Source organism: Ranitomeya variabilis, chromosome 2 (assembly GCF_051348905.1).
Source record: "Ranitomeya variabilis isolate aRanVar5 chromosome 2, aRanVar5.hap1, whole genome shotgun sequence".
Classification (NCBI taxonomy): Eukaryota; Metazoa; Chordata; class Amphibia; order Anura; family Dendrobatidae; genus Ranitomeya; species Ranitomeya variabilis.
The window spans coordinates 855,512,628-855,656,806 of NC_135233.1; the positions used below are offsets into that span (position 1 = coordinate 855,512,628).

General features: G+C 42.9%; 2 protein-coding genes across 4 annotated transcripts; one reads left to right on the forward strand and one right to left on the reverse strand.

Moving 5' to 3' along the window:
* Positions 1–6,095: 6,095 nt before the first annotated feature.
* On the forward strand, positions 6,096–86,032 carry SLC51A (solute carrier family 51 member A). The gene is made up of 9 exons (XM_077290243.1): positions 6,096–6,193; positions 12,583–12,677; positions 19,615–19,769; positions 34,218–34,291; positions 37,784–37,942; positions 46,880–46,991; positions 55,606–55,752; positions 67,742–67,847; positions 85,718–86,032. Exons 1-9 carry the CDS (start codon positions 6,159–6,161, stop codon positions 85,831–85,833), a joined length of 999 nt encoding a protein of 332 aa, XP_077146358.1. The 5' UTR covers positions 6,096–6,158; the 3' UTR covers positions 85,834–86,032.
* Positions 86,033–96,332: 10,300 nt separating this feature from the next.
* Positions 96,333–136,312, reverse strand: PCYT1A (phosphate cytidylyltransferase 1A, choline). Of its 3 annotated transcripts, none has more exons than XM_077290247.1 (9): positions 136,083–136,312; positions 116,955–117,135; positions 106,288–106,387; positions 104,656–104,772; positions 102,658–102,809; positions 99,072–99,150; positions 97,922–98,064; positions 97,645–97,833; positions 96,333–96,934 (listed from the first exon to the last, which is right to left on the reverse strand). In XM_077290247.1, exons 2-9 carry the CDS (start codon positions 117,069–117,071, stop codon positions 96,728–96,730), a joined length of 1,104 nt encoding a protein of 367 aa, XP_077146362.1. In that variant the 5' UTR covers positions 117,072–117,135; positions 136,083–136,312; the 3' UTR covers positions 96,333–96,727. The 3 variants fall into 3 exon arrangements, with proteins under 3 accessions (XP_077146362.1, XP_077146365.1, XP_077146364.1); XM_077290250.1 differs by lacking the exon at positions 136,083–136,312 and adding an exon at positions 131,186–131,355 and having other exon boundaries at positions 96,431–96,934; XM_077290249.1 differs by having other exon boundaries at positions 96,585–96,934; positions 136,187–136,310.
* Between the last annotated feature and the right edge of the window lie 7,867 nt (positions 136,313–144,179).

Sequence of the window (144,179 nt, forward strand, 5' to 3'; positions counted from 1 at the left end):
CTGTATTTATGACACCTTATTTATTTGTCATTTTATGGGACGACTGTGTGTTCTGTAGCAGTTCTAAGATATGCTCTTTTGAAGTTATATTGTATAGTTATATTGTATGGCATATTCATTTGTGCTTAGTGTGATTTACCTTTCACCGGGTGGCTATTATGGGTCATTCATGTCTTTTTAATATTTACACTATATTTTATTTTTAACAGTGTGTGCACCTGTGTCTATGGTGCTACCGCTCACCAAGATACACGACAATAAAGGTATTTTACTTCTATGATTGTTCCTATCTTTTTCTGGCAACATGTTTGGCTTTCTGCTTTTGGTCCTCACGATTTTTCCGAATGGTCTGCCATTCAATCCGTTTACAGATGTATGTCACCACTACTGTATCAAGTTCTATATACAACTTCGGCTCAGTGTGTATACATCTATTGCAACGTTTAGCTCGCATTTTAAACCAAATGTCGGTTTGCCTTATCTTGATCATAAGAGGTCAATCACATTTTTTGTATTTTGCCTGATCCTCATTGAATATTTTTATGTCATGAAGCCTTTAGAAAAATAGACATGACATTCATGTGCACCATAGTACATGGTGGGCCATTTATATGGATACACCAAAATAAAATGGGAATGCTTGGTGATATCAACTTCCTGCTTGTGGCACATTAGTATATGGGAGGGGCAAACTTTTCACGATGAGTAGTGACCATGGTGGCCATTTTGAAGTCGGCCATTTTGGATCCAACTTTATTTTTTACAATGGCAAGAGGGTCACGTGACATCAAACTTATTGAGAATTTCACAAGAAAAACAATTATGTGCTTGGTTTTAACGTAACTGTATTGTTTCATGAGTTATTTACAAGTTTCTCTTTGTTTACAGCCATTGACATGTCACAGAGGTTAACACGTTAGGACTGGATAGAAATTGTGTTGGATGTCTGGTGAACGCAGTTCTCGGGACATTGCAGCAGATTTCAATGCAAGACTCCCTACGCAAGAAAACTGTCACCATTCCCATTTTATTTAGGTGTAGCCATATAAATGGCCCACCCAAAAAAGTTTGCCTCATCACTGAACATAATGTACTGTGTTAACTGAGGGTCCTGTTCCAATTTTTGTTTTGCCCATTCTGCAAATTCAGCGCGCCGATCTGGGTCACCAACCATTCCCATTACATTTAGGTGTATCCATATAAATGGCCCACCCTGTACAATAAGGGACCTTTGACCTATTCTGCTGTACTAGCTTTTCACAAAAGCATGCTGCACCAATTTTTTTTAACAAAATAACAGACCCTGCACATTCGCATCTGTTATGTACAGGATCCGTCCTCTGTTATACACTGGATGTGTTTTTTCAATTTCTAGAATAGAACAGAGAAACTGAATCGTATGTGTGAACGGAGCCTTACTGTAAAATACTAAAGATCATTATAGACATATATACAGTATATTTTGAGTATATGATTCCTTACAAGTTGAATAATTCTCCACTTTTATACTTTCTACAGTGCTTTTTCTGATATTCAAATCATTAAGTTTAAAAGAACAGCTACTTCATTCATAAACATGGATCAAGGTTTCAAGTATCCTGAATAAATTAACATTTATTTTTAATAACACAATTTTTTAATTTTTTTTTCTTGCAAATATTATTTCGACACCTCCCATTATAAAATGACTTTCTGTAGAAAATATGAATAATAGTAATATTAATTTCAGAAGTTTTTCACAAGAATTTCTTCCAGGTTTTCTTTATGCCTATAATACTCAGAAAACTGAGACTTTTTAGTTAATCTTCCTACTATTCATCACCCAGCCCAGTGTTAATCTATGAATATAAATGTTAAGACCCAAAAATGACTGTTTCAAATCTGTCTGTATGTTACCTCCTTGCCTCTTCAATTTGGATGAACTTTTGCCTCGGAGAGAACCTTGACATTTTTGTGGTCAGATTACTGTTTAGTAGCAAACAAAACTAATTCTAAGCAGTGCAGTAAAGGTTATAAGGTTAGGCCAATGACCAGCAGGATCAATTTTTGGAGGGGAACATTATAATGTACTTTACACTTTAACTCTGTACTGTAGTAACATATCTGACAGAGTAATAATATAGCCTATCCTAAAGGTGTATCTAGGTTTTCCAGCATCCGGGGCAAGAATTTAGTTTGGCGCCAACCCATCACCCAACCCCCCCAGGCATATATGCAATTTACACACATAGTCATGTGCCGACTAGCTGCTCTCCCTAATTCTCTCATTATTCAGTGAAAAACTGAGAGCAGTAGAAAGAAAATCTAGTTGTCACATTAACGTAAGTGAAGTGGCCACGTGATGACTGAAGAGCTGCAGAGCTGAATCCTGACATTGAGGATATTACACACTGTTATGATTGGCATTGGCATGCTACAGGGTTTCATTTTATAATTAAAGAGTGTCTAAGTTTGAGATGAAAGTCTAAAGTCATTCTATATGACGGCAGGATTTTGAATTCTAACAGCGCATTCACTGTACACTTTTCGGATTCTCCCGTGCCGGTGGCAAGAGTGGACGGTCATGTGAACACAAGTATGCGATTTGTATTCTTTTGGACACATTCCAACTAGAAGTGTCCAGCCTTGCTCAATTCATTTTCACTGTGTGAGGCCATGCATGTCTCGTCAGCACGTAACCACATGCATGCAAATCCCTGGCACCAGAGAATCCTGACAGCATGCAGAGTGCACTGTGAGAATTCAGAAATCTGCAGTCACATAGAATGACTGCAGACTCATCACAAACTGGGACAACCCCTTTAAATATGAAAATTAGTCAGTATCACTAAACATTTTTACATCCAGGTACCTTTTGGATGACATTGTCTCTGATTGGACTCGTTCTCTTTCTTTTCTTCAGCTTGTCCAGACACCGTGATGAATTTTCACAGCCACAGCTCGTCTCTGCAGACTTTCATCTTCTCAAGTCTAGTGCAGCACAAACCCACACGATGACCTTAAAAATAGCTGTGCCATTATAATGCCTCTGTATAAAAATATCTGACCAATGCTGTGCCTCTGAATTAATAATTGCCCCTCACCATATTCTCTGCAGAAAATATGACCCACACACTGTCCCTCTTGTGGTATATGCCCTCCACACTTCCCTCTTCTTTCCATACTGGAGCCCCTCTTCACACTTTCTTTTCACACAGGGTCCCACCTATAGGGCACAGTCTCTATACTGTGCCCCTTATCACACTCCTCCTCCTTGGCTTACTGTCCCCTCCTGGCTGTGCCCTTACACTGTCCCTCCATGCTACCCTCTACACACTACTCAATCTCTATTCTGTGCCCCCTCACAGTTTTCTCATACCGTACTGTCTCCTCACACTATTCCCCTCAAGTCTCCTCACACATTCCCGCTCGCTCCTCATGCAGTCTCCTCTCACAACACCCCTGCTAACCATACTGTGCTAACCATACTGTCTCCTCATTTAGTTACCCCTTCTCTCCATACTGCATCTTCACACTCCCTATACTGTGTTCGATCCCATCCCATCACCCTCGGTCCCCATACAGTGTCTGAAGCCATCACCCTGGGACCTTATATATATGCCCCCATCTCCTCATTTTCTTCTCATATTGTGTCCTCAAATTTCTTTCCCTTATTCCATGACATATTGTGTTCACACCCATCTCTTCCTCGTTCCCCAAACTGTATTCTCAAAACGTATTTCTTCCCCCTCCCCATATTGTGTCCACGGCCATCCCTTCCTCATTTCCCAGACAAATATTATATCTTTCCTCCTCTCAAACGGTGTCTTCAAATCTTATTTCTTCTGTCCCCCCAAAACTGTCCTTAAATCCTATTTCTTCTTCACCCACCCCCATTACAATAAATCTTCAGTGTCTTCAGCTCCACTGGATCACATGCCACCGTTCGTGCCTCGGCAGCACCGGCGAGTGACGTCAGCAGAGTGATCACGTCGCCCTGACCCAGTAGGGCTTCAATTGTACTCGCGTCTGAGAGAAGGAATCCTACGCAAACACAGGGAGAACATACAAATAAATTGTAGCAATCCAAAATAGAGAAAAAAGCAGCAACACTCCATTTACCGTGTCATAAAAACCTAAGTCCTTTATTTAAGAAAGCTTTTCAATCTGGATCCGTGGAAGCGTATTAAACGCGAAACAGCCGTAGTCCTGTTCTTTTGCCTGCATACCTGCATTCGTTCTGCCCTCAAAAACCTTGTCCGTGAAAAGCTTTCTTAAATAAAGGTCTTAGGTTTTTATGACACGGTAAACGGAGTGTTGCTGTGTTTTTCCAAGCAAGCACCTGCATCACCGTGATTTAACTCAGCAAAGTGTCGCTGACTCAGAGCCCACCTATTCCACCAGAAAGTAGACTGTTTCTTAGTGCCATTCTATTTTTTCCCTTTTTGGTCTATCTATACAAATTAATTGCAGATGTTGTCCGTGGTGGGATTTGAACATAGGACCCCAGTGCTGCAAGTCTTCATTGCTAACCAGTGAGTCAGCATACTACTCTGCTATATAGAATCCGACCTTTTCTCACCGTTGAAACTGCTAAGACTCTTACTGTCGCTCTTATTCATTCCCGTCTGGTCTACTGCAACTCTCTTCTGATCGGTCTCCCAATTACCAAACTTTCCCCTCTCCAATCCATCTTGAATGCTGCAGCCAGAGTCATATTTCTGTCCAGCCGCTTCACCGATGCCTCCATCTTGTGCCAGTCATTGCACTGGCTACCCATTCGCTACAGGATGCAGTACAAACTCATCTCTCTCACCCACAAAGCCCTCCACAGTTCTGCACCGCCTTATATCTCCTCTCTCATCTCTGTCTATCGCCCTACACGTGCCCTCCGTTCTACAAATGACCTAACATCCCCCGTAATCCGAACCTCGCACCTCCATCTCCAAGACTTCTCTTGTGCTGTGCCAGCTCTCTGGAATGCACTTCCCCAGACGATCAGACTGATACCTAGCCCCGACCTTTTCAAGCGCGCTTTAAAAACCCATCTCTTCAAACAAGCCCACCACATCAACTACTCAGTAAACTAACTTTGCCCTGTTCCCTCCTTCCAAATATTATTCTGAATCTGCACCCTACTATTCATCTGTCTCCACACCCTCCATACACATGATAACTGTACTTGATACTTGACTATTGCACTTAAACACACAGGCTGATGACCACCGGATCATGCAGCTTTGTATGAAAATCCCTATTTATCATAATTGCCAGACCTGAAACAACAAGCACTATTCACCTATTGTGTCCCCCCATTTCCTTATAGATTGTAAGCTTGCGAGCAGGGACCTCACTCCTAATGTCACTGTTTAAATTGTCTTAACTCGTACCGAATTTATTGTTTGTACATGTCCCTGCTTAATTGTAAAGTGCTGCGGAATATGTTGGCGCTATATAAATAAAAATTATTATTATTATTACTATTGTGGTAAAATAATTCAGAATAACTTGTAGTCCAGTCCAGTGGGTGGCCCTAATCGGTGATTGACAGCTAACTTTATATGTATAGTTATACAGGAGAAGCTGCCAATCACTAAATAGGACTGCCCACTAGACTGCTAATCTATAGAATGCACAAGAACTCCATGTTAGTCGCATTGGTCATGTGCGGCAAAATAAAAGATGGAAGTTCTGAAAAACTACTGCACATTAACGCAGTCTCCTGAAATTTGTATGTCTGTCATTACCATATGCTGCCCTCAAACTGGACAGCTAACAAGACTGACAAGTTCCCTAGTTTAATGCATCTCCTTTAAGTGTTTTTGGAAAGTTTTGGGCGAAGTACTCAGCTAAAAAAATATGGTTGCAGGAAGGAAATGTAGAATAAATTAAGGAAGAAAAAGAAGGCGATCTCTGCACAAGCAAACCAAAATATTAAAGTATCTATGGAGCAATGTTTATAGAGGCAGCTTTATCCCCTACTGAGCTTCAAAGAGGAAACTTCGGACATCTAATACACATTTAAGTATTGAGATCAATGACCTGAAAGTCATGGGTGAACCAATGAAACTGACGTTTTACAGACAATTGAACTTGACAAAGTCCACTATCCACTGTCCAGAGCAGAGTTTGGGGCAGCTGTGAGCGGCAGAGCGAGATCTGAGGGCAGCATCTGAATAATGGCGTCTGTAGAAGAGTTTAAGCCAGACCCCAGGTATAGTTATAGTCAGTAACAGACTGGGGTGCCAAGGGCCCACCAGTAAGATTGACTTTGGGGGGCCACTTTTCACCTGCATGCAAATATTACATTTGCCTCGTTCACAAATTTACCTATCCTTCTATATAATAGTAAACTGGGTAGTTTGGTTAATGAAGGATGATATGCTGCTTTTTTTATACAGAGTAAATTAAGTGAATTAAGCCAAGTATTGCTCATACAGTGGGTTTGGGGGCCCATAGCTACACAAGGGCCCACCGGGGGATTCCCCTGTTCCCCTATGGGCCAGTCCAAGCCTGGTTATAGTAACGTAGAGCTACAGATTACATTGCTGAGTGTTTGGAGAATTGCTGTTAGAAAATTAAAATCTACATTTCTCTTAGTAAATGTATATCGTGGATCATGCAGTATGGTTGGGATGATGTTACACATGACATTTTCTAAATTATATGCTCCCTTTTTTATATTATGCTTTAAATAATGCCTTGCAGATAAAAAAAGTAATTTCTTAATAACTATTGTTATTTCGGTCACCTCATTATGGTATCACATATTGATGCTGCACATGATAATTCAACAATCTAGGAGTCATCTTTGAGAAAGGCGTAAAAGGTTTCACATATAGCCCTAGAATGAAACAAATTGCCCATAGGCACCAATTGTATTGGGTCTGTGATTTCTCAGGTTAGGAAAACTAGAAAATCAGCAGATAGAATCTCAGTGGTTGTTATGGGCATATGCCCTACTGCCTTCACTGGTTTATATGTATCAGCCTGTGTATCTCATTTGACACCTTTTACATTTACTTAGTCTTTGTACCCTCCTAGGGTCTCGGTCAGACAAACATATTTTATACGCCTCTGTACTGTCCATCTTCAAAATGGAAAACTTACCAATGCAAGTCCATGCTGTAGTTCACATGAATAGTTTAAAACACAGACTGATAGTTTTTGTGTAAAAATCAAAGTACAGTACATCCTAGTCTGATCCTTTTATCAGATCAGCCTTGCCCTTTAAATTGAATGGGTGCTTTAATAAAAGGATGCCATACTGACACCATCTATATGACATCCAGTTTTTGTGTATCCTTTGCAATTATGATATAGAAAATTATAATTGGCCTATTTTTATATTTTACATTGTTAGTGATATCTATTATAAATTCTACAATAGCCCAGAAACCGGACAGTATAGTCCTCCATACAGTATTATGGGCATCACATAGCGCTCCATATAGAATAATGAGCCCTATACATTGCTCCATACAGTATTATGGGCACCATATAGTGCTCCATACAGAATAATGAGCCCCATATATTTCTCCATACAGTATTATGGGCACCACATAGTGCTCCAAACAGAATAATGAGCCCCATATAATGCTCCATACAGTATAATAAGCCACATATATTGCTCCATACAGTATAATGAGCCTCATATATTGCTCCATACAGTAATATGGGCACCACATAGTGCTCCAAACAGAATAATGAGCCCCATATAATGATTCATACAGTGTATTGAGCCACATATATTGCTAAATACAGTATAATGAGCCTCATATATTGCTCCATACAGTAATATGGGCACCACATATTGCTCCAAACAGAATAATGAGCCCCATGTTCTAGTATATGCTGGGCCCCATATAGTGCTCCAGTATATGATGGGTCCCATATAATGCACCACTATATTATTATTATTTATTTATATAGCACCATTAATTCCATGGTGCTGTACATGAGAAAGGGGTTACATACTGAGTTATAGATATCATTTACAGTAAACAAACTTACAATGACAGACTGGTACAGAGGGGAGAGGACCCTGTCCATGTGGACTTATATTCTACGGAATAATGGGGAAGAGACAGAAGGTCGAGGGTGCGGCAGCTCTGGTGGTGGTGAGGCGGCAGCTCGGGTGGTGGTGAGGTGGCAGCTCGGGTGGTGGTGAGGTAGTAGCTCGGGTGGTGGTGAGGCGGCAGAATGCTTATTGCAGGCTGTAGGCTTTCCTGAAGAGATGGGTTTTCAGGTTCTGTATGAAGGATCTGAGGGTGGTGGATAGCCGGACGTGTTGAGGCGTGGAATTCCAGAGGATGGGGGATATTCGGGAGAAATCTTGGAGGCGGTTGTGTGAGGAACGAATAAGTGTGGAGGAGAGTAGGAGGTCTTGGGAGGATCGAAGATTATGTGAGGGAAGATTTTGGTAGATTAGTTCAGAGATATAGGGAGGGGACAGGTTGTGGATGGCTTTGTAGATCAGTGTTGGTAGTTTGAACTGGATTCGTTGGGGAATTGGAAGGCAGTGGAGGGATTTGCAGAGGGGAGAAACAGGGGAGTAGCGAGGAGAGAGGTGGATTATCCAGGCAGCAGAATTGAGGACAGACTGGAGTGGTGCAAGAGAGTTAGCGGGGAGGCCACAGAGGAGGGTGTTGCAGTAATCTAGGGGGGAAATGATGAGGGCATGCACAAGAGTTTTATTAGATTGTGGGCTGAGGAAGGGATGGATTCTGGCAATGTTTTTGAGTTGGAAGCAACAGGAAGTGGCAAGAGTTTGGATGTGTGGTTTGAAGTACAGGGCAGAGTCGAGAGTTACCCCGAGGCAGAGGATTTCAGGTGCGGGAGAGAGCGTGATGCCGTTTACCATAATAGACAAGTCTGGTAGGGATGATACGCGAGATAAGGGAAAGATGATGAGTTCGGTTTTGTCTACATTGAGTTTTAGGAAGCGAGAGGTGAAGAAGGAGGATATGGCTGATAGACACTCCAGGATTCTGGACAGCAGAGAGGTGACATCTGGGCCAGAGAGGTAGATCTGAGTGTCGTCCACATACAGGTGGTACTGGACGCCATGGGACTTTATGAGTTGTCCTAGGCCAAGTGTATAGATGGGAAAAAGTAGGGGCCCTAGGACAGATCCTTGAGGGACTCCAACACATAGAGGGCAGGATGAGGAGGTAGTGTGGGAGTGGGAAACGCTACATGTGCGGTCTGGAAGGTATGAGGCAAACCAGGACAGGGCAAGGTCTTTGATGCCAAGGGAAGAAAGAATCTGTAGCAGTAGGCAGTGGTCGCCTGTGTCAAATGCAGAGGACAGGTCGAGAAGAAGGAGGATGGAGAACTATCTGTTAGTTTTGGCTGTGAGTAAGTCATTAGTAATTTTGGTCAGGGCAGTTTTGGTAGAGTGGTGGGGGCGGAAGCCAGATTGGAGGTTGTCAAGGACAGAGTTAGATGAGAGTTGGGAGGAAAGTTGAGCATGGACATGCTGCTCAAGGAGTTTTGAAGCAAACAGGAGCAGTGATATGGGGCGATAGATGGGCATAGCAATTGGGTCAAGGTTAGTTTTTTTGAGGATGGGTATGATGGTGGCATGTTTGAAGGCAGAGGGGAAGGTACCAGAAGATAGCGATAGGCTGAAAAGATGGGTTAGAGCTACAATGAGCATGTTAGTGAGGTTATATATGCTATATGCTGGGCCCCATATCATGCTCAGCTATATGATGGGCTCCATATAATGTTCCAGTATATAATAAGCCACATATAGTACTCCAGTATATAATGAGTTCCATATAATGCTCCAGTATATGCTGGGCCCCATATATTACTCCATATATAATGAGCCCCACATATTGCAACCATACATAATGGGCTACATATATTGCTCCAAACAGTATATGATGGGCCCCATATAATGCTCTATTCACAGTGGGCCCCATATAATGCTCCATACAGTATATGAAAGGCCCCACATATTGCTCCATATATAATGGGCCACATATAGTGATACGTACAGTATACGATGGGCCCCATATAGTGCTCTATTTACAATGGGCCCCATAAAATGCTCCACACAGTATTTGAAAGGCCCCATACACTGCTCCATATATAATGGAACCCATATAATCTTCCAGTATATGATGCGTCCCATATATTGCTCCAGTATGTGATGCGTCCCATATACTGCTCCATATATAATGGGCCCCATATAATTTTCCAGTATATGCTGGGCCCCATATAGTGCTCCAGCATATGCTGGGCCCCATATAATGCTCCAGTATATGCTAGGCTGCATATAATGCTTCAGGATATGATGGGCCCCATATAATGCTCCAGGATATGATGGGCCCCATATAATGCTCCAGTATACGATGGGCCCCATAAATTGCTCCAAACATTAAAAAAAGAAAATTAAATACTCACCTCTCCTTGCTGGCCGCTGCTATGCTACAGACTGCTCAGCGTCGGCATCTCCTGGCCTTCTGCATTGTGACTGGTCAAGCAGAGGGAGCACACTAGTCACGTCATCGTGCCCTCTGACCTGAACGTCACACAGTCAGGAGATGCGGAAGACGCTACAGCGGAGGACCGGGAAGAGGTAAGTATTGCATGTACCGGGGCCATGAGCAAGCAGGGGGGCCCCAGAGAGCACAGGTGTCCCCGATGGTGAATAGGCCCCCCGCCTGCTCAGGGCCCCGGTACTTGCTCACACTGGCCCTGTGTATAACATATAACAGATGCAATCTGAAAGTCATATGGATGTAAAGAAAATGGACATACATGTGGCATGCAAATGACAATGCGGATATAAAACTCTGCATATTCTGCATGAGAAGCAAACAATTTTTACACACGCTCGTCTGTACCCATCCTTCAGCTACATTCACATATTTGTCTCAATTTTTACATCCGTGTAAAACTTACGGTTATTCTCTCATTTGTCATCTGTATTGCATCTGTGTTACATCCAATATTTTCTTAACCGTTAACAATGGATTAGTGAATAAAGTAAAAAGAGCTGTCCTCTCTTTTTCATCTGTGCTTAATTTATCAACATAGACTTTATTGGCTGAGTCTGATCTGCTGAATGGATGAGAATAGGACATTCTTTGAGTCTCAGGGATCGGAATCACTGATCAGTTTTTAGAACAAAAATTGTGGATGAATCAATTAAACTCTATAGGTCAGTGTTCTGTTCGTTTTAAAAAAGGACAGCACATGGACTGTACAAAGGATTTCGGAATGTAACCTTAGGGTATGTTTCCACGGGGCGTAATCTCTGCGCTTTGGACGCAGCGGATACCCCGCTCTGCCCAAAGTGCCGCCCCCTGTTGTAAGAGCGGTGATTCAATGAACACATGCGGAATCACCACATCCTATAGATAGACTGTGTTATTTATCTTGCGGAGACTGAGCGTCTCCGCAAGATAAATAGACATGCTGCGGTCTGGAAAGACGCGCCACATGTGTGTATACACAGGGCCACTGGATGTGGCCCTGCACGCATAGTGGAGACGGGATTTCATAAAAACCTCTCCACTATGCTGTAACATCTGGATGCTGTGGATTGGACGATGTGGATGTACGCAGCACCCAATCTGCAGCAAATCCTGAATGTTTCCTGACCGTGGAAACATAGCCTTAGTTCACAAGGCCACAGAATGTGTTGCACCAGTCACATCCGCAAATTGTGCCTGCCCGCTATGGAGCTACCTGCTGTTTACATGCACTAGTCGGGTCTGTAATCATAAAATTCTCTTCAGCTGTATCATATTATTCAGAACAGAGCTGTAGAATGTCAATTATTAGAAGTTCTAAGCTTGCGTTCACACTATGCCATAGAGCAGTTTTTGGTCACCATCACAGTAAAAAATTACAATTTTGCAGACCTTTTTGCAATTTTTCTATTATTGTAGAAAACAACCGTACCGTGGCCGCATTGTGTAAAAGTAACATAAGGGTACGGGCATCGTCGGTGCGGCAGCAGAGCAGTGATAACTCTACCTGCGTCAAAACTAGGCAGCTATTTGCCATCACAGTGGGTGGTGTTTCCGTCACATGCATCGCTTACACCTTAGGGTAAGACCAGCTGATAAGCTGCAGAGACATGGCCGAGAACTGTGTCTTCGAGGTTACGCTGCGATTTTCGAATGACCTATTAAAAGAATATTTGATTTTTTATAAATCAGCTGCTTCAGATGCAAAACCACGTGGCTGACTGCAATAGACATGCGTTTTGCTTTTCCCCTGTAAAAATCAAAATTATACACTGCAAATTTGGTTTCAGAAATGTCTTTGTACCAATAATCTGAGTGGAGACTGATGACATCCATGAGTCTGTTGCCAAAACAACCTGTTAGATGAATGCAACTGATTTTTAGTCGAACACCTGAGGCTCTGGTAGAGCTGCTTGTTCTACCAGTTCATGTACATGTAGACACAGTAGGTTCGGTGCTTCCTTCTACTTTGCTTACTGGTTACATCATTGATTTCCATTGCAAATGGTAAAATGCAAACTACCATACGTGGGTGAGCGTCTACGTACGACTGTCTTTTACCACTGTTCTGTATGATATTGCTCCACTTCTCTTCTGATTTCCCTTTTTACAGGATTCCCAAGCAGCTGGTTTACTTCCTGATGAACAACTACAGTATACCGCCATCCTGCTTCTCCCTACCACCAACAGCCGCACGATTACCATACTGTAGGTCACCCAATGAAACGCAGCTTGAATATATGTATATACAATATTATATAAAATTAACCCCTTCTTGACATCTGTGCACATGTATAGCGGGGGGCTCACACCTCTGACAGCAGCATCTAGGTGGCTCGGTGTGGTGTGGGGTGCCAAAGCAGCCAGGAACCCACTGAAGGTCCCTGTTGCAGCCATCTTTTTACTATTATGAGATCATTAGTTTCACCCATATACTGCAATACTAAAGTACAAAAAAAATCACATAACCAGGGCTCAAGTCTCCTGGGGAAAAATAACATAATATAATTGGTAACATTATATCCGTAAAAGTCCAAAAAACTCCCCCTGAAATATCCAAATTGGTGTGGCCACCCCCCCCCCCCCTTCACCTCCTCGAAATGTAATATCAAAATTGTCAAACATTGTATGTACCGATAAAAAGTTACAGGTCTCAGAAATACAGTTTGGATATTATCTTCACCAGTAAAATAAAAAAAATATAAAAATACAAGTTTCCTATTGCTGACGTGAAGAATCATGTCGCCAGGTAACTTTTGCAGCAAAAGATGCAAATGGCAAGTGAACACAATGCAAATAAACAATGACGAATTACATTTTTTTTCACCCTACTTGGAATTTATTTCCTACTTTTCAATACTTCATATGGTGAAACTAATGTTGTCATTGATAACTACAACACACCTTACAGTAAACAACTCTTTATGACTTTGTCTCCAAAAAAGAAAAAAGATAAGGCTCTAGGAAGAAGGGGAGGAAGAAATGAAAGAGCAAAAACGAAAATTGGCCCCGACAGGATGGGGTTAATTGTAAGCTGTGTTAGGCCTCATTTAGATGTTTGTTTTTTACGTACTTGTTGAATCTGTTCTATAAGTGTTTTTCACGCGTGGAGCACGTACCCATTATTACCTATATTGATATTCACACGTCCCTGCTTCACTGCGTCTGCAACAAGATACGGAGACTTGTCAGTGTTTGGTCGGAGTCACGGATCACATTCAATTATACAATTCCTGGGTTTGTGATTTTCATGAATCTGTGTGCTGCCAGGTCGAAAAATCACAATGAGCAGAAGCTTTGAACCTTTTTATTTTTTGCATACCTGAAAATCACTGATGGTAAAAACAGACACTTTTACCAAACACCGATGAAAATCTCATCCAAGATCATTCTTTTTTTCCACATGTGGGAAATAGATGTCTGAATGAGGCCCCAGAGTGAGATTACCCTAACATTTGGGCAGTGGGTTCCTTAGAAAATAGATCACTGCAACGCCAATATAAGTCTGGAAAACTGTTTCTTTAGCGCCATCTATGGGTCACTACCTATAAGTCAATGTCCTCCTGACCTTTCAAACTGGCCACCAGCTCTCAAGAAAATCGGTATTAGTCTTACCGGTAATTATGTTTCCAGGAGTCCATACTGACAGCACCCAGGAGGACGTCCTCCTCCTCCTTGCTGGGACAGGAAACACACGAGAGTTCAAATATCCGGTACCTCCCACCGATCCTCAGTGTTGTAACAAGGACCAACTCATGGAATGATGCAAATAAAATTTTAATATTTGAAACTCAATACACAGAATATATATAACATAACTCTGAATATATATATGTAATTTATAATAGATATGGGAGGGAACTACCGGTGCTGTCAGTATGGACTCCTGGAAACATAATTACCGGTAAGACTAATACCGATTTTCCAGGACGTCCCTCCTGACAGCACCCAGGAGAAGTACCAGATCATCTCCTTAGGGTGGGACTACCGCTTGGAGGACTTTCCTCCCAAAAGCCGTGTGCTGACCAGACATAACATCAAGCTTATAATGTTTACAGAAAGTGTCTGTCCTGGCCCAAGAAGCGGCCTTACAGATCTGCTCTACGGTAGCTCCCGCACGCTCAGCCCAAGAGGCAGACACCCCCCGGGTAGAATGGGCTTTTAAACCTGGAGGAGGGGATAAACCCTCGGACTGATAGGCGTGAGAGATTACCGCAGTAATCCAACGGGCGATAGAGGCTCTAGAGGCTTTCTTACCCTTATTTTTTCCCCCAAATAAAATAAAAAGGTTAGAATCTATACGCCAGGAGTTCGTGGCCTGTAAATAATCTAACACTCCTTGCCTAACATCGAGAGATTGCAGAGCCCTTTCTTTCTCGTTGGAGGGGTTATTACAAAAGGAAGGGAGAATTATTTCTTGGTTCCTATTTTTTGTGGAAGCTACCTTTGGTACAAAAGCTGGGTCTAATTTCAGTATTAGGCTATCCTCCCTGATTTGTAGGTAGGGATCTCTGATACATAGCGCCTGAATTTCTCCAATTCTTTTAGCCGTGGTGATCGCAACCAAGAAGGCCATTTTCCGAGTGCGAATAGCTATCGGCATATCATCACCCGGAGTGTAAATACCTTTACATAGTGCTCTAAGAACAAGGTTAAGGTCCCAGGCTGGGGACAAGTGCCGGATGGTGGGACGCATTCTCTGGGTGGCCCGAATAAAGCGTATTATCCATGGGTGTGATGCTAAGGGGTAGTCTAGATAAGAACTTAACGCTGACACTTGTACTTTTAATGTGCTAGGTCGAAGCCCCGAGTTGAACCCTTTCTGCAGAAAGTCCAAGATAACAGGAATGTTCGGTGAGCCTGATACAACATCGGACCTGCCACTTTCTGAACAAAAACGTTTCCAAATCTTCCGGTATATGGCTGATGTAACCGGTTTCCTGCTGCTTTGTATAGTAGATATGACTTGGTCTGACAGGCCTTTGGACTTCAGGATGATCCTCTCAGGATCCAGGCTGAAAGACAGAGTCTGCTTGGATCTGGATGATAGACTGGACCTTGGTGGATGACTCTTCCGCTGGCAGGCAGAATGACTGGGTTGTCCATTGCTAGTGTTCCCAGCACTGGAAACCAACTCCTCTTTGGCCAATACGGAACTACTAGGATGACCGTTGTCTGATCCTCCTTGATCTTCCGAAGGACAGCTGGAATTAACGCCAACGGTGGGAAGGCGTATGAGAGGGAATGGTTCCATTTCTGACTCAGAGCATCTACCCCTTCTGGAAGATCCGATGGGTTCAGGGAGAAGAATCTTGGAGTCTTCGAGTTCCTTCTGCTTGCGAAGAGGTCGATGCTGGGAGTTCCCCAACGAAAGCATAGTTGCCGAAAAATGTTCTGGTCCAGTTCCCACTCTGTTGGACACAATTTTTGTCTGCTTAAGTAGTCTGCTACTATGTTCTGAGAACCTTCTAGGTGGATAGCTCTTAGGGAGAGTATAGTGTCTTCGGCCCAGCTGAAGATTTCTTCTGCTAAATCTTGCAGAGGTTGATATCTTGGTCCTCCTTGATGATTCAGGAATGAGACTGTCGTTACATTGTTGGAGAAAATTCTTACGTGCCGGTTTAGGAGGAAAGGGCGATTGTGTTTTAACGCCTGCCATACAGCGTACAGCTCTTTGTAATTTGATGATCTGTTCCTTATGCTTTCTGGCCACTTGCCTTGCAAGATTCTGCCCTGTAGATGAGCTCCCCAACCCCATGCACTGGCGTCTGTAGTGATAACTACATAGGGTGAGGAGATCCATAGAACGCCCACTTCTAGGTTTTTTGTGCGAGTCCACCAATGGAGGGATCTTCGAGTTGGACCCGTCAGCCTCAATGTAGCCTCTAGTGAAGATTTCCGGCGATCCCATACCGACAGGATTTGTCGTTGCAGACGTCTTGAGTGTGCCTGAGCCCACCTTACACATGGGATGCAAGCCGTCATAAGGCCGAGGACCTGCATAGCCATCCTTATAGAAGCTCGATGCTCCAGTAGGTACTTGACTCGATCTTGAATTATTCTTCTTTTGCCCTCCGGTAAGCAGGATATTCTGCGACTGGAGTCCAAAAGCACCCCTAGGTAGGTTACTCTTTGGTCTGGAAGAAGGCTGGACTTCTGCCGGTTTATTACCCAGCCTAGGTGTTCCATCGTTGCTATCGTTTGATTTCTGTGAACTTCCAAGATCTCCACTGAATCTGCTACTAAAAGGAAATCGTCCAGGTACGGGATTATTATGACTCCTTGTCTTCTCAGAAATGCCACCATTTCTGATATAAGCTTTGTAAAGATGCGAGGAGCAGAGGCCAGCCCGAAGGGAAGGCCCTGAAATTGGAAGTGGCAGGTCCGGGTTGGTAGTTTTACTGCGAACCTTAGCAGGTTTTGAGACATGGGATGTATTGGGACCTGGTAATAAGCCCTCTTTAGATCGATGGTACACATGACCGCGTTCTGATTTATTAGCTGAATCGCTGAGCGGATAGACTCCATGCGAAACCTTTTGTATCTCACCCAGACATTTAACGGCTTTAAGTTTATGATCGTGCGAGTGTCGCCCGATGGCCGTGAGATAGTGAATAGGGAGGAGTAGTGACCCGTTCCTATCTCTGAGTGAGGGACCGGAATGATTACTTCGGTTCTGAGCATGTTTTGTAAGTCTTTTAGAATGGCTGAATCTGCAGTGACGATAGTTGGTGTAATATACCTTTCTGGGGGAGGAGCGTAGAGTTCTATGTTGTATCCCCTGGAGACAATGCTGAGAACCCACTGATTCTGAGTGATCTGAGCCCAGTTTTCTGCGAACCTCCGAAGCCTCCCCCCGATGCCTGTGGCGTCATAGTGATTTATTCTTGTATGCAGGGTTAAAGAAGGAACCTCTGTTCCTGTAGCTCTGTCCACGGGAGCCTCTGAAGGATCCTCTACTGGCCCGACCCTGACCTTTAGGCTCAAACTGTTTCTTGGGAAAGAAGAAGCCTCTCCGAAAGGACTGAGGACGCTTATTTTTGTCCTCAGGAAATCCTTTCTTTTTATCACTGGCTGATTCAAGGATAGTGTCTAAAGTAGGTCCAAACGCTCTCTGTCCCGAGAATGGAATAGAGCAGAGTTTGGATTTAGAGGCGTTGTCGCCAGACCATGACCTCAACCACACAGCTCGCCTAGCTGCATTAGATAAGGAACTATTACGAGCTGCAAATCTAACTGATTCCGCTGTCATATCTGACAAGAAGGCCGTTGCCGATTTCATTAAAGGAAGGGAATTTAGTATATCTGCTCTAGGTGTCTTATTGGATAGCTGCTCTTCCAGCTGCCCCATCCATATGTACATTGACCTTGCCACAGAAGTGGCTGCAATGTTTGTTTTGATCAGGGCTGCGGAAGATTCCCAAGCCCTCTTAAGTAATATATCGGCCTTCCTGTCCATTGGGTCACGAAGGCTAGAGGAGTCCTCGAAGGGTATAGCAGTCTTCTTGGTGACCTTCGCAACCGGGACGTCGATTTTAGGGACCTCGTCCCATAACTTGGCTTCCTCAGAGTCAAATGGTAATCGACTTTTAAAGTCGCGGGATAGTACCAAACGGCGTTCGGCCTCCTTCCATTCCTCTAGGATCATGGCCTTGATATGCTCACTTATAGGAAATACAGTCAAATTTCGTGCCACTAGACCCCCGAACATCAAGTCCTGTCTGGACTGAGGTTTAGATGTATCTTCTATCTGCATAGTACTCCTAACAGCATGTACGAGTCCATCTGTTTCTTCAGATTGAAATAGATACTTCCTGGCTAATTCCTGATTCTCCACTATTTCACCTTCTTCCTCTGCGAGCGAATCCCTGAGTTCGGAATCTTCCTCCGATGAATAATCAGGTTCCCCCTGTATTTCCTCCCGCCTGGGACGCTTACGACCGGGTATGGGACTGGCGGGCCGAGACTGCGACAGGCTGGATATAGAGGCCTGTACCTCTTCCCTTATAAGGGATCTCATCTCGGAAAACAGGGTTGTCTGCTCATCTTTCATGACCTTGGAGGTACATGAGGCACAGAGGGTTTTGTTATAGGCTTCTGGGAGCTTAGCATGACATAAAGGACATCTGGCGCTCTTCATAGTAGCTTTTCCCGATCTTTTAACTGTAACCGTGGGAACAGCGGAGTTTCCCTTATCCTAGGTAATGTAAGATAGGGAGTAATAGGCGGGGAAATATGAGGAGGTTACGGGGCTTAGGTCGTACTGCTCCAGGCAGTCTTACCCTCTCCTCGTCGATTCTATCTTCCATCGTTGATCCTGGCAGCCGATCCTGGCAGACGGTGTGGCCACTGCAGATGCTGGATGCAAAGAACGTAGCGACCGCTCTGTACAGTGTGCTCCCATATGGAGCGTCTGCCTCCCCGCTGAAGCGAACGCCACCGGAAGTGACGTTCCACCGGCTCTGCCGATACCGGAAGTGACTCGGCTACCTTACACCCGGAAGCCTCGCCTGTCTGTAATCTCTCCGGGACTGCGTGCTCTGCAGAACGGAGGCCGGATCCTGCTGCGTCCTGAACCGAGAGCCTCCCCACCGGGAGGAGCGGTTCAATCCCGGAGTATCGTCCACTCCGGGCCTCTGGGGTAGAGGGACTCCCCTCCGGGGAGTTTCGACCCTGAGCTGCTTGACAGGGGGAAGGATTGGAAAACCGCTCGATCCCCCTGAGCTCGGTAAGCATGTGCTGCTTCTCTACGTGTGTCCCTCCGTGCAGGGACAGGAAAAACACTGAGGATCGGTGGGAGGTACCGGATATTTGAACTCTCGTGTGTTTCCTGTCCCAGCAAGGAGGAGGAGGACGTCCTCCTGGGTGCTGTCAGGAGGGACGTCCTGGAAAAACTTATTTCAGTAAATGTTTGCATTTCCATTAAAAATACAAATCTATACGCACTCATCTTGGGCCCCTTCATAGAGTAGGTTAGCACAATGTCAGTATTTTTAGGGTGTCTCAAATTTTCCATAACTTTGGCTACATTCATTAAGGGTTGTTCTTTACTGTACAGACCATATGACTGTAGCCTGTATCATGCTGCAGCCCGTCTAACCTTACGGCACCATCTATACCTTAACACCTCTTCTCCTGTTTTTAGTGGTGGATACCTTGCAGTTGAGCATTATGGGGATTCTCACCGTTCTTTCCATCATCTCAGTCATTATTTATCTGGAAGACGCTGTTTATATTCTAAAGAATGTGCAATGCCCAATGAAGAAGAGAACATCCCTGTGGAGCAGCGCCGCCCCAACGGTGAGAGCCTCAATAGCCGCTCATTTGACATGTTCATTTTGTGCAAATAGAATTACAGTTGTGTAAATGTTGAAGGGGTTGTCCACTACTTGGTCAAACCCTTCTGAATCCGTATGTTTGCCCCCCAGTAAAATAAGATTTGTACTCACCTCCGATGCCAACTCTGTTTTAGTGGTGTCGGAACCGTTTCTCCCGGGCTCACGTGACATTGTTACTTCACGTGATCCTTGCGGTCAGTCATCTGCCGCTTCACTCTCTCCTCCTTCTTTCACTTCCTCTGGACGTAGGTAAGTGATTGGTTCAAAGGTGGGGACAATGAAGAGGATGCTGATTGGCTCCAGGGATCATCTAATATATAAAGCTGAATGTGTGTGTGTGTGTGTGTATGTGTGTATGTATGTCCGGGACTGGCATCTGCACCGTCGCAGCTACAGCCACAAAATTTTACACAGTCACACGTATGGACCCCGAGAGCGTCATAGGCTATGTTGTGAGGCGAAATTTTAACCCCGTGCATTCCAATTCACCAAACAATTTTGCCCCTATCTACATAATGGGGAAAAAGTGAAAGGAAAAGTGTTGGAGGCAAATTGACAGCTGCCAGATGTGAACAAGGGGGACTTAAAGAATGAGAGCGATGGCGCCAAAGAGTATATACCGTACAGTTGCTAAGGTGGGGCCCCGACATGGGATACTCACCACACACGGGGATATGAACACACACAAAACGCGCCACACACTACCACATGCTTGAACACATATACCACCTTCAGCACACATTTCACCACACATACACCAACCTCACCACATAAAAGTCGAAACACAAAAGTCGCCACTCAAAACTCGCCACGCGCAAAATTCGCCACATGCAAAACTAGGCTCATGCAAAACCCGCCACAAGTGCAAAACTCACCTCATGGAAAACTCGCCACATGCAAAACTTGCACACGCGGAAAAATTGCCACATGCACAAAAGTTGCAACACATGCAAAAGTTGCTTCACACAAAACTTGCACATACTCAAAACGCACCACACATAAAACTCACCACGTGCAAAACTCGCCATGCGCAAAACTTGCTGCACACAACTTGCTACACTAACCTATCACATGCAACTCGAAACACAAAAAGTTGCTACACGCATGTCGCCACACAAAACTCATCTCACAAAAGTCGCTACATGCATGTCGCCACACGCAACTCAACACACACAACTTGACACATGAAACTCGCCCTAAAACACACACAAGTCTGGTATTATCCTTCAAAAATAAAAATCTGATTAATAAGCAGACAAACTACAAGAGCAACAAATGTACCATATAGGAAATACGGCAGCTGTTAGTCACATGACCTGTCTATTATGTGTATGTGTGAGCTAATATATACTGCCAGGGGGGAGGGCTTCTTGTTGGCTGGGGATTTATCAGGCTGCCAATTTAGCTTACAAATACTGAGGTATAAATACTGACCAAATAACGTGTGAACGAGGTCTAATACAGGAGATGACACACAGATATATACTATTTACAGGAGGAGATGACATACAGGTACATACTATATACAGGGGAGATGACACACAGGTATATACTATATACAGGAGGAGAGGACTTACAGGTATATACTATATACAGGAGGAGATGATATACAGGTATATACTATATATAGGAGGAGATGACATACAGGTATATACTATATACAGGAGGAGATGTCACACTGGTATATACTATATACAGGGGAAGATGACATACAGGTATATAGTATATAAATTAGGAGATGACACATAGGTATATACAGGAGGAGATGACATACAGCAGGTATATACTATATACAGGGAGAAGACATACAGGTATATACTATATACAGGAGATGACATACAGGTATATACTATATATAGAAGGAGATGACATACAGGTATATACTATATACAGAAGAGATGACATACAGGTATATACTATATACAGGAGGAGATGACACATACAGTAGGTATATACAATATACAGGATGAGATGACATACAGCAGGTATATACTATTTACAGGGGAGATGACATACAGTTTTATACTATATACAGGGGAGATGACATACAGGTATATACTATATACAGGGGAGATGACATACAGGTATATACTATATACAGGAGATGACATACAGGTGTATGCTATATATAAGGGAGATGACAAACATGTATATACTGAGGGGAAAATGAGAGGTGTGAGGTGAAAATGAAAAGGTGTGAGTGCAAAATGAGAGGAGTGAGGGAAAATAGTGGACTGATCAGAAAATGACAGATGTGAGGTCGAAATGACAAGTGTTAGGGGGGAATGAGAGGAGTGAGGGGGAAAATAAGAGGAATGAGGGGGAAAATTAGAGATGTGAGGGAGAAAATGAGAGAAGTGAAGGGGAAAATGAGAGGGGTCATGGGAAAATAAGAGACGTGAGGTGCTATAACTAACCACAGATATTTACTATGCCCAGGCAACGCTGGGCTCTTCAGCTAGTATGACATAACAATGTGATACGAGCCCCGAGACAGTACTGATAATGCTGGAATGGCGCTGACACCAGAGTGTAAGTAAACATACAGATTGAGAAGGGGCTGCCCAAGTAGTGAACAACACCTTTAATTCAAATGCAAACAATTTAGTTTTCATTTTTTAATTAATCAACTTTTTCACCAGCATGATCGATTATTAACAAAATAGCTATAGAAACAGAAAAATGCTGGCTCTTTCTCCCACTTGCTGCTTAGTGACCTCTGCACCTCACAGAGCATGCCCACAACACTGACATATACATTAATGAGCTGTTTTCTATTGTCCATGTAACTTCTGTAAAATAAATCTCTGATGCTCCTGTTACAAAATAGGTAAGATAGTTTTCATCTTAGTTAAAGAAGATAGAATAAAATATACACAATCAGAAAGTAAGCAACAATTAATAAAAAGGGTAATATAAATAGTAAACAGCATATACATTAACATATTATATATGTTGCTTGCTGTAATGCGGTGCCCCAGGGTCCTGGTCGTCGCAGTGGTATTGCTTTCCTTTCGGGGAGAGTGATGCTATGCTTGAAGGCAAAGAAGGATAACTGCATCCAGGTATCACAAACATGCAACACATTTCACACTCCATACCACCAGGGGGAGCTTCTGCTCCTATTTATTAGGTCACTCCCCACATATATATAACTGGTAGTCTGTAGGGAAAGGTAGTTCAGTTCCCGGCAGAGCTCCAGACAGGAGTTCTGTGAGCTCCAGATCAGAGTCTGAGGAGGACAGAGGGTCAAAGGAGCTGTGCATGCCCTCAGAGCTGCAGCTCCCAGAAAGAGACATTGAAAGGCAGAACTGTATTGCAGCGAGCGTGAAGGAAGTCGAAGCAAAGGAGAGGATACCAGAAGGGGACTAGCCCTGCTCAAGCTGTCTCCCTCTGAGGCGCAAAATCCCGGTTGCCAGAACACCAAGGGAGTAAGGACCTCTACGCCTTATTTCAGAGACCGGCAGGACAGCTAATTCCACGTTACCTGTCCGACCTATAACCAGGAGGCACGGTGACACCCCACAGAGCCGGGTTATCTAAGAGACCCTATAAACAGGCTCAAGTCACTAGTCATACGGGTTTTGTCCTATCCTATATGGGGGACAGAGAGAGAGAAGAACACCACATCTGTGAGACCCTTATGTGAAGCCATAGGCAGTAAGGGACTACACCACTGCAGCGCAAGGGAAGGCTACTGATTTCCACCTGGACAAGGGGACTCTAGACTTGCCTCCAAACCGGCCGGACTCTGCCTGCCCTGTGATCTGGTGCTCTGGACTGTGGATGCTGAAGTCTACAGTAAAGGTAAAGAGACTGCAACCTTGTGTCCTCGTTCTTTACTGTGCCTCTCACCATACCACCATCTACACACTGGGAAGCCCTGGGGACATACTTCACCTGTGGGAAGGTATACCATCTAGCTGCCATAACAGCACCCCAACGGACCCCTTAAAGCAGTGTCGGTCACCCTGATTGAATACTACAGGTGGTGTCACGAACATTCCCCTTAAAGACCTTTCCCTTTTACACGGACACCCCAGGGCCACGGACCGGGTCAGCCACCGTGACATCCCCCTGTTAACCGCAGTACCCGGTACTGAGTATCCCACGGCCCCTGGGAGCGATCCAACAGTTTTGATAAAATCAGCAGGAGATTATCACTAAAGGACTAGTAAACCTGCAAACCTGCGTTCACAAGCTCTGTATAACCAGGCCCCCATCACTGATTAGTAGCTTTCTGCATATGCACAGTGCACACAGAAATCTGTCCATTAGGTGGGGGAGGGGTTATACAGAGCTCAGCATTCCGTGAACTGGTAAATTTGCAGCAGATTAAACAGTGATTTTATCAAAACTGCCACAGGCACCCCAGCAAGGAATACATTGCTGGTATCAGGGTCTCTGCTGCTTCAATAAGCTTCCCTCAAATGGGGAAGCAATAATCTGGTGACAGATTCCCTTTAAAATTCAGTATTGATTCTTTCTGACATGTTTCGCCATAGCTTGGCATCATCAAGGGAAGTAAGCTAGCCACTGGAAAAAGATGTATAGCCTGTGCCTAACGGCAGATGTGTTCATACAATTTAATAAAGAGTACTGATAAAATCTTCTTAGCATTATGCTGCAGCAAATGCAAACTCCTACTCCAAAGTATATGCACATGCTAATTTTCCTGTCTCCTGGACTGATTGATTGTGAAGTATCATATGGTTTGGGCACAGTATTAGGCTGCTGTCACACTAGCAGTATTTGGTCAGTATTTTACATCAGTATTTGTAAGCCAAAACCAGGAGTGGAACAATTAGAGAAAAAGTATAATAGAAACATATGCACCACTTCTGCATTTATCACCCACTCCTGGTTTTGGCTTACAAATACTGATGTAAAATACTGACCAAATACTGCTAGTGTGACGGCAGCCTTAGGCTAGTTTCACATTTGCGTTAGAATCTGCAGCGTTTAATCCGCATCCGCAAGTGCAGGAAAAAACGCATCGAAACACGTACAAACGCGGCGTTTTTTAGACGCACGCGGGAACGCATGCGGTTAAAAAAACGCAGCGTTTGCACGCTTTTCTATGCGTTTTTTCCTGCGTTTGCGTTTCTGGTGCGCATGGTGACAAATTTTACAGGAGAAAAATCTAGATAACCAGACACCGCCAATGGGACTACAGAGGGCGTGTATTATGGGATCTCTATATATAAACCCAAGGACTGCTGAAATCTTAACAGTGTGCTACTGTATCCTGTGTCATGATGGATCTTCGCATGGAGAGCTTTTATTTCAACCGGGATTTAAGCATCAAGCTGTTTCTTGCCTGTGCGTTTGCTTGGGAGCAAAACAGAAATCGCAAAAGATGGAGAAGGAGACAACGTAGGTGTTTTTAGAGACACCCCATTATTGAATTACGTGAGAGACGTGGAGCCTATCACACGCTGTATGGCGAGCTTAATGCCAACCCGGAGAAATTCCCGGAATATACCCGGATCTCGCAAGACTCTTTCTGGGATTTGCTTGCTCGTGTCTTAGGAGCCATACGGAGACAGGACACCCAGCTCCGTAGAGCGATTCCACCAGAGGAACGTCTGCTGGTTACATTAAGGTACGTAACAAATCTAAACAAATGTCAGTGCTAATTTTGGGTGTTCTGACATGTTTTTTTTTGTATTTTCCTTTATGACTTTAGCATAACAACACCATAAATAGAATTGATTGCAATTTTTTTTTTTTTTCTTCCAGATTTCTGGCAACCGGAGAGAGTTTATCATCCCTCCACTTCCAATACCAGCTTGGAATTTCCACCCTGTCCGGAATAGTTGCGGACACCTGCCGGGCTTTGTGGATTGTACTCCGGGATGAGTTTATACCCCTACCCACCTTGGACATGTGGATTGGAATTGCGGAAAAATTCTGGAGTGTGTGTGATTTCCCCAACTGTTTGGGAGCGGTTGATGGAAAGCACATCTTCATTATCAAACCAGCCAGAACAGGATCAGAGTACTTCAATTATAAAAAATATTTTTCGGTTGTGCTCATGGCAATAGCCGATGCGGACTGTCGCTTCATCGCCGTGGACATTGGATATTTTGGCCATGGCAACGATTCACAGACTTTTAAGAACTCTGATATGGGCCACCGTGTGTATGGCAAAAATTTTAATTTTCCACGGCCACGACCTCTCCCCAACACTCAAGGTCCACCAATGCCATTTGTTATGGTTGGTGATGAGGCCTTTCAGATGTGTGAAAACCTACTGAAGCCATATTCCAGCTGGGACTTGAACCACACTAAAAGGATTTTTAACTACAGACTGACCAGGGACCGAAGAACAGTAGAGTGTACCTTAGGGATTCTTGTCTCAAAATGGCGCATTCTTGCATCAGCCATTAATCTAAAAATGGAGACAGTTGACGAGGTGGTCAAAGCCTGTGTGGTTCTGCACAATTACATAATGGCTAAGGAGCGGCCCAACATTGAACTGGATGAACCAGTTGGAAACCCATTGCCAGATTACCAGCATCACCCACTGCGGTCAACAGCTGAAGTTGGCCACATACGGAACCAATTTGCTGCCTTTTTTGATTCGGATATTGGACGTGTGTCATGGCAGGACAATGTTGTGTAAATGTCCTTTTGGGATTTTATCTGTACCAGTTATTTTCTTAAATGTTACAAATATTTCTCGTTAATAAACTTTATTTTTTGTTGTCTTGACCGTGTTTTCTATGTCTTTCCTCTACAAACCCAGGTTGTCCTCACACTAGCAGTATTTGGTCTGTATTTAATATCAGTATTTGTAATCCAAAACCAGGAGTGGGTGATAAAGGCTGAGGTGCTAGAAAATACTGACCACATACTGCTAGTGTGACGGCAGCCATGTTGTTAGTGGTAAGGTTGTTGACATCATTGCGTCCTGATTCTGTTCTGCAGTATCCATTGAACACAGACTGAAGAGACAATGGCTGTCATACAAAACAGATCTATACTCATCAAGTCAGGTGTCAGAAATAATGAATTCATGATGCACATATAACAGCCTCATGCATTCACTATTTCTGACACATGTCCAGGTGAGCATAGATATGCCTTGTATGACCACCATCGTCCCTTCACTTTGTGTGAAATAGATTACGTACACAGAAGAGAAAATTGAGGTTATACAAGGCAGTTCTCTACTCTCAAGGTCAGGTGTCCTAACTAATGAGTTTTTGGACCTGTTTAGTATAGTTCTGCATTGTATTTCCGCCATTTTCTCTGCAGTCTGCAACACTAGTCACAGACTAAGCAGAAGGAAGAGATTATGGAGATACTACAATTATTAATTTTTTGGCCCATCTCATATCTCTATACTAAAGACACACAAAGCTACAGTCTTTTACTTGCTAACTACTGGAGCTATGATGTGTCCAAAAAATTAGCTGTTCGGCGCACGGTGTGTGTTGACGGCGGTGAAATACACAAGTAAACCACACATAATTGGGAGCAAAAAACAATATTATTTATTTTGTTATACACAAACTTTTTATTTAACTGCGCCTGCTTGGGGTAGAGTGATGGAAACGGGGTGTGTGAAGCTGTGAGGCCTGGCTAACTGTGGATGACGCAGAGGTGGCAGGAGAAGGGGCAATGAAACTTGTGGGGACTGGTAGTTCGGGGATAGGGCTTGGCACATGAGATGCCTGAGACGCACTGGAAGGGTGAGACAAACCTGACATTACAGACACACTGGGAGGTGAGGGGGGAGGAATACTAAGAGTCCGCTGTTTTTTATTTTTTTTCCCTTTCTGGGATCGCCGGATTCTGGGAAGCCTCGATGGGCTCATATGTCGTGGCATGGACGTGGTTGATGACCTGTCAGGGTCCGACTGCACTGTGCCAGAGTCCATAGTGCTCGTAGAGCGTGCAGCCATGCCAGAGTCCATAGTGCTCGTAGAGCGTGCAGCCATGCCATAGTCCATAGTGCTCGTAGAGCGTGCAGCCATGCCAGAGTCCATAGTGCTCGTAGAGCGTGCAGCCATACCAGAGTCCATAGTGCTCGTAGAGCGTGCAACCATGCCAGGGTCCATAGTGCTCGTAGAGCGTGCAGCCATGCCAGAGTCCATAGTGCTTGTAGAGCGGAAGGCCATGCCTGGGTCCTGCTGCAACGTGGTGGTGGCGGTACGGAGGCCATGCCTGGGTCCTGCTGCATCATGGTGTGGCGGTAGTGAAGGCCATGCCAGGGTCCTGCTGCTGCATCGTGGTGTCAGTGGAGGAGGTCCAAGCAGGAGCAGCAGTTGTCATGGTGGTGGCGGTGGGCTGTCCTACAGCACTCGGCATGGTGGTGGTGCTGTAGTGGTGTCCGGCAGTGCTAGGAATAGAGGTGGCCGTGCAGTGGTATGCAGCAGAGGTCGGCATTGAGGTTAATCGTGACAGTGAAGGCACAGGTGGATATGCCGCCACAGTCTGCTGAAAATACCGACTCTGCTGAATAGCCTGCACGTAAGCAGCATTGCAGGCCTGCATGACACTAAGCTGGAGATCAGGAGTAAGGTGTTCCGACATGCCCTGCTCAATTTGGTTATTATTATTATTATTTGGTTAAAAAAATGATGTGCTGGCCTCTGGAGGTTGGCTTTTACTTGGTCAAGGCTTTTGGTGACCTCCTGGATACGTGTATTCACGTGGCTAAGGAAAATATCCATTCGGTCACCCAAAGCCTTGAGTCCTTCGTGAAAAACCGAGCTCAAGTGCAAAAACTCGGGCATGAGGGACCTGTCCGATGCCCTCTGCCGCTGCCGGGAGGAGCCCCCCAAAAAAGGAGCAGAGGCAGAGGACTGGGAAAGGGGAAGACCTGATGGACCAGCTTCCTGGTCTCCAGTTTGTGTGGCAGGCCCACTTGCTGCAGCGCTGCTGGATGGCTGGGACGGGTCTGTGGTTGTCTGATGAAGGACCGCTCCAGAACCTGGACCAACAGTATTGCTCCATGTGCTGTGAAAAAAGAAAAAACAAAATTAATACCAAGAATTAACCAGACGCAAAATCCTGTGGAAAAGAAATATACAGATTATGGCAATACAATACAACCAAATGCAAGGGGAAAATACTTACGTTCTCTGGGCAAGGACCGGTCTTAAAAATGCCAGAACGCGATGGTATTTGTATTTTCTGATCCTTGCTCCTGAACCACTGGGAACACGGCTCTCTTGACGCAGGTCCTTGTTGAAGCGGTCCTTCATCGAACGCCAACGTGTTTTCACTTTGGCCACTGTTAAAAAAAAAAAAAGGTCAGAAAAAGGACTTTTGGCTGTGCTCACTGAGAGTTTCTTTCATCACACACAGTTGTGTGAGCACGGCCAAGGTCTCTGCTGCTTCCCACTGCTTTGCAATACTTACCAAATGCAGTTCGAACCCGAGTCGGGGCGTTATCCCAGCCATCCCACATCGCTTTGGCCACCTCATTCCATAGGCGCCCGATCGTCACATTGTCCGAGTGCTGTGGAACCTGGGTGTCCCACAACGGGACTCGCTCCTGGACCAGGGAGATGAGGAGGTCATTTTCTATGAGGTCTTCATCCCATTGTGGAACCTAAAAATTAAATAAAGACATTAATGTTGGATACATTAACATAAGGAAAAGAAAGAAAACAGAGGATGAGAAATGGCATGAATAAGGAAAGTCAAGATACAAAAGGAGTCCATAAGAAAATTGTAAAGAAAGAGTAAAGTACAGAAAGGAAGATTCAAGAATACTAAAGTGAGGATACAGTAAACAGTCAGCCTTGTATACTTACACGCTGCCGCCTTGACACTCGTCCGTGACCCCGCTGCTCCTGCCCAGTCTAGAAGAAGTGCTCTAAAAAAATGAAAAACAAAAATTGTCATATGTGTAGATGTGACAGTGAATACTTACCAATCTGAAGAGGTGAGTACTCACTTCACTGACATGTTCTACTTCAGAAGGCCCAAGACGTTGCTCCTCATCAGAAGAAGAAGACATTCTGATGCATGCAGAAAGAAAGAAATGCAAGAAATTAAGACATGTAGAGACATAAAATAGAAAATAAAGGCATTGGCTAGGATATACTCACATTGTTCAGAGACTTCTTTCCTCCAAGCTGCTTTTGTCAGTCTCCTCTGCTTCTCTGTCTGCTGCGTAGTGACCTGCAAATGTCCACTCCCTCCCTTTATCACCTTGTATGCGGGGGGTGGCTAATCAGTGTCTAGACATGTTTTTATCTGGTGCAACGCATGCGTTCATGAATGCATGCAAACGCATGTGCTTGCAGCCGCATGCGTTCACATAGACAGCAATGCGTTTTTTTGGCGCATTTCTACCGCTAACAACCGCATACATTTCTAGGCGGCAAATTGACGCCTCTAAAATTACTACATGTAGCATTTACCGCGCCAAACCGCAGACGACGAAACGATGCATGCATCGTAAAACGCGGAAAAACGCAATCAAACGCAGACACTTGCGTTCCTAATGTTAAATATAGGAAAACACATCGCATGCGGATTATTACGGATGAAACGCTGCGGACACAACCGCAAATGTGAAACCGGCCTTAGAGTGCTAGCAGGAGTCAAATCTATGATCACACAGTCCCTTGGTTGATCAGGCTGTGGGAATGCTAATTTACAAATGCTTATGTACAAAACTATATAGAGTACTTTTCTATAACCATCAGATGGATTATTTCTTTGTTCAAAATTTTCTGCATTTTGACTGAAACTCTTTAGCAAATCCTGCACTCTAAACAATAGACATATATATTACACAGTCAAATGTCTATATGTCTATGTTTTAGTTCATTATAAAATCATTATATGCAAATATTACTACTACAAAATATAACGTTAGTATGTATATTTTACTTCACCATCCATCACCACCGTTTTCCTTTCATTCCTTCATCTTGTGTGTAGTTCAGTTACACACACAAACATGAGCAAACAAGGCAAAAGCTATTAATATCTAGAGAGAGTATTAGATGTACTTGATCCCCCAGTGTTCATAGCCCAAACTGAGTAGGAACACAGCAGTAGGAAAATTAGGTGCTAAACTAGTCTATCCCTATCCCCCGGATTACTTCTGAAGGTGAGACGCCGAGTTCTCGTGCCTTGTTATGCTCCTAAAACAACCCCTGTCTGTCCCCTCCCCCACTCAGGGTAGGGGGAAGCTGAAGTGTATAGGAACACACTAACCAGACAAACGAGGGAAGACAGACAGGGATAAATGGAAATACCAGCCATACAAAATACACACACCAAATAACAGAGTGGGACACAAGGGGAGTTTAAAGAAGGTGAAACCAAATAGGAGAGGATTATGCACACAGACAAAACTCCAAACAACAATTGCTGGAACAATCTACAAACACCAACTCCAACCACAAACTACACCTCCAACTCCAGAACCAGGCAGTAAGAACTGACACTGGCAATCTTTAGGTGCCAGAGTGAAGCGATGGCCGGGGGACCACCACGGTGCAGGAAGACTACTGTACACAAGATGAGGTGCAAACAACAAAGGGTAGATTTATTGGAAGGCAAGGGATGAAGTGAATGAGGAAGATGCAAACAGGGGTGTACAATGGCAAAAGACAATTTACAAGAGTTATAAACGTTATCTTTCCCATAAAATAGCACGGTGCTCCAACTATTACAGACTCAAAATATGTCTAGCAAGCAAATGTAAACAATAAACAAGTGATGATGCTACTCTATAACCTCTCTGGCCTTTAGTAAGCAGGCCACATGGCTCCCGTGTACTAACTACTGAAGCCTACACTAGGCCCTAACAGGTGCACCAAACAGGAACAAACTCACGGTGATGTTGGAGAATAGCTCCAGTCCCAGGGGGGCCCCCAGCAGTCTAATATGGTGGTGCGCACGGCTTCCTGTCAGCTCTGTGAAGCGGGGTCTTCTCCTTGCTTCTGGATCCTAGGGATGCTCCTGGAAACTGTAAATTCCTTTCTCTGTATCTTCGTGGCTCTCTTGCAGCTATATCAGGACACAGTTCCTCTCTCTTTCAGCTATCAGCACAAAAAGTCCTCTCTGCTGCAGCCTCAGCTCACACACACTGCTCCAGCTCCACACCTGCACTCAGCACAGACTAGTTCATTACACCGACTATTGCAGGGGAGAAGCAGAACATTCCATCACGCCAGACAAGGGGGTGCAGCCTCTTAAAGTGACAGCGTGTTCCTTACTGTCCATAACAGCACCACCCTCTTACAAGAGGTGAGCATATATAGAAGAGTGTAGTTGTCAACACTGAACCGCAGAGACAATCCAGGAAGGAAAGCTCCAGGAGCGTCAACTGAACAACCCTTGCGCTGCCACCAAAAGAAAAACTTGCACTGTCTAAACCGATGGTGAAGTTCTTCTAACCAATGCAGGAGTACTTGAAACGAGATGGCGTGGTCTTCTGGCTCCTCCCTGTTGTGGTTTCCCCGTGACACTGAAATAACAGAAGATGTACAGTGAGAATCAATAACGGAAAGAAGAGTAAAAGGCGCTAGTACCCACTGGGGAGGATTCAGCTACAAAAATAAAACAGTAACCACCCTACTGTCGAAACCAGACAATATGCACGTAAATGTGGAATAATATTTGCGCTAAGAATGTTACCCAGGTGGGAGATAGGGGAGAATGGACAATAAGCACCTATTGTCCATTCTGCCCTATCTCCCTCCCGGATAAGATTCTTAGCGCAAATATTATTCCACATTTATGAGAATTAATAATGGACAAAATCCAAACCAAAAATGCAGTTGGGTAGCCAGGTCAGAATACATGAGGTCAGGCACTACAAATATTAATTAATTAGACAGTCCAATGTCAAACCAGAGAAGGCATCCAGGGGTTTCCCCAGGAGAAGAAGCTAAGTCAGAACAAGTGAACACACCAGGTAGAATATAGAATACAATTGCTGGCAAAGAACATTACACAGTAAATGAAAAGCCGCACATGATCCTTCACAGGCCACCAAACCCCCTGACTGATTCACAATTGGCCTGTCATATGGACATTCAGGTTGGCAATTGTGCCAACTGTCATGATATCTGGGTGGCTGGGTCTATTGTGCATGCTGAAATAATAAAGGGGAAAGGGGAAGGGATTTTTTCAGCTCACCATGTGTGTGAATATACTGTAGCCTTCATAGTAGGGTGCGGTGCATGGACTCCAGCAGGGAAGCTGGGCTGCAGGGTTAAAGAGAAAAAAGGGGATTCCAGCATCCGTTTGATGTTGAGATTAAGACATGACTTGACCATGGACAGGACTAAGGGTACCGTCACACAGTACCATTTTCATCGCTACGACGGTACGATTCGTGACGTTCTAGCGATATCGTTACGATATCGCAGTGTCTGACACGCAGCAGCGATCAGGGACCCTGCTCAGAATCGTACGTCGTAGCAGATCGTTTGGAACTTTCTTTCATCGCTTGATCACCCGCTGACATCGCTGGATCGTTGTGTGTGACAGCGATCCAGCGATGTGTTCGCTTGTAACCAGCGTAAACATCGGGTAACTAAGCGCAGGGCCGCGCTTAGTAACCCGATGTTTACCGTGGTTACCAGCGTAAACGTAAAAAAACCAAACAGTACATACTTACATTCCGGTGTCTGTCCCCCGGCGTCTCAGCTTCTCTGCACTGTGAGCGCCTGCCGGCCGGAAAGCGAGCACAGCGGTGACGTCACCGCTCTGCTTTCCGGCTATGGCGCTTACACAGTGCAGAGAAGCAGAACGCCGGGGGACAGACACCGGAATGTAAGTATGTACTGTTTGTTTTTTTTACGTTTACGCTGGTAACCACGGTAAACATCGGGTTACTAAGCGCGGCCCTGCGCTTAGTAACCCAATGTTTACCCTGGTTACCCGGGGACTTCGGCATCGCTCCAGCGCCGTGATTGCAAAGTGTGACCGCAGTCTACGACGCTGGAGCGATAATCATACGACGCTGCGACGTCACGGATCGTGCCGTCGTAGCGATGAAAATGGTACTGTGTGACGGTACCCTAAGAGCCCTGAGCTGGAAACGCGTAGACAGATGTCTTAACCCCTCCACCTCTTTCCTCACTTCCCTCCTTCTTCCCCCACAATTATTTTATCATTAGAATTTTTTTATTTTAAATGTTATCATTAAAAGTCATGTTTTAATCACAACATCAAGCAGATGCTGGAATTTCCTTTATTCTCTTTGTCATTGTGCATGTGCTGCCCATGTGCCTCCTCTTGGTTCTTCACGGTGGCACTGGCCGAGAGGATTGGGGCTGGAATACAGCTTAAAAAGTTTGTAACATGTTTTTTCGTCATGGCCCCATTGGAAGTTTTGTTGAAAATGTGACAAACAATATACCGTACATGTGTAATTTATGTGCGTTGACTTTTGTTGTGACAATTGTGTATATTGCTTTAGGTCATCTCAATATTTACCTGCTTGGGTTTGTGGATTCCGCGTTCAGCCATGTTTGTGGAAATCGGGACTGGCACGTGAGTAGTAGATCAATGTTGAAAGATATCATACAGCAGAGGTGTCAAACTGCATTCCTTGAGGGCCGCCAACAGATCATGTTTTCAGGATTTCCTTGTATTGGCACAGGTGATAATTTAATCACCTGCACAGAATGATTCCAGCCACTTGTGGAATGCTAAGGAAATCCTGAAAACATGACCTGTTGGCGGCCCTCGAGGAATGCAGTTTGACACCTCTGTCATACAGTATACAGAAAATAATATTAATTATAGGAATGCTTTGTTTCCGCAAAAGAAAGGTAATCTGTCTAATCTTCTATAAGTGTGATTAGGCTGTAGTACAGCCCCTCAGACAAGCACTAGTCAGGACAAAACAAACCTCTTTTTTAAAGGGCCTCTGTCACCACAGAATGACTGTTTAAGCCAAGTACAGGCTCTCTGCTCATCACGGCGGGGCCAATCATTTATATACACCTTCCCACCTGCTTGTTTTCCATTCATCTCCACCCGTCTCTGACTCTATGAAGCCAGAGCTGTTAATCATAGAAGAGGGGATGGTGGCGATAGAGAGAAAACAAGCAGGTAGGAGGGTGCACTTAAATGTTTGGCCCCGCCATAATGCACCTAGTGGCGCGACTTGGTTTGAACAGTCATCCTGTGCTGACACAGTCCCTTTAATGCTGAATCTGTGTAATGTATCTTATCGAATGGCTATTAGCAGTGAAACTTACCATATAGACCTCAAAGTTTGTTTCACGTGCATTTTGCTCCTTCCAGTCACTCTTCCAAAACCCCACCACATCATAAGTAAAATTATCCAATAATGAGAAATGACCATTGCAGGCACTTACGTAGACATACAGGTAACAATATCACTGAGTGAGAAAAACAGCCATACTTGCAATACTATGTCCAGACACAAATGCACATACAGGATGCAGAAGGTACCCCTAGATAAAAGCAGGGGCAGCACAGGTGCAAAATGCTGAAAACAAGCCACTTACTAACCCACCAAACATCTGTGGGGCGGCTGCCCAGTATTCCAATTGCCCACATGTCTGCATAGTGTTTCGTTCACACTATTACGTTAGATGCCGCTCTATCCATGTCCAATAATGAGAAATGACCATTGCAGGCACTCACATAGACATACAGGCTGGGTGATACGAAGACATTGGTTATCAAAGTTCTTAAGGGGGATCACTCACCAAGATCATGCTGCCCTAAGATCTAGGTACACAGCTTTAACCCTTTCCCAACTCGACAATTTTCATATTTGCATTTTCATTTTTCTTTTTCCGAGAACCATAGCTTTTTTATTTTTCAGCTGACACAGCCAATTGAGGGCTTTTATTTTGCAGGATGAGTTATACTCTTGACTAACACCATACATTTTATTATGTGATGTACTGGAAAGCGGGAAAATTCCAAGTGTGGTGAAACTGAGAAGAAAGAGCATTTCTGCAATTGTTCCTTGGGTTTTGTTTTAACAACATTAATTGCACAGTAAAAACGACCTAGCAATATAATTATGATTAAGAAGATACCACGTTTGCATCCTTTTTTTTACATAAGTCGTGAAAAAAAAAAAATTGCAAAAACAATTTCACTTGTATCACCACTTTTCCAAGACCCATAACATTTTCAATTTTTAGTCGATGGAGCTGTATGAGGGCTTGTTTACTGTGTCCTGAGCTGACGTTTTTATTTATAGACAATATTTTTTGGTTGCTTCCTATTGTATTTGTTTTGGAATTGCAGATTCTGAAAAACAGCAATTCTGGCATTTTCATTTTTTTTTCTCATTACTGCTTTTACACTTTGGGTTAATTAATGTTATATTTTGAGATCTGCCTTTTAAAATCACAGCAGTATCATAGGCATTTATTTTTTATTTCATTCTTTTACATAGGGGTAAAAAGAAGGTGATTTTAATTTGATGTATTTTCTTATATTGGCTTTCATATCACTAACATTATGACAGGTTGTGGGGTTTTCAGCAAACCCCTGGCCATCATGACAACCCATCAGCATCCCGGGATTTCATTGAGGGGATCTGGTGAACGGTTAGAACTTTGCAACTCCCAGATCACACGCTGTAAATGACGCCGTCAGAGATTGACAGTGGGATTTAACAGATCAGCCACGGGCAGAGCACTGTTCTACCCGCAGCTGATAGAAACAGATAGTTACTGAATTACACAGCTCTCATCTGCCATCTTTGATGTGGGCTCAGCTCCTGAGCCCACATGAAAGGAGATCTGACCTATGACTTACCAATTCATATGTTGGTAATTGGTTAAGACTGGATTGTGGCCAATGTTTTGATGCGGTCAATGGACTTTGCTATATATGGGTGGTAGATGGCTATTATAACTGTGCCGTAGAGATAAACATAGTTCATTATGAAACACAGACCTGTCACTGGCACCAATGTCAACGGTATCAATGGAACATTTTAAAGACCCGATAATCCCTTGTTGCAAACACATTTTCTTTAAAAGGGAACCTTACTTTCAACAAACTTTGCATAAATCAATTGTACAGGCAAATATAACAAACTTTGTAATACTGTATATCTTATAAGAGAAATCTGCTGCCTTACCCAGTTAACAGCCACTTCTACCTCTCCCCCTGCCTCCTGATCAGCCATCTACACTGAGAAGAAACTATCACAACTAAAGTGGACTGCCAGATCACTGTGGTGCCAGGTTACGGTCCATTATAAACTGTGGAGAAGAGAGGCGTAAGGACTAGAGAGGTGTGAAGTGAGGAAACAGGCAGAGGGAGGCACAGAAAGATTGCACTGAGCTTTCTAACAAGTCTTTTTCTTCACCCCAGAGCTGGATTCACATCGACACAGCTCAACACTGCTGTACGATTTCCTACATGCTGCTGCTGCTTCTCTGTGCTTAAAACTAAATGAACAGCAGGAATCCATAGAAATACATGCAGCTGCACACTCCGGTTCTGGTTCTGAGTGGCGGTGGCAGTGCCGGGTATTGATGCGAGAGACTCGAGCGAGTTTCTCGCATTACACACTCAAGTGTGACCCCTGCCTTACTTTATTCTCGCGGCTCATAGGAGTATTCGACATATGGTTCCAGAGAGATGGTCCTTTTTATTTGCTGCTAATTTTCATGGCCTTTGCCAAGGGGGCATGGCTCACACAATTCTCTAGATGGGTCTTTTTAGGCTGAGAGCAATACTCCCTTATAACGACCATTAAAATTAGGAGTAAAAGAATGTCCTTATCTCTAAAACCGTATGGTGGATTTTTAAAAAAATGGAATGCTCAGGGGAGTAGTGAGAAGAAAACATAATTAAAACTGGCTACTTATCACCTCATGACAGGTTCTTTTTAAGATGGAATCTCAGTTATTGGAATAAAGAAAGTTGTTCAGCAATCAGTTTACTGTATCTACCATTGACAGCCTACTATAGATATTTATTGATGGACATGGCAGCATAACATTCAGAATTCATTGTGGTAATCATTATTTTTCAAAGGTATTTTGCAGTATGCTTCTACCTTACCTTGATGGTTATTATAGAAGGTTATGGAGGAAAAGATGCAATTGTCAAGAAATTTGAATTCACAGAGATTCAGATCAACACTGGACCATGCTGCTGCTGCTGCCCATGTCTTCCCCGCGTAAAGATGACCAAGTAAGAATTACCATAGTGTTTATAGCGATAAAGAAAATAAAATAAGTTATTACCAGCTACGTCCCTCCCACCAAAAAAAAAAAATCAGAGTAATAATGATGCATGTAGCTAGGATACAATTATAATCCAACGCATTTTACTATTGGTGAAGTAACAAACAAGTAAAATGATAAATTGTACAAGTTGGTCTCTGTCCACAAGAGTTTATGTTCTAAATGGAATGAAGAACATCATAGGTAAATGTTAGGAGCAAATGTTATGGACTGACACAATAAGTTCTATAGAATGGGTGCAGGCATAGGAGCACTCTAGAAGGGGTAATGGGTCATTAAAAAGCAGGGGTATTAAACAAGTGGCACGCAGAACGTGAAGCAATTTCTTATGGCCCGCATCCAAGAACAGATTATAAGGAGGGTAATCTGGTCTAGTGCTCAAGACTCCTGAGGGATGGGTGGGGAGGACAATCAGATTGCCCTCAAAGTATTTTCACCACTATTGGCAGTGCGCATCGTTGTGCAGGGATAATTCCTTCAGCACCGCTGCCAGCAGTAATAAGACAAAGAGCAGCTGCAGAAAGTCGCTCTCTTTCAGCGCATTTTCTAAGGCTCTCCACCTGCGCCATTTAGGATGCATCAGACCAGAAGATGCTGCGGGTGATTGTCTACAGAGGCGATTTCTTTTTTTTTTTAACAGTGGGGCGGGGGGGTATGAGGTGGGTGCGAGTAGGAGAGTAGACATGTGATTGTAATAAATTGGGGAGGGAGAGTGTCATGATTCCCCAATGGCATGGGAACATCAGAAACACAAAAATAACAGACTAGCTCTCGGGTGATGGAAACTCAAGCTGACCGTGACCTAAATCTACCACACAACTAACAGTAGCCAGGAAGCATTCCTACGGCTGCCTAGATGCCATGCGCCAGCCGGAGAACTAACTACGCCTGGAAGAGGAAGGAACAGACCTGGCTTACCTCTAGAGAAATTCCCCAAAGATGATAGTAGCCCCCACGTATATTAACGGTGAGTTCAGAGGAAAAGACATACACAGTATGAAGGTAGATTTAGCAAAGCGAGGTCCACTTACTAGATAGAGGAAGGATACAAAAGAGGACTTCACGGTCAGCTGAAAAACCCTTTCAAAAAACCCATCCTGAAATTACTTTAAGACTCCTGTGTCAACTCATGACACAGGAGTGGCAATTTCAGTCCACAAGAGCTTCCAGTAACAGGAAATGACAAAACTGTAAACTGGACAAGAAAAACAAAACAATAAGGACAAGAGTCCACTTAGCTGATCAGCAGACTAGTAGCAGGAACATGCAACTGAATGACTCAGGTTACAATGATGACCGGCAAGGAAGTGACTGGAGAGCAAGGCTAAATAGGGAACTCCCAAAACTGATGGAAGCAGGTGAGCTGAGGCAGAAAAGCACACACAAGTCTCCAGTACCACCAGCCACCACCAGGGGAGCCAAAAAGCGGATCACAACAGTACCCCCCCCTTAAGGAGGGGGCACCGAACCCTCACAAGAACCGCCAGGGCGACCTGGATGAGCCCTATGAAAGGCACGAACCAAATCCGAGGCATGAACATCAGAGGCAGTTACCCAAGAATTATCTTCCTGACCATAGCCCTTCCATTTAACCAGGTACTGGAGTCTCCGCCTGGAAATACGGGAGTCCAAGATCTTCTCTATAACGTACTCCAATTCACCCTCAACCAGCACAGGAGCAGGAGGCCCAGCAGAAAGAACCACCGGCACCTCGTATCTCCGCAACAACGACCGATGGAACACATTATGGATAGCGAAAGATGCCGGAAGGTCCAAACGAAAGGAAACAGGGTTAATAATCTCCAAAATCCTATAGGGACCGATGAACCGAGGCTTAAATTTAGGAGAAGAAACCCTCATTGGGACAAAACGGGAAGACAACCACACCAAGTCCCCAACACGAAGGCGAGGACCAACCCGACGCTGGCGGTTAGCAAACCGCTGAGTCCTCTCCTGGGACAAATTCAAATTGTCCACCACTTGTTCCCAAATCCGATACAACCGATCCACCACAGCATCCACTCCAGGACAATCCGAAGACTCCACCTGACCAGAAGAAAAACGGGGATGAAACCCCGAATTGCAAAAGAAAGGGGAAACCAAAGTGGCAGAACTGGCCCGATTATTAAGAGCAAACTCCGCCAACGGCAAAAAGGCAACCCAATCATCCTGATCCGCAGACACAAAACACCTCAAATACGTCTCCAAAGTTTGATTAGTTCGCTCCGTCTGGCCATTAGTCTGAGGATGGAAGGCAGACGAAAAAGACAAATCAATGCCCAACCTGGCACAGAATGCCCGCCAAAATCTAGAAACGAACTGGGTACCCCTATCAGAAACGATATTTTCAGGAATACCATGCAAGCGAACCACATTTTGAAAAAACAAAGGAACCAACTCAGACGAGGAAGGCAACTTCGGCAATGGCACCAAATGAACCATCTTAGAAAAACGGTCACACACCACCCAGATAACAGACATCCTCTGAGAGACAGGAAGATCAGAAATAAAGTCCATCGAGATGTGCGTCCAAGGCCTCTTCGGAATAGGCAAGGGCAACAACAACCCGCTAGCCCTAGAACAACAAGGCTTGGCCCGAGCACACACATCACAAGACTGCACAAAAACACGCACATCACGAGACAGAGATGGCCACCAGAAGGATCTAGCCACCAAATCCCTGGTACCAAAAATTCCAGGATGACCCGCCAGCGTAGAAGAATGAACCTCCGAGATGACTCTACTGGTCCAATCATCAGGAACAAACAGTCTACCAGGTGGACAGCGATCAGGTCTATCCGCCTGAAACTCTTGCAAAGCACGTCGCAGATCTGGGGAAATAGCGGATAATATCACCCCATCCTTAAGGATACCTGTAGGTTCCGAATCACCACAGTAGAAGCACAAGCCATTTTTGCGCCTATAATTCTGCCGCTCGCTTCTTGACAGAATTCTGTCACATTGCATTTTCTCTGGCGTCCCTTCAGAAGATACCGCCAAATGGTGCACGGGTTTGCGCTCCCGCAAACGCCGATCAATCTGAATCGCCATTGTCATGGACTCATTCAGACCTGTGGGCGTAGGAAACCCCACCATGACATCCTTAACGGCATCAGAAAGGCCCTCTCTGAAATTTGCCGCTAGGGCACACTCATTCCACTGAGTAAGCACAGACCATTTACGAAATTTTTGGCAGTATATCTCAGCTTCATCTTGCCCTTGAGACAGGGCTATTACAGCTTTTTCAGCTTGAATCTCCAAATTAGGTTCCTCATACAGCAACCCTAAAGCCAGAAAAAACGCATCCACATTGAGCAACGCAGGATCCCCTGGTGTCAATGAAAATGCCCAATTCTGAGGGTCACCTCGCAGCAAAGAAATCACAATCTTAACCTGCTGAACAGGATCTCCAGAGGAGTGAGGTCTGAGAGAAAGGAATAATTTACAATTACATTTGAAATTCAGAAACCGAGATCTATCTCCGGAAAATACCTCTGGTGTAGGAATCTTAGGTTCAGAAATAGGAGTACGTATAACATAATCTTGTAAATTCTGAACCTTCGTAGCAAGATTATTTAAACCTGCAGCCAAACTCTGAGGGTCCATCCTTAAACCGGAGAGATCAGAGCCATTCAAGGATTAGAAGGAGAGAAAGGCAAGGCTGTAAATAGAGCAGAAATACAACTGAGCCAACTAAGTAGCAAACATGAGAGGAAAAAAAAAAAAAAAAAATCTACAGACTTCTTTTACTCTCCTTTCTTCTGCCAATTACTTTAACAGCGGCCGGTCATACTGTCATGATTCCCCAATGGCATGGGAACATCAGAAACACAAAAATAACAGACTAGCTCTCGGGTGATGGAAACTCAAGCTGACCGTGACCTAAATCTACCACACAACTAACAGTAGCCAGGAAGCATTCCTACGGCTGCCTAGATGCCATGCGCCAGCCGGAGAACTAACTACGCCTGGAAGAGGAAGGAACAGACCTGGCTTACCTCTAGAGAAATTCCCCAAAGATGATAGTAGCCCCCACGTATATTAACGGTGAGTTCAGAGGAAAAGACATACACAGTATGAAGGTAGATTTAGCAAAGCGAGGTCCACTTACTAGATAGAGGAAGGATACAAAAGAGGACTTCACGGTCAGCTGAAAAACCCTTTCAAAAAACCCATCCTGAAATTACTTTAAGACTCCTGTGTCAACTCATGACACAGGAGTGGCAATTTCAGTCCACAAGAGCTTCCAGTAACAGGAAATGACAAAACTGTAAACTGGACAAGAAAAACAAAACAATAAGGACAAGAGTCCACTTAGCTGATCAGCAGACTAGTAGCAGGAACATGCAACTGAATGACTCAGGTTACAATGATGACCGGCAAGGAAGTGACTGGAGAGCAAGGCTAAATAGGGAACTCCCAAAACTGATGGAAGCAGGTGAGCTGAGGCAGAAAAGCACACACAAGTCTCCAGTACCACCAGCCACCACCAGGGGAGCCAAAAAGCGGATCACAACAGGAGAGATTGAGGACATGGCACTGTAATACGTAGAGACAAGGTGAAAGAGAGGACATGTAATTGTAATGCATTTGAGGTAGAGGTGAAGATGTAGAGTGGTAATGAATTGAGGGTATGGGCGAGAAGACATGAAATTCCAATAAATTGGGGGAATATGGAATTTGTAATAAATAGGTGATGATAGAGAGCACATGGAATAGTTCTGAATTGGGGTGGAGGAGAAGAAAAGTGGCAAATTATAATTTTGGGGTGGGATCCATAGTGCTGACTTATCAATTTATATTTTTAAGGATGGGTGCATATGTGTATTTAGTGTCACAGTATGGGGGACTTTTCTTTATCATGGTCAAACTCGCGATGTACTCCCTAGTCTTAACAATGTGGCCTGCATTTTAGTTTGAGACCACTGATATAATGGAAGAAAAAAGACATATATGTAGCTGAGTGAAGAACATGAGATATGAGGGTGAAGAAGCATGATGTAACCACTGAGGAAGAGAGAGCAAATCAGCCATAGTTGCATTTAGATGAACTGAGGTAGAGGTAATAGCTGAGTCAAGAAATTAGGGGCTGATTTATTAAGACTGGCCCAGCACACACCAGTCTTAATGAAGGACTCACTGGAATACACTGACTGGTGCCCAGTGCCGCCGCCAAAACTTTATGCCAGCCGGAGACTTGCTTAAATTTCTGAAGTAAGCTCTGCCACTTTAGTCAAGTAACTTATGATGAATTTGACGTGCGGACGTGACCATGCTCTGTCATGCCCACGTGATGCCCATCTTGGTGAAATTGGACCAGAACTAGCGTGTAACCGCTAAAAGTCACAATATTTTTATGGAACTTCTCAGTTACATAGTTACATAGGTTGAAAAAATAGTGTGACTGATAAAGGTTTTTACACCGTATTTCTGACTTACGCACCTTGATGAATCAGCCCCATAGTGTTTTAGATAGGCTCTAATAGCATATATATGAACAGGGCTTTATGAAGTAATCCCCTTAACAGTGGGAGAACTACATATGCCGCTTTATTTATTGGTAAAATCTTAAGGAATGGATCAATTTTTAATTTTATAATTTACTGCTCATTGTTACGGACCACCCCAGCGGTCAAGCAGAGGAGGCCAGTCTCCTTGGCATGGAGCATAGTGCATGTAAGCTGTTTGGTATAGAGCTTGTAAGCATTGAATTGCAGCTAGTCAGATTACTTCATCCATCCACCATTATTGCTCCTACACTTCTCTGACACTGTAAAGAAAAAGCTGCCTGTTAGGCCTACGGCTCAGTCATGCCAGTAACCGAAACTGTTAGTCATCAGGATTGCACTGCCCCTGGCAAGCATGGAGTTGTGATTCCCTGAAGGTAAGAAGATGTTTCTCATGCAAGCTAACTTTAATTCATTAAAATGCACATACATGAATGCTGCAGCAACACTTAACATCATTAAACATTGACAGGTAATTAAATTAATTATCTCAGAACAATTACACCTGCAAAGGGGTGAGATATATTAGGCAGCAAGTGCACAGTTAGTTCTTAATGTTAATGTGTTGAAAACAGTCAAAATGGACAAGCGTAATAATCTGAGCGACTTTGATGAGGGAAAAATTGATGTCTAAATATCTTGGTTGGAGCATCTCCAGAATGCTACTCGGCTATATATACAGCCCTATCCTGCAGTGCATCACTGCTCTTCTCTATATATAAATACATCCGACAGTATATCATTCCACTCATCTATACAGTCCCATCCTGCAGTATATGACTCCTGTACTGTATATAAAGCCCTATTATGAAGTAAATCACTCCTCTAATCTATATCGAGCCCCACCCTGCAGTACATCACTCATCACCACTAAAAACAGCCCCATCCTGAAGTACATTGCTCCATTCCTGTACAGTATATACAGCCTCATCCAGCAGTATAAAACTTCTATCCATTATATACAACTCTATCCTGTAGTGCAGTTAGGTCCTCCTGAAACATTTGGACAGTGACACAAGTTTTGGCATTTTAGCTGATTACCAACATATTCTTACTCAAGATATAGTTATATAATCATTATGAGCTTAAAGTGCATACTCTCAGCTTTAATTTGAGGGTATTAACATTGTACTTAGAATAAGGGTTTAAGAATTACAACTCTTTAATATGTTTCAAGGGACCAAAGAAAATTGAACAATTATCTCAAAATATCTTTAATGGGCTATTCTCTCATTAATTCTTAATCGATGAAGCAGGTACAATGTCTGGAGATAATTCCTGGTGTGGCATTTGCATTTGGAAGCTATTGCTGTGAACCCACAACATACGGTCAAAGGAATGCTCGATAGTAGTGAAACAGATGATATTTAGGCTGAAAAAAAAGAAGTAATCCATCAGAGAGATAGCAGAGATGTTAGGAGTGGCCAAATCAGTTTGGTTTGTTCAGCAAAAAAAATGCGTACTGGTCAGCTTGGGAACGCAAAAGGGCCTGGATGTCCACAGAAGACAACAGTGGTGGACTATCTCAAAATCCTTTCCTTTGTGAAGTAAAACTCATTAACAACATCCACCCAAGTGATGAACACTCTCTAGGAAGTAGGTGTTTCAGTATCAAAGTCTATAATAAAGAGAAGAATGCATGATAGCAAATACAGAGGGTTGACCACAAGGTGCAACCCATTAATCAGCCTTAAAATAGAAAGGCCAGATTAGGTTTTACCAAAACATATTTAAAGAAACCAGCCCAGTTCTGGAAAAGCATTCCTTTGGACAGATGAAACTAAGATCAACCTGTAGCAGAATAATGGGAAGAAGAAAGTATGGAGAAGGCTTGAAGTCAGTTCATGATCCAAAGCATACCACATCCTCTGTAAAACATGGTGGAGGCAGTATAATGGCATGGGCAATCATGGCTTCCAGTGGCACTGGGACACTAGAGTTCATTAACGATGTGACTGAAGACAGAAGCAGCTGGATGAATTCTGAAGTGTACATAGTGATTCTTCATGCTCAGATTCAACCAAATTCAGCAAGGTTGATTGGACAGCGCTTCACAGTACAGATGGACAATGACCCAAAACATACTGCAAAAGCAACCCAGGAGTTTAAGGCAAAGGAGTGAAATATTCTGCAATACCTCAGTTATTTCATTTTAACTCCAAAATAGTGTCATGCATAAAGATTAGTGGACCTAATTTATGGACCTAACTGTATCTCACTCCTATGCGCAATATACAGTCTCATCCTGCAGTACATCAGTCCTCTACTCTATATACAGTTCTCTCTTGCCTCTCATCTATGTACAGCCCCACCCTGCAATATATTACTCCCCTTCACTATATAAAGTCCTATCCTACAGCATATCATTAGTCTTCTATATATAGCCCCATTCTGCAATAATACATCACTCCTCTCAGGTCACTTGGATGCATATGCCCCTCCACCCCTTCTAAGACAGTCCTCAGAGGCACAAACTCCATTGTAGCTGCCATACGCAGTCAGTATCACAGCTCACGCAAAATGGTGCAATGACATCATCTTGACGTGTTTTAAGCCAGTGACGTCCAGTGAGTGCCCCTACCGTTCTCTAGGCCGCTGGCCTAAATTGACCTGTGTCCTACAGAATGGAGAACAGTATGGCAGGGAGACCATGGCTCCCTGCTCTATCACAGAGTTTTGCTGTATTGGTGTACTGTAACCCCTCGTAGCTACGTTTTTGCACAGTGCCATAAATTAATGGGTGAAAGTTGTTTTGGCAGCACCAGAGGGACAAAGCCAAAATTAAAAGGAGGTTTTAATGTCATGGTAGAAGGCTGTATAATAAAGCTATAAATACGAATGTTACAATTGTGATTTTTATTTGATATAATTCCATGGTTTAAATGTTAATCTTGTAAAATAAATATAATCTGTGCAAACTAGCCATAGACAGTCAATGTTAGTAGTCTGATCTCATCCAGTCAGATATGTCTGTGTGACCCTGCCTTTAGTAATAGGTGCACGTAAATGGTGTTCCTTTACAGAGAAAATATCATAATGAATATGAGCTATACTATTATGCCTGTTCATAAAGTAGTATTCAGCATGTAGTCTGCCAGAGCTGCAGAAAAGCTTTTATCACATTTCCATTGTTTAATTTTGCTTACTCATTACTGCAGCAAGCCATGAAACAGTCAGTGTACTGTCCACGTCATTTCTTGTCCTGGATTACACCTTTGTACAGTAATATTTCGAGGACTTATCACAGGCAATCGAAGTTCTTTCTTGGCAAGACAAATTGAAAGTTTGAGCTGACTGATAGCATGATAGCTCTCATGAAGTTTATATTATATGTAACTAAACAAGCCCTACATACAAAAATATGTTTATTTTTGCAGGAGGAAGGTGAACTTCTTAATCCTGGGTGTCTTGCAGATGGCATTCTTGAAACCTCTTTTTAATTTCATCGGCTTGATACTTTGGGCTGATGGAATTTACAATCCAGAAGATGTAAGATATTTCTTTTAAATGTAACATTACCTGTTTAATCTTTGTGAGTAATATATTCTTGAATACATTCCTGCCATAGAACCTTAAATGAAACCTGTCATCAGGATTGCAAACCCCAAACTACTTACATTCACCTTTAGCTCTTTCAAAAACAAGTCCAGCAATACCTTCCATGTCCAGTCCATTCTACAGTTGCCAAAAAATTAGGGCTTGGCTTGTTATGCAAATGAGGCTGTAAATCTGAAGCCTCTGTCACTCCCGCTCCAGCCCAGCGCTGCCTCATCTAGTGTAAAGGGAATCTCTCACCCCCTGGGACATATATGACCTATTAATATGGGCATATAGCTAATAGAAATGTTACACTAGTCCTACCTTTATGCCTCATATTAATGGTCTTGTTCTTGATGATGAGAAATGCTATATTCTTTCTGTATGCTAATAGTTTTTTCCAGGCTGTGGGGTGTGCGGTGCCTGGAAGAAATCTCTGTCTCCTGTCCTCATTGTAATACTTGCCCCCTCCATCAGCGTCACTTATGGCCCTGGAATCTTGCGCCCTGCATTCCCTCAAAAATCCATACATCTTTGTCTCTTCTGTGGGCACTGCATTCAGGGATCTTCTGCGCAGGCGCCCATGAGTCACTGTGACCTCCGGTGTGTGTGCCGATAAGGTGTTCTCCTCATTTCCTCCTTGCATAGTCATCACTAGGAATCATGTGTACATGGCGATAACTATACAGGAAGGAAGTTGGGAGAGCACCTTATCGGCACGCACGCCGGAGGTCGCCGGCGCCTGCGCAGAAGGTCCCTGAATGCAATGCCCAACAGAAGGGAGGATGAGGTATGTATTTCTGAGGAATTGTAACACACAGGCACGGGATTCCGGGGCCACAACTGACGTGCATGGGAGAGGGGTAGCACTACTATGAAGAGAGGAGGCAGGAATTTCTTCCAGGCACCGCGCACCCTGGAGTCTGGAAGAAATTATTAGAATACGGAAAGAATATAACATTTCTCAAGAAGACCATTAATATGAGGCATACAGGTAGGACTAGTTTAACATATCTATCAAATGTATGCCCATACTAATAGGTCATATACGTCCCGGGGTGGGACAGATTCCCTTTAAGTATGGAGGTCTATGAGTTGTGCATTATATTATATGAATGATATGGGCAGTATATTACACTAATATTGATAACTATGGACTGTAAATTATACTCCATGGATGACTATGGTCTGTGCAGTTCAGTATATGAAGGACTATGGGATGCATTATACTATATGGAGGACAATGGGGGGTGCATTATACTTCTGCTATGGGGTCTCATGATCTCTATGTATGCCCCTGGTGAGTGTAATGGTTTATTTTTTCTATACATTAAAGAACAGGGGCAGAACGGGGATCATATATGTTATGATCTGGTGACCTTGGAGCCGCATGAAAACTTTCTCTGGAGTCGGTGGAACCTGTACTGACCGCAAATCCTGAACTAACACCGCAACTAGAAGTAGCCGTGGGGTGTGCCTAACAAACCCTAGACACCTCGACACAGCCGGAGAACTAAATACCCCTATAGATGGAAATAGGAATGCTATCTTGCCTCAGAGCAGACCCCCAAAGGATAGGCAGCCCCCCACGAATAATGACTGAGTAGGAGAAGAATAGACACACGCAGGTAGAAAACAGGATTTAGCAAAAGAGGCCACTCTAGCTAAATAGAAAAGGATAGGACAGATTACTAGGCGGTCAGTATTAAAACCCTTCCAAAAATATCCACAGCAGATAATACAAAAATTTCCACAATCTAACTAAAGACATGGAATGTATATCTGCCACTCCAGAGAATCCAACAAGACTGAGAAAATACTGACACAGTCTAAGCTGGACAAGAAAACACAAAGAAGAGCACTGAATTGTGAAGCACACAGCATGTGTGCCACAGGAAAAAAAACCAGACACTTATCTTTGCTGATTTGGCAGAAAGGCAGGAGGAACCAGGCAGAGGTCCAACACCTCCCAACAACAATTGACAACTGGCAAGGACTAATGAATCCTGCACACCTAAATACCCCAGTCAGAACTGCAATCAGCAGACACACCTGACCAGGACTGCAACCCAGGGACAACTGCATTACCACCTACTACCACCGGAGGGAACCCAAAAGCAGAATTCACAACAGTACCCTCTCCTTGAGGAGGGGTCACCGAACCCTCACCAGTGCCCCCAGGCCGATCAGGACGAGCCAGATGAAAGGCACGGATCAGATCAGCAGCATGGACATCAGAAGCAAAAACCCAAGAATTATCCTCCTGACCATAACCCTTCCATTTGACAAGGTACTGAAGCCTCCGCCTCGAAAAACGAGAATTCAAAATCTTCTCAACCACATACTCCAACTCCCCATCAACCAAAACAGGGGCCGGAGGATCAACAGAGGGAACAACGGGCACCACATATTTCCGCAATAAAGATCTATGGAAGACATTATGGATAGCAAAAGAGGCCGGAAGCGCCAATCAAAAAGACACCGGATTAATAATCTCAGAAATCCTATAAGGACCAATAAACCGAGGCTTAAACTTAGGGGAAGAGACCTTCATAGGAACATAACGGGAAGACAACCAAACCAAATCCCCAACCCGAAGCCGGGAACCAACACACCGACGACGGTTAGCAAAACGTTGAGCCTCCTCCTGAGACAACACCAAATTGTCCACCACATGAGCCCAAATCTGCTGCAACCTGTCAACCACAGAATCCACACCAGGACAGTCAGAAGGCTCAACCTGCCCAGAAGAAAAACGAGGATGAAAACCAAAATTACAAAAAAAAGGCGAAACCAAAGTAGCCGAACTAGCCTGATTATTAAGGGCAAACTCGGCCAATGGCAAAAAGGCCACCCAATCATCCTGATCGGCAGACACAAAGCATCTCAAATAAGTCTCCAAAGTCTGATTAGTTCGCTCGGTCTGGCCATTTGTCTGAGGATGAAATGCAGAAGAAAAAGACAAATCAATGCCCATCCTAGCACAAAAGGCCCGCCAAAACCTAGAAACAAACTGGAAACCTCTGTCGGACACAATATTCTCCGGAATACCATGCAAACGAACCACATGCTGAAAAAAAAACGGAACCAACTCTGAAGAGGAAGGCAATTTAGGCAAAGGCACCAAATGAACCATCTTAGAAAACCGGTCACAAACAACCCAGATAACCGACATCCTCTGGGAAACAGGAAGATCAGAAATAAAATCCATAGAAATATGCGTCCAGGGCCTCTCAGGGACCGGGAATGGCAAAAGTAACCCACTAGCACGGGAACAACAAGGCTTGGCCTGCGCACAAGTCCCACAGGACTGCACAAAAGAACGCACATCACGTGACAACTGAGGCCACCAAAAGGACCTACCAACCAAATCTCTGGTACCAAAAATACCAGGATGACCAGCCAACACAGAACAGTGAACCTCAGAAATCACTCTACTAGTCCATCTGTCAGGAACAAACAATTTCCCCACAGGACAGCGGTCAGGTCTAGGGTTGAGCGAAACGGGTCGGCCATTTTCAGAAGTCGCCGACTTTTGGCAAAGTCGGGTTTCATGAAACCCGACCCGACCCCTGTGTGGGGTCGGCCATGAGGTCGGCGATCTTCTGAATCTGGTATCGGAATTCCGATACCGAGTTCCGATATGTTTGCGATATCGGAAATCGGTATCGGAATCCACATTTAAGTGTAAAATAAAGAATTAAAATAAAAAATATTGATATACTCACCTCTCCGGAGGCCCCTGGACATCGCCGCTGGTAACCGGCAGCCTTCTTTGCTTAAAATGAGCGCGTTTACGGCCTTCCATGATGTCACAGCTTCTGATTGGTCGCGTGCCGCTCATGTGACCGCCACACGACCAATCACAAGCCGTGACGTAATTCTCAGGTCCTAAATTCCTCATTCTAGGAATTTAGGACCTGAGAATTACGTCACGGCTTGTGATTGGTCGCGTGGCGGTCACATGAGCGGCACGCGACCAATCAGAAGCTGTGACGTCATGGAAGGTCCTGAACGCGCTCATTTTAAGCAAAGAAGGCTGCCGGTTACCAGCGGTGATGTCCAGGGGCCTCCGGACGGGTGAGTATATCAATATTTTTTATTTTAATTCTTTATTTTACACATTAATATGGATCCCAGGGCCTGAAGGAGAGTTTCCTCTCCTTCAGACCCTGGGAACCATAGTATCCCATTGCACTGCATTGGGTTTCGTGTTTCGGCCGACCCCGACTTTTTTATAGGATCGGCCGATTTCGCTCTACCCGACTTTTGAGAAAGTCGGGTTTCGTGAAACCCGACCCGATCCTATAAAAATAAAAGTCGCTCAACCCTAGTCAGGTCTATCAGCCTGAAATTCCTGAAGAACCCGCCGTAAATCAGGGGAAATGGCAGAAAGGACCACCCCTTCTTTCAGAATGCCGACCGGTTCAAGGACCTCAGGAGAATCAGGCAAAAAACTCCTAGAAAGGGCATCAGCCTTAATATTCCTAGAACCCGGAAGATACGAAACCAAGAAATCAAAACGGGAAAAAAACAAGGACCATCGAGCCTGTCTAGGACTCAGCCGTTTGGCAGACTCGAGGTAAATCAAATTCTTATGATCGGTCAGGACCACAATACGGTGCTTAGCTCCCTCAAGCCAATGTCGCCACTCCTCAAACGCCCACTTCATAGCCAACAACTCCCGATTGCCGACATCATAATTGCGTTCAGCAGGCGAAAACTTGCAGGAGAAGAAGGCACACGGTTTCATCAAAGAACCAACAGAATCCCTCTGAGACAAAACGGCCCCTGCCCCAATCTCAGAAGCATCAATCTCAACCTGAAACGGAAGAGAAACATCTGGTTGGCACAACACCGGAGCAGAAGTAAATCGGCGTTTAAGCTCCTGAAAGGCAGAGACGGCCGCAGAGGACCAATTCACCACATCAGCGCCTTTTTTCATCAAATCAGTCAAGGGTTTAACCACGCTGGAGAAGTTAGCAATGAACCGGCGATAAAAATTTGCAAAACCCAAAAATTTCTGAAGGCTCTTCACGGATGTGGGTTGAATCCAATCATGAATGGCCTGAACCTTAACCGGATCCATCTCCATAGATGAGGGAGAAAAAATAAAGCCCAAAAAAGAAACCTTCTGCACCCCAAAGAGACACTTAGACCCCTTCACAAACAAAGCATTGTCACGAAGGATCTGAAATACCATCCTGACCTGTTCCACATGAGACTTCCAATCATCGGAAAAAATCAAAATATCGTCCAAATATACTATCAAGAATTTATCAATATAAGTCCGGAAGATATCATGCATGAAGGATTGAAAAACAGATGGAGCGTTAGTGAGCCCGAATGGCATCACAAGGTATTCAAAATGGCCTTCGGGCGTATTAAATGCAGTTTTCCATTCATCACCCTGCTTAATACGAACCAAATTATATGCCCCCCGAAGGTCAATCTTCGTAAACCAACTAGCCCCCTTAATCCTAGCAAACAAATCGGAAAGCAAAGGTAAAGGGTATTGAAACTTGACCGTGATCTTATTCAAGAGGCGATAATCAATACAAGGTCTCAAGGCGCCATCCTTCTTAGCAACAAAAAAAAAACCCTGCTCCCAACGGTGAAGAAGATGGCCGAATATGCCCTTTCTCCAAAGACTCCTTAACATAACTCCGCATGGCGGTATGTTCAGGCACAGACAGGTTGAAAAGTCGGCCGTTAGGAAACTTACTGCCTGGAATCAAGTCAATAGCACAATCACAGTCCCTGTGCGGTGGAAGGGAACTGGACTTGGGCTCATCGAATACATCCTGAAAATCAGACAAAAACTCTGGAATTTCAGAAGAGGAAGAAAAGGAGATTGACATCAAAGGAACATCATTATGAACCCCCTGACAACCCCAACTAGTCACAGACATAGATTTCCAATCCAACACAGGATTATGTACCTGCAACCACGGAAAACCCAGCACGATAACATCATGCAAATTATGCAACACCAGAAATCGACAATCTTCCTGATGGGCTGGCGCCATGTGCATGGTCACCTGTGTCCAAAACTGGGGCTTATTTTTAGCCAAAGGTGTAGCACCAATCCCCCTTAAAGGAATAGGGTTCTGCATAGGCTGCAAGGGAAAACCACAACGCCTGGCAAACTCAAAATCCATTAAGTTCAAGGCGGCGCCTGAATCCACAAACGCCATGACAGAAAATGATGACAATTAGCAGATCAAGGACACCGATAACAGAAATTTAGGTTGTACAGTACTGATAGTAAATGAACTAGCGATCCTTTTTGTCCGCTTAGGGCAGACTGAAATGACATGAGAAGCGTCGCCACAATAATAACACAACCTATTCTGACGTCTGAATCCTTGTCGTTCTGTTCTAGACAAAATCCTATCACACTGCATTGGCTCAGGACTTTGCTCTAAGGATGACGCCACAGCGCGCACAGTTTGACGCTCCCGCAAGCGCCGATCAATCTGAATGGCCAGAGACATAGAATCACTCAGACCGGAAGGCGTGGGAAACCCCACCATAACATCTTTAACGGATTCAGAAAGACCCTTTCTGAAAATTGCCACCAAAGCATCATCATTCCATTTAGTCAACACAGACCATTTTCTGAATTTCTGACAATACAATTCTGCCGCCTCTTGACCCTGAGACAGGGCCAACAAGGTTTTCTCCGCTTGATCCACAGAATTCAGTTCATCATATAATAATCCTAAAGCCTGAAAAAAGGAATCTACATTAAGCAAGGCCGGATTCCCAGATTCCAGGGAAAATGCCCAATCCTGTGGATCGCCATGCAGCAGGGAGATGACAATTTTAACCTGCTGAATGGACTCACCGGAGGATCGCGGTCTCAGAGCAAAAAACAGTTTACAATTGTTTTTAAAACCCCAAAATTTGGACCTATCACCAAAAAACAAATCAGGAGTAGGAATCTTCGGCTCTAAAGCAGGAGTCTGAACAATATAATCAGAAATACCCTGTACCCTAGCAGCAAGCTGGTCTACACGAGAAGCTAATTCCTGAACATCCATGCTGGCACAAAACTCCTCAGCCACCCATAAATAAAGAGGGAAGAAAAGACAAAACAGACTGCAGAAAAAAAAATGGCTCAACACCTTTCTTCCCTTCTTCTGAGATGCATTTAACTCATTATGGGCCAGTTGTACTGTTATGATCTGGTGACCTTGGAGCCGCATGAAAACTTTCTCTGGAGTCAGTGGAACCTGTACTGACCGCAAATCCTGAACTAACACCGCAACTAGAAGTAGCCGTGGGGTGTGCCTAACAAACCCTAGACACCTCGACACAGCCGGAGGACTAAATACCCCTATAGATGGAAATAGGAATGCTATCTTGCCTCAGAGCAGACCCCCAAAGGATAGGCAGCCCCCCACGAATAATGACTGTGAGTAGGAGAAGAATAGACACACGCAGGTAGAAAACAGGATTTAGCAAAAGAGGCCACTCTAGCTAAATAGAAAAGGATAGGACAGATTACTAGGCGGTCAGTATTAAAACCCTTCCAAAAATATCCACAGCAGATAATACAAAAAGTTCCACAATCTAACTAAAGACATGGAATGTATATCTGCCACTCCAGAGAATCCAACAAGACTGAGAAAATACTGACACAGTCTAAGCTGGACAAGAAAACACAAAGAAGAGCACTGAATTGTGAAGCACACAGCATGTGTGCCACAGGAAAAAAAAACCAGACACTTATCTTTGCTGATTTGGCAGAAAGGCAGGAGGAACCAGGCAGAGGTCCAACACCTCCCAACAACAATTGACAACTGGCAAGGACTAATGAATCCTGCACACCTAAATACCCCAGTCAGAACTGCAATCAGCAGACACACCTGACCAGGACTGCAACCCAGGGACAACTGCATTACCACCTACTACCACCGGAGGGAACCCAAAAGCAGAATTCACAACACATATACCAAGATAGGAGATTATATATATATATATATATATATATATATATATATATATATATATATATATATATATATTTATATATATATATATACCAGTATGAGACCTAGGGCGATATGTACAGCGGCATGTAAAAGTTTGGGCATCCCTGATTAAAATTACTGTTATTGTGAACAGTTACGCAAGTTCAAGATGAAATTTACTCTAGAAGGCCTAAAGTTAACACATTTCCTTTGTATTTTAAGCAAAAAAAATATATATATTGTCATTTTTAAAAATTACACAAAAGAAAATGGGAGGAATCAAAAGTTCGGGGACTCTTGGAGATTTGTGTGATCAGATAACTTTGACTAAGGTTTCAGACGACTGTAATTAGCATGTTAGAGTTATGGCTTGTTCACTATCATTGTCAGAAAATGCCAGGTGACGCTAATTTCCCAGCTATATAAAAACCCAGCCTCCTTTAAGACTGTGCCAAAAAAACAGCAGCCATGGGTTCTTCTAATCCGATGCCTAGCACTCTGAAAATGAAAAAAAAAATTCTTAGTAACACATATAATGTCTTGTAGGGTAATTTTCAAACATTTTAACAGTTTTCTATGACTTTTAGCTCTCAGGCGCCAGTGTGGCACTATGGATGAATGTGGTTCTTGGCTTCTGTACAGTTTTAGCACTATGGCCCATTGGGATACTTTTCCGTGAGGCCAGAGTTCATTTGGCTGAATTCAACATGGGAACAAAATTTGCAGTTTTTCAGGTAAGAATCGAGGAAATATTTCTCATTTGTCAATGTTCCCTCTATATCTCTATTAGCAGTAACAACTAACAAGGCTTTTAACCCCTTTCCTCCACCACCCATTTTATTTTTTTCATTTTTTTCCCAGTCTTCTTCCAAGAGCCATAACTTTTTTGGCTTTTTTATTTATTTAATTTGCGGGATGAGTTGTCATTTTGAATAACGTTATTCATTGTACATTAAATGTACTGAGAAATGAAAAAAATGTGAATTTAGGAAAAAATATAATTCCGTCATCACTATTTGGCTTTATTTTTACGGCCTATGTTCTGTGGTAAAAGTTACTCTGAATCTTGATCTTGTATTATTCTGGTGACCACACTTTTCCAGATTTTTTCTATTTAAGTGGAGAGAAAAAAAAATCTGAAAAATATTATTTTTTTGGTTTGTGTCGCTTTTTCCTGAGACCCATAACATTTTTGTTTTTTCATTGATTGAGTTGGTTGAAGGTTTGCTTTTTTTTGAGTGACAACTCAAGCTGATGGCTTTAATGATAGCATTTTTGGCTATGTGGAACATTTTGATCTGTTTTTATTGCATTTTATTAGGTAGAAGTAGTGAGCAAAAGTACACATTTCTGGCATTTAGATTTTTATTGCATTTGTATTTACTAATCGGGTTAATTAATTTTATATTTTGATTGATCAGACTTTTATGAATGCGGTGATACCAAATATGTTTATTTTAATTTTTAAGTTTCTATATTTTCATTGTGGATGATTTGAACTTTTATATTTTTTAATATTAAAAAATATATATATATTTTTAAATGTATTACTTTATTCTTAAGTAACCTCAGGGGCCTTGAACCTGCATCATCTCATCGCTTATACCATATACTGCAATACAATGGACGAGTGGTGTACACCTCTGTGCCTCATCATGAATCCTGCTCCAGTCCCTGCTGAAGTAAGATTTGTGGCGTTGCAAATGTACCCATCCTTGTGGCGTAGCAGTATATTGTGAAAATGATGGTCTCCTTGGAAGCCCAGCTGCTTGCCAGAGAAACCATCAGCACACCACTCTCTCATCATGGAATATATTCCAATTGGTGCCCAAAATGGCACGCCACCACAATTGTGATACTTAAGTGCTGCTGTCACAGATTGACTGTCATTTAAGAGATAAACATCAGCTATGAGAGCTAACTCCAGTTGCTTCCAGTACATGCAGGTTGCTGCCTATATAACACAGTTTGTGCCCATCGAATATGGAGCTTCTAAGCCCATTCCATGCAATAGTACCAGACACTTAAGAAAAGAGTTAATGTTTTCAACTCACCATAACAACCTATCATCAATCAGTAGTAGTGGAGCATAGGGACCTCTCGTCAAACTCAATTTGACAGGTGGACACGCCCCTATCAAAGTGTATCAAAGTGTGTAACCCTACCCCTCCCTGCCTGCTGACAGCAGCTGTGTGCCTGCTCCCCCTCCCTTTTTGATATAGTTTAATTTGTTAATACAGTGAATATTATCCCAGTAAATGTTTTATATTAGTTGTTTATATGCTATATTAAGAGTAGCCTTATTTGATAACCCACTGGGAGAATGAGGCTGTGTTTCTGTAGCATTATTCTGCTGTGAGCTTGAAGGATTCTAGTACTATAATTGCTAACAGCTGCTAAGAGTTTCTGTGATGGGGATACAAACATTCCACTAGCTAGCACCTGTTAAAATGTATCTGTACTGATCACTAACTAGATGTCAGGGTGTGTGTGTTGAAGATACAAACATTCCACACAAGCAGTGTTAAATAGGCATCATACGAATGCCGTAGTGAGTATAAAATGTATTAAATTGATTACTGATACTCTTCCAACAAATTGATAACGATATCATAAGTGTATTATTTTATTTATAGCCCCAATAATATTTATTCTCTTTTATTTACATTTTCATACACCTATAGTCCCAATAATATTTATTTGGCCAGCAGTTAATTAAATAAAAGCGCATAAAGTGTGTTAAATAGACATCATACGGTATGAATTGAATGAGTCTGATACTATAATTGCTAGATTATCGTATCAAAGTGTATTATTACACCTATCATTACAACTTTTATTACATAAGTCCTTTTATTTATAGTCCCAATAATATTTATTCTCTTTTATTTACATTTTCATACACCTATAGTCCCAATAATATTTATTTGGCCAGCAGTTAATTAAATAAAAGCGCATAAAGTGTGTTAAATAGACATCATACGGTATGAATTGAATGAGTCTGATACTATAATTGCTAGATTATCGTATCAAAGTGTATTATTACACCTATCATTACAACTTTTATTACATAAGTCCTTTTATTTATAGTCACAATAATATTTATTCTCTTTTATTTACATTTTCATACACCTATAGTCCCAATAATATTTATTTGGCCAGCAGTTAATTAAATAAAAGCGCATAAAGTGTGTTAAATAGACATCATACGGTATGAATTGAATGAGTCTGATACTATAATTGCTAGATTATCGTATCAAAGTGTATTATTACACCTATCATTACAACTTTTATTACATAAGTCCTTTTATTTATAGTCACAATAATATTTATTCTCTTTTATTTACATTTTCATACACCTATAGTCCCAATAATATTTATTTGGCCAGCAGTTAATTAAATAAAAGCGCATAAAGTGTGTTAAATAGACATCATACGGTATGAATTGAATGAGTCTGATACTATAATTGCTAGATTATCGTATCAAAGTGTATTATTTGCTCCCGTAGTCAGAGCAGTGTGTTTTAGACTCAGTGTTTCTGTCTGCAGCATGTAATGTGTAAGAAGTTCATCAGCACACACATGGTTCCTCAATCAGCACAGCAAAACGAGTTTCTGTGTTGGAGATACAAACATTCCACTTGCTAGCAGCTGTTAAAATGTATCTGTACTGACCACTAACTAGACAGGCAGACTTTCTGTGTTGGAGATACAAACATTCCACACAAGCACTCCTTAAACCACACAGAAATAATTTGATGTTGTGATTATTATCACCTTTTATTTATAGTCACAATAATATTTATTCTCTTTTATTTACATTTTCATACACCTATAGTCCCAATAATATTTATTCTCTTTTATTGACATTTTCATAAACCTATAGTCCCAATAATATTTATTTGACCAGCAGATAATTAATTAAAATCGCATAAAGCATATTAAATAGACAGCGTACGGATACCGCAGTGAATCAAAATGTATTAAATTGATTACTGATACGATTCCAACAAGTTGATAATAATATCAAAGTGTATTATTTTATTTATAGTCCCAATAATATTTATTCTCTTTTATTGACATTTTCATACACCTATAGTCCCAATAATATTTATTTGACCAGTGTTGGACAGTCATTTATCAGTTTTTCATATGTATCACAGAAAGATTTAGCTTGATCTGTGCGAGTTTGTTGGCATATTATGTACATTCTGTGTTTATGCATCATTATTTCATACTGTGATTCTCATTTTATGAGTTTTATAACAGATCAGACTGATTTACGGACATATTATGTATAATTACTAGTTAATTGGACAGTCATAATAATAATAATCATACACCGCAAAATTGTGTCAATATTGGGCTACTATGAAATTTTCCATAAAAATCTTCTTGGTTATCCCAAGACACGTAAGAAACAAATGCATGACTTTTAGCACCGACACAGCCACGTATATTATTCAATCTTTCTTTAATTCAACATTATTTTATCACATATTAATTTCACAGCTGTCTGTGCTGTCTATTTGCACACAACCATTTTGAATCCATGTTTTGCTGACCTTAAACATTTTGTATAACAGATGTGTTTCGCCTGATTTTTCTAGCGCAGCTCGCTGAGCGTTACCACTGTACTCATTTCTCTTTGCTGCTTCTGAATGTACACTATTCTCACCCAGGGACAGTTTTCCTTTAAAAAATATGAATATTATTGAATATAATGTTTTACATATGTTACAGTATTTTATTTTTATTAATAGTTACTTTTAACTATTCTTTTAGAGTGTCTAGTAGATTTATATTCTTTGCCTGATATATTTCTACACAAAGCTTCAAAACTATTTTGTAATTTATAATGTATCACAGTAGTTTCATATGAAGCTACATCTTAGGCCCCATTCAGACTATTGTAATATCTGTAGCTTAAAATAGAGCCAAATAGCTACTTACAAATCCGGGCATACAGCATTGATTTTAATGGGGTCTAAGGGGTTTCTATCAAGGTTTCCACATAATAGTTATGGAAAGAATAATGCTACGGAATTGGCCGCTCCAGTTATAAAACAAAAATGATGAAAATTATCTATGATGATAATGTGAAAAAGGCTTATGCAGTGGGTTTATGGATCTCTACAATAAACACCATGTGTAGAAATTTGGTTCTAGAACTTGTTGGATTAGTGAATATAATAACGTTTGTCATATTTTATAACATGCAGCTAATGATTCTTGCTTTCAACTTGTATGTAACTGGATTAAAATAAAGAATAATGACCTAGCTGATTGTTTGGGTGATATTGTAAAACCATTTATTGTTTCTACTACTTGGCAATTGTTACATTCAGTTATTTTTATTTATTTATTTATTTATTATTATTATTTTTATTTTTATTTTTTTTATTTATTTTTTTATATATATATTTTTTTTATTTATTTATTTTTTTCCCTTGGAATTTGTTAGTCATTACAATTATTTTTGCTCCCAAGATAGGTTTTTAGAGTCACCAAGTTACATAAATGTGCAGGCTCCTGAATATTACAATTACAAAACATTCAAAGTTTGTTTCTCCACTTTTTGCAGATAATAAATCTTAATTTCTTTATAATTTGACTTTTAGTTACAGTTTGTTTCAGTTCTTTGCCGTTCTATGTATACCGTAAATTTTGCTTCCTTTCAGTGAATAATATAAGACAAATTATTTTTATTCAAAAAACATCTAACTTATGTATACTTTTAAAGCTTTGTTACATTTCTAGCCAGTCTACACCATGCTGTGTAACATAAAAACATGTGGTCTTGTAGTGATTTAATATAGTGCACCAAACATGATATGGTTTTTGGTTTCTCTGAACTGGCGCAAACAAAACATATAAGGTAGTACGGCACAAGATGTGTGAGCGTACCCGCAGCTCGCTGAGCGTTGCCACTGTACTCACTTCTCTTTGCTGCTTCTGAATGTACACTATTCTCACCCATGGAGAGTTCTCCTTTAAAATATGAATATTATTGAATATAATGTTTTACTTATGTTACAGTATTTTATTTTCCTGGTGTTACTTTTGTTCATGTATTACTGGTCTCTTCTGCAGTTGTGATTCGAACCTTTTCTATATAAATATGGGTAAATGAATTGTCCATTATAGAACCATTTTGAATCCATGTTTTGTAGACCTTAAACATTTTGTATAACAGATGTGTTTCTCCTGGTTTTTTTTTTTTTTTTTTCTTGGTTAAGGGAGCACTGATGTTTTAATAAACTTTGAATAAATAACTGTGCATACATAAGAAACCTTGCAATATATCTTTATAGAAATAATACTTCTGCACTCATGGCCACTTCTCCTCCACCTTTGCCTCCTGAACTCATCATTCACTGTGAAATAATGCAAAAATCCATCTTTGTGCTGATGGAGGCATCAACATCTTGCCATTATAAGTTTATGGCTCTGTAAAGAGAGATGAGAATTGTCGAAAGGAGATGGAGGCAGACACACACACACAACACACAGAACACACGCACAACAAAGAAACAGAACACACGCGCAACAAACACACAGAACACACGCACAACAAACACACATAACATACAGAACACACACAACACATACAACACACAACAAACATACACACACAACATACAGAACACACACAACACATGCAACACACACAACAAACATACACACAGCATACAGAACACATACAACACATACAGCACACACACAACATACAGAACACACACACAACACATACAACACACACAACAAACATACACACACAACATACAGAACACACACAACACACACAACAAACATACACACAACAAACACACAGAACACACACAAACAACACACACACAAGAAACACAAACACACACACACAACACACGCGTGCTGCCTCACATTATCATCATAGATAATTTTCATCATTTTTGTTTTATAACTGGAGCGGCCAATTCTGTAGCATTATTCTTTCCATAACTATTATGTGGAAACCTTGATAGAAACCCCTTAGACCCCATTAAAATCAATGCTGTATGTCCGGATTTGTAAGTAGCTATTTGGCTCTATTTTAAGCTACAGATATTACAATAGTCTGAATGGGGCCTAAGATGTAGCTTCATATATGAAACTACTGTGATACATTATAAATTACAAAATAGTTTTGAAGCTTTGTGTAGAAATATATCAGGCAAAGAATATAAATCTACTAGACACTCTAAAAGAATAGTTAAAAGTAACTATTAATAAAAATAAAATACTGTAACATATGTAAAACATTATATTCAATAATATTCATATTTTTTAAAGGAAAACTGTCCCTGGGTGAGAATAGTGTACATTCAGAAGCAGCAAAGAGAAATGAGTACAGTGGTAACGCTCAGCGAGCTGCGCTAGAAAAATCAGGAGAAACACATCTGTTATACAAAATGTTTAAGGTCAGCAAAACATGGATTCAAAATGGTTGTGTGCAAATAGACAGCACAGACAGCTGTGAAATTAATATGTGATAAAATAATGTTGAATTAAAGAAAGATTAAATAATATACATGGCTGTGTCGGTGCTAAAAGTCATGCATTTGTTTCTTACGTGTCTTGGGATAACCAAGAAGATTTTTATGGAAAATTTCATAGTAGCCCAATATTGACACAATTTTGCGGTGTATGATTATTATTATTATGACTGTCCAATTAACTAGTAATTATACATAATATGTCCGTAAATCAGTCTGATCTGTTATAAAACTCATAAAATGAGAATCACAGTATGAAATAATGATGCATAAACACAGAATGTACATAATATGCCAACAAACTCGCACAGATCAAGCTAAATCTTTCTGTGATACATATGAAAAACTGATAAATGACTGTCCAACACTGGTCAAATAAATATTATTGGGACTATAGGTGTATGAAAATGTCAATAAAAGAGAATAAATATTATTGGGACTATAAATAAAATAATACACTTTGATATTATTATCAACTTGTTGGAATCGTATCAGTAATCAATTTAATACATTTTGATTCACTGCGGTATCCGTACGCTGTCTATTTAATATGCTTTATGCAATTTTAATTAATTATCTGCTGGTCAAATAAATATTATTGGGACTATAGGTTTATGAAAATGTCAATAAAAGAGAATAAATATTATTGGGACTATAGGTGTATGAAAATGTAAATAAAAGAGAATAAATATTATTGTGACTATAAATAAAAGGTGATAATAATCACAACATCAAATTATTTCTGTGTGGTTTAAGGAGTGCTTGTGTGGAATGTTTGTATCTCCAACACAGAAAGTCTGCCTGTCTAGTTAGTGGTCAGTACAGATACATTTTAACAGCTGCTAGCAAGTGGAATGTTTGTATCTCCAACACAAAACTCGTTTTGCTGTGCTGATTGAGGAACCATGTGTGTGCTGATGAACTTCTTACACATTACATGCTGCAGACAGAAACACTGAGTCTAAAATACACTGCTCTGATTACGGGAGCAAATAATACACTTTGATACGATAATCTAGCAATTATAGTATCAGACTCATTCAATTCATACCGTATGATGTCTATTTAACACACTTTATGCGCTTTTATTTAATTAACTGCTGGCCAAATAAATATTATTGGGACTATAGGTGTATGAAAATGTAAATAAAAGAGAATAAATATTATTGTGACTATAAATAAAAGGACTTATGTAATAAAAGTTGTAATGATAGGTGTAATAATACACTTTGATACGATAATCTAGCAATTATAGTATCAGACTCATTCAATTCATACCGTATGATGTCTATTTAACACACTTTATGCGCTTTTATTTAATTAACTGCTGGCCAAATAAATATTATTGGGACTATAGGTGTATGAAAATGTAAATAAAAGAGAATAAATATTATTGGGACTATAAATAAAAGGACTTATGTAATAAAAGTTGTAATGATAGGTGTAATAATACACTTTGATACGATAATCTAGCAATTATAGTATCAGACTCATTCAATTCATACCGTATGATGTCTATTTAACACACTTTATGCGCTTTTATTTAATTAACTGCTGGCCAAATAAATATTATTGGGACTATAGGTGTATGAAAATGTAAATAAAAGAGAATAAATATTATTGTGACTATAAATAAAAGGACTTATGTAATAAAAGTTGTAATGATAGGTGTAATAATACACTTTGATACGATAATCTAGCAATTATAGTATCAGACTCATTCAATTCATACCGTGATGTCTATTTAACACACTTTATGCGCTTTTATTTAATTAACTGCTGGCCAAATAAATATTATTGGGACTATAGGTGTATGAAAATGTAAATAAAAGAGAATAAATATTATTGTGACTATAAATAAAAGGACTTATGTAATAAAAGTTGTAATGATAGGTGTAATAATACACTTTGATACGATAATCTAGCAATTATAGTATCAGACTCATTCAATTCATACCGTATGATGTCTATTTAACACACTTTATGCGCTTTTATTTAATTAACTGCTGGCCAAATAAATATTATTGGGACTATAGGTGTATGAAAATGTAAATAAAAGAGAATAAATATTATTGTGACTATAAATAAAAGGACTTATGTAATAAAAGTTGTAATGATAGGTGTAATAATACACTTTGATACGATAATCTAGCAATTATAGTATCAGACTCATTCAATTCATACCGTGATGTCTATTTAACACACTTTATGCGCTTTTATTTAATTAACTGCTGGCCAAATAAATATTATTGGGACTATAGGTGTATGAAAATGTAAATAAAAGAGAATAAATATTATTGTGACTATAAATAAAAGGACTTATGTAATAAAAGTTGTAATGATAGGTGTAATAATACACTTTGATATGATAATCTAGCAATTATAGTATCAGACTCATTCAATTCATACCGTATGATGTCTATTTAACACACTTTATGCGCTTTTATTTAATTAACTGCTGGCCAAATAAATATTATTGGGACTATAGGTGTATGAAAATGTAAATAAAAGAGAATAAATATTATTGGGACTATAAATAAAAGGACTTATGTAATAATAGTTGTAATGATAGGTGTAATAATACACTTTGTTACGATAATCTAGCAATTATAGTATCAGACTCATTCAATTCATACCGTATGATGTCTATTTAACACACTTTATGCGCTTTTATTTAATTAACTGCTGGCCAAATAAATATTATTGGGACTATAGGTGTATGAAAATGTAAATAAAAGAGAATAAATATTATTGGGGCTATAAATAAAATAATACACTTATGATATCGTTATCAATTTGTTGGAAGAGTATCAGTAATCAATTTAATACATTTTATACTCACTACGGCATTCGTATGATGCCTATTTAACACTGCTTGTGTGGAATGTTTGTATCTCCAACACACACACCCTGACATCTAGTTAGTGATCAGTACAGATACATTTTAACAGGTGCTAGCTAGTGGAATGTTTGTATCCCCATCACAGAAACTCTTAGCAGCTGTTAGCAATTATAGTACTAGAATCCTTCAAGCTCACAGCAGAATAATGCTACAGAAACACAGCCTCATTCTCCCAGTGGGTTATCAAATAAGGCTACTCTTAATATAGCATATAAACAACTAATATAAAACATTTACTGGGATAATATTCACTGTATTAACAAATTAAACTATATCAAAAAGGGAGGGGGAGCAGGCACACAGCTGCTGTCAGCAGGCAGGGAGGGGTAGGGTTACACACTTTGATACACTTTGATAGGGGCGTGTCCACCTGTCAAATTGAGTTTGACGAGAGGTCCCTATGCTCCACTACTATCAGTATATATGATAAGTTGCTGATCTCCAGGACTGGAAGTCCAAGTTCTGAGAAACCAAAAAATCCTGAGTATGAGGCTCTCTAGTTCCTACTTTGTATATACTGATGGCCAAGAATGTGCAACACCTATCTATTGTCTATAGGACTGATGGATGTATCAAAACTTCATCATTTATATATATTTAGTATCATACAGTACAGACCAAAAGTTTGGACACACCTTCTCATTTAAAGATTTTTCTGTATTTTCATGACTATGAAAATTGTAAATTCACATTGAAGGGATCAAAGCTATGAATTAACACATGTGGAATTATATACTTAACAAAAAAGTGTGAAACAACTGAAAATATGTCTTATATTCTAGGCTCTTCAAAGTAGCCACCTTTTGCTTTGATGACTGCTTTGCACACTCTTGGCATTCTCTTGATGAGCTTCAAGAGGTAGTCACCGGAAATGGTCTTCCAATAATCTTGAAGGAGTTCACAGAGATGCTTAGCACTTGTTGGCCCTTTTGCCTTCACCCCAAACCATCTCGATTGGGTTTAGGTATGGTGACTGTGGAGGCCAGGTCATCTGGCGTAGCAACCCATCACTCTCCTTCTTGGTCAAATAGCCCTTACCCAGCCTGGAGGTGTGTTTGGGGTCATTGTCCTGTTGAAAAATAAATGATGGTCCAACTAAACGCAAACCGGATGGAATAGCATGCCGCTGCAAGATGCTGTGGTAGCCATGCTGGTTCAGTATGCCTTCAATTTTGAATAAATCCCCAACAATGTCACCAGCAAAGCATCCCCACACCATCACACCTCCTCCTCCATGCTTCACTGTGGGAACCAGGCATGTAGAGTCCATCCGTTCACCTTTTCTGCATCGCACAAAGACACGGTGGTTGGAACCAAAGATCTCAAATTTGGCCTCATCAGACCAAAGCACAGATTTCCACTGGTCTAATGTCCATTCCTTGTGTTCTTTATCCCAAACAAGTCTCTTCTGCTTGTTGCCTGTCCTTAGCTGTGGTTTCCTAGCAGCTATTTTACCATGAAGGCCTGCTGCACAAAGAATCCTCTTAACAGTTGTTGTAGAGATGTGTCTGATGCTAGAACTCTGTGTGGCATTGACCTGGTCTCTAATCTGAGCTGCTGTTAACCTGCAGTTTCTGAGGCTGGTGACTCGGATAAACTTATCCTCAGAAGCAGAGGTGACTCTTGGTCTTCCTTTCCTGGGGCGGTCCTCATGTGAGCCAGTTTCTTTGTAGCGCTTGATGGTTTTTGCAACTGCACTTGGGGAAACTTTCAAAGTTTTCCCAATTTTTCAGACTGACTGACCTTCATTTCTTAAAGTAATGATGGCCACTCGTTTTTCTTTACTTAGAATTTATATTATGGCAAGAAAAAAGCAGCTAACAGTCTATTCAGTAGGACTATCAGCTGTGTATCCACCAGACTTCTGCTCAACACAACTGATGGTCCCAACCCCATTTATAAGGCAAGAAATCCCACTAATTAAACCTGACAGAGCACACCTGTGAAGTGAAAACCATTTCCAGTGAATACCTCTTGAAGCTCATCAAGAAAATGCCAAGAGTGTGCAAAGCAGTCATCAAAGCAAAAGATGGCTACTTTGAAGAACCTAGAATATAAGACATATTTTCAGTTGTTTCACACTTTTTTGTTAAGTATATAATTCCACATGTGTTAATTCATAGTTTTGATGCCTTCAGTGTGAATTTACAATTTTCATAGTCATGAAAATACAGAAAAATCTTTAAGTGAGAAGGTGTGTCCAAACTTTTGGTCTGTACTTGTATGTCAAGTCAGAAACAGTATGTTGTACACAAAATGATAAAACGAACATAATTGATTTATTTTTAAACTCATTTTATTTTTCAGATGCTGCTTATCCTGACCACGCTACAGGCTTCCATCTTTAGTATTCTGGGCAATACAGGAGTTCTTCCTTGCGTGCCTCCATATGCATTTAAAGCCAGATCTCACTGTGAGTTAGTTGTCCATTCTTAATGGAAACTGTACTTTCAACAAACTTTGCATAAATTAATAGTAGATACGACTATAAGAAACTTTCTAATTTATCTTAGAACAGGAGTGTGCAATTCATTTTTCCAATAGGCCAAATGAGAGACTGTGACTGTTGTGGAGAGCCACACTAACCGGCCAAACAATTCTGCCTATTATTGTTTTATATTTTTATCTGTTATATGGTGGTTGTGGAACCACTGCACCATGGATCAGGGAGAGCCTGGAGGGGCGTAACTGAGCAGCCACCTGGTTCTTCACTAGAGCCCCTGATGTTGTGGTTAGACTTGGCCACAGGTGGATGCCATGTACCACTCCAGGGCAGACCCCGAAGCTGCAGTAGCTGACCCCAAAGGGTGCAGGGAAGCAGGGATGGTCTTGGGAGAGTTGGACTTGCCAGGAACTGGTTAACAGGAGAAATGGATGCTGTACAGCAGGTAAATAGAACAGGTTCTGAAAAGGACAGAACGGCTGGTAGACAGAATGGATACTGGATCAGGCATGAATGATAGATTCAAGAACACAGGGCTGACTCGGGTGCATGATCACAGCAGCAGGTTCAGACAGGAAAGGTGAGGGTAGCAGCACAGGTGCGGACTAGGGGGAACAGAATCAGGACTAGGTATAGGCCGAATAGGTTCAGGAACAGGTTTAGGAGGACAGGATCAAGTTCAGACAGAACGGACGGGATCAGATTCATGTAGCACAGATATAGGGACCTTACAATGAAGTAGAAAATTTACACACTGATCACTAATGTTGCTCAGGCAACTGAGCTATTGGCTTGGGACACTTTCAGAAGCGTGCACTGCCCCTTTATAAAGCGAGGAGCACATGCGCATGCCCTAAGCACACTCCCAGGAGACCTACATGCTGTGTGCAGGTCCTGAGAGGAAATAGATGTGGTGGGAACTGGAGTAGAGTGTGTGAATGGGTGTGCCTGCCGAGAGGAGGAAGAGGGGTCGTGCAGGGATGCCGGAGCTGTTATTACAGTACCCCCTTACGCCCCCTCTTCTTCAAGCCCACAAGGAATCTGAGTAGAAGAATTGGGGCATGAATATTTTCTTCATGGCAAGTATACTTTTTACCTCAAAGACATCCTCGGAGCTAATGGGAGCAGTCATAGCACCAGGATCCTTGAAGAGGGGGTTCAAGATGACTGGTTTGAGCAGAGATATGTGGAAGGTATTGGGTACATGTAATGAGGCTGGCAGCTTCAATTTATAGGTAATATATAGACTTGGCACACACTGTGTGGATGCAGTAAAAACATTTAATAAGGTGCAGTACATACAGTAGACGTTTCGGTCACAGCGACCTTCAACAAAGTACTAAAGTACTGTACTGTACAGAGAGTAGTAGGGCAAGATATCGCCTAATTAAGATAATGATTTTATACGGTGATGCTAAAGGATCGACCAGCTGTGGGGTATAGGATAAAGATGCGGTATCCACCGCTAGTTACGCGTAAATTATAAGATGGGGTTCCTACTCTTGGTCTTTGGGTAAGAAAGATCTTGAAAGCACATCTGCCTTGATAATCTTGTCAACTGGATGGAAATGCAGAAAAAAGTCAAAACGGGCAAAAAATAGTCACCACCTAGCCAGTCTTTGTGCAAACTTCAGGTAAGCCAGGTTCAGTGTATATGATGACCAGATGGACTGCTCCTTCAAGAAGGTAATGCCACTCCTCTAGAGACATCTAGATCACCAATAACTATCCATCACCAATTGAGTAGTTGTGTTCTGGAACAGGGAAGACTTTGGAGAAAAAAATGCATGTGACTATTTGGCCAGAGGAGGACTTTTCCCTGAGAACTGCCCGAGAAGATGAAGCATCTACTTACAGAAAGAATTGTTTGTTAACTTCTAGTCTGTTTAGTAGTGGAGTAGAGTAGAAGACCTGTTTCAAGGAGAGAAATGAGTTCTCAGCTTTCGGAGTCCTTATGGATCATGGCAAAAATGAGTCCGGTCCAAGACGAGAAGTGGGGAATAAGTTGTCAAAAATAATTAGCAAATCCTAGGAAAGGCTGGGTGGCCTTAAAGCCAGCAGAACGTGGCTACTTGAGGATGAAAGACACCTTCTCTGGGTCCATCCTCAAACCAGTGCCCAAGATTATATATCCTAAGAAAGGCAAGGAGAATTGTTCAAAGGTGCATTTTTTGAACTTGGCATACAGGATATTCTCCCTAAGTCTCTGCAAGACTCGGCGAATGTTCATTCTATGAGAGGGCAGATCTGGAGAGAAGACCAGGCTATCATCCAGATAAACCACTATGCAGGAATAGAGGAGATCCCAGAAGATGTCAGTCACAAATTTTTGGAAGACAGCTGAGGCATTACTAAGTCCAAACGGCATAACTCGGTCCTCATAATGTCCGTTGTAAAGGTCGCAGTCAGGGCGGTCGTTACTGAACCCATCCACGGTTTTCTTTGGAGTGAACAGCTCTTTACTGCCCCCTATCATCTGGACAATTATGCAATTGACCGATGACTAATGGAGGCTGCAGGCTTTTTCCACTAATAGGTCGGTTATCTGGAAACTAACAGTGAGCATATGATATATATACTTCTGATTCCAACACATAGAATATGTGTATATAATCCCTGGTAGCTTCACCACTAGCTCCATGATAACCCCAGAATTACTCTCTGTCTCCACCAGTAATTTATACAGGCTGACTGGAGGCTTGGTTTTGGTAGCGTATGACTGCAGGGTGCAGTTTACAGAACAAAAGGAACAAAACTATTACATTTTATACTTAATCCAGAACGATAGGCAGTGTTTTTAAAAAAATATACAAAAGATTTTACAAAAGGGCACAAAACAGTACAGCATATACAATTACATAAAATAAAACATGATTAACAACAGTTGATCAGTTGATCACTGAGATGATTCAGCTTAGTGAAGGAGAGCACATCGATTGGAGATGTTCAGTGAACGGGACTCATGCATACACCAATGTATATCGCTCTACAAGAACACAGATCATAATTTGTCTAGACCTTTTAGCAGCACCTGAGTTACACCCACACACCACCCTTGACGTCTTCACGTGTGCCAGGTTGTGGGATGTTCTCAGTCCTCTAGGATTTTATGAAATTCCCAACTTATGTGATATCTTCACTCCTGATGATCGCAGAAGTTCGAGATCACTGCCATATTTTTTATTGGGATTTTACCTTTCCATAGATAGTAAGCATGACAAGGCTGGTGTCAGTTATCTGGCCACTATTGATTTGGGGCTTATAGGCAGGTTTTACAGTTATGATAAAACATGCATATTCTTGCCCGATTAGCCCTGAAGTCGAAAATGTATGTCCCATCATTACTGCATCTGTTCAAGTCCCAATATTCATAATTTTCCACTACTGACATCAAGTCTATGGTAAATTTATAACATACAGTTATATGAAAAAGTTTGGGCACCCCAATTAATCTTAAGCTTAATGTTTTATAAAAATTGTATTTTTTGCAACAGCTATTTCAGTTTCATATATCTAATAACTGTTGGACACAGTAATGTTTCTGCCTTGAAATGAGGTTTATTGTACTAACAGAAAATGTGCAATCTGCATTCAAACAAAATTTGACAGGTGCATAAGTATGGGCACCTCACCAGAAAAGTGACATTAATATTTAGTAGATCCTCCTTTTGCAAAAATAACAGCCTCTAGTCGTTTCCTGTAGTTTTTAATGAGTTCCTGGATCCTGGATGAAGGTATTTTTGACCATTCCTCTTTACAAAACAATTCCAGTTCAGTTAAGTTTGATGGTCGCCGAGCATGGACAGCCCTCTTCAAATGATCCCACAGATGTTCAATGATATTCAGGTCTGGGGACTCGGATGGCCATTCCAGAACAGTGTAATTGTTCCTCTGCATGAATGCCTGAGTAGATTTGGAGCGGTGTTTTGGATCATTGTTTTGCTGAAAGATCCATTCCCTGCATAACTTCCAACTTTATCACTGATTCATGAACATTACTATCAAGAATCTGCTGATACTGAGAGGAATCCATGCGTCCCTCAACTTTAACAAGATTCCCGGTGCCGGCATTGGCCACACAGCCCCAAAGCATGATGGAACCTTCCCCAAATTTTACTGTGGGTAGCAAGTGTTTTTCTTGGAATGCTGTGTTTTTTTTGCCGCCATGCATAACGCCTTTTTGTATGACCAAACAACTCAATCTTGATTTCATCAGTCCACAGGACCTTCTTCCAAAAAGAAATTGGCTTCTCCAAATGTCCTTTTGCATACCTCAGCCGACTCTGTTTGTGGCGTGCTTGCAGAAACGGCTTCTTTCGCATCACTCTCCCATACAGCTTCTCCTTGTGCAAAGTGCGTTGTATAGTTGACCGATGCACAGTGACACCATCTGCAGCAAGTTGATGCTGCAGCTCTCTGGAGGTGGTCTAAGGATTGTCCTTGACTGATCTCACCATTCTTCTTCTCCGGCTTTCTGATGTTTTTCTTGGCCTGCCACTTCTGGCCTTAACAAGAACTGTACCTGTGTTCTTCCATTTCCTTACTATGTTCCTCACAGTGGAAATTGACAGGTTAAATCTCTTAGACAGCTTCTTGTATCCTTCCCCTGAACAACTATGTTGAATAATCTTTGTTTTCAGATCATTTGACAGTTGTTTTGAGGAGCCCATGATGCCACTCTTCAGACGAGATTCAAACAGGAGAACAACTTGCAATTTGCCACTTTAAGTAGTTTTTCTCATGATTGCATACACCTGGCTATGAAGTTCAAAGCTCAATGAAGATACAAAACCAAAAAAAGTGCTTTAGTAAGTCAGTAAAAAGTAGGTAGGAGTATTTAAAACAAGAAAATGATAAGGGTGCCCATACTTATGCACCTGTCAAATTTTGATTGAATGCAGATTGCACATTTTCTGTTAGTACAATAAACCTCATTTCAAGGCAGAAACATTACTCTGTCCAACAGTTATTACATATATGAAACTGAAATAGCTGTTGCAAAAAACAATTTTTATAAAACATTAAGCTTAAGATTAATAGGGGTGCCCAAACTTTTTCATATAACTGTATCCAGGAGGGAACCAAGTGTCATTTCAATTCAGGATGTATTTCCTGGGGACAAAAGCAACTTCCACTTTTCTATCTATGTATAAACACGTGTAGCCTTTTGCTATCTAACCCTCTAAAAAGAACTTTCCTGTCTTAATTACCTGTCCAATCTATAAAACTCTGTCTATGCACAATAGACATCCTCGTTGGCACTGAAGGGGTCCTTTACTTCAAAAAGGAGCTTTTTGCATGCTAAATAAGATTGTCATATCCTAACTACATCTAATTTCCTACTTCTTTACGCCCATTGTACCAGTCTATTTAGAGGCAGCTTAGATTGCAAGCTTTTGTCCTACTGCAAAAGAGAGTGGAGGAGGGAGGGTAGTGAATGCCCCCCTCATTAGTGGCTTCAGAGATCTTAATGTTTTCTATAACAGCCATTCCAGATATTGAAAGTAGTGTTCCACTGATCTCCTCAGCGTATGGGGATTAGATTGTAGGCTCTTCTCAGATACAGCTTGGTGAAGATCCTGACACCTCTAAGGTGATCAAACAATTCTGGAATTATATATCTTTTTATCGTGATCTAGTTCTAGAGACCCCTATAGTCTAAGCAAGGCTGGAGAGTTCCATCCTTTTTTTTGACAAACAAGAAGCTGGCTCCTGCTGGTGAGGAAGACTTCTGTATGACTCCCCTTGCCGGATTCTCCTTTACATATTTGGTCATGGCTAGAGTCTCTGCCTGCAATAGAGGCTAGATGCAGCCTCGTATAGGTGAGGATCCTGGAATCAGGTCTATGGTGCAGTTTTATGGCCTATGTAGATGTAACGTCTCTGCTTCCTTTTTATTGAACACGTCAGCATAGGACCAGTAAGCGGACAATAACCCTGGCAGAGAAGATGGTGCTACTGGCGGCCAAACTGGACATACAAATACAAAAGACACTTTATGTGACAAGACTGTCTCCAACCAAGTACCTTTCCAGGTCTCCAGGCAAGGATGGGTTCTTGAGTACGGGGCCATGGAAGACCCAGGAAAAGTGGATGTGACAGACCTGGGAGCATTTAGAAGGCTATATTCTTGGTGTGCAGCATTCCTATCCAGAGCTCTACCTGCTCAGTAACAACATGAATGGATTCTGATAGGGCCCTCTCATTGACGTATGACACCAACAACAGATTCTGGAGGCGTCAAATGGGGATCTGGTAATGATCCACCACTGCTTGCTGCAAAAAGTTCCCTGCTGCACCAGAATCTAGGTAAGCCATCTCAACGAACCGGGAATCACATGTCACGAATGCATTTTGGAGAGGAATTACTCTAGCCCAAGGTAGCCTCTCCTACCTGTTCTAGGCTCGGGAGTTTTCTGATTTCTTGGGACAAGAGTGTATGAGGTGTCCTGTGCCTCCACAATACAAGCACAAGCCCTTGGCTTGATGGATCCCTTGTCGTTGCTCTGCCAGCTCCACTTATTCGACTTGCATAGGTTCAAAAGAGGCCGCGGCCATGGAAGGCTGAACAATGAGAAGCCTCTGGGAGGACAGAGCCAGATGAAGCAGTTCTCTCTCTGACCAGTCTTCCTGGAGCGCTCCTGGCACCTGATGTCGATATGGATAGCCAGAGAAATTAGGTCATCCAGTGTAGCTCATCCTTGATTCTTCTGGACAATCCATCCCAGAAGGCGGCTACAAGTGGCTTGTTGTTCCAGTCGAGTTTAGAGTGCAACCAGATGGCAAACTGACCTACAGTCATACATGCCTGGCACAGTCAGACTTGCCTGGCGCACTCTGAGGATAGATGATGCAGCAGAGATGACTCAACCCTGCTTGTCAAAGACCATGTGGAATGCCTCCAGGAAGGCCTGCAGATCCAAGATTGCAGGGTCTCCTCTCTCCGATCAGGGGTTGAGCAATGCCAGGGCCTCTCCTCCAAGATGGGACATTAAGAATGCCACTTTCACCTGATCGGAGGGAAACTAGTGAGCCAGCAGTTCAAAATACAAAGGGCACTGGTTAATAAACCCCCAGCATTACTTGGAATCCCTGTCAAAACATGGTGGTGCTGACAGATGCGGTCCAGGTCCTGATGTGTGATATGTTGACTGAATAGCCAAAGCTGAGGTTGCCGCAGCTTGAACTAGAGCAGATCCAGCATTCGACGTCAGAGCGTCCAAGCGGGTGTTCACTCTCCGCAGATAGGACAGACTTTTATCTTGCTGAGCTTTTTGACAAGTCATCTTATGAAATAGCTTTGAGATTGGAAGGGCATTGGAGTCAGCGGGTTCCATGGCCTGAGCAAACTCATCTATTCGCCTCCAAGACTTCTCCCGAATATCCTCCATCCTCTGGAATTTTGTGCCCCAGCACGTCCGACTATCAACCACATTCGGGCAGATGAGAGTAGCAGTACAGGTGCATACTAGGTGGATCAGGAATAGGTATAGGCAAAACGGGTTCAGAAACAGGTTCAGCAAGACAGACAGGACCAATTTCAGATAGGACGGACAGGATCAGATTCAGAGAGCACAGATACAGGAATCTTACAACGAAGTAGAAAGTATACACACTGATCACTAATGTTGGGGAGGGGGCCCTAAATACCTGATATCTCCCAGCTATTGGCTGGGGACATTTTTATTTTTAGAAGCACGCATGCTGCTCCTTTATAAAGCGAGGAGTGCGCACGTGCTGAAAGCACACTGCCAGGAGACCTGCCTGCCGTGCGCAGGTCCTTGGACTGGAACAGAGCGGGTGCATCTGTGAGCATGCTAGCGTCCCTGCCGAAAGGAGGCAGAGGGATTGTGCAGGGATGCAGGTTATTACATTATCACTTAACATTGAGTAGGATTAAGTATACTGCCTCATGCTACTGTTAATATTTTTATATAAAACAGTAAAACATAATATTCCTGTTATGCAGTCCTTATACCTTGATCAACAGCTCCCAACACAATATGATGGCCCCACACACAGTATGTCACCACATAATCCCCAAAACAATAAGATATCTCCTCAAATAGTATGATCTCCCAGCAAACCCCCTTCACAGTTTTATGTCTCAACACAACCTCACTACACAGTATTATGTCACCACACAGCCCCCTCGCACAGTATTATGTCCCTACACAGCCCCCATGCACAGTATGATGTCCACAAATAGCCCTTATGCCCAGTATGATGTCTCCCACACAACCCCATGCACAGTATGATGTCCCCTACCTAGATTGCCCCGACACAACCTATATGGGCAGTAAGGTGTAAAAAAAAAATTAAATTAATAATTAAAAATGCTCACCTTACACCATTCCCCCTCAGTTTTAGTCTGTGTTATGTATTGAGGCACAGTTAAAACAACATAGCAATATCATTGCACCTGCTATGCTCTCAAACTCACAGGTTCAATGATGGAAGAGGGGTCCCTCAATGATTTCACTGGTATCTGTTTTCCAAGGATACAGATATCAGTGAAAGTGAGATGCAGAGCAGAGGGCAGTTGCATTATACAAGATGCCGCTGCATAAAGACCTTTGGCCCTTCCTTTCTACACCAGACCAGCATAGGGGCCGAATTTGCCCTTGTCTGTCTTCGAACATTCTGCTCCTTTTTCTACTTTTTTTGCTCTTTTTCTCCATTCACCATCCACTATGAAAAAATAAGTCAACTCTGTCTTGCTCAAGACAAGTTAGACTGCCAGCTCTGTGAAGTGTCAGGCTACACCTTCTACTATACTTTTGAGGGTAGGAGGAGGGAGAAGCAGAGAAGAATACAAGCAAGGGCAGAAACAGAAATATTTGGATGAGCTTTCTAAAAAGTATTTTTACGTCAAACCAAGAGCTGGATTCAGGTCTACACTGCTCAGTCCAGCTGTGTAATTTTGTCCATGCTGATGTTCCTTTCTATGTGCTAAGGAGTGAAGAGCAGGAACCGCTCTGTGTTATGTGCTGTGTATGGGACACATTATAGCAGCTAGTCAAGGACTGAGGGAGAGTTGAAGGAGCTGACAACGCTAGAGATTAATGAAATTCCATTGCATATGGAGTTGATCGATGAGGGGGTTATTTCCGGCAGATCCATCCAAGTATAAAAATAATTTTTATTTAGTTGGGTTAAAAATGGTTAAATCAGGTTGGTGTTTTAGCCATTTTTAACCTAATTAAATAAACATTTTTATACTTGGATGGATGTGCTGGAAATAACCCTCTTTCATCTTTCCTATTATAGCAGCTAGTCTCTTATCCCATCAGCTGAGAGTTGATTGCACGTTAAGAGCTAGAGCCCATAGAATAGAAAACTGGAGAAATGCAGGATATAAGTTATACAATGGCCAGAAATAGTGTTATTCCTAACTTACACACACCAGAAAGTTTTTCTGAAATGTACTTTCACCTCACTCTTCAAAGTCAGTTATAAAAAAAAGTGTATACATATATTTTATGGTATTGTATTATTTTTATTATAAGAATATATAACAATGTATTTGCAAACTGGTAAGCTTTATATATAAAGCAAACTTTAGTCATACTATTTACCCATATCTGCTGGCATTAGACAGTAAATACAGCTTACATTAATGGTCTCACTGGAGGGTATTTGTTTTACACTGTTCCTTGGTCAAACAAATTACCAAAGTAGCATATGACATGGAAACCTGTAACAGGATACATAGTGGAGCACATGTATAAAAAGTGTCTTTGTGTTAATAGTTTCTATACATTTGGGCTGGATTCACATGGTTGTACTAAAACCGTGCCAGTCGATGTGACTCGTGCTCCGTGCATAGTTCTGTGTATTCGACTGTACAATTGATATGCACGCTTCTTCTGGTCCACAAAAAGCTTTTTACATGGACCACTGGTCTGCATAAAAGGCCACTTATGTGCACAAATATAAAAATTATAGTCAGTGTGCAGTTGAATACACTGTCCAAATATACACTGTACAAGCCCTTAAGGCCTCTTTCACACTTCAGTTGTTTGGCGTCAGTCTAAAACCGCCAGTTTCCTCAAATAACGGATCCGTCATTTTTTTTTGGCGGATCCGTTATTTTCCCATAGACTTGTATTGGCGACGGATTGTGACGGATGGTCGTCCATTCCATCCGTCATGCGACGGATCCGTCGATATTTGGCGGACGTTGTCTAGACATAGACGGACATTGAAACGTTTTTTGTCAACGCCGAAATGACGGTTCGCGGCGGATCCGTCGCGTCCGTCATTCCATAGAATGGCCGCCTATGGGCGACGGATCCGTCGCGACCGTCATTTCGGCGGATCCGTCGCCCCAATCCGCTTTTTCAATTGCGCATGCTCCAAAAAGTAGATACTTTTCCCAGACAACCCCCAAGTAACGGATCCGTCAAAAAACCGGATCCGTTGGAACCGTTTTCTCAACAATTGTGACGGATCCGTCGATCCGTCACTATGTCGGAAGTGACTGACGCCAAACAACTGAAGTGTGAAAGAAGCCTTAAATGTAGAAAAATCCACTGCAGACTCGCTAAATTGTAACAATTTGAAAGTTTTGTAATTACTTGTACTTCACACTGAATCAAGTCTAAGGCTACTTTCACACTAGCGTCGGCCCGACGTACCGACGCATGCCTTGAAATAAAAGCACAACGGGGGCAGCGGATGCAGTTTTACAACGCATCCGCTGCCCCATTGTAAGGTCCGGGGAGGAGGGGGCGGAGTTTCGGCCGCGCATGCTCGGTCCAAAATGGCGGACACGACGCACAAAAAAAGTTACATGTAACTTTTTTTGTGCCGACGGTCCGCCAAAACACGACGCATCCGTCGCACGATGGATGCGACCTGTGGCCATATGTCGCAATGTGTCGCTAATGCAAGTCTATGGAGAAAAAACGCATCCTGTGGGCAACTTTGCAGGATGCGTTTTTTTTCCAAAACGATGCATTGCGACGTGCATCGAAAGACGCTAGTGTGAAAGTAGCCTAAAATGTGAAAAATGTCAATTATTTTAAACAGAACCATTGGATTCATGCTGCCTGAACCATCGACATCATGAATCAAACAAAAAAAAGGTCAGACTCAACAGGTGTATACTAAAAATCTTCAATTCCTTATATATTAAAATTATTTAAAATAACAGCAAATTCACTGGAAAATCTGTACCAGCAATGCATTATTGACACATAATGTACCAATCATGGGACACACCATGAGCAAGAGCACGTAATGTGCCAAGAACACGTGGTGAATCAGATTTTTCTTTAGATTTGTTATCTTTTTAATCATTTATAATTTAAAGCATGGAAGATTTTTAATATACACCTGTTTAGCCAGACCTATTTTTGCTCTTGAAGTGTTGAAAGTTGCACCAGGACAGTAAGGGTATGTTTCCACGGTCAGGATGGCCGGCGGTATCGCCGCAGCGGCGAAGCCGCTCGGCGCTAAGCCCCGCCCCCTTTCTGGGACGCGATCATGCCGGATGTGTTAACTCTTCACATCCGGGATGATCGCTCTCTCCCATAGCGCCCTGTGTTATGCCTTGCGGGGACGCTGCGTCCCCGCAAGGTGTACGGACATGCTGCGATCTGAAAAGACGCGCAGCATGTCCGGAGTCGCAGGGCCGCCGCGTGCGGGTTTCCACGCATAGTGGAGACGGGATTTCATAAAATCCCCTCCACTATGCTGGAACATCTGGACGCTGCTTGTTTGACGCTGCAGCTCTGCGCAGCGTCAAACAAGCAGCGTTTCCTGACCGTGGAAACATACCCTAATGTGGTCTCTAGTCCTGTATCACTCAGCAATGGTGAGTTGGTTACCTTTACCTCTCTAGTACTAAGCATGAATCAGAGCCTAGCTTCATGGTTGCAACAAGGTATGATTTACTCTGATATATGGCAATATTTCAAGGAAACATAATTTGAGTAGCTACTTAGGATTATAGGGAGAACTGACAAGTCCGGTGTTGTCGTCAGTTGGCTTCTCCCCGCCTTTCTCCAGTTCATTTACAGATCTCTCTCTGCGTACACACATAGGAGAAACCTGTTAATCAAATGTAGCGGGCCAGGAAACGCACTGGACTATTCAAGTCTCTACCTATATTAGGGCTCTTTCACACATCCTGATGTTTCCAGTACTGGAAACCCAGAACCAGTGCTATCTGTGTGCTGGATCAGTATTACATGTACCAGCGCCTGGAAAAAGCCGTACATTTAGCGCTGTTCCCAGACATCGGTTGCAGAATCCGGTCATCATTATTGCCTGGTCTTCCTGCGATCAGCGAGACCAGGCGAATCTGATGACAGTTATAGTCAGCAGCTGCCGTCTGTGTATAGCACTAACTAAAGCTGTCATCATTGTTGCCTGGTCTCCGTGCAATTAGCGAGACCAGGTGAGTCTGATGATAGTTTTAGTCAGCGGCCGCCATTTTTGTCTAGCACGTATTTAATAAATAAATTTTTATTAAGGCCCCTTGTCCTTTATAGGATAAGATGTCCTCTTAATATATAGCTAACTGTTTGGGCGCACCGCAGAGCGTGGAAGGGAAGGAGCGCAGTTTAACTTTCCAGTGCAAAATTGGCTGGAATTGAGATCGGATGCCATGTCGCGTTTGGAGAGCCCCTGATGTGCCTAAACAGTGGAAACCCCCCACAAGTGACACCATTTTGGAAAGTAGACACCCTAAGGAAGGAACTTATATATATGTGTGGTGAGAACTTTGAACCCCCAAGTGCTTCACAGAAGTTTATAATGTAAAGCTGTAAAGATAAAAAATCATTTTTTTTTCACAAAAATAATATTTTTGCCCCCAATTTTTTATTTTCCCAAGGGTAACAGGAGAAATTGGACCCCAAAAGTTGTTGTGCAATTTATCGTGAGTACGCTGATACCCCATATGTGGAGATAAACCACTTTGGGTGCATGACAGAGCTCAGAAGGGAAGGAGCATCGTTTTACTTTTTTGACGCAAAATTGGCTGGAATTGAGATCGGACACTATGTCGCATTTGGAGAGCCCCTGATGTGCCTAAACAGTGGAAACCCCCCCAATTCTAACTCCAACCCTAACCCCAACACACCGATAACCCTAATCCCAACCCTAACCCCAACACACCCTCACTCCCCAGTCCCTTCCCTAACACACCCCTAACCCTAATCTTTTTTCTAAAAAAATTTTCCTAACTAAGGGGGTGATAAAGGGGGGTTTGATTTACTATTTATAGCGGGTTTTTATATCAGGTTTTTATGTTTGGCAGCTGTCACACACTAAGACGCTTTTTATTGCAAAAAAACAGTTTTTGCATCATCACATTTTGAGAGCTATAATTTTTTCATATTTTGGTCCATGGAGTCATGTGAGGTCTTGTTTTTTGCGGGACAAGTTGACGTTTTTATTGGCACCATTTTTGGGCACATGACATTTTTTGATCGCTTTTTATTACGATTTTTGGGAGGCAGAATGAACAAAAACCAGCAATTCATGAATTTCTTTTGGGTGGGGCGTTTATACCGTTCTGCATGTGATAAAATTGATAAGGCAGTTTTATTCTTCGGGTGAGTACGATTACAGCGATACTTCATTTATATTATTTTTTTATGTTTTGGCGCTTTTATACAATAAAAACAATTTTATATAAAAAATAATTGTATTTGCATCACTTTATTCTGAGAGCTATAACTTTTTTATTTTTTCGCTGTAGGGTGGTTCGTTTTTTGCAAGACAAGATGACGTTTTCAGCGGTACCATGCTTATTTATATCTATCTTTTTGATCACGTGTTATTCCACTTTTTGTTCGGCAGTATGATGATAAAGCATTGTTTTTTACTTCTTTTTTTTTTTTTTTTACGGTGGTCACTGAAGGGGTTAACTAGTGGGACAGTTTTATAGGTCAGGTTGTTACGGACTCGGCGATACTAAAGATATGCATACTTTTATCGATTGTTTTATTTACATAAAGAAATGTATTTATTGGAACAATATTTATTTTATTTTTTTTCTTTATTTAGGAATTTAAAAAAAATGTTTTTACACAGTATAATAATTTTTTTTACATTGTCCCAGGGTGGAACATCACTGTATAAAATCAGATCGCTGATCTGACACTTTGCACAGCACTGTGTTAGATCAGCGATCTGACAGGCAGTGTAGGAGGCTTCTCAGCGCCTGCTCTCAGCAGGCACTGCCAAGCCACCTCCCTGCAGGACCCAGAAGGACCCCACAGCCATCTTGGATCTGGGGGCCTGCAGGGAGGAAACCGAAAGAGACCCTCGGAACAACGCAATCACATTGTGTTGTTCTGAGGGTCTCAGGGAAGCAAACAGGGAGCCCCTCCCTGCGCGATGCTTCTCTATGCCACCGGAACGCTGCGATCTTGTTTGATCACAGTGTTCAGGGGGTTAAAGTGTCGGGAGCGGTCTGTGACTGCTCCTGCCACATAGTGCCGGGTGTCAGCTTTGATAATCAGCTGACACCCGGCCACGATCAGCCGTGCTCCCCCTGTGAGCGCTGCTGATCGCGTATGACATACTATCCCATCGATGGTCATACAGGCCCAGGTCACCTCGACGGGATAGTACGGTATGTCTGATGTCATAAAGGGGTTAATATTACTAACCAGCAAAGGCTAAACAGATAGATGGGGACTGATATTAATAGTTTGGGAAGGTGCTGTGGATATTGGTCTCCTCTCAGACTAAGAATATCAGCCTCCCCAGAAATGGCACAACTAATATATAATTGCCAATCGGCTCTGTCACAGCTTCTGGTTGTTGCTATCCAACAATCCACCACGGCCGGAAGTTGTGACAAAAACGGCACCACTATTCCGTTGGTAGCCGCGGCTCATCTCCCACCACAGGGAGGTCAGCGGCGACACAGCCGGGAGATGAGCAGCATCAGCCGCTCATCTCCCGGCTGCTCGCATCGGAACTACGCCGACCGCTATATTGGAACACCCAAGTTATGGGTATTCCAATATGGCAGCGGGGATTCATATCCCCCGCCAAGCCGCACGGCACCGCTCATTGGCTGACCGCCCCTGGCGCTGAGCCAATGAGTGGCACGGGATTCAATTCCCCCACCCCGCAGGCTCATTGGCTCAGCCGGCAGAGCGGGGGATTTGAATCCCGCGCCGCTCATTGGCTGAGAACCAAGGGGATGTTCATTTCACCGCACTCCCGATGCAATAGCATCAGGCCTATTTCTAGTCTATTAGATGCACTAATTCTGGCAATTAGCCTCCGCTCTTCACACTTGCCGTATCAGATTTTTCTTGTTTTTATTTTGAAAAAAATAATTGGGTAAAAGGATTTGGGAGTTTTTATTTAAATTAAAGGACTTTACTCTGTGTCTTTATTAAATTTGACTATGGGGTTAGTAGTGGGGTTGTCTGACACTTTTCCATTACTAACCCCTGGGCTTATTGTCAGCAGCCATCAAACAGCTGACATCAACTCCACAATTATTAATCCACTTGCCACAGCACCAAGGTAAGTGGGAAGAGCAGCGTCTAAGTGCCAATATTGGCGCATCTAATGGATTCTTTTATAAACTCACTGTTTTATCAGCTGCAGATTAAAGAGGTCTCTGAATGCTGATCTCTGTATAGCTCACCCACATCTGTTAGACAGTTCTCTGTGCACACTGTGCAGAGGCAGAAAGCTGCCAATAAGTGGTGGGGGCGGGGTTACACAGAGCTCATGAATATGGAGGACTACTCCGCAGCAGATATTCTAGTCCTCTAGTGAATCTCCTGCTGATAAAACAGTGAAGTTATTATTTAAAACATTCAAAATTAAAATTATTGGATGGGATGGAAACCTTACAGAAGATAAACAAACAAGAAAAATACATCAGCAATAGTTTAACCCCTTAATGATCACCAATACACATTAAAACAGCGGCCGCTGAGGGGCCTTATTCCTTCATCAAAAGTCTATAGCGCTCCCCAGAGTCTGAAAATCTCCGGGGTCTCCGCTACTGGGAGTAAATGAGACCCTTTAGAACATCAGGGATGTTTTCTCCGGTCACTAATCACAGTTATCCAATGAACTATGATCACGCAAAAAAAAGTGTGTTGCTATAAAAAAATAATTTTTTTCTCTTCTGACATGATATTTCATTAAAAAAAAAAAAAAAAAAAAATGGTGGGTACATACCTAGTGCCCCAGCCGAGATCTGCCGTCTGGCATCCGGCAACAGCAGGGAATTTTCCTATTGGTTCCAGACTTTTGATCACTAAGATAGACCATATCACTGTGATCAAAAGCCCCAAAATTAACATTTTTATTATTTTATCATTTTGATTTCTTTCAAACTTTGCCATTAGGGTTAGGGTTGGCTTAGGGTTTTTTCAAAATTAAAAAAAAATGATAATATGACGATTAGCTCGCTACTCGAGTTTGCAACTGGTACACGGGTATGCACCGAGTAGCGTGGGTGCTCGACTGATATGCTTGAGTCCCCGCCCCGCATGTTTCGCCACTGTTAGACATCCAAAAAATATGCAGGAATTGCCTGCCAAACACAAGCAACCCTTGCAGTTTTTTTTTGGCGTCTAACAGATGCGATACATGCAGGGTGGAGACTCAAGCATGTCACTTAAGCACCCGCAACACTCAACAGTGCATACCCGAGCACCCTAGGCAAACTGGAGTAGCGAGCACTTGCGCTAAACACTAATGAGGACATATTTAATAAGATGACCTAATGTTATCAAATTCTGTGTCACACCTGTGGGTTCAAAATCCTCACTATACCCCTGGATGAAATCCTTGAGGGGGTGTAGTTTCCAAAATGGGGCAATTTGTGTGGGGTTTCTGTTTATGCACCTTAGGAGACCTGCAAATGCGACATGGCATCTGCAATCTATTTCCGACAATTTGTGTTCCAAAATTAAAATGGTGTCTTTCCATTCCGAGCCCTGCCGTTTGTCCAAACAGAGGTTTATGACCATGTGGAGTATCGCTGCGCTTAAACGAAAGTGGGTAACAAACTGTGGGGTCCACTTTTGGTGTTACGCCTTACAAAAGTGAAAAAATTGAGGCTAAGCCAACTTTTTAGAGGTTAAAATGTATTTATTTTTGTTCATTCCACTTTGCATTAATTCCTGTGTAGCATGTGAAAGGTTAAAACATTACCTGACAACAATTTTGAAGCATTTGAAGGGTGCAGTTTTCAAAATGGTATCACTTTTGGGGAGTTTCCAGTATCTAGGCCCCTCAAGATCCATTGAAATCTGAGTTAGGTCCTTTAAGAAACAGGCTTTGTAAATGTGTTGAAAAAGTAAGATGTTACTGCTGAACTTTTAACCCCTTTAACATCTTAACAAAATAAAATGATGTTTGAAAAATGATGCAGATGTAAAGTAGACATGTGGGAAATGTTATTTATTAATTATTTTGTACAGCATGACTAACCGGTTTAAGGATAAATGATTAAAGGTTTGAAAATTGGTATTTTGGGCCAAAATTGCAATATTTTCACAAATAAACGCAAGTTACTGTATATCGACGAAATTTTAATCACTAACATGAAGTACAATATGTCATGAAACAATCTCAGAATCAGCGGGATCCGTTGAAGCGTTCCAGAGTTATAACCTCAAAGTGACACTGGACAGATTAAAAAATTTGGGCCTGGGCATGAAGGTCAAAATTAGCTCGGTCACTAAGGGGTTGAATATGTGCTCCAATAATTTAGCCTAGCAATTTATACAAAAGAGGTCTGGCAACTGACAACTGTTTTGGTTTGACCATTCCTTAGAGATGCCAAGTTCTTAATGCATTTCAGAATATTTAACATAGTTATTTTTGTTTTTTTACAGTGATGCACTACCATCTGCTAATTATAGAGACGTTTTTATTGTCGATACTGGCCCGAAATGCATATAGGAAGAAGGATGAAGACGCAGGGTACACGATAAAAACACAGGCTGTGTGACTTAGATATATATGTAATCAGTACTCCAAAACACTATTCTGTGAATTTATTTTTAACCATGTATCGTCCGGCCATACTGAAGACTCAACGACCAGTACTAGAAGACTAAAAATCATGTGCGTCCCAAAGACCGTTCACTGACAAATATTATAGGTAATTTTATACATGGAGGCATCATAAATGTTCCATCAATTTGTGATTGGCTCTTTTATGAATTCACAACCACCATTTATCACTGACAATACCAGATCTACACCTCGGTGGCTCGGTGCACTGTGACCTTTTACTATAGTATGTATTTTTTTTTTTATTATGCAGCATTTATTTTGGAGTCATACTACAGTCAGAGATTGGATGGACGGGGTACAATCATTTTCATACTTAGCAATACGGACCTCACGAGTAAAAACTGTATGAGAAAAATGGTGGACAATAGAAATTCAGTTTTCAGACGGTAACGTGACCTGGAAGAAGAGAAGTAGATTTGCTATAAGGAACAGGACTTTTTCTATTTGAATATTTGCAAACAAAAGGTTCAAATTGTCCATTATAAACAATACTGAGGAAACCAACTCCATCATGCCAATGATTATACTCCTGTCCATTCCATAGTCAACTCCTCGAAGACTTGTTTTTTGTACGATACATGAGATTTCCTTACTGTATTCTACCTAATATGCATTGTCATATAGTGTAACATCTCCCAGGATATAGGGTATATTATATGCCTATGTTTTGTTGCTTTCATGTCAATATGTGCTCTGTTATGGTTCATTATAGTTCTTATGAAATGTATCAGGTCTTGGTTGTATTTTATAGTCTTGTACTATATGCTCTATCCGTTGTTTTTTCACCTTACCCATACAAATGATGTTCTTCCCAAGGTTTTAATACGTTTTAATAGTAAATTTTGCATTTTTGAAACAACCTTTTTACATATTATCCACATTGTTATCATAAAATAAATTCCCGTTTATGTCTATATAGCATCACTTCTCTTTAACCGATGTTTTGCAGAGGAAGTATTTCAAAGGCAATGAATAGCAGTCAAGGATTTTCCCAGAACACACCAGTATTGACAGCTGGCAAACCGATTTCATCCTGACCTAAGTGCTTTGCTTAGGAGTAGGCAAAAAAGTAACTAATCTCTGCCATAAGTCAGTGCTGAGAATTACAAAGGCTTTACTCATTCACTGCACAAAGCTTCTTTGAAGGAGGAATTAATGTAGGTGTTTCCAGGGAGTGAAAACACTGGAAATTGTGGTCAGAAGATGGTCCGACTAGACCTAGTTTTAATAAGCAAATAGATATTCCAACCAGTCTTCAGCAGCGTACAGAACACTGTATCACAACTATAGTCTTTTCTAGGTCCAATCCCTCTGTAGTAAGGTATAGGAGGAATATGCCACAGCTTTTTGGGGGTAATGCAGAGTCCAAAATAAAAAGTTTCCATATGAACTGTAGGAAAAAAAAAAAAAGATTCAGAATAAGGAACATTATGCTCCTGTGGGAGTCTACAGCTGCCATAGTATGAGGCTTCACCGATTGCTAAACGTACACTTTTCCTCTTCATACATTGAAGGAAACAACATGTCATGTAAAAACACACATATACCAGCTAATTTAGTTACTTTCTGAGAGTTTTGTATAACACCAGCATATTTTTCTATTTCAGCGCTGGAGTGGTGCTAATAATCTAAGTAGTCTTATATTCACCAGCCGCTTTCTTCAGCTGTTCCAGGTGCCGCCATCTTGTGACCGCAACGTCTGACTGACCTGAAGTCAGAAGTAATGGTTACAAGCTCTCACTGCAAGCCTAGGAGAGTCTTGTTCTGACTCTCACAGACTTACATGGAGTTGTGACTTCTGGATCAGCCAGCAAAGACTGGAGCGATCCGATAGGCACAACCTGAAGACCGACTTTAGCGGTGCTAGTAACAGATGATGAGAGCGGCTGGGAACTTACATTAGTGACACCCCTGCAGAGCTGCAATAATAATAAAAACAAACAAACAAACAAACAAACACTGGAGTGGTGCTTTAAAATATCTCCATAAAACCTGTAACAACAATCAATGTTCTAGAGTATTGTGGGAAAAGATCTGTTAAGGTTTTCAGATTATAAGTAGCCAAATCCAGAATCTGAATTCACTGGACATAAGCTTGACTTTTCCAGATTCAACAATGGTCCCAACTCTGCTAAGATAGTTCTGACACTTAGAAGCTGGATGTTGCAGTGTTATACTAACCTTCCCACAATCAAAAAATCATCCAGATATGGAATGGCCAGTGTCTGTTGCTCCCGAAGATGAGCTGTCATCTCTGCCACAATATTGTTAAACACTCTTGGCGCCAGAGAGAGACCTAAGGGTAAGGCCTTGAACTGAAAGCATCTTAAGCTCCTTCCCATGGGTAGGGCCACCCTTAGAAATTTCTGATGATCTGCATGAATAGGTACATGGTAGTAAGCATCCCTCAAATCCACTACTACCATGTAGCAGTTTGGGAATAGGAGCTTTTTTGGCATTCCTTATTGACTCCACCTTGAAAGGATGATTATCTAGAAATCTGTTTAGCCCCTTTTAATTGATAATGGTCCTGAAGGTTCTGTACATTTTTTTTTTCAATCATGGAAATGGTTGGGGGGGGGGGGGGGGGGAGGAATAGAATGCCCTGCCTTCTTTTTTGGGTACCGTGCAAGTACTTTCTTCTGGATTAGATTCAGAACTTCCATTTCCAATGCTGACTATTCTTTGCGTGATCTCCTGGCAAATGTTATTATTAGGGATTCTTGAGGGATCAAACGAAATTCCAGCTTCAGGCCATGCTTCATTATGTCTAGCATCCTACCGCTGCATGAAATTTTCTTCCAGGCTCAGAGAAAGGAGAGCCTTCCCCACCTGGATGTTGGCATCACTGGGCATTTTTCTTCCCTTCAAGGAGGGACCCATGAACATAAATCTGTGTTTCTTTTTATTTTCCTATTAATATCCCTTAATTTTAGGAGGCTTTCTTTTTATATATTTCTTCACCAAACGGACCTACTCTTGTAACCGGGCATAGGACAACTGGGGGACCACTTTTTTTTTTATCCCCAGCCTTTTCTAGGATGTCATCCAATGCTTGACCAAACAGGAATTCTCCTTCACAGGGAGCATAATTTATGTTCTGACTGCACATCCCCTGACCAGTATTTATTATTATTATTTATTATTATTGTAGCGCCATTTATTCCATGGCGCTTTACATGTGAGGAGGGGTATAATACTACTAATAAAAACAGGTACAATAATCTAGAATACAAGTCACAACTGGTACAGGAGGAGAGAGGACCCTGCCTGCGAGTGCTCACAATCTACAAGGGATGGGTGAGGATACAGTAGGTGAGGATAGAGCTGGTTGTGCAGTGGTTTGGTCGATCGGTGGTTACTGCAGGTTGTAGGCTTGCCGGAAGAGGTAGGTCTTCAGGTTCTTTTTGAAAGTTTCGCTGGTAGGGGAGAGTCTGATGTGTTGTGGTAGAGAGTTCCAGAGTATGGGTGATGCGCGAGAGAAATCTTGTATGCGATTGTGGGAAGAGGAGATAAGAGGGGAGTAGAGAAGGAGATCTTGTGAGGATCGGAGGTTGCGTGCAGGAAAGTACCGGGAGACGAGGTCACAGATGTATGGAGGAGACAGGTTGTGGATGGCTTTGTATGTCATGGTTAGGCTTTTGTACTGGAGTCTCTGGGTAATGGGGAGCCGGTGAAGGGATTGACAGAGGGGAGAGGCCAGGGAATAGCGGGGGGACAGGTGGATTAGTCAGGCAGCTGAGTTTAGAATAGATTGGAGGGGTGCGAGAGTGTTAGAGGGGAGGCCACAGAGCAGGAGGTTACAGTAGTCGAGGCGGGAGATGATGAGGGCATGGACTAGGGTTTTTGCAGATTCCTGGTTTCAGAATGTACGGATCCGTAAAATATTTTTGAGTTGAAGGCGGCAGGAAGTGGAAAGGGCTTGGATATGCGGTTTGAAGGAGAGATCAGTGTCAAGGATTACCCCGAGACAGCGAGCTTGTGGGACTGGGGAGAGTGGGCAGCCGTTTACTGTAATGGATAGGTTCATTGGGGGGGTCGCGTGAGATGGGGGAAAGACAATGAATTCTGTTTTGTCCATGTTAAGTTTTAGAAATCTAGCGGAGAAGAAGGATGAAATAGCGGATAGACATTGAGGGATTCTGGTTAGTAGGGTGGTGATATCTGGTCCAGAGATGTAGATCTGTATGTCATCAGCATAGAGGTGATACTGAAAACCGTGAGATTCTATGAGCTGTCCCAGGCCAAAAGTGTAAATGGAGAAGAGCAGGGGCCCTAGAACTGAACATTGCGGGACTCCGACAGATAGGAGATGAGGAGGTGGGGTGTGAATGGGAGACGCTGAATGTTCGGTCAGTTAGGTATGACGAGATCCAGGATAGGGCCAAGTCTGTTATACCAAGGGATGAGAGGGTCAGTAGTAATAGGGAATGGTCCACTGTGTCAAAGGCAGAGGACAGGTCCAGGAGGAGGAGGATAGAGTAGTGTCGCTTGCTCTTGGTGGTTAATAGGTCATTGGTGACCTTAGTTAGGGCAGTTTCAGTGGAGTGGTGTGACCGGAAGCCTGATTGTAAGGCTACTTTCACACTAGCGTCGTACGACGCACGTCGCAATGCGACGTACCGACGCATACTGTGCAAGCGCCGCACAACGGGGGCAGCGGATGCAGTTTTTCAACGCATCCGCTGCCCCATTGTGAGGTGCGGGGAGGCGGAGTTCCGTCCGCGCATGCGCGGTCGGAAAAGACGTTCTCGACGCACCAAAAACTGTTACATGCAACGTTTTTTTGTGGCGACGGACAGACGCAACACAACGCATCCGTCGCACGACGGTTGCGACGTATGGCAATGCGTTGCTAATGCAAATCTATGGAGAAAAAACGCATCCTGCAAGCACTTTTGCAGGATGCATTTTTTCTTCAAAACGACGCATAGTGACGTGCAGTGCACGACGGTAGTGTGAAAGTAGCCTAAGCGGTCGAAGAGGGAGCAGTAAGATAGATGGGAGGACAGTTCAAGATGGAGGTGTTGTTCCAGTAGTTTTGAGGCATGGGGGAGAAGTGATATAGGGCAATAGCTAGATACAGAGGATGGGTCAAGAGAGGGCTTTTTGAGGATAGGTGTGATTGAGGCATGTTTAAAGCTTGAGGGGAAAACACCAGTTGTTAGTGATAGGTTGAAGAGATGGGTTAGAGTTTGAATGAAGACTGTGGTGAGGTTTGGGATGAAGTGGGAAGGGATCGGGTCAAGTGCACAGGTGGTGAGATGCGATCTTGAGAGTAGAGTGGAGAGTCGATCTTCTGTAATGGTGGAGAAGTTGGTTTTGGAGGCGGAGGGCTGGGTAGTTGGGAGGAAGGGCTCTGGGGGTTGTCGACTAAAACGGTCTCTGATGTTCTCAATCTTCTGCTTGAAAAATTAGGCAAAGTCTTCAGCTGAGATGAGTGGGGAGGGAGGAGGTGATGGGGGACGGAGGAGAGAGTTGAAGGCGTTGAATAACTTTTTAGGGTTGTGAGACAGGGAGGATATGAGAGATGAGAAGGTTTGTTTTGCTGTGGCGAGTGTTGTCTTGAAAGTAGTGAGGGACTGTTTGAATGCGATAAAGTGCTCGTTGGAGTGGGATCTTTTCCATCTCCGCTCAGCAGCCCTGGAAGCTCGCCTCAGTTCTTTGGTCAGGCTGGTGTGCCAGGGCTGTCTGTTGATTTTGAGAGCTTTGGTATGTGTGAGAGGGGCAAGAGATTCCAAAGCTGCAGCTATTGTGGTGTTATAAAGAGCGTCAGCGTCATCCGCATTGTGTAGGGAACTTAGGTCTGTGAGAGGGAGGAGGGATTCAGAGAGTGAATGTAGATCAAGGTGTTTAAGATTTATTTGAGGGTGTGCAATTTTGTGGGGTGGGGATTGTAGACAAGGAGTGGAGAGGGAAGAGAATGTGAGTAGATTGTGGTCAGAAAGAGGAGTTACAGAGGTTAGATAGGGAGCAGAGGCGGGTGAAGATGAGGTCCAATGTGTGACCATCTTTGTGAGTGGCTGCAGAAGACCATTGAGTGAGGCCGAAGGAGGAAGTGAGAGATAGAAGTTTAGTGGCAGCTGAGAGGGAAGGGTCAATGCTGATGTTAAGTCGCCCACGATGATAGTGGGGATGTCCGCAGAAAGGAAATTAAGTAGCCAGGTGGTGAAGTGGTCAAAGAAGGTGGTGGCTGGCCCTGGGGGGCGGTAAATGACAGCCAGTTGGAGGTTGGTGGGGGCATAGACGCACACAGAGTGCACCTCAAAGGAAGGGAGGGTAACAGGGTGGCAGGGGGATTGGGGTGAAGGAGCAGTTATCTGACAGGAGAAAACCAACTCCTCCGCCATGCTTGCTGCTGGGGCGGGGTGTGTGAGAAAGGTGGATGCCACCATACGAAAGTGCAGCAGGAGAGGCTGTGTCAGAAGGGGTGAGCCAGGTTTTGGTGATGGCGAGGAAGGAAAGTTTGGTAGTAATAAAAAGATTGTGGATGTAGGAAAGCTTGTTGCAGACAGAGCGAGCATTCCACAGAGCTCTGGTTAGTGGGACTGGGCGAATGGGTATAAGGTTAGACAGGTTACGGAAATTTGTGATAGAGCGTGGATGGGAGGTAGAACTGACTGTGGGGATGTGGTGAGGAGGACCAGGATTTGGAGAGATATCACCAGCAGTGAGAAGGAGCAGAGAAAGTGTTAGCAGGTGGGAGCAGGAGAGGGCATGAGGTGGCTGTCTGTGCTTGGAGACAGGATTGTATGTTAAGGAACAGTTCTGAGGAGGAGGTGAGATGGATGGGGAGGATTGAAGAGGAGATGAACAGTTCTTTACTAGGAGTAGGGATTAGGGGAGTTAGCAGAAAGTGAAGAATTATAGGGGTGAAAGTGAAAACAAATAGAAACATTGTTTACAGTGACTGGCCAGTTACCTTCAGTTCCCTTCTGGTTCAATTCTGGTTTTAATTCTAAATTAATCTTCACACTTCTAGGACACACTTACAGGAATCACACTGCAGACTGAAGTCATTGCAGACTTATGCTTTGCAATATATGTACAACTAAGTGCATTCAGGTGTGAAGCAGAGAGGAGTGGTCTCTGCTCATCTTGGTCAGAGAAATTTATATTTTTTTCCATTTTACCATAATGCTCTCCTAGCCACATTAGAAAGAGCTGCAGATCTTGCCGCTAGCCCCATAGAGTCCGCTGAGGAGTCTGCTAGAAAGGCTGCTATCCCCTGTGCTAAGGGCAGACTAGCCAGGATTTTTTTCCCTAGGAACATTATCCTTAAATTGTTCTTTCAGCAGCCAGACAATCATGGATCTTGCAGCCTAAGTCCCTGCTATGGCAGGTCTCAAAGCACCTGCTGATGCTTCCCAGGTACTTCTCAGATAGCTGCCTCCATTCCTATCTAATTGATCCCTAAGAATACCCAGGTCTTTGAAGGGTAAGGTAGATTTTTTTGTTGACTTGGCTACTGCAATATCTATTTTCGGGCTGTGATCCCAAAATGAAACAGTTTTTGGACTTTCTGGTTAACAGGGAATGTATGTTTTTTCTCTTTTGTTCTAGGCCACAGAACATAACATAGGTGGATTTAGGGGTTTTAGGACCCATAAGCCCATAGTGGTTCTTATCGGTTTTATTAAACTGATTGTGTCCCTCAAAGGAAACAATGGCCTATCCAAGAATGTGGAGTCTGTTTCCATTTTGGTGGAATCAGTATAAAATGGACCAATTCCGACTCCTAAAATATCTAATAAATTGGGTACTGTAGTTCACTGCAGTATGTGCTGAAGATTTTTTTTCATAAAAATTTGGGAAAGTTATGAAATGTCCTGTAAATGTCTGTTCTGTTCCTCATCTAAGCTTTTAGTTGAGATTTCCGTGCTACACTTTATGTACAAGCTCAGTAGTGACTAGTGCTGTGGAGTCGGAGTCAGGGAAATTGAGGAGTTGGAGGTTTGTCTTACCGACTCTAAATCCCTGCAAACATTGTCCTCAGATGATGAAGAGGAGTAGGATCCAGAATCAGAGTTGCTATCTGTTTTAGTGGATTTGTCTGCATCTGACGATAATTGTTTAAGCCTCTTTTTCCCCTTATTTGCACCTTCCTGCATAAGCGTTTGAGGGGGCTTTAACCTCTGCTTTAATGAATGACTTTAGATTCATTGCAAAAATCAAGGGCCTCCTTTCAGATGCATGATGCACACAGGCTTTTATGCCAGTGGGTTGGTAATGGGGACATGTACATTCTCTATTTTTACACTTTGTATCCTATTTGGACAAGTAACAAAAAGCAAGGGGGTTCCCATTAGCAAGGTGAACTTTCTCGAAGGTCACTCACCACACACGTTGTTACTCAAGGACACCGGATCTTGTCACACAATTGTTCCTTCCTGGAGTCTCTGGACCTCCTTCTGGCTGGTCTTCCTGCTTCTTTTACTTGTGCGACTGCCACCGTTGCATTCGCTTCTTTGGAGATGCTGCTGTTCTTTCATCGTTAGAGGAGAGCTTGAGCATTACCACTCTCACCTCAGCCCGCACTCCTTTTTAAATGAAGTGCCGAAAGCGCTTTCCTGCCACCACTGAAACTCGTGGAAGTGATATCACTTCCTGTATATGTCACCTGCTGCACACATCACCAGGGCACGCCTGCGCCAAGCCTCTCCAATTGACTTGGCGCACTTGTCATCAGGGTGTTTCATCTTGTGGCAGACTGTGAACATGTACCGAGTCATTTCAAATGCACTTGGCACACTCGTCATCAGGGCTCACCATGCGCATGTGCCGAGCAGACTTCAATTCACTTGGCACGCTCTACGACAGGGCTCATCTTGTGGCGTGCATATGTGCAAAGTCAAGCAGGTGTTGCAGCCGAAGATTACACTGGACCCTCTGCTGCTCACGTTTGCCTACCGCACTAGCAATGAAGCCCTGTGGTGGCGCTTCTAGACCCAACACATCGGTGCTACGGACAGGTAAGCCACTCTTCCAGGCACCGGGTCAGGCCTGGGACATTTTTTTCCAGCCGCACCTTCATGCTCAGGTCTCTCATCAAGGACAGTACACCGAACTGCTACGGAGAGGTGCCCCCCTTTTATTTTAGAGAGTTTCCTCTAGTGAATGGGTGGATCCCCTCAGGTGGCGCCATCATGGGTGAAGGTAAAATACAGTCAGATACTTATCCATTGTGCAATACTATCATGGATGAGCCAGATTGTCTCCAAATGTATTCTGCAGCAAGAGAATGACCCCACACATACAGCAAAAGTCATTAAAAACTATCCTCATTATAAAAAAGGAACAAGGAGTCCTGGAAGTGATGATATGGACCCACAGAGGCTTGATCTCAACATGAAGTCTGTGGATATCCTTCTGTCTCTTCAAGTAATCCCAGAAAAATTTGTGGTTAGTTCTCCAAGATGTTTGGAACGAGCTCCATGTCGAGCTCCTTTAAAAACTGTATTCAAGTGTGCCTATGGAATACATGCTTTGATGGAAAAGTGTGTCACATCAAATACTGATTTGATTTAGATTTCTCTTTTGCTCATTCATCTTTAACATTTTGCCAATTGATAAAAATAAACGTAAACTTTCTATTTTTGAAAGAAATCTAGTTTTTGCAGCATTTTTTCTCACCTGCCTAAAACTTTTGTCCACTACTGTAACACCAATGAAAATCATTCTTAAAAGGGCTCAAAGCAGCTAAAAATAATAAAAGAAATGATACTCATCTGATCTTTCCACGTGTGTCCTGTCCTTTTATTATCAAGTCCCTGCTGGCCTGCTTTTCCTGCTAATGTCCTTGACAAGCCAGAATGGCAGCTCAGTGAATCACTGGGTGAGATGGGTCACTGCTGTTGCCAGTTATTGGCTGAGTGGACATTTGTGCCCATAGCCAATGTGTTAAGGATGAACCATGCGGTAGAGACCAACATGAACAAGACCTGCTTTTGTTTATTATTAGAGTTAGTTTCATGAATTCAGAGTTTGAATACAGAATACTGTTTTTTTTTTTAGGTTTATTATACCGAATACTGTTTTGTTTTTTTTTTGTTTTGTTTTTAGGTTTATTACTTTACAGAGAGTCATTTGAAGAATGGCAACATTTAGCAAATTTAACAAATGCAAAAAAACAAAAAAAAAAACAAAACGACAATTTACAACAACAGGCACTTTTAATGAGAAATGGCCAAATTCAATGGGGTTGATGTTTAATACAATACATTTCACTGGTCACCACCCCCACAGTTCAGTAAATTGTACTTAATACCTCCGATATCGTGACACGCACAGACACACACATACACACACACACACACACACACACACACACACACACACACACACACACACACACACACACACACACACCCTCAGTGTCACTTGTGTCCAGCTCTTTTTCCTCCAGGATAATTTACTGTGCTGTCAAATGGGAGCTCACAGCTGGAGGGATTTGAAGTACTAAAAGACTACAATAAGATGCAACAGTCCATGCAATAAAACCTCCTGGTAAAATAGAAGTTAACTCGACAAAAAAAAATATATATTTTGGACACTTACGGTAGTTCATTAAAAAGAGATTGGCTTCATTTTAAAAAAAAAAAAAAATAGAACAAAATAACATGATGATTTGTAAGAAATAAGCTTGTGTTCTATCCACTACCACAAACACTGGCTCTCGGGAACCGTTCTGCACAAAACCCCAGAATTCGGGGCTGAGCGTTCTCTCCTCTCTATGTGGCTACTTTCCTGGAGGACAGATGACATGGAGTCTGCTGAGAAGGATTGAAAATAAGAAAAAAACAAAAACAAAAACCCCCCAGAAATCCTTAGTCCTCCTCGTCCTCACTTATGTCATAGGCAGCAGTAGTGGATCGAGAACGCCTGCCTGGTGATGCTGGTGGAGAGGTTTTGGTAGAGAATGGCCATCGGAATGATGGAGATGGAGAACGCTCCCGAGATGGGCTGCTGCTCGGACTCTGTCTTGGACTAATTGCTTGAAGCATTCTTCCTTTACCCTCCTTCAACATGTGTTTCTGAAATAAATAGGGTAGACCATAACCGTTATATTTGGGCCATTAATAATACAAGGATCTCTTCCAACTCTTTGCCATGGCTGCCAAGCAGACAGATATGGCGACTAGGAGCCAAGAGGTAGATGTTATTTATGTTGACAATTTCTGCTAAAACAGTAAAATGAAAAGTGAATGAGTTTGGGGCTACATATCATCAAAACTGCAGAATCCTTTCCAGCATCCTGAATGCTTAGTGATATGACTGGTGACTTGAGTGCACTTAAGGTTCCCTGCTTCTCTGAAAGGTATTACTTTACTTTTCACTAAATGGGCTCTAGATTAGAGGCTCTGGAGGGCTCTCCCCGCGGCATCTGGATTGCCTCTTCCAAGCTCCGCACACGTGTGTAATTATCCTCTCCTATAAAGAACAGGAATTACTTACACAAGTGAGTACTCGGCCTCCTTTTCTATAATATAGAGGGACCTTGCACGGCCAGCTAGGGATGTGAATGTGTGACCATTGGAAGGACTCAAAAGTCGCATGTGAGACTATAAGAATGTGTAAGCTGACCAGCAAGCCATGGAAGGACATAAATGGCCCTACTAGGTATTCATACAAGATTATCCGCAGCTACTGTATGTGCAGTGAAATATATTAGCGCTACATAAACAATTTCCAGTCATTCATTTGCACCAAATATATTTTTGGCTGATAAGTGACAGTGGCTTACCAAGGCTCCTTCTGGGCCAAACATCTCTAAGAAATTGCCAATAAATTCTCTTGACTTTTCTTCCCATTTCTGTATTAGATCAATACTCTTCTCTTCTACTTTTTGCACAAACTCCTTTGACTTCTCCTCCACATCTTTTACCTTCTTTTTAACTTTATCAACTCGTTCCTGTAAGTTGTATTTCTTCTCCTAAACACAGAGCACACATCTATATCCAAGCCCAGATATCACAACTAATAACAATAGCTTTCTGTACAAGATAAATAGCAACTCTCACATTGATAAAGCTGACATTCAGCTCTTTGGCCGTGTATCCACGCTGCAAATTACGACGAGCGTAGACATCATAATCTCGCACGATCCTAGTGATGATGTCAGATGTGGATATTCCTTCTGTCCGCTGAGTTGGTGCAAACATTCCTTTAAACAAGAAAAATATTTCAGATTACACGTCTCAAACATTTATGGCATATGAAGAGAACAGGGGTCCTGTTGTGAATTCTGCTTTTGGGCTCCCTCCGGTGGTTGTAGGTGGTAATGCAGTTGCACCTGAGTTGCAGTCCTGGTCAGGTGTATCTGCTGATTGCAGTTCTGACTGGGGTATTTAGGCGTGTAGGATTCATTAGTCCTTGCCAGTTGTCAATTGTTGTTGGGAGGTGTAGGACCTCTGCCTGGTTCCTCCTGCCTTTCTGCCAAATCAGCGAAGATAAGGGTCTGTTTTTTTTTTCCTGTGGCACACATGTTGTGTGCTTCACTATTCAGTGCTATTCTTTGTGTTTTCTTGTCCAGCTTAGATTGTGTCAGTATTTTCTCAGTCTTGTTGGATTCTCTGGAGTGGCAGATATACATTCCATGTCTTTAGTTAGATTGTGGAACTTTTTGTATTATCTGCTGTGGATATTTTTGGAAGGGTTTTAATACTGACCGCCTAGTAATCTGTCCTATCCTTTCCTATTTAGCTAGAGTGGCCTCTTTTGCTAAATCCTGTTTTCTACCTGCGTGTGTCTATTCTTCTCCTACTCACAGTCATTATTCGTGGGGGGCTGCCTATCCTTTGGGGGTCTGCTCTGAGGCAAGGTAGCATTCCTATTTCCATCTATAGGGGTATTTAGTCCTCCGGCTGTGTCGAGGTGTCTAGGGTATGTTAGGCACACCCCACGGCTACTTCTAGTTGCGGTGTTAGTTCAGGATTTGCGGTCAGTACAGGTTCCACCGACTCCAGAGAAAGTTTCATGCGGCTCCAAGGTCACCAGATCATAACAGGGTCCCATGAACGTTCGGTTCCAAGAAGAACATAAATTGGGCAAACAAATGCCATCCAAGTAAAATAATATTCAGGCTATAAAAATTTACTTTTATTGATCCATAAAAATAAATTCCTAATATTTAACACATTGATGCATAACATCATAGATGTGTGCACGGACCTGCATCTTTTATGTGTTTGTAGACATCATCGCTTCCTGCAGAGGAATAAGGAATATCGTCATGTGCTACAAAGTCAATCTACAGACAAGAAGAAGAAGAAGAAGAAAAATTTACTACAACTCGATAGGCAGTTATTATAGCAAATATATAAATCTCAGGGCCTGGCTGGGAAATGCATGAATTCATTTGTCTACAAAAAAAAGGTTATTCTTCAGTCTCACAAGAACTAGATCATGAGACAAGAACAACATTTTTGAAGTAGGTTTTGGTTACTTGATCATTTCTGCTTCAAAACACAAAAAAAAAATATTCAAATATTCAAAGCATTTAGGACCTATCAATTAGATAGGTGAAAAATTTAGATTGTAGGATTCCTAGGGGTCAAATCCTTGCCAATCACTAGACCATAAAGGCTGAGTCACACATAACGAAGTTAAAAAAAAAAAACAGTACATAATAACATTCTGATGTCTGTCACGTCCCCCGGCGTCCACAGGGTTAAAACTTAAAGCAGAGCACAGCGGTGACATCACCGCTGTTACTGCCGGCGCTGACACATTCAGTGCAGGGAAGCTCTCGGCAGCAGCGCGTGCATATTAGCAGCGCTCCTGCCAAAAGCAGTTTTAACCCTGTGGATGCCGGGGGACGTGACAGACATCAGAATGTGAGTATGTAGTGTTTTTTTTTTTTTACTTTTACAATGGTAACCAGGGTAAATATCGGGTTACTAAGCGCGGCCCTGCACTTAATAACCCGATGTTTACCCTGGTTACCAGGGTGCTGCAGGGGGACTTCGGCATCGTTGAAGACAGTTTCAACGATGCCGAAGTCGTTCCCCTGATGGTTGGTGAGAGCTGTCTGTGTGACAACTCCCCAGCGACCACACAACGACTTACCAACGATCACGGCCAGGTCGTATCGCTGGTCGTGATCGTTGGTAAGTCGTTTAGTGTAAAGGTACCTTTAGACTTCAGTCCCTTGTCCTTCAAGCTACACAATCAAGATAAGGAGGACTTTGGGTGGAGTGATGGTCATATAAAGAGCACTACCATTTAATTCAAAGTCTATTCCACTTTATCAGTGGGGGGCCCAGAGGTCAGCTCTCCATTGATCTAGCATTTAACACCTATGCTAATGAGAGGCAAGAAATGTTCTAAGCTGGACCAACCCTTTACTTCATTAGAACAAACTTAGCGAAACGGAGAAAGATAGAGTCAAAATGCCAATAATTATGCAAAATTAGTAGAAACTTTATTACATAGTAAATACACACATAAAATCAATATTGTGCACACAGTGTGCACATAGCCGTGAGCAATACAATTTTAGTATAGCATCTATGAAGTGATAAAAGACAAAAACTCCAAGGCTGAGAGAGCAAACGGTGCACCTAGTCCATATATATGGGGGTCCTGTTGTACATGTGGCTACTGCATGTGTTTAATATATCCAAACTAAGGCACACGTATAGGGTAGGGCGCTATATAGGATTGGTGAGTGGTAAGTATAAGGCAGGCTACACTAGGGACCAATGAACTGATTAATCACATAAAATAGTAACCTAACACCTGCTGCTACCAGCCAAATGGAAACACTGGCCGAAACCTATAACCAATACAAGTACTAGCCAATAAGTAGTACCCTAAGTGCCAAAGTAAAGCAAATAGTACAGATCTTTACCCATGTGTCCTGGACCGGTGCGACCGCGCTCTCACCCCTACGCACTATCCTGGGCACTATGTCCCCCCACGGACTCAACGAGTCACAGGGGTTTGCTTCTTTCCTCTGACCTTGAGTCGTCTTTTAGTTACAACATGCTGTCCTGACTATCTGTTACTGCTGTCCGATGTTTTAGTTGGTTTTATTTGTTGTCTTTAGTGTTATTTACTTATTGTTTTTATTCTCCTTTTCTATTGTAGTGTTTACATGTAATACATTGATGTACCCTCCTCCTGTGTGCTGTATCGGTGGCTTCGTGTGGAGGAGCTACGTCCATCACTTTTTCAGTATCTATTTATAAACTCCTATTGAAGATATGCAGCATCCAGAGAAAGAGGAAGAGATGAAAAATATCATTCTGTGACATATGTGATAACTTCTCCTACTCGCCTTGGTGGATGGTTAACAGGTCTAGGACTCTACACTTGCTGTCTTTTAGTATAATATGTACAGCACTGATCATGTATACATACTGTGCAGATCATCCATACGCCTGGGTGCCAGTACAGTGGGTGCCCTTTATATAATGTATTTTGTACTATTCTGTCACTTTTGGGCTACATATACCATTTCTTGTGTAGGCACTTATGCGTTGGGCTACTCACACTACCATGGTTTGTGTACCCTTGCTGTCATGTGTCTTGGTGGTCTGTCCGCAGCGGTGACCTGGCGCCGGTCGCTGTCTGTTGGACTGACCACGGGACCTAGACATGTCAGGGGTATTCTTTCCATTGGGCTGTGCTTAATATGCACATAATTCTGTACTTTATGTATCATGTATCTTATTACTACCTGTTGATTACATTGTCTATTGCTGTAAATATGTTACTTGCCATTCCTAGAGGTATATTATGCCATCTGCACATGTCACTTTATACTCCTCTCCCCCTCTGTTACCATGCGCCTGTGCGCTTTATATACTAGGTGACCGCTCCCGTCCTGATGCCTCTCCTGCTGTGTTTGGTTGCGTGTGCGAGCTGGCGCCGGCTGTGCCACGTGACTATCACTGGGAGGTGGGGCTATGGAGGGGGTGTTGCGGTCTGGACACTGGCATGTGCGCCTGCGTCATGAAAGCTCTCTTACTGGTATATTCATGTCAGGTGATGTGTTACACCTGACATTTAAGGAGGGTATTTTCTACAAGTAAAACCACGCCCCCTGAAGAAGGTGATCTCGCACCGAAACGTGCGTAGGGGTGAGAGCGCGGTCGCACCGGTCCAGGACACATGGGTAAAGATCTGTACTATTTGCTTTACTTTGGCACTTAGGGTACTACTTATTGGCTAGTACTTGTATTGGTTATAGGTTTCGGCCAGTGTTTCCATTTGGCTGGTAGCAGCAGGTGTTAGGTTACTATTTTATGTGATTAATCAGTTCATTGGTCCCTAGTGTAGCCTGCCTTATACTTACCACTCACCAATCCTATATAGCGCCCTACCCTATACGTGTGCCTTAGTTTGGATATATTAAACACATGCAGTAGCCACATGTACAACAGGACCCCCATATATATGGACTAGGTGCACCGTTTGCTCTCTCAGCCTTGGAGTTTTTGTCTTTTATCACTTCATAGATGCTATACTAAAATTGTATTGCTCACGGCTATGTGCACACTGTGTGCACAATATTGATTTTATGTGTGTATTTACTATGTAATAAAGTTTCTACTAATTTTGCAATTATTGGCATTTTGACTCTATCTTTCTCCGTTTCGCTAATTATCCTCTGAGTCGTTTTTTGCCTTATATCTCAGGATGCAATTTAGCATCTATATACAATTATTTGTATGCTAATTATTGTATTATAAATATGTTTTGGGGACTATTTGTACATTAGAACAAACTTGAAGCATGGAACCGCTCTCACCCTGTGCTCTTCAAGGAATTCTGGCGTAAGTGTCCATGGTGCATTCCTCACCACCTCGTCCACGTAGCGGCAATGCTGCACAGCATCATATCTCTCCGCTTCATTCATCACTGTGAACCCCTTCAGGTTATGTGTCAGCTCATCACTACAGACTGTAAAACAGAAATGTACAGTATCTCTGCATTCCCTACATGCAGCTGATCACATGCAACCTAGTGAACCCGACTCGCTTTCCATTCCCATATTTTTACAACATGAGACTTCATGCAGGTGTTGCCCCCGGTCAGTGTGAGACAGAAGTACATACACAGGACCTTGTGCTGCCCAGAATGAGAACTAGTATGTGCCATCATACATTACAAATCTATTGGGGCCGTACTCTGGACTTCATCTTATTTTACTGAAGATTAATAGCTGGCCTATAAGTGATCCTTTACTTATTGATGGATGCTACCGGCCTTTGACGACAATTTTTCCCCTAAGTTAAATGCAGGCTTTTGAGATAAAAATAATTACGGTAGTCGTAATTGGGTTTCATTACAAATTTTACACCATTTGCCTTCTATAGTCTCAGTGTTGCACTGAATATTGCTAGTTCATCTTTCACTAAATTTTTCATGTTGAACTGGACACAATATACTGGTAATGGATGATGCAGAGGAAAATTAAACATTTTTAAAATTTTATTTCCCCTCTATATTGCATAAATACTAGCAAGCAAAGGATTTGGCACCTAAAAAGTTAAATTCTTTTTAAAAGTTCAAGTGGTCTAGTTGTCCAACCACCTGCATGAATCAATGTGGACCAATGGGCAGTAGAGCTGAGTTAAGTTGTGTCGCATGAAAAAACATTTCATCACCTCTCCTGATTAGCGAGTGTCAGTAATCACACTTATGTCTGCTGTACTAGAGCAATATGTAATTGCTATGCAGTGGGAGCAGGCTGCCATATCTCATTGCCTTGTAACCTCTCTGTTCTGGATTACTCCTGTGTAAGATATAATGGCAGCATGTTCTAATTTCATTGCAGAGCAATTACAAATTGGGCATAACAGAAATAAGGGCGATACTGACACTTTGAGCTTTCATCTTCCCAGGTAGTGTCAGGGAGGTACAGCAGAGGTGACCATGTTAAGAGAGCTGATAGAAGGTTTTGCAATGTAACACAGCTAAACTCAGCTGTGCTGCCCCTCCCCACACTAACCTATGCAGGAGGTTAGGCCAGAGGATAAGAGCTGCATTATTACATCTCACACACGGAGAAACCTGCTCTGAGTTATTGTGGAGTGTGTTCTTTCCTTTGAGTGTTGCTGCCTGCATTTGATTTTTTTTCATTTAGAGTGGAGGTATAGGTAAATAACTAATATATAAACACACCCTTTAAAAAAAAAATTAGAATAGGAAATTGCCAATACAGTAGTTCCATAAATATCAACAAAATAACCTCAATAATACGGTAATCTATACAGATATAAGCAATTTCAGCCCAGTGACAGACTTCAGGTTTGGGAGAGAGACATTCTTTATAGGCGTTTACAGGAAATTTAAAACACTTTTCCACCTCTTCAGGTTCATGATTTGGGCATACCTAGTTTTGCAGTTCAGTATATTCTTTTGGCTCCAGGTTGAAATAACAAAATTGAAAAATCTGTGAAATGTATGCAATAAAGAAAGGGGATGACATGGACTGGCTGTCAGTAGAAGGTGACCTTGCCTCTGTCCAGAGCGCAGTGATGTGTTCAGCAGGATTTTTCCATGAGATTTCCAGCTGCACTGTGCTCTGAGTCACCATTATACCAATAAGCATCACCTTGAAAACTCAGATTCCAAAAAAGCAGCGTCTATGAGTAGGGCTTTGTACAGATCACATCATCTCGGCCTACTCAGCACAGAACCCAGACTGTTTCCATAAATGTGGCTACAAGTACAGGAAAAGCTTCCGTAAGAACTGTGACTGCCTAACCAAACACCGGGCTGCGCGGTCAAAGTCTCTACTTACCGCCGACAATCAGGTATGTGTTGGGGAAGAGATTCTTGGCTTGCATTAAAGCGCGGGCATGTCCAGAATGAAACAGGTCAAAGATACCATCCGCATACACTCGTACCGGTCTGCCAACTGTGGAAATACAGAGGCGATTCTGCTCACCAGAGGGCGACTTTCTTTACACAGGATTTATAATGTAACTATCAGTAATGCATGCAGGACAAAGACATTGAAAATGTAGAAATAAAACTCCACCCGGGACTGAAATCTAGCAGATTTGGAAGATCTATCTAGAATGTGGAAAGCGTGCTACTGCAACTATTTGTATTCTCTTTATGGTGAAGTACCATAATTCCCATCAGAGGTTTTCTGACATCTAGAATAATGCACCACACCAAGAAATGAAAATTGTTAAGACGGTATTCCCATTTCTACGTTTAAAGGGAATCTGTCAGCAGTTTTTGCCATCTAATCTGAGATAAACATGATGTAGAGACAGAGACCCTGATTTTAGGAATGTGTCATTTACTGGGCTGCCTGCTGTAATTTTGATAAAAATCACTGTTACACTAGAGAGTTGTAAACCTGCTGCCATGGAGTCCATGTTCATGAGCTCGGTATAACCAAGCCCACACCACCGATTGGCTGCTTTCTGTGTATACTGTGCATAGACAGAAAGCTGCCAATCAGTGCTTTGGGTGGGGTTATAGAGAGCGCAGCATTTAGAGAACTGGTAGATCTGACGCTGATAAAATCAGTTTTATCAAAACTGCAGCAAACATCTCAGTAAATACATGGCTGGCAACAGGGTGCCCGATTCATGAAGGTGTTTTTGCCAGAAAACCGGAGTAAAACATTTCCAAATATTGTAAAATCTGAAACTGTTGGTTGTTTTTGGGCCAATTTCTGGAGAATCCACAAAAGTGGGACAGGACATGGCAAAGCCCACCCAATAATGTTACTTTAATTTCAGATAGGTGTAAAATTTCTGGCCAGTGATAAGATACGCCCAATTCTGTAAGTGACACATGCCTCTTAATGATGGGTGTGCAGAAGTAAGGCCCACCTAATTCATTAAGACTAAGATACGAAGCGCTAGTCTTAGTGAATCAGGCCCAGGGTCCCTACATCGTTCTGCGCTCAGATAGGTTCCATTTTTACACTCCTGACAACAGCTTCTAAGGGGTTAAACAGCCCTGATTGGTGCTAAAACTGATCAGGACAGACTGAAAGGGTGTCCATCTATCATACACAGCCCTGTAGAAAAAAAAAAAAATGATCCTGAAGATTAAGTCCCCTTATCGACTTTGATTAAAAAGCATACGAGTGGTCGTTAAGGGGTTCAAGTAATGGATAAATCTATGCCAGAACACCTGAACCAAAGAACCCAGCATTTCAGTCCACAAGGACTTTGTTTATGGTGGTATTCTGTAAGTACAAGTCAGGAACGAAGCATCAATAGAAGCAACTGTGCATGATTAGAAAGATACCTGGGAACAGGCCCTAGCTAAGCCCGTGCGTACTACAGAGGGCACCTTCATGTGTTAGTTATGTATGGAGATGGCCACTCTTAGTTGCACCTGTACATGCCGGTTTTCTGTTTGGAAGGGACGGTCAGTCTTTTGCCACTTGTTTTTAAACACTTACGTGGTGTTCCCATCTTGGCTTCTTCCATTGTTACTCTTTTGTATGCTTTACTATAGTCAATCTGTAACTGATCGGAGAAAGGTGCAGGTTCACTCACACCCTGAAAATGTGAAAAAACATATCAATATACTAGCCATAGTACCAACTGCTAGAAATGCAACGCATGTCATAGTACAGAATGTATACCCCCAGGTTAGCATCACTCTGAATGTAAGAAAAGGGGCCGGGCAGCCACTCATCTCTCCAGAGACAAGAACGGCATATTCATGTGGCCATCAGATATTGATTATGCTACGGCCAGAAACTGCAACTCTATTTACAGCAACTATCAAAAATTTGGTCTAAACTGGAATGTGCACATTGTAGATTCAGACTGAAGGTAGGAAAACCACAAAGAAACAAATATGGAAACAAGTAAAGAAACAAGTGAAGCAAACCATAATGTGTGTTAGGCCGAGGTCACACTAGACCGTAATACGGACGAGTGCTATGCGATTAAAAAATCGCATAGCACTCGGCCCAATGTTAATCTATGGTCCAGCTCCCATCATCCGATATTTTCTCCACCGTATTTCGGATCCGAGGGAACTCGCAGCAGGCTGCGATTGTCAGCGTATCTCGGCCGAGACTCGCCAATGCAAGTCTATGGGTGCGAGAAAAAAATGGGATTACACACGGACCATGCGTGTGCATTGCGAGAAATACGCAGCGTTGTTCTATAGAAAAGCCGGTAATTCAATTGCCGGCTTTGCATTTCTCCTTCACAAACCCGACAGGATATGAGACATGCTTTACATACAGTAAACCATCTCGTATCCCCCTTTTTTTTTTGCATATTCCACACTACTAATGTTAGTAGTGTGTATGTGCAAAATTTCAGCGCTGTAGCTGCTAAAATAAAGGGTTAAATGGCGGAAAAAATTGGCGTGGGCTCCCGCGCAATTTTCTCCTCCAGAGTGGTAAAGCCAGTGACTGAGGGCAGATATTAATAGCCAGGAGAGGGTCCATGGTTATTGGCCCCCCCGTGGCTAAAAACATCTGCCCCCAGCCACCCCAGAAAAGGCACATCTGGAAGATGCGCCTATTCTGGCACTTGGCCACTCTCTTCCCACTCCCTGTAGCGGTGGGATATGGGGTAATGAAGGGTTAATGCCACCTTGCTATTGTAAGGTGACATTAAGCCAGATTAATAATGGAGAGGCGTCAATTATGTCACCTATCCATTATTAATCCAATTGTATGAAAGGGTTAAAAAACACACACACACACGATTTAAAAGTATTTTAATGAAATAAACACAGCGGTTGTTGTAATAATTTATTGCTCTCTCAATCCATCCGGAACACCCTCGCTTGGCAAAATAATAAACGCACAAGATACATACCTTCTGATGTCCTTTCACGTCCAACGAGGTAATCCATCTGAAGGGGTTAACTAATATTACAGGCACGAGCTGCGATAAACCACTCGCTCGTGCCTGTAATCCCCGGGTGCTGAAAGGAAAGCTGGATCTGTACTTACATTGAGTCGCGGTGATGCGCCCCTGCTGGATGTTCTCATGAACTGCAGCCTGGGAACTTTTTCCCACGCTCCAGGTCATATGAGGACATCCACCAGGGGGCGCATCACCGCGACTGTAGGAAATGTAGGTCAATGACCTACATTTCATTCATTCGCCGGGGATTACAGGCACGGAGCACAGCTGCATTTGCAGGGCTCCTGCCTGTAAAATAATTAACCCCTTCAGATCATGGATTACCTCGTGGGACGTGACGGTTCAGCTGAGGGTATGTATCTTGTGCGTTTATTATTTTTCCAAGCGAGGGTGTTGCTGATGGATTGAGAGAGGAATAAAATACTGAAACAACCGCTGTGTTTATTTCATTAAAATAATTTTTAATAATGTGTGTGTGTGTGTGTGTGTTTTTTAACCCTTTCAGACAATTGGATTAATAATGAATAGGTGACATAATTGACGCCTCTCCATTATTAACCCGGCTTAATGTCACCTTACAATAGCAAGGTGACATTAACCCTTCATTACCCCATATCCCACCGCTACAGGGAGTGGGAAGAGAGTGGCCAAGTGCCAGAATAGGCGCATCTTCCAGATGTGCCTTTTCTGGGGTGGCTGGGGGCAGATGTTTGTAGCCAGGGGGGCCCAATAACCATGGACCCTCTCCTGGCTATTAATATCTGTCCTCAGTCACTGGCTTTACCACTCTGGCGGAGAAAATTGCGCGGGAGCCCACGCCAATTTTTTCCGCCATTTAACCCTTTATTTTAGCAGCTACAGCGCTGAAATTTTGCACATACACACTACTAACATTAGTAGTGTGGAATATGCAAAAAAAAGGGGGATATGAGATGGTTTACTGTATGTAAACCATGTCTCATATCCTGTCGGGTTTGTGCAGGAGAAATGAGAAGCCGGCAATTGAATTACCGGCTTTTCACAGATATCGCGCTGAATGAAATATAAATACAGAATATATATATATGTGTCTCAATGACATATATATATATATATATATATATATATATATATATATATATATATATACATACTGTATATATGTTTTCCCGAACATTTGAGCACATAAATCCATTAGATGTCGGTTTTGAAAGCTTGCGAGAAAATCTCGGCATACGGATGCCATACGGATGTCACACGGATCATTTGATGCGAGGAAATCGCATCCTCGCACTGCACACGGATCACTGTTTTTGAAACATTTGTGCGATTCTCGGCCGTGAAAAACGGACCGTTTTTTTTATACGTTAAGTGTGTCCCCGGCCTTAAAGGGAACCTGTCACCCTCAAATTCGAAGGTGAGCTAAGCCCACCAGCATCAAGACTTATCTACAGCATTCTAAAATGCTGTAGATAAGCCCCCGATGTAACCTGAAAGAGGTTAGATTATACTCACCCAGGGGCGGTCCCAGTCCGGTTCTGGTCCGATGGGCGTCACGGTCCGGTCCAGGACCTCCCATCTTCTTACAATGACGTCCTCTTCTTGTATTCATGCTGCGGCTCCGGCGCAGGCGTACTTGGTCTTCCCTGTTGAGGGCAGAGCAAAGTACTGCAGTGCGCAGGCGCCGGGAAAGGCCGCAGCGTGAATACATGAAGAGGATGTCATCGTAAGAAGATGGGAGGCCCCGGACTGGACCGCGACGCCCATCGGACCAGAACCGGACCAGGACCGCCCCTAGGTGAGTATAATCTAACCTCTTTTTCTCATCTTTCAGGATACATCGGGGGCTTATCTACAGCATTACAGAATGCTGTAGATAAGTCCCTGATGCTGGTGGGCTTAGCTCACCTTTGATTTTGGGGGTGACAGGTTCCCTTTAAACCTTAGATTCCTCAAAGTACTCCCTTTTAAAAAGATGACAGCTTTAGACTTTTGGCGTTCTCTCAAGCAGCTTCATCAGATAAGTCACTTGGAATGGCTGTGAAACAGTCTTGAAGGAGTTCCCAGAGGTCCTGAGCACTTGTTGACTGCTTTGCCTTCAACTAATACCAAACAATGTATTGTGTTGAGATTGGGTGATTGTGGAGGCCATGTTATTGGACACATCTCCCCATCCCACGACTCCTTGGTCACATAGCCCTTACATAGACTAGAGGTGTTTTATGGGTCATTGGCCTGTTGCAGCACAAATTATATAGTCCCACAAATGCAAACTAGATGGGGTGGCATGTTGTTGCAGAATGCTGTAGTTTCCAGCTAGGTAAGTGGGCCTTGAATTTGGAACAAATTACCAACAGATTCACATCCCTATGCCTTCACACCAGGCACCATACATTTGAAACCATCCTCTCACCTCAGATTTGGCTCAAAGGACAGTACAGATACATTTCCACTGATCTTTTGTCCAGTCCTTTTCTTGATTGTACCAAACAAGTCGCTTCTTGTTTGCAGTTCTCAGTAGTGGCTACTTGCAGCAATTCGACCATAGAGCATGATTTTCACAGATAATGTTGAGATAGGTCTGTGCTTCATTTATGAATATCTGAGGTGACGTCAGTTACTGGTTTCTGATGAACTTATCCTCCTTTACAGAGATAATCCTTGGTCTTCTTTTACCAGATTGGTCATCATGATAACCAGTTTCATCAAAGTGATTTATGTTTTTCATGACTGCATACAAGGACATCTTCAAGGTTCTAGCAATTTTCTGGACTGACTGACTTTCAGGTCTTAAAAGTAATGATGAACGGTCAATTTCTCTTTTTTTCTCTACACAGCTGACAGTCGCAAACACTTTCTGAAGGCCACAGTTTATACAAATGAACAGTGGACAGGGCACACCTGTTCATCAGAAAACATTGCAGGTGACTATCTGGTGAATCTACTTGAGAGTAGGCCAAGGGTGTACAAACTTATCATCAAAAGAAAAGTGGATGGGGCAGTATTTTGAGGAATCTAAGGTTTAGTACATTGTGATTTGTTTTACACAAATTACTTCACTCCTTATTTCCATATGTGTTCCTTTGCAGATTCAGACTGAAGGCAACAAAACTACAATGTGCACATTCTGATAAGAACTATGAAAACCATTGTATGAACAGGTGTGTCCAAACGTTTGACTAATACGGTGTATATAATATACATACATATTACAGAGAAACACATCAGAAGAAGGATTAGTTGTCTTCACGGTTTCCAGGGAGAGGGACTGATCACACACAGAGGGTAATGCAGAAAACCATAAAGAGGAATCCCAGCTATTAAATACGTATTTCCTCGACCACACACTGGACATGTGCTGTAACTGACCATATACATTCCGCATACATCTCTTGTCTGGCAACTTGTCAGAAAAAGCTCCAGATGGTCCCTTACACTTATTATATCCGATTAAGAACACCTTCCATATATCAATAGAGAGACTGGCAGAACACATACAGCAAGGTCCAGAAATATTTGGACAGTGACACAAGTTTTGTCATTTTAGTTGTTTATCAAAACATATTGAAGATACAGTTACATAATCAAAATGGACTTAAATTGCAGGCTCAGCTTTAATTTGAGGGTATTTACATCCTAATTGGAGTAAGGGTTTAGGAATTACAGCTTTTTAAATATGTAGCTGCCTCTTTTTAAAAGGGACCAATAGTAATTGGACAATTCTCAAAATCTCTTTAATGGGCTGCATGGGCCATTTCCTCGCTAATCCATCATCAGTTAAGCAGGTAAAAGGTCTGGATATAATTCCAAGTGTGGAATTTGCATTTGGAAGCTGTTGCTGTGAACACACAACATGCGGACAAAGGAGCTCTCAATGGAAGAGAGAGTTAGGTTGAAAAAGAGAAGAAATCGACCAGAAAGATAGCAGAAATGTTAGAAGTTGCTAAATCAACAGTTTGGTAGTCCGCGCAAAAAAAAAAAAAAAAAAAAGAGCCCAATGGTGAGCTCGGGAACTCATGAAAGGCCTTGACATCCACGGAAGACAACAGTGGTGGGCGATTGCAAAATCCTTTGGATGGTTAAGAAAAACCCCTTCACAACATCCATCCAAGGGAAGAACACTCTCCAGGAAGTAGGTGTTTCCTTATCTACATAAAAAGAAGACTTCATGTGAGCAAATACAGAGGGTTCACCACAAGGTGCAAACCATTAATCAGTCTTAAAAATAGAGAGGTCATATTAGACTTTGCCAAAAAAATCTTAAGCCAGCCTAGTTCTGGAAAAGCTTTCTTTGGACAGATGAAACCAAGATCATCCTGTACCAGAATGATGGGAAGAAGAAAGTATGGAGAAGGCTTGAAGTCGGCTCATGATCCAAAGCATACCACATCCTCTGTAACACATGGCATACATGGCTTCTAATGGCACCGGATCGCTAGTTTTTATTGTATTGATGATGTGACTGAAGACAGAAGCAGCCGGATGAATACTATACTTTCTGTTCAGATTCAACCAAATGCAGTAAGGTTCATTGGGCTACGCTTCACAGTACAGATGGACAATGACCCAATATATACTGCAAAAGCAACCCAGCAGTTTAAGGCAAAGGAGTGGAACAAAACTTCAGGCAGAAAGACCCACAAACAAGAAACAACTGAAGTCAGCTGCTGTAAAGGCCTGCCAAAGAATCGCATAGGAGGAAACCCAGCGTGTGGTCATGTCCATGACTTCCAGACTTCGGGCAGTCATTGCCTGCAAAGGAGTCTCTACAAAACATTAAAAATTAACATTTTATTTATGGTAAAGTTAATCTGTCCAACTACTTTTCAGCTCCTGAAATTAAAAGGCTTTGTAAAACAATGGCTGCAGTTTCTAAACATTTCACATGATATTTTTGTTCAATCCCTTTAATTAAACCTGAAAGTTTTCACTTCAATTGCATAAGGTAAAATCCAAAATAGTGTTATGCAGAACCCAAATCACAAAGATTCGGTCACTGTCCAAATATTTCTGGACACATCTGTATTTCTAGCACCCAATTGTGACATTCTATATATTACCCTTACAGAAAATCAGATCTATCATAAAATACAAAAATCATGACAGAATTATAAATATACTGTTGAAGTCATTGTCATTGTACACGGTCAAATGATGGAGAGCATGACACCCATTGTCCGGAAACATAATATTGTAGTGGTTCCTACAATATGCCCTTTTCTACCTTTTAGACTGATCCATAACAGTAAGGCAGGTGGTAGTCCGGCCCTTGTGACTGCCACCAATGAAAAGAATAGAGAATCCTTGCTGTTCATTATGGTAAAGCAAGAAAAAGCAAAGCTAGAAATTAATCGGAGTGTCAGAAAGATGTCAGACCCCACCCAACTTACTTATATGACATGTCTCGCTGACAACCCATAGGACATTAGACTATATGCAGAAAAACAATCATTTGGGGAAATACAGGTAGTTACTGCCATCAGGTGGACAAAGTGAGAAATGCACTCAGTTTTTAAAGCCGTAAAAAAACAAATGAAATACTCGGTCAACCTGTGGTTTATGCATAACAAACAGGAAAAGAATAATGCACTTCTATTAGGGTTATTCCCATATTCATCGATTGATATTGTTGGATAGTGCTTGTAAAATAAAGTATTTGTGCCACTTACTGTTGATTTGCAGTTGTTCTTGAGATAGTCACATTTTTCTTTCATTTACAATTCCTTGCCTAGGAGACCGACCACCACTTCTGTGTACCTTGTATGCACTGCGCTAAAGCTGGCTGGGATAAAATACCAACATTGCACTCCACTTGAATGCTTGGCCACCGCTGATAAACATCAGTGATGGTCGGTTACCGAGCAACGAGTTGCATACAAAGATAAAAAAAAAACAACTTAATTTCTCAGGAACAGATACAAATTTTAAGAAACCGTAAATTACAAAAGTGCTAGTGTTTACAAGAACTAGTCTGACAGTACTCATCTGAAGATGGATTAAACCTTGTCAGCACAGAATGACTTCAACAAATTATAGGTGCACCCTTGGTGTGGCTAAATATTTGAGTGCACCTTCCCACCTACTTGTTTTCCCCCTAGCTAGTGCCCCTAATGTGATTAACAGCTCTGGCTTTATAGAGCCACAGAACGCTGGCAATAGATGGAAAACAAGTAGGTGGGATGGTACACTTATTTGGCTACGGCAAGGGTGCACCGAGCAACTCGGCTTTGTTACAGCATTCATTGTGTGCTGACAGATTCCCTTTAGCCTATGCCATTATATGGCTACAACAGTCAGTACAATCATTCTGACAAGTGGAATGGTCGCCATAATATGATGGTGTACAGTATAGGGGCAGCATAATTGGAAACATTCATACAGAGGCACAAACATTATTTATATTGTCTAGTAGAGCATTGAACCTAACTGAATGGCTTGTGTCCATGTAATAAACTAATGGTTTACCACTAGGATGCACAATCACTTTATGGCGTGACTGCGGAGACCCCCACTAACATGGAGAGGGCAGTACTGCAGCTCCTTGCACCGGCCACTGATATGCTGGGGAAATAGGTCATGTAATGAATGGTAGTGGTCCCAGATATCAGACCCCCATAATATAATATGACCAGGTAGTATTAACTCTTGAAGACAGAGTACAGAAGGCTCGCAGTTATGTGTCTGGTGTATTCATGTAGAGAATGGTCTCTCCGTTTCCTCACCTAATCTAGGCTGGTCAATTACGGGGACATTAACACTGCGAAGTGTGGGTCGTTTAATATACTGTATGCACAAGCCCACCCAGCTTCAGATGTGATTTAGTGAATTGATCAGTGCACACAGACTACGATTGCTTGACCATCGGGCGATCGGTAGCCCGTTTAGACTACAAAACCATCATGAGTGAGCAATACAAGGAACGCTCATCATGCAGTGTGAATGAACTGCTAGAGATGGTGGTCTATTTCTCCACTAGATGCTGACACTTCCGATACTATACCCAACTAGGAGTCCTTTAAATTATGAAATATGTTTTTGTATTATCACATTTTACAGCTACAGGGTGATAATCTGGGGCCCACAATGAGACATATTGTATCCATGCCAGGGGCCTAGAACTCACAACCCCCTCTCCACCATTGGATGTACTGGTTTGCAGTGGACAGCCCACATATTGAATCTGACTATATATATGACACTAAGATAGTAATGAAACTAAGATATAATTTGGACATGCTGAATTTCAACAAGAGCAATCCTTTATTCCCAAGAGAAATGAGCCGCTGCCAGCTGCGGAGCGGGCAGTGGGTCAGGAGGGCACGGCTTTACTTGCACAAGCTTTGGGGTGACGTTTCCTTAATGACACCACACTTTTTACTTTAACATTACATTATAAAGTGTCCTCCAGGTTTGTTTTTTTTCTTAATCATTAGTATGAGGACACTTCACTCTTGAACCCAATGGCCATCACACTGGGGGTAGAGCTTCTACAAGAATCTAGGACCTGAAAACTATATTTTCTCATTTTGGCTAAAGAACGGACAGTCCTCAGCAATAGCAGATGGGGTGCAGGCGCCCGCCTACTACATACCATCTAAGAAGTGATTTACAGTTTTGCTTGGCGCTCGTTATGGCATCATGCACCAGTCTGTTTGGGTAAGCCTTCTTACTAAATGAGAGCCCATTATTATTAGTTAATGGTTAAAAGTGATGTACAGTTACTCCACGTACCCATCCGCAGACTAGCCATGCGAATGCTTGTTTTCCGGCAACACTGATGGCTAATCATAGTGGGGGTGGCTATTTTCCACCAACCTCTGGATAAATTTATCTAATTTTATAAAGTCACATCATAAAATCGCAAGTAATCCAAGTATGTAAGCAATATTACTGTATGGCAAGGTCAAACCTAATGCTACTCACCACATAAAAATTGTGATAAAGTGGCTAGAGCCCCTTAGAACAAGATGGATTGTTGAAAACTCTGTTCTGAGAACCAAGAAAAATTGATCCCTCCAGTGATCCTCTATCAGGGTTTCGACTTCTATTAATATCCTGCACATGCAAATATTCTCTTCCGGGTGGAAAAAGACTAGAACTCTTGTGCCATCTATTGAGAGTAGCAATCCTAAAAGTCAATAATGACCCTTTAAAAGAAGTCCTCCACTACTTGGACAACTTCTCATACCGTTCGCTTGGCCTCCATAAAATATTAAAGCCTATACTAACCTCTCATGCTGGCGCCGTTCCCGCGGTGTCTCCCTGGGGCTGCCATGTGGTGTTGTGCCACGTCACACCGGCGCCCAATCAGCGCTGGAGTCACCATCTCCACCTCCTGTCGAATTGAGAAGGGAGAAGTCATCCGAGATCAGCTGCAGGCCGGACTTCCTCTTCATATTTGACTTGTCTGAAGGTGCGCCAGCACGGGAGGTGAGTATAAGGTTTATTATTTTATGAGGCCAAACATTTTGAACAAGAAGGGTTTGTCCTAGTAGTGGACAACCCCTTTAGTGAGCAGTCACAAGACTTAGGATAAAAAGCCAAACCAGACACGTGTTTTGGGGCGTTTGCCCCTCATCAGTGTACAGCAGGGGGTCTGGATTGTGTAAGTGGGAAGCATGCAATAAGAGCAACTAATAAGTAGCACCAGGTTCTTCTATTTCTGCCTTAACACTATCTAAGCGCTGTGACTCCAAAAGGAGACAATATAAAATGAGTTATAATTCTGACTACATAGGAACCTATCACCTTAAAGGGATAGTGTAGTCCTGGAGGAATCTTAGACAAGCACAGCAGTTTGCTTCATAATCAGGAAATACTTCAGGTATGCAAATAGGAAAGTTAAAAGGGTATTCTGTGATTTTTTTATTTTTTTTTAGGCAATATGGGTACATCATAATAGAACGGCCATTCCCCTCTGATATTTCCCAATCCTGCATTGCTGGTCACGTTATACATCATTCATGTGACTGCTGCAGCCAATCACAGGCCTTATAGCTGATTCTACCATGTATAGCACTTGACTAGTGAGGCCAGTGATTGACTTCTGCTCTCACGTGAATGATGAGTGACAAGTGACCAGCTGCAGGACGGGTGTGATGTCAGGAGAACTGTTGGATTTGCACAGGATTTGACAATGCAGTTATATATTTTTTCATATTATCACACTGGAAAATTTTTCTAAAATCATAGCACACCCCTTTAAGTACATGTCAATTTCGGAAAATGTTGCAATAAAAACAGTAATACTTACTGTCATTTGACGGGGAATCTTTGTAGGCAAAGAATCTTCATCTGTTGTCCCATTGGGACCCAAGACATCTTTTCTTCTCTTGCGAGAACCAAGCTTTGTAGTGTTCTGAAGCTCCATTGCGTAGATATGAGAGGGCGTGTGGTGGAGGTCTGTATAGATATATCATATGTTTTCTATCCACCTATTGAAAAGATAGGCAATTCATCACCAATACAGCCGTGCTACTGTTATGCTGAAAAGTTCATATGCTTGGTTTCCACAGTTATTAAAAAAAATCATGTAGTAGGAAGACTCATTTCCTGGTGGAAAGTAAGGAGATGACAGCGGTTAATGGTGGTGATCAAAGAGTCCCAATCCTTCTACTCTGAAAGGCCCTTGCACTGTCAAGGAATTACCGAAAATTAGGGAGATCCCATCTGGTAGTTGCATAAGATGCTGACCATATGTCTTCTGGAGTTCTAAGGCCAGGTTTGGCTACTGCATTGTACAAGCAGAGTTACCAGGCACTGAGGAATTCAAATACCCAAAACCCCTAAACCAGGGGCGGGGAACCCATTTACGGCCAGGGGCCACTGAGATATTTATACCATCACTCGGGGGCCATACAAAATTATCAACTTGAAATTCATCCAGCTATATTTGGGCAAACATTTAATCAAAGAAGTTAATCACTACTTGGACCACTTCTCATCATAGCCCTCGCTTGGCCCCCTTAAAACAATAAAGCGTATACTCACCTCCCGTGCTGACCCTGGTCCAGTGGTGTCAGCACTCGCGGTCCCAGGGCTCCTGTGCTGTTCTCAAATGTGACGCCGGCACCCAGTCAGCGTTGGCATCACTGTGCCTGCCTCCTGTCAATTTGAGGATGAAGAGGAAGTCAGATCATCTGCAGCGCTGACTTCCGCTTCATGTTCGATGTGTCCGAAGGTGGGGACAGTGACACTGGTGCTGATTGGGTGCCGTCGTTACATGTCACAACAGCAGGGGAGCCCTGGGACCGCGAGTGCCAACACCACGGGAATGGCGATGGCACGGTTGGAAAGCGTAACTCTTATTATTTTATCGGGGCGTGGGGGTCAAACATTTTGATCAAGAAGGGGGTTGTCCTGACTGCTATATACATCACATAGGAGACACTGGAGCTGCAGCACATACATTACAGAGGAGATGCTGGATTGGAGCATATACATCACAGGAGGGCTGTTAAATGGGAGACTGGAGTGGAGAGCGCACTGACCCTGCCCACATTGAACATCCTGCTGATGGCACACATCAGGACTTCATTGCATGTGCACAGTGTCAAGAGCAATTAAAGGGGTCGGCCTGAGCCATGCAATCCCTGGACCGAGAACTATGGTCCTCAGTAATTTGTCCAGGGGCTGTAAAGGTTCCCAACCCTGCCCTAAACCCTCAAGATAATCAAACATAAGAGCAATGTAAGGGTCCGTCGCTAAGCGTCGGCGCGACGTACCAACGCACGTTGTGAAAATTTGGCACAACGTGGGCAGTGGATGCAGTTTTTCAACGCATCCGCTGCCCACTGTAAAGTCCCGGGGAGGAGGGGGCGGAGTTCCGACCTCGCATGCGCGGTAGAAAATGGAGGACCCCACGTACGAAAAACGTTCCCTTGAACGTTTTTTCATGCCGACGGTCCGCCAAAACACAACGTATCTAGTGCACGACGGACGCGACGTATGGCCATATGTCGCGATGCGTTGGCAATACAAGTATATGGGCAAAAAACGCATCCTGCGGGCACATTTGCAGGATCCGTTTTCCCCAAAAACGACGCATTGCGACGGACGTCACACGACGCAAGTGTGAAAGATGCCTAAGCCGTCTACAAGGGCATGTAGGTCTTAGGAAGCTGAATAAACGGATATCTGCGACCCAAAGTCTTATTCCAGAGAAATCCACGGTTTTCTTTATATGGAAACTAGATGGTAGTCCGATTCTAACGCATTGGGTATTCTAGAATATTTATGTAGTTTATTTATGAAAGATTTTAGAATAATACATTGAATACACAGGATTTGGCCGGCCACGACCAATTAGCGAAGCGTGGTTCAAATACCGCGCCAATTCGTGGCCAGCCTGCGCCTGTCGCTGATTGTTCACGGCCGGCCACGCAGTACATTGCACAGCCCACGCAGTACATTGCACAGCCCACGCAGTACATTGCACAGCCCACGCAGTATATAGCAATGTGGGCATCATATCCCTGTTAAAAAAAAGAATTAAAATAAAAAATAGTTATATACTCACCTTCTGTTGGCCCCGGATCCAAGCGAAGCGGTTACCGACGCTCCTCACGCGCTCCGGTCCCAAGAGTGCATTGCGGTCTCGCGAGATGATGACGTAGCGGTCTCGCGAGACCGCCACATCATCATCTCGCTAGACCGCAATGCATGGAGCGGTCTCCGGAGCGTCGCGAGGAGCGGGAAAGGCCAGTTCTGGATCCGAGGGGCCAACGGACGGTGAGTATATAACGATTTTTTTATTTTTTTTTAATTATTTTTAACATTCGATCTTTTAACTACTGATGCTGCATAGGCAGCATCAATAGTAAAAAGGTGGTCACACAGGGTTAATAGCAGCGGTAACGGCGTGCATTACACTGCGGCATAACGCGGTCCGTTACCGCTGCCATTAACCCTGTGTGAGCGCTGACTGGAGGGGATTATGGAGCGGGAGCCGGGCACTGACTGCGGAGAGTAAGGAGCGGCCATTTTGCTGCCGGACTGTGCCCGTCGCTGATTGGTCGTGGCCGTTTTGCCGCGACCAATCAGTGACTTGGATTTCCATGACAGACAGAGGCCGCGACCGATGAATATCCGTGACAGACAGACAGACGGAAGTGACCCTTAGACAATTATATAGTACATGAAAGCTGAAACTGCTTAGTAGGGAGTGGAACAGCACAGCTCCGTCAGCGCTGGGTGCTGCATATCCGGGGCATAGGGGCGAATGTGCAGAACTTGCCAGAAAAGCAGATTGGTGAGATTGCCGAGTGTCGCACCCCACCGATCAGACACCGATGGCCTACTCCAAGGGTAGGCCATCAATGTTTAAGTCCTGACCGAACCCTTTAATTAAATATGGGGACTAAAGTGATTTGGTTCTTACATTTTTCGGCTAAAGAGTCAAAGGAGTGTATTTTTAGTCTGGAGCACCCATGCCTTTGACTGCAGCTTTAAGTAATTGCCATAGGTTACTTTCAGGCACCTAACACTGGTGTGCATTTATAGCAGCTGGAAGCTAGTGTGGGCATGTCTGGTATGTTGTGTAATACACCCCGGGGTGCCCGAGCCCAGCATGGATGTAGAAGTGGCCTGACACCTGAGTGGATAAATATAGCTGCAGCTAAGAGCACACTTCATCTGGGATTCCCGGCCATGTGCCCAGCTATGGAGTGTCACATATCAGACACAATCACACCAGTCTTGTGAGAAGAGACTCAAAAACATTATGTAGGAAAATAAACAAATAAAGCGATCCTGAGAATGGCGCTATACAGAACCCTGTCAACATGTTAAATCTCCGCTCCATTCATAGTCTATGGGATGGTCGGAAACAGTCGGAAGTGCTGTGTTCTGCTTTCTCTTGTAGTCCCATAGATAATAAACAGACTAGAGGTACAGCACATGGTCGCTCTTCAGAGTAAAAGCATACCTGGCTGAAATGGCAGAGCCAGGGTCTTATTATGCTGCCCATGGGTTGGAAAGCATAAGTCAGCTGTCAGGTTACGATCTGTGCACAGCATGGTATAGAGAAGAAGCTGGGCAGAATGATACATATCTTTCCCAATAAACCTTCAGTATAACTTGTATTTTATTCACTGAAATCCCTGGGGCTTGAATGGACAGAAGTCCAGTGGGCGGTCCTATTCTGATCGAAAGCCACCTCTGTATGCAGGCTCATTCAGGAAGACCGTCAATCACTGAAAAGGGCCGCCCACTGGACTCATAAGCATGCAAACACCAGGGATGTCAATAAACAAAATGAAACATCCCCCCTCCCCCCCAAAAAAAAAAAAAAAATTAAAAAAATGATATATTAGCTTCTATAACATTCTGCCTGCAGCTTAGATCCTGTTTTCAACATGACAGGTTCCCTTTAAAGATCCCCTACTATGTGGATCTCTGCAGTACCTGTCACTATAGCGGTTATCTTGTACAGCAGTGTATGGCTTGTTTTGAGATTATATCATGGACAGCCATCATAACAAGATGTTCTGTACATAAAACACCTTTCTTTGTGGTTAATGGGGAAAAAACATTAAAAATAAGTTTCTTGATTAGTGTAAATTGTCATTTGCGGTGTGCTCAGCTAACCCGGCTCCATTACAATGCCCACAGATGGAAGCATACATCACGGCAACGATCATGTCCGACGCTATACAAAATATCATAGCAGCAGATTTAACTTGGAGGAGGACGGTGGTTGACACATCAGAAAATGTATGTAAGTTGCAATCTTATCGCCGTCTGTCTCCGGTATACTTGCCAAATTGCTGATACAGATTGAAACAGATACAGAAATAAACCCAGCGGCTAAAACCCAAAACTTCCCCAACTATCCAACTGGAGAGGACTGGCTTTTGGCTGTGTGCTAGACCTGGTGTTAACGCAGAAAGATGGCAACAGCCACGAACAGCAGGTCTGCAGATAGTGGACTGTGAGAAGAGCAGGTCTGGATGCACATTTACAGGCCGGGTAATATTTTAGGCTGGAGATAGGATGATACCGCCAGCTAGAAGTGTTGGTTAACCCTTTCACAACCTTTGATGCACTTGTATGTCAAAGGTTGTGTCCCTACCTTTGATGCGGGCTCACGTGCCGACCCTGCATCTTTTCCCACTTATGTTAAATCTTGCTGTTAATTTCTGACAGTGGCATTTAACACACACTGGCATGGGGAATGTCATTGTATGCTCCCATTGGCGCAGCAGTGATCGTGGGGCGCCGATGAGTTGTCATGACCAGGGCTGTGATGTCAGTGTCCATTTTGGTGAAGTCGGTATAAAATGGACCAACTCCTAAAATATAGAATAAATTGGGTACAGTATATCAATGCAAGATACGCTGTAAATGTTTTCAGAAGAATTTGGGAAATGTCCTATAAATATCTATTCTGTTCCTGATCTGAGGATCTCGGCTTTTAGCAGAGATAAATCTGTGCTGCACTTTATGCACATGCTCAGTAGTGACCAGTGCTGTGAGGTCGGAGTCAGGAGCAAGCGAGGAGCTGGAGGTTTGGCTTACCAATTCCACAGCCCTGGTCATGGCAGCTGGGGGTCTGCTGATGATCCCCCTGTGAAATCCAGCCTGTGGTTGGCGTTCATAGGACATTGTGATTTTAGATTTACATAGCAGTGCTGAGATACTGCTACGTATAGCGGAAGAGATCAGGTGATTGCAGCTTAACGTCCCATAAAGGGACTATTAACACTTTAGAGACAGGGCCAATTTTTTAAAAATCTGACCAGTGTCGCTTTATGCGGCAAAAACTCTGGAACTCTTCAACATGTCCTAGTGATTCTGAGATTGCTTTTTGTGGCACATTATAATTTATGATATTGCTAAATTCAGGTAGATATGTTATGTGTTTATTTATAGAAAATATCAGAAAAATAGCAATTTTCAAACTTTGAATGATTATCCCATTAATCCAGATACCACATATCACAGAAAAACATTAATAAATAACATTTCCCTCAGGCCTGCTTTATATTAGCACCGTTTGTAAAATTTTATTTTGTTAGCATTTCAGGAGGTTTAAAAATGTAGCTGCCATTTGTCATTTTTTTAAGGAAATTTACAAAATTTTTTTTTTTTTAGGGACCTATCCAGTTTGAAGTGGCTTTGGGGGTCCTATATATTGGAATCCCCCAAAATTGTTACCATTTTAAAAAGAACACCTCCTGACATACTGAAAACTGCTGACAGATAGTATATTAACCCTTCAGGTGCTTTTCAGAAATTTATGCAAAGTGACATAACAGGAATGAAAAATTGTATTTTACCACCTAAATGTCACCAATTAGGGAACAGGTTACTATAGCGGGCAGACTCTAAGGCCGCTATTTGGCCATGAATTGCCATGGGCCAACATCAGGACCAGACAATCTTTAGCTCAGGGTGTTGATGGGGTTAAAGAGGAAGCCCCCACAGTCTGTTAACCATTTAGATGATGTAGTCACTATTGACAGCAGCATCTAAGGGGTTAAACAGATATGGACAGTGCCAACACTGATAGTGGCTGATACAGCAAGTTGTCAGCTATAGTGTACAGCCGACATCTGCCGGATTGTCACCTGTGTGGGGGGATGCTATTCTCATATCTCAGGTCAGTTGAAAGACGTATTGGTGGTTATTAAGGGGTTAAATATGGGGGGGGGGTCGTTTTTTTGTTTGTGTTTTTTTTTTTTCTAAAGCCTTCAAATCACCCCCTTTTTGCCCCATTAAAAATAACATGACCAGAATAAAAATGAATTAATCTGAACAGTAAACAAGATAAAGAGAAAAAAATAAAAATCAAAACGCCAGAATTACGCTTTTACTCCTGTCGCAACATTGGAATAAGAGGCGATCAAAATATTATATCTACCTCAAACATGGTATCAGTAAAAAAAAGGCTATGGTACTCGGAGCAAAAAATAAAAAGGAATCACAGACATGCATGCCGAAAAATGAAAACATTACAGTTCTTGGAAAATTGTGACAAGCAAATTTTTTTTTTCTTACAAATTTTTTATCAAAAGTGCAACTCAGCCCCCCCCCCAAAAAAAAACAAAAAAAAACAAACACAAGCTTGCATGGCTAGGTGTATGGAAAAATACAAAATTATGGCTCTTGGAAGAAATGAAGGAAAAAGGAAAACATGGAAAATCGCATGTGCGGGGCAGGGGTTAATGCTGGACGGGACAGTATGGAGGGAGTGCTTGATACAAGAATACAGAGTACAGAAAAAGTGGGAACCCCTAGATGTAAGTATACTGCAGATAAGGGAGGATGGTACAAGATCTTGCTGAGAGAGCAGCAAGATGCAGAAGCAGAGATCCTGATTACAGTGATGTCCCACTTACTAGGCTGTGTTAAGCTGTTTAAATAAAATCAGTGTTTTATCAGCAGGAGGTTGTCACTAGAGGACTGGGTGTCTTGTGTCTCCTGGTCCAACCCTTAACCCCTTCATGACCGTGGGATTTTCCATTTTTCTGTATTCGGTTTTCACTCCCCTCCTTCCCAGAGCCATAACTTTTTTTATTTTTCCGTCAATTTGGCCATGTGAGGGCTTATTTTTTGCGGGACGAGTTGTACTTTTGAACGACGTCATTGGTTTTACCATGTCGTGTACTAGAAAACGGGAAAAAAATTCCAAGTGCGGTGAAATTGCAATAAAAGTGCAATCCCACACTTGTTTTTTGCTTGGCATTTTTGCTAGGTTCACTAAATGCTAAAACTGACCTGCCATTATGATTCTCCAGGTCATTACGAGTTCATAGACACCTAACATGACTAGGTTATTTTTTACCTAAGTGGTGAAAAAAAAATTCCAATCTTTGCTAAAAAAAAAATAAAAATATTGCGCCATTTTACGATACTCGTAGCGTCTCCATTTTTCATGATCTGGGGTCGGTCGAGTGCTTATTTTTTGCGTGCCGAGCTGGCGTTTTTAATGATACCATTTTGGTGCAGATACGTTCTTTTGATCGCCCGTTATTGCATTTTAATGCAATGTCACGGCGACCAAAAAACGTAATTCTGGCGTTTCAAATTTTTTTCTCATTACGCCGTTTAGCGATCAGGTTAATGCTTTTTTTTTTTTATTGATAGATCGGGCGATTCTGAACGTGGCGATACCAAATATGTGTAGGTTTGATTTTTTTTTATTGATTTATTTTGATTGGGGCGAAAGGGGGGTGATTTAAACTTTCATGTTTTTTTTTATTTTTTTAACTTTTTTTTTTTTTTTACTTTTGCCATGCTTCAATAGCCTCCATGGGAGGCTAGAAGCAGGCACAACTCGATCGCCTCTTCTACATAACAGCGATCATCAGATCGCTGCTATGCAGCAGAAAATCAGGTGTGCTGTGAGCGCCGACCACAGGGTGGCGCTCACAGCTACCGGCGATCAGTAACCATAGAGGTCTCAAGGACCTCTATGGTTACAATACTGAAGCATCGCCGACCCCCGATCATGTGACGGGGGTCGGCGATGACGTCATTTCCGGCCGCCCGGCCGGATGCGGTAGTTAAATGCCGCTGTCTACGTTTGACAGCGGCATTTAACTAGTCAATAGCGGCGGGTGAATCGCGATTTCACCCGCCGCTATTGCGGGCACATGTCAGCTGTTCAAAACAGCTCACCCAGGATTTGCTGAACGATACTTGTCCTTTATTGAACAATCACAACATCACGGACTTTGTTACACGGAGAGGCGGCAGGTAGAGGGAGGGTTGCGGGGAGTGAGGAGAGGACGACGGCCGTTTCGCGCTTGTGCGCTTCCACGGGTCCAGGACCTCTGTGTAACAAAGTCCGTGATGTTGTGATTGTTCAATAAAGGACAAGTATCGTTCAGCAAATCCTGGGTGAGTGCCACTTCTTTTCTTCTTATTTCGTTGGATAATTGGCTATATTTTCATCAAGTGGAGCACCACTCTTATATTGCTAGTTATAGACGTACTACACATGTCCTGCAAAGAATCCTGTCTTCAAAGATACGAGTGTGGATTCACATCACCTGGTGCCGTTCGTTTTGCTACTTTTTGAATTTTGTTCAAAACAGCTGACATGTCCCGGCTTTGATGCGGGCTCACCGCGGAGCCCTGCATCAAAGCAGGGGACCTGACGTCGGACGTACTATCCCGTCCGACGTCAGGAAGGGGTTAACCACCACTGATTAGCAGCGGTCAATATAGTGTGTAGACAGAAAGCTGCCAATCAGCAGTGTGGGCGGAGTTACACAGGGCTGAACATTCTGAGCTCTGCTAAATCTGCAACAGAGAAAACTGATTCTTTCAGAACTACTGCACCCAGTAAACCAAGTAGTACATCACTGAAATCAGTGTCTCTGTCCCTACCTGTTGTCAGAATACATAGCAAAAACCTGCTGACGGATTGCCTTAAAAAAAACACAACAAAAAAAAACCAGAAAGTGAATCATGCACCAACAGGACCCACACCCTGTTACTGAGTGCGGCATAGGCTCAAAATAACAGCAGGATGTTTTCCGACATTTTTCTAAGTAGAATAGTACAGCAGTGAGTCACTAACATAGTTCTGATGCCCTGCCCTCTTTTTACATTCATTTGTGCCTAAAAACTGGAAGCAGGGCCCAAACAGCATATTATACACATTATCGTCAGAAATCTGGCCCTCTGTGTCTTTCCCATACACGTATAACATGATTTTTTTTATTGTTTTTTCTCAAGTGTGTAGTGAAGATTCAGCAGCTCTTAGCTCAAATGATACAGATGATGTGATGCCTACGGGTTGTGCCCAATTTACAGACTACTTTTAATGGTGAAGAATATAAGGAGGGAATATTTTTCCTGTGATTCTAAAGTGTGAGGCTCTCACTATCCCCATAGACAAACTAAATACCCTGAAAAAACACTAAGCAGCTTGGGGAAAGGTTTATTTTAAGGATGGTCGTCGCCTAAAACCAAACAGTCTAATAATAGAAAAAGAGAAGGTTACTCCCTTTTTTTGCATTAAAATTCTGCACATTAAATGGGTATATATATATGTGTGTGTGTGTGTGTGTGTGTGTGTGTGTGTGTGTGTGTGTGTGTGTGTGTGTGTGTGTGTGTGTGTGTGTGTGTGTGTGTGTGTGTGTGTGTGTGTATATATATATATATATATTTTTTTTTTTTTTTTTAGAATAATGCTACTCACGTGGGAGCGATCTGAGTCCTGCTTCTTACTTCTTTAGCAAAGCCACACAATCCAGGAGGTCTACACACGTCCAAACACAGAACCATGTGTGAGATAAATAGGTCCCATTTTACAATGTTAACCACACACCCAGGGGTGGAGATAACGTGAGCAGCCACCGGCCCTAACTCTTTACAGCTGGCCCCATCATGGACAATTACCCCCACTTAGTACTATGTGTGCTAGAGTATTACTCCAGGTTTTACATCACAGAGGACATCCACCTCTGTGATACATATCTCCCATCCACTATGTGTCTGGCAGCCACCTTACTATATATACTATATATATATATTTTTCATTAAACACCCTCATATATAACCTGGGAATGATCCTACAGGATGTGATGAGCACTCTAAAGCTTCTGAACTTGGGAACTGAAGGAACGATAGGATTTAGAAGAAATGTGAAGATTAAATTGCAGATCTGCTTTTTTCTGTCTGGCATGCCCAAGTCTCAGATTTCAGGCTATATATAACTTTGCCTAATAATCCAGGTTACTAGGTTGCCCAGTCATAGTCATGGGGCCTTTAAAAAAAAAAAGACAGACAGTAATAGCTTTGCCCTGTGCCCTAGTATTACAAGAAGTGTAAATGTCACGGTCTATGACAGCTGGGAGATCATGGAGGGTACTGGCAAGTACAGCCTGTAATACAGTGGCTTGCGAAAGTATTCACCCCCTAGATGATTTTTATGTTCTGCTACTTCACAACCTGGAATTTCACTTTTGAGGGTTTGTATCAGTTGATGTAAAGAACGTGCGTACATGAAGGATTGTTGTAGTACCATGTGTCTTCCATTTGATAATGGATTTGATAGTGCTCTGGGGTGGGGGGGGATCACCAGAGATTGGGATTATTATTATTTATCAAATATATTATTATTCCTGTCACTAAGTATGTGACTTATGAAGGTAATTGCTTGCACTAGAAGTTTTTAGGGGCTTCATACCAGAAGCGGTGAATACATATGCACATGCGCATTTTTAGTCATTTGATGCCATACATTTAATTTCTCACTTTACTAATTTAGACTATTTAGTGCTGATACATCACACACAAATCAGATTACAAAAATATTTAAAAGGTTGTAATGTCTCAAAATAGGTAAAAAACCAACGGGGTGAATACTTTCACAAGCCACTGTATATGTCCAGAGCATTAGACATATAGTGTATGGCATAGACTGCTCAGGACCCACTTATCACCCAGTGCTGAGAGCTCTTGAAAAGACCATCTCTTCTACATTATATTGATTGTCTATTGGTTTAATAACTGATGCGTAATATCCCCCTACAGTAATCTGTGTTAGGAACTGGATCCAAACGGGAAACTGTATGAAATGTGTTATCCGACAAAAGACATGTATCATCTATCAACAGGAGAGGTGCTAGACGTAGGATCACTGGGGGCTTCACTTATCACTAGGACAGGGTGCAGTTTACATACAATATATACAGAGCAGGAGTGGTCACGTGCGACAATCCAAACTGACATGGTGCACTGGAGGGCAACAGGAGACATAGGACTCTCCTTCTGTTTATACAGTAAATGTTTTCGTGGATTTGCCCCCTTTAAAGGCACACTATGGCTTAGGGCCACTTTGAATATTATAAGGAGTTTCCCAAAGCTCAGTAGAATGTCTAAAAAATTCATATAGCGGACATTTCATCTCACCTGATATGTCTGCTTCAGTAAACACGTACATTTCTAATGAAGGGACGGCCACCTAATGGTAACGCCCAGTTGTCAATTTAGGTTTACAGTTCTAGGAGGAGTAACAGAACAAAAGGCACAAAAGCAGAATTCTAAAAAATGAAGCTGCAGAATTATTTCATGGCCAAAACAAAAGCAAAAACAGGTGAGGAGAGCCAAAGATTTCTGTGTCCATAACAATATGGCAAATATACTTGCCATGTCTAAAATGTTCCTTTTGTCGCAGAATTCTCCTACTCTCCTTGTTAATGGATGCGAAGGTTAGATTACAATAGATGCCACATCATGGCCTGGCATTGTGAACCGGAACTAGTACTGCAGAGCACATAGGTGACCCGAGACTAGTACTGCAGAGCACATAGGTGAACTGAAACTGGAACTGCAGAGCACATAGGTGAACCGAGACTAGTATTGCAGAGCACAGAGGTGAACCAAAACTAGTACTGCAGAGCACATAGGTGAACCGAGACTAGTACTGCAGAGCACAGAGGTGAACTGAAACTGGAACTGCAGAGCACATAGGTGAACCGAGGCTAGTACTGCAGAGCACAGAGGTGAACCAAGACTAGTACTGCAGAGCACAGATGAACTGAAACTAGTACTGCAGAGCACATAGATGAACTGAAACTAGTACTGCAGAGCACATAGATGAACTGAAACTAGTACGGCAGAGCACAGAGGTGAACCGAGGCTAGCACTGCAGAGCACAGAGGTGAACCGAGACTAGTACTGCAGAGCACAGAGATGAACTGAAACTAGTACTGCAGAGTACAGAGGTGAACCGAGACTAGTACTGCAGAGCACAGAGGCGAACCAAAACTAGTACTGCAGAGCACATAGATGAACTGAAACTAGTACTGCAGAGCACAGAGGCGAACCGAGGCTAGTACTGCAGAGCACAGAGGGGAACCGAGGCTAGTACTGCAGAGCACAGAGGTGAACCGAGGCTAGTACTGCAGAGCACAGAGGTGAACCGAGGCTAGTACTGCAGAGCACAGAGGTGAACCGAGACTAGTACTGCAGAGCACAGAGGTGAACCGAAAGAGCACATAGGTGAACCGAAACTAGTGCTGCAGAGCACATAGGTGAACCGAGACTAGTACTGTAGGCCACATAGGTGAACTGAAACTAGTACTGCGGCCACATAGGTGAACCAAGACTAGCACTGCAGAGCACATAGGTGAACCAAGACTAGTACTACAGAGCACATAAGTGCTGAGCAGCATTTTCACAATTGTAGAGAGGAAGATTCTACATATTGGCAATACAAACAGATTTAGTGAATAAAGTGCTCAAAAACGAGACTATCTTAAAGTGAATCTCTCAGCAGTTTTATGTAGCTAGATACCCTGATTGTCAGGGCTGTGGAGTCAGAGATACTTTTGAATGAAGTCCAGTAGTTCTGATCAAATTGCCACTTATCTTTGGTGATGCAGAGTCTACCGATTTATGAACTGCAGGTTCACTGCTCTTCTGTGGCTGGAAGAGCTGCAGGAAAAAAACATGGCCTGCAATCCAATTAGTATTACCTGGCATACGTTATATGCCGCACTCCGAGCAGCACAAACCCAATGACATATTCCCTATAAGGCTGGAATGGCACCAGCGTATGGCATCCAAAGCCAGAGCTGCTGCGTGCGGAGCCGAGTGTCAGTGCTATGTGCTCCCATCCTCTCACATGAGAATCCCAGCACAGCTATGGAGGAGACCTCGAAACTAATTTCTCCATCTCTTCCATTGCCTGACTCGGTGAATATCAGACTGCACTGGGATGACATCCGACTGCAGTCCGATGTTTCACATGCACCTATACACTTGTATGGGTAGGAGTGAGCCAAGTCTCGCTGCCATTACTCTCTCATGTCGAATCGGCATGAGAAAATAATGGCAGATCTGAGCTGCCCTATAGATTAACACTGGCCTGAGTGTTCTATTGCATCGCACTCGGCCATGTTATACGCTAGTGTGGCCGTATAAAACCAGAACAGGAAAAACTAGTTGCGTCAGGGTTTTGATTCAGCATTTTCTGGTATGGCTTAAGAAAAATCAATTCCAAAGCTGCCCCTATACTTTGAAGGCACACAGATGCACACGGATGCCATCCATATGCTGTATGTGTTTTACATGGACCAATAGACCTGTATTGGCCCTTGTCATCCATGCTGCTGGTAAAAAACTGACATGTCTCTGTGTGGTTTACATGGACACACAGCAAACACACAGACATGAGTGCAGCACAATAGATTATGATGGGTACGTGCGGTATCTGGGGAAAAAAAACAAACAGATGTCACAAGTAATGCAAACACGGACATGTGAACGGGGTCTAAATGGTCCTTATATTGTGCAGATGGGGTCTGTGCATATAGAGACTCCTCCAGGAACATTATCACAGTCAGTAGAGGGAGAAATTTCAATAATCACAGATATAAACACTTAATAAATAGCTAAATATTTTACCGGCTTCAAGCCTGGACATCACTTTACCATATTGATATAGAATGGACTAAATTGCAGAAAACCCTTGGAGCTTTACAACAGACATCCCAACGAGGCAGAATACGTATTAGAACTCACCTTTTGGATTACTGCTCCTCTGCAGGCTCACCGCACACAGTCCCCATTAGAGATCTACAAGACACTAGATCACGCTCCAGTATAGGAGGGATCAAGATGCTGGGCACACAGAGGAACGCTCAGGGTCGCTGGGAAGTCTGCATCTGCTGCCCTAATACCTGCTTATGTGTAAGTGACACTCTGTACTTTGTCCAGTTCATTCCTCATGATAACTGCTGACATGTTTAAAGGTCAGAATGAAAGTCAATGATATCCTGAGTGCTGCACACTCGTCATACATATTGCACATGCCCCATAATATACAAAGTAATCAGATTAAATAAATATATGCCAGCACAGGGGTCTCTGTGCATTCATCAGAAATACATAGCGTCCGCATTACTGTTTGTTAATTAAATGGTTCAGTTCAGGAGCAGAATATTGAAATTAACTGAAGTGATGGATTTATCTCATGATTGACTCCAGCGGTGCCTGCAGGACTCTAGTGACTAGAAGGGCCCTGTCACACGTCTGTTTATTTCCGGTACCGGAGATATCTGTGTGTGTACTGCATGTGGCACATGTGTGGCAACCGTGTGCCACAACAGTACCACACAGACAGCCGCCAGGGAAGAAGCGCTACAGTAAGTGCTGGTGCTGAAGCCGGCTGTCATCATGATGATGAGCGTTATATTGAAGTCCGAAAGACAGCAGGAGGGGGCTTTTGGGACTGTTACCCCCATCATCCGACACCTGCTGCCACTAATAACAGTGACAGTAGGTGTGGAGGATCGGGGTATTCCACAGCCACCGACTGCGATAGTTCGGAAATAAATGAATGAAAAACCCGACGTGGGTTCACCCCTATTTTCTTGAACCAGCCAGACAAAAAACTCACAGCTGGACCCCCAGCTGCCAGCTTCTGCAAGGTTGGTTATCAAGAATAAAGGGGTCCCCCACAATGTTTTTTAATTATTTAAATACTTTAGAAAAAACTACGTGGGGTCCCCCATTTTTGACAACCAGCCTTGCTAAAGCTCAAAGCTGGGGGCTGCTATACTCAGGCTGGTAAGGGGCCACTGATATAGGCACCCCCCGCCTAAAAACAGCAGCCCACAAAAAGGCACATCTATAAGATGCGCCTCTTCTGGCCCTTTGCCCGGCTCTTCCTACTTGCCCTGTAGCGGTGGCAAGTGGTGTAATATTTGTGGGAATGATGTCACCTTTCAGGTGACATCAAGCCCACGGCTTAGTGATGCAAAGGCGTCTATAAGACACCCATCACATCTTGGCACCGTCCTGGTTGAAAACTGTATATCCCCCAGATATGGATTACGGCGTGGGACACAACCACGGACAGGTATGGCATATTGTTGATTTATTATTTTACTTTTATTACAGGAGATCGATGGCGTCGGGGAATTAGGTGTGGCAGTAAGTTTACTTTAATTTAGAACATTAAAAGGAGTCTGTCATTTTTTTCAATTAGTAATGGATAGATGTCTTATAGACGCCTCTCCGTTACTAAGCCGTGGGCTTGATGTCACCTGAAAGGTGACATCAACCCCACAAATATTACCCCACTTGCCACGGCTACAGGGCAAGTGGGAAGAGCCAGGCAAAGCGCCACAAAAGGTACATCTAATAGATGCCCCATTTCTGGGCTGCTGTGGGCTGCTGTTTTTAGGCTGGGGGGCCTATATCAATGGCCCCTTACCAGCCTGAGACTATCAGCCCCCATCTATGAGCTTTAGCAAGACTGGTTGTCAAAAATGGGGGGACCCCACGCCAGTATTTATAGTATACAATATTAATATAATAACACAATATTGTATCTTAAAAAAAATATATTTTATCTTACAGTTATTAGGTTCTTTAGAAGGAAGATCTAGAGATTTATTCTGACGGAATATAGGCTGAACTGGATGGACGAATGTCTTTTTTCGGCCTTGCTAACTATGTTACTATTATTTAAATAATTAAAAAAAAAAAAAAGTTTTATCTGGTTGGTTCAATAAAATAAGGGGGAACCCAAGTTGCGTTTTTCATTCATTTATTACCGAACGATCGCAGCCGGCGGCTGTGGAATACCCTGATCATCTGCACCCACTGTCACTGTTATTAGCGGCAGTAGGTGTCGGATGATGGGGGTAACAGTCCTAAAAGCCCCCACCTGCTGTCATAGTTTGGACTTTAATATAACTTTCATCATTCTCCTCTGCTCACGCCAATCGCCGGCAGTGCAGGGGAGAATGATGAGAGCCGACTTCAGCACCTGCTGCCGGGGAACAGCGTTTACTGTAGTGCGTCTTCCCTGGCGGCCGTCAGTGTCACACAGAGGACATCAATGTGTATTCTCCAAGTGCGGGCCGTTTTGCCGTCAATGCTGACAGCAAAAAACGGACATGTCAGCATCTTTTGCCCACGGACACACGGTCCGTGGAAACACACTGACATGTGCACAGACCCATTCATTTGAATAGGTCTACGTGTGTACACGTCTCTGGTACGTTTGAAAACTGTCACTACATGTACCGGAGAAACGGACGTGTGAAAGGGGCCTAACAGGGTCAGACGAGAAGCCGTCACGGGGTCTGTCCTTTACAAGACAAAATTACTCAGCATGGCGCACTGCTCTATTCACTATTTTTGCCTAGATCTGACTGCGGCTCCACAGCTGATGTGAGCAGAGACTGAATACCTGCAATCTTACACAACAGAATCCCAGTCATCTTGCCTCCTGTCCAGTGTCGGACTGGAAGTGCTGGCGACACCTATTAATCTGTGCCAACTGGACTGGGTGAATGTAGATAACAAGAGCATATCTCAACAACACACGATCTGAGTATATTACAGCTTTACAGGCTCCATAATAAAAATAATAATTGGGAAACAATTTTGCATTTGTGATTCCATTTAAGAACACTCAGCAAACGTATCCAGGGATGTACAACAACAAACTAAAAAATATGCTCCTTAAGTTAAAATCCACATGTCTGACCAACATTACAATGTCTGCCAGTCTGCCATCACTCACGGCAAGGTGAGATCAGGCTCAGCGTCTGCATACATTTTCCACTACCACGTAGCATTGGCCTGATTTATAAGCCCAGCGTGATACAGGCAGGGTGCCCAAGACCTAAAGAAAGACGCTCCTATGTCTCGTACATTGCTGCATCTAAAGCTGTCTGACATGTACAATGTGTGCGCGCGTGTACCATACCATCCTTGCCACCGGAACCTGCCGCTTGCATGGAGCGGTCACCGAAGCGTCGCGAGGAGCGGGAAAGGCGGCAGATGGTGAGTATAGCAGGTTTTTTTTTTTATTTTTTAATTATTTTTAACATGACATATTTTTACTATTGATGCCGCATAGGTAGCATCAATAGTAAATAGTTGGGGACACACAGGGTTAATAGCAGCGGTAAGAGTGCGTTACACCGCGGCCCGTTACCGCTGCCATTAACCCTGTGTGAGCGGTGACTGGAGGGGATTATGGAGCGGGCGCCGGGCACTGACAGCAGGGGAGGGACTAATCGGACTGTGCCCGTCGCTGATTGGTCGTGGCAGCCATGACAGGCAGCTGCCGAGACCAATCAGCGACGCGGGATTTCCATGACGGAAGTTGAGGACAGAAAGACGGAAGTACCCCTTAGACAATTATATATATATATAGACATAGTGGAATGTGTTGAGAACAATAAAACCTAAAAATCATCAACGTAAATCACAACTAATATCCCCCGGAGGTCTGAAGTTGGAATGATGCTTTAAATCAAAGTGGAAAATGAAGTTACAGGCTGATCCAACTTCAGTGGAAATGCCTCAAGAGAAGGAAATGATGCACAGTAGTGTGTGGCCACCAAGTGCCTGTATGACCTCCCAACACCTAGGTATGCTCCTGATGAGGCAGCAGATGGTCTCCTGAGGGATCTCCTCCCAGACCTGGACTAAAGCATCCGCCAACTCCTGGACAGTCTGTGGTGCAACGTGACGTTGGTGGATGGTGAGAGACATGATGTCCCAGATGTGTTCTATCGGATTCAGGTCTGGGGAACCGGCGGGCCAGTCCATAGCTTCAACGCCTTCATCTTGCAGGAACTGCTGACACACTCCAGCCACATGAGGTCTGGCATTGTCCTGTATGAGGAGGAACCCAGGGCCAACCGCACCAGCATATGGTCTCACAAGGGGTCTGAGGATCTCATCTCAGTACCTGCACAAAGGAGGCAGGCAGACAGCCAGAGACATAGTGCCCCATGTGCCAAGAGCTGGTATTACCAAAGCCTGGTGTGTAACCTGCACACAGGAGGCAGGCAGACAGCCAGAGACATAGTGCCCCCTGTGCCAGGAGCTGATACTGCCATAGGCTGGTGCGTAGCCTGCACACAGGAGGCAGACTGACAGCCAAAGACATGGTGCCCCCTGTGCCAGGAGCTGGTAGTGCCATAGGCTGGTGTGTAGCCTGCACACAGGAGGCAGACTGACAGCCAAAGACATGGTGCCCCCTGTGCCAGGAGCTGGTAGTGCCATAGGCTGGTGCGTAGCCTGCACACAGGAGGCAGACTGACAGCCAAAGACATGGTGCCCCCTGTGCCAGGAGCTGGTAGTGCCATAGGCTGGTGTGTAGCCTGCACACAGGAGGCCAACTGACAGTCAGAGTAAAGGTGCCACCTGTGCCAGGAGATGGTACTGCCAAAAGCTGGTGTGTAACCTGTACACAGGAGACCGACTGACAGTCAGAGACATGGTGCCCCCTGTGCCAGGAGCTGGTACTGCCAGTCATCCCTACAGACATGCCCCATGCCCCGACCATACTGGAGGTACAGAGATCAGTAGGAGCAGCCTGTACCTCCCTGCATCCATCTAATCCGCCCCCTTCTCACAGGATCACCCCACTCATTGTGTACATAGATACCTGTTACTATGTACGCCGCCAATTACTTTCCGGGCTGCAAAAGTGGAAACTAGCGCTCCGTGAGCGGTCCGTGCCTCTATATACGGTGCAGAGCAGCAGCTCACCTCCCGGTGTGTCCGTGTCCAGTCCGGGCGGGGCTACTTAGTGTCATAGTCTGACAGCACCGTCCGGAAGTACAGCTCATAGCCAGCATTATAGGGAGCAGCGATGTAAACCGCCCGCCGGGTACTAGAGGACGGACTGGAGCGTTCCGGTGTCAGCGCCGCAGTGTGGCCGTCAGACAGGACGCGTGTCTCCGGTGTGGTGCATGGGGTGGGCACGGACCCTGTAGCGCCGCACACCCACAGGGAGGCCCGAGCCCTCTGTGCCCAGGCTGTAGTGTGCTGCTCATCCTCGGATCACACGGCGGGGGCAGCTCTTTCCTGGCCAGATAGAACAGCTTATAAAAACGCTGGAAAGGCTCGTTCACACCACCATATTGTCGGTGTCATCCGTGGAAAACAGCCAGCACTCTGACCAATGTTCCTTACAATGGGTGAGACTCGCCCATTCTAGTCTATGGGGTTGAAAAAACAAACCCGTCCAGTACAGCACCCACTCTTTACAGATACATTGCTGGTCTGTAGGGTAAGTTCACAGGAGGTTTTTTTCTACAGCAAGACCTGATCTCTTGGCAGAAAAAATCTGGTTTTTTTGTGATTTTTGGCATGCTAGTTGTCTCTTGTGCATGCTGATAAAGTTTAGTGTTGGAAAGAAAAAGTCCTATTCTGTAGAATCAGGTATTGGCACAAAAAATGCAACAAAACCTCGTATCTGCTTTTTCGTGCATTTTTTTTTTTTTTTTTTTTAATTTTTTTTACCACCCATTCATTTCAATGGGTGAAAAACACTGAAAGAAGTGACATGCTCCATTGTGCAAAAAAACATGCAAAGCACAAAACAACAAGTTGAGATTTCTGCAATCTAGACTCTGCTGCTACTGTAAAAAGCGGCTGAAAATTTGCATTAAAAAACGTACACAAGAAAAGCTGCAAAATCGCCTAGTGTGAACTTAGCCTTAAGGTACCGTCACACTCCGCAACTTTGCAAAGAGAACGACAACAATCCGTGACGTTGCAGCGTCCTGGATAGCGATCTCGTTCTGTTTGACACGCAGCAGCGATCTGGATCCCGCTGTGATATCGCTGGTCGGAGCTAGAAGTCCAGAACTTTATTTCGTTGCCAGGTCGGCGTGTATCGTCATGTTTGACAGCAAAAGCAACGACGCCAGCAACGAGCATAGGGGGCGTCGCAGCGTCTCCTTCTAGCCAGTCGGTACACTCCGGCTGTTTGACATGGAGCTAACAACCAGCGAGAACGAGAAGTGAGTCGCTGTTACGTCACTGGATCGCTCCTGCATCGTTCTGGAGTTGCTGTGTTTGACGTCTCTACAGTGACCTAAACAGCGACGCTCCAGCGATCTAGTTTAGGTCGGCTCGTTGTCTATATCGCCGCAGCGTCGCTGAGTGTGACGGTACCTTTAGGAAGCAGTAACTCAGAGGTGTCAAACTGCATTCCTCGAGGGCCGCCAACAGGTCATGTTTTCTGGATTTCCTTAGCATTCCACAAGGTGCTGGAATCATTTTGTGCAGGTGATTAAAGGGAACCTGTCACCTGAATTTGGCGGGACTGGTTTTGGGTCATATGGGCGGAGTTTTCAGGTGTTTGATTCACCCTTTCCTTACCCGCTGGCTGCATGCTGGCTGCAAGTTCATTCTCTGTTCTCCGTAGTACACGCCTGCGCAAGGCAATCTTGCGCAGGCGTGTACTGCGGAGGACAGTGAATGAACTTCAATCCAATATTGCAGCCAGCATCCAGCCAGCGGGTAAGGAAAGGGTGAATCAAACACCTGAAAACTCCGCCCATATGACCCAAAACCAGTCCCGCCAAATTCAGGTGACAGGTTCCCTTAAAATTATCACCTGTGCAATACAAGGAAATCCTGAAAACATGACCTGTTGGCGGCCCTCGAGGAATGCAGTTTGACACCTCTGCAGTAACTGGTCATGTAAATAATTAACCCATTCACCCTTGGGCCATTTTCCATTTGTTTGTGCCTTCTTGCTCCCCTTCTTCCATTACTTTTTTAATTTCCATCAATATGGCCGTGTGGGTTTTTTTTGCAGGACAAGTTGTACTTTTGAACAATAGGACTGATTTTGGCCTAAAAAGAAACCCAATGTATTACTATGGTGTATGGTGTGGTCTATGACTCCTAATGGTGTGAATTAAACCATTCACTTCCTGCAGACATTCATCAATCCTCCCACGTACACTCCCCTTTTCTTTTACATTCATAGTATTTTTTTTTCTAGTTCTGTGATTCTTTTTATCTGGTAGCTACCCTGATGCTGTGGCACCGAAACACTAAGGCTATGTGCAGATGATCCAGAAGTGGCAGCGCTTTGGACATGGCATGTTCGCTGCTGTCTATTGTATGCAGGGGAATCCACATGTGTTCACTGAACCGTGTGCAATCACCGCATCCAATACGCATGACAAATTGACATGCTGCTGTCTAGCGAGACACACCGCATGTCCATCTCTGTGGGTGAGCCGCGGGTGTCTCTGGACGCATATTGGAGATGGGATTTCCTGAAATCCCATCCACTATGCTGTAACATCTGGCCGCTGCACAAGTACACAGCGTCCAACCCACAGCATTTACTGATCATGTGCACGTACCCTAAAGTCCTGTTTGACAACTGCTTCTGGACCTCTTTGGTATAATGTCATTTTCTTTTTGTAGGCTTTATGACATTGTGTCTTGTATTATGTTATTATTCATGGCATGTCCACCTTGACTACCAAGTATTTTTGCCTGCTAATCTAAACATTAGATATTAAACCCATCCTCCTAGTGGGACTGCTAGTTTGCACACGTCTTTATCAGTCACTAATTCGGATTTTCACTAGGTGTGTGATATGCATGGCATATTTATCAGCTATGGTGGTGTCGGTATACCTGATTTTACCCTTCGCCACGACAGCACCCACTTTGAGAGAGGGACCCGCCCATAGGAACAGGAAACCTACAGAGATAAAAAGGGCGGCCCCCCTCTCCTCCTCAGTTGGTTTCCTGTTCCTATCGGAACTCTCTGGATTACCTACAGATGGAGGTGGTTGGAGCGCCTCCACTTTTCTTACCCGAGCCGGTACATCCGCCTGCGTGGTTCTCTTGGTGACAGCAGGGGCTGCGGCATCGGAAGCAGCGGCGGGAGAGCCACTGCATGCAGCCTCCCCCCTCGTCTGGGCACTATCCGGCAGGTTCCGGGCATGGAAGCCCGGCCTATGGAGGGAGCCTGTGTGTACGGGGCGCCGATTCCAGAAAGCAGCGGCGCCGGCCCTGGTGCGCGGGTAAGTCTGCGCTGCTTCATTGAACCGGAAGTGTTGGTGAACTTCCGGTTCGCGGGGGGCGCGGCACGCTGCCTGGGACCGCGCGATTCAAAAACGCCGGGGCACAGGGCTAGTTGCTCAATATGTCGTCCCTGGCAGATACTGAGCTTCCACTTGCTGTGGAACGTGATAGCGCTGACAAAAGCAGCGCTAAAAGCTTAAAGTCAGCAGCTAAACGGAGTGTTCATTCCATGGATGGGTCTGACACTCACAGAAGTAAATCAAGAAGTACGGATGCAGTACTCAGACCCCACACAGTGTCTCCATCTCCTAATCCGCATGACAACGAAACAGATGACATAAGATGCCATTAATGTGTAAAACGTTTTACTTTATTGATTAAAAAATACTAGACCATACTGCATGGAGACAATACAACAAATAACAGGGCTAAGTGGTCACATTAACGTTTGCAATGGACAGGAAGGGGGAGGATCCCAAAGTGCAATCAAACAAATGTATAATGATAAATATACGAATAAATATCAGGGACTAAATATCCATATCATTAATCCTATCACTGTGGAAAAAAGCACTCATATACCATTAAGAGATCATGAGGGCTGCATCCCCATATCGACCAATATATAGAATCATAGATACCATCAACAATGAAACCATGGGTGCTGGCACAATAATGCCGCCTCAGCGTGCACTAGTCACGCCGCCGCCGCCCACATAATCACAGTACCATGTACCCAGCAAAGGCAATAATACGATAAATAAATTGCAGTGAGGCTTACATACCACAGTGAGGAGATCCTCCACGAGCCTGTCCAATGCCCCAACGCGCGTTTCGGCACAAACACCTTCGTCAGGGGGCATTGGAGTAGACTACTAACCGTGTATATATCAGAGTAACCCCGGAAATGATACGCGGCAATAACCCGGAAGTGACCGCCGCCGCCATAGAAACCAGTGACGCCGAGTAGTACCAGACCCAGCCGAAAGGACAGTGAACACGGGGGCCCCACGTGATCAACCGCCATCGAACCAGAGTCAGAAGGCTACGGCGACGCCGGGAACTGCAGCAGATATAGCAGACGGAAAGGTAATAACAATCAAAGTAGGTAGTAAATAAAGATGAACACCTCCTATTATACAAAACAACATGTTATGAAGGGACAGTTATGAATGGAAAAAATTATGAATGGAAAAAATTAGAGCAAAAGAGGAATACAGAAATAATAATAATAATAATAATTAAGACAATAACAATATCACACTAGGTAATAGTGGATCAAAGCATCCATAATAATAAATAATCAGAAAACCATAATATACATTGCTAAAGTCTACACCCCCTCTAATTAAATACAATATATAATATATATATATATATATATATATATATATATATATATATACTGTCCCACAAGATATACAATATATAACATATGCTCTATACAATGTTACCAGATATAACAATAAATACCCACACTGTTAGTATAGATACAAAACACCTACTAAACGTATCATAATCTCCTAATCCGGTATAATGATGATAATAGCTTCACTGGGTGAGTGTTATAATACTTTTCCTATAAGCTGATCCCTTCCTTCTCTGATTTTCCCCTAGGCTAAAAGGACTAGTAAATCCAAGCATAAAGAATGTGCTCTATGCAGGCAGCCCTTACCTGACACATATCCTAAAAGGCTGTGTCAATCCTGTATCAGTCAGACCTTACAGGATGAGGCAGCTGTTACAGCCACAGATATTAGAGCCTAGATACGGCAAGAAATACAGTCTCTGGGGTCAGAATCCTTAAAAAAGCAGGGCACTAAGCACCTATCTCCAATCTCTAGCTCAGAGTCTGAAGAGGGCCTAATTCGATCCTCCAACACCTCAGGATCATCTCCTAGTTCCTCTGAGGATGAAGGTGGAGCGTGTTTTCCAGTTGAGAGCATTGACAACCTTATAAAATCCGTAAGGAACACTATGGGGTGTCCGGACACTAAAGGAGTTAAATCTGCACAGGACATTATGTTTGCAGGCCTGGGTCATAAAAAAAGGCGAGCTTTTCCTGTAGTTTCTGCCGTTAAAGACCTTGTAAAGAAAGAATGGGACAAACAGGGGAAGGGGTTTCTCCCATCCTCTTCTAAAAGACGCTACCCCTTCAGTGATGAGGAATTGGCAGTGTGGTCTAAAGTCCCGAAGGTGGATGCAGCGGTGGCGTCGACCTCGAAACCGGCATCTCTTCCTGTGGAAGATGCAGGGATTTTATTAGATCCCTTAGACCGCAAAACAGAAGCTCTTCTAAAAAGGTCCTGGGAGACGAACACTGGAGCTTTTAAACCAGCCATATCAGGCACGTGTACAGCCAGGTCCCTATTAGTCTGGGTTGACCAGCTTGAACAACAGGTGAAAGGCAAGATCACAAGGGATAAGATTCTTCAATCCTTGCCTCTGATTAAAAGTGCCGCAGCATTTCTAGCTGACGCTTCAGCGGACTCCCTCCGTTTAGCAGCCAGGTCAGCAGGTCTGGTTAATGCAGCTCGTCGTGCCCTTTGGCTCAAAGGATGGAAGGGAGACGCACAATCAAAAACCAGATTATGTTCAATCCCATGCCAGGGTGAGTTCTTGTTTGGGAAGGTTCTGGATGACCTACTTAACAAGGCAGGAGAAAGAAGGAAGGGCTTTCCTAAACAGTTTCTTCCTTCTTATAGGAGAGCGTTTAGAAGACGGCCATTTAACAGGAGGAGGCCGTATGAGGCACAAAAAGATCGTTGGGAAACAAAAGAAACCAGACCGAAAGGTGCCTTATATAGTAATCCCGAAACATCTAAGCGGGGGAGATACCATCAGTGATGAGTACCCAGTAGGGGGCAGACTGAAATTCTTTTATCATCAATGGGAAAATATAACCTCAAATCAATGGATCCTTCAGCTAATAAAATCTGGATTAAGATTAGATTTCTTTAAATTACCACAAGACAACTTTGTAGTAACATCTCTAAAAGCGCCGGAACAACAGGAAGCGCTTCAGTTAGAAATTCTGAGCCTTTTGGCAAAGAATGTTCTCATCGAAGTACCAATAAACCAGGAAGGGAGGGGGTTTTATTCCTCTTTATTTCTGGTTCCAAAACCTGATGGTACTTTTCGTACTATAATTAATCTAAAGAGACTAAATGCCTTTTTGGTTGAACACACCTTTAAGATGGAATCTATAAGATCTACTATAAAACTCTTGTTCCCTAGGTGCTTTATGGCAGGTCTGGATTTGAAGGATGCGTACTATCATCTTCCAATTCATATAGAGCACCAACAATATCTCAGAGTTGCAGTAGATCTACAAGGCCGGATCCGTCACTTCCAATTTACGGCCATGCCATTCGGCCTATCTATGGCTCCTCGGATTTTCACGAAAATCATGCTAGAGGTGATGGCCTATCTACGTCATCAAGACACATTAATTGTACCCTATTTAGATGATTTCTTAATAATTGATAATTCAGCATCTCAATGTGAAAAACGCTTGTCTAATACCGTTTCATCATTGCAGGCCTTAGGTTGGATTGTAAACTTCAAAAAATCCAGACTTCTTCCAGAAACTCTTCAGTCCTTCCTAGGACTAGTCTTGGACTCTGTAAGTCAAAGATGTCTTTTACCAGAATCCAAAAAGTTAACCATAGTTTCAAAGGTCGCTACGGCAAGATCTAATCCTTATATGTCCCTCAGAGAGGCCATGTCTCTCTTGGGCTCTCTCTCCTCCTGCATTCCTGCGGTTCAATGGGCCCAATACCATACTAGAGCCTTACAACACCAGGTGCTTCATGCTCAGTCTCATTTCCAGGGTCATCTAAATTCAAAAATCACCTTATCTGAAGACGTACTTCATTCACTTCGTTGGTGGTTAAATAAAGACCATTTGTCCAGAGGAGTCTCATGGACATTTAGGTCCCCTAAAATACTTACTACTGACGCAGGCCCAGAAGGGTGGGGAGCCCATCTGGATCAAAATATAGCCCAGGGTTGCTGGACTCCTTTAGAGACTCAGCAGTCTTCCAATTGGAAAGAGCTAAATGCAGTATATTATGCTTTAAATTCTTTCCTTCCTCAGCTTCGAGGTTCTCATGTCAAGATCCGGTCGAACAACACAACTGTCGTCGCGTATTTAAATCGGCAAGGCGGAACGCGATCGGGAAGTCTCATGTGTTCGGCGGCAGACATCTTCGATCTAGCAGAACCCAATTTTCTATCTCTCACGGCTGTCCACATCAGAGGTATAGAGAACTCAAGGGCCGACTTTCTAAGTCGCCATACGCTCCGCCAGGGAGAATGGACCCTCAATCCTCGCATATTCAAAAACATAGTGGACATTTGGGGTCTTCCGCAGATAGATTTATTTGCGACCAGGAGCAACAGGCAAGTACCAATGTTTGCATCCCTGAATGTGGCAGATCGTCCAGATCTAGTAGACTCGCTCCAGTATCCATGGAATTACGATCTAGCCTACGCCTTCCCACCAATGATGCTAATTCCTTTGGTGGTCAAGAAAATAAGAGAAGAAAAATCAAAGGTGATTCTGATAGCTCCATTTTGGCCAAAGAGGCCTTGGTTCTCCTGTCTTCGAGCGATGTCAGTTTGCGATCCGTGGATTCTGCCAGTGACTACAGACCTACTCTCTCAGGGTCCATTCTACCATCCACAAGTAAGGGGC

Excerpts from the sequence above, each read along its gene's own strand:
- SLC51A (XM_077290243.1), top strand. The coding sequence starts at position 6,159 with ATGGCGTCTGTAGAAGAGTTTAAGCCAGACCCCAG. Across the intron at positions 34,292-37,783 it reads GTGGAAATCGGGACTGGCAC|GTATTTTGCAGTATGCTTCT; the intron begins GTGAGTAGTAGA and ends TATTTTTCAAAG. Across the intron at positions 46,992-55,605 it reads GAATTTACAATCCAGAAGAT|CTCTCAGGCGCCAGTGTGGC; the intron begins GTAAGATATTTC and ends TATGACTTTTAG.
- PCYT1A (XM_077290247.1), bottom strand. The coding sequence starts at position 117,071 with ATGGAGCTTCAGAACACTACAAAGCTTGGTTCTCGCAAGAGAAGAAAA. Across the intron at positions 97,834-97,921 it reads TGAATGTCAGCTTTATCAAT|GAGAAGAAATACAACTTACA; the intron begins GTGAGAGTTGCT and ends CTCTGTGTTTAG. Across the intron at positions 96,935-97,644 it reads TTGGCCCAGAAGGAGCCTTG|AAACACATGTTGAAGGAGGG; the intron begins GTAAGCCACTGT and ends TATTTATTTCAG.